General features: G+C 40.9%; 1 protein-coding gene and 3 long non-coding RNA genes across 4 annotated transcripts; 1 reads left to right on the forward strand and 3 right to left on the reverse strand.

Annotated features, from left to right (window-relative positions):
• The first annotated feature begins 1,331 nt into the window (after positions 1-1,331).
• Positions 1,332-48,486, forward strand: ELOVL4 (ELOVL fatty acid elongase 4). Its single transcript, XM_020806153.3, has 6 exons — positions 1,332-1,847; positions 25,428-25,615; positions 29,030-29,110; positions 42,597-42,768; positions 44,231-44,358; positions 45,956-48,486. Exons 1-6 carry the CDS (start codon positions 1,757-1,759, stop codon positions 46,223-46,225), a joined length of 930 nt encoding a protein of 309 aa, XP_020661812.1. The 5' UTR covers positions 1,332-1,756; the 3' UTR covers positions 46,226-48,486.
• On the reverse strand, positions 32,756-41,801 carry LOC144586771 (uncharacterized). Its single transcript, XR_013541792.1, has 2 exons — positions 41,667-41,801; positions 32,756-39,269 (listed from the first exon to the last, which is right to left on the reverse strand). It is a non-coding gene; the product is annotated as an uncharacterized LOC144586771 (long non-coding RNA).
• On the reverse strand, positions 41,862-81,793 carry LOC140706994 (uncharacterized). Its single transcript, XR_013541791.1, has 4 exons — positions 53,888-81,793; positions 44,724-49,795; positions 44,454-44,578; positions 41,862-41,939 (listed from the first exon to the last, which is right to left on the reverse strand). It is a non-coding gene; the product is annotated as an uncharacterized LOC140706994 (long non-coding RNA).
• Positions 81,794-112,664: 30,871 nt separating this feature from the next.
• Positions 112,665-121,269, reverse strand: LOC140706998 (uncharacterized). Its single transcript, XR_012087000.2, has 3 exons — positions 119,546-121,269; positions 116,544-116,771; positions 112,665-115,194 (listed from the first exon to the last, which is right to left on the reverse strand). It is a non-coding gene; the product is annotated as an uncharacterized LOC140706998 (long non-coding RNA).
• Positions 121,270-131,862: the final 10,593 nt, after the last annotated feature.

A 131,862-nucleotide genomic window follows, 5' to 3' on the forward strand; every position in this document is an offset into this window, starting at 1 on the left:
GAGAGAGAGAGGAGAAGGCACTCTTTACCAATGGAACTACAAAACCACTTTCATATTCTTGTAGAGAAGCCTGGCTAACAGCTTGCAGAGCTTGAAGTCTTACAAAATACTTGACATTACTTAAGAATATAAGTATTACAAAGACTTATTCTCTAAGTCAGTGGTCCCCAGCCTTGGGCCTCCAGATGTTCTTGGACTTCAACTCCCAGAAATCCTGGCCAGCAGAAGTGGTGGTGAAGGCTTCTGGGAGTTGTAGTCCAAGAACATCTGGAGGCCCAAGGTTGGGAACCACTGCTCTAAGTTACAACCTTTTACCTCTCAATCAGTTCACATCTATGAAAAATATATTTAAAAGCTTATGTATGTAAAAAGTGTAGTAGGGCATAAGTAATCAAGTGGGGGGGGAGAATCCTTAGCCCCCAGCAGAGTTCTTCCACCCTTTAAATGGTGTTCTCCTAACACTCTTTTTCCTTGTCTCAACTATCTTTTCTGGCAATTATTTTTTACTCTTACCATCCCTTTGACCAGTTAAAACAGTGGTCAGGGAACAGAGGTAAATTATCCAAATGGGATAAAAATGAAATATCCCTCTATTTGGCACTGGTTAGGCCTCATCTTCAGTACTGTGCCTACTTTTGGACACTACATTTTACAATGGATGTGTGTTTCATGTGGCTTTGGTGTGGTTCACAGATAACCCACAGTAAAACTCTCACTGCAGGTTGTCTTTAAACAGGTAGCTCCTGTCCTAATAAAATAATACTGTGTGGCTCTTCCATAATTTCCTTCTTGGCAGATTTTATTTGAAAACGAGCAGCAGTACAATGAGAAGCCAGGAAAGGGTTATAAATGAAAGACTGTAATCTTTGCATCCCTCATAAATCTCTGTGAATGAGGTGTAAAACTCTCATCTGGAAGCACCCAGTAAGGAATAAAAGGAAATTAAGTGAAGAAAGTACAAACAGTGACAATTCCCCATTCGCTAAATGTTTCCTATTATCCAAAGCCAATGGCGAATGGCCATTAGTAATATAATATACTTGTCATTGCCTTGTACTGTACTTTGTGCATTTAATTTGATGTAAATATCAAAAGATGGATAAATAAGAAGTGAAGAAGAGAGGGCGCTCACTGGGGCCGGCATGGATGCTGGTTAGCCCCCTCAGGATTTGGCAGTGCCCTGCCAGAGTCCCGAGACTCCCGACGCCTGAGGACGCAGGCGCTGAAAGAGGGAGAGAGAGGAGGGGGGGAGTCTCTCCAGGTATCCTCAGCGTAGCATGCCAAGGAGCGCTCCGCGCCACTGGACGTGCGCCTGCGCAGCTCGTCTGCCTAGGCGCGCACTGAAAGATGCCACCGGGAAAGAGGTGGTGGTGGGGGGGGGAGCGGGAGGCATAGAGGAGAGAAGTCACGTGACGCAATCCGAGTTAAGCGCTACTGTCCATCCCAAGGTGCCGCAGCCCGGGCGCTTCTGCTGCTGCCTTCTTTTTTTCTGCCTGCCTCCCTCCCTCCCTGCCCGTGGGCACGGGAGTTGTCCGAAGCGAGGCGGGGCCTGGCGAGAGGTACCCAGGGAGAGAGAGATTTAAAATTTCATTCCCAGTCCGAGGAGGGCAGCAGCAGCAGGAGCAGCCCCGGCGTAGACATCCCCGCAGACAGCCCACCCTTCGTCGCCTTCCTCCAGCCGGCACCTCTCCAGCTGCCGCCGCCGCCGCTGCTGCTGCTGCTCGCCTGCCCCAGCCTGCTAGCCAGCCAGCCAGCCATGGGCCACTCCACCGCCGGAGAGCCGGGCCTCATCGCCAACGTGGTGAACGACACCTTGGAATTGTACCGGTGGAGCTGGAGCATCCGAGGTAACCCAGAGACCGCCGCCGCCCCCCCCCCCCGCCGCCAAGCCCGGCTTTTGTCATTCGGCGCGCCTCCGCCGCTACCTCCTCCTTCTCTCTTTCCCCCTCTTCTTCTTCTCCTCCTTCTTCTTCCTCTTCTCCGCTTCCCCCCCCCTTTCCCGGCCGCGCTCCGGCCGCCCTGTGCCTGCCTGCCTCCTTTCTCCTCCTCCTTCCCCTTTCATTCTGCGCCAGGCATCCCGTTAGGCGCTCCAGGCGGCCAGACACCTGCCAGCCGGCCCTGCGCTTCCGCTGAGTCGGCTTTGTGGGTGCCGCCGCGCCAGCGCCTTCGCCGCCTCTGTCGCTCCTCTCCGGAGAAGGCGGCGGCGGCGGCCTCCTTCCCTCCGCCCGCGTTACCTCCCCCTCCTCTCCCTTCCTTGCCCGCTGTCACTGTCACCCAGCGGTCAAAATGGCTCCGTGGCTCTTTCTTGTCTTGCCTAAACCAGGTGGCCTGGAGCGGGTGGGGGGCGCCACGCGAGGTGGCCGGGCGGCGAAGAGACCCCTGGCCGGGCGGCGTTTTGCCATGAGGTGGGTCTAGGGTGGGGGTTTGTCGTTAGGCCGGGGCCTCTTTTTCACTCACTCCTCCTGCCCTTTCTTTGAATGTGGAAGGGTATCCGTTTCCTGCCTCTTCCTCTCCTTTGGAGGGATGCCAACCATAAATACAGCAGGAGCAGCTCCGTTGAAGTTGGCGGCAGAAGGTCCCTTTTCCCCCCCTTCCTCCCTCCTCTCCTTAATATCTGCCTGACTTCTTCAAGTATTTATCGCAGGACCTGGTGGTGGAATTTGCAAGGCATTGTCTTGGCTAAACCTGAGTGGAAGGAAAAACTAGATGTGCCATAGGCTGACTGGATAGATAGACCGAAGCCATGTTAACCGTTGATTGATACTGAGGCCTGCATAACTGTTATTTCCAAGTGTTCAGCTTTTAATTGTTTGGGTGTACCAAATGCCACGCAAGAGTTGTACATGGGTCACTTCATACAGTCAGAAAAGATGTTTGGAAAGTGGCTGTCGCATGTCCACACCTCCACACCTCCCATTGTTATGGCATTCACTTTGAGGAAATAGGAAAAATGCCTTATTGTTACATTGTGCCTGTCAGCTCAGAAACCATGTGCCTACTCATTGCAGGCTAGAGACAGATACCAGGTTTCCTTCTGATTTTCCAAGATGAGCTGTTGTCATGGTTTATATCCTGGAATAAATGGTACCAGATGTTTAGATGTACTTGACATATATGTGCTCTTTAAGTGAAAATGTGGTTGAGTGCCTGGTCTCACATTTCAGTTTTCAAGGTATAGGCAGTCATGCCCCCCCCCTTTTTATCTTCAAATTGATTTCTCAGTGCAGAATGGAAGCTGGAAGGCATTGCCACTGACTGGCAATATTTAAATATTAGTAGTAATCAAACATTTAAGATTATTTATGATTGATGTGAATGGAACAAGTTCGCTGTTACAAGCAAATTAACGGAAAGCAAGATATTGCTGCTGTGTAAAGCACAGTCCAATGCACATTGTACAATGGAATCCAGGTAAGTATATGCAGGATTTCAGCCTTAGACCTCTGTACATACAACCCTAGTATCTAAAAGGCATATTTGGATAATAAATAGTGTATGTGTATCCATTAAACGGCAACTGGGCACTTGGCAGTGCATATTTTGGGCAACATTTACCATGCATGTGTATCCTTCAGGAGCCGGGATTGCATTATAGGTATACTTAAAATGTAATATATTCGCGAAGGCTTTCATGGCCGGGATCTAATGGTTGTTCTGGGTTTTTCGGGCTCTTTGGCTGTGTTCTGAAGGTTGTTCTTCCTGACGTTTCACCAGTCTCTCTGGCCGGCATCTTCAGAGGACAGCAACCTGTGCTCTGGTGTAGTTGGCTTGGGAGTGCCAACCTTCAGAACACGGCCAAAGAGCCCGAAAAACCCAGAACAATCATTAAAATGTAATGCTTGAGATGGTCCTTATGTTTGGCTATAAGGACAGCAAACTATCTGATTTAATCACCAACATCATTCTACAATATATAATGGATTTCACTGTTGTGGCATTATAAAATTCACATGGCCTTGGTGATAAATTCCAAGAGTTCATTATTATGTGAGTTGCCTTCCTTCCTGTTTCCACCCTGTTTTGCCATCTGTTGTGCAGTGAACTACTGTAATTATGTTTCCAATTTAAAGAGCACATTCTTGCATATCTATATGATTCACTTTACTTCTTGATCTCACCATCATATTCAAATGTATTCATCAAAAATCTGAAGTGTAATACAGGACTTATACATGCTCAGTGACCCATTTTGTCCCTTGTAGTGAGGTTACACTAATCCCATTTAGAACAAAAGCAAACTACATTATTAGTCACTTATAACAACAAGATTTAAAGATGGTTAATAACTGCTCGGCTTTTGATTGCTACTATGCACTCTGCAGTACATTGCAATCAGCAACAGCCAACTGATCAGTTCTCGCAGAAGAGGGGAAACTATGCCAGAAGTGTAGGAGAGTGTTCTGACATGGACTCACTACACTGTCTCCTCTTCTGAGAGAATCCTGGTTGTCATATTGACAGCTGAAAAAAGAAAGAGGGCCTAACTTCTCTTACTTAAAAGGCTATCAGCTTTATCCATAACTGTCAACAGTATGGTACAATCTGCAGTTTCCACAATGAGAAGATATTTTAGGTTTAAATTTTAAAGCAAAAAAAAGGGGGAAGGCGGGAGGTTGTGCATTGATTGTTTGGGATCTTTGCATAGCCCCGAGACTGTGGGGAAGTGATGTATGTGTGGAAGGGTGTGTGTCTTGCACTGCAGTCTCCAGATCACTGATCTCCAGATCAATGGTTGGGACCTAGCAAAGGCCTGCTTGCAAATAGGAAGGTTCTGAGCTAGCGGGATCCTTTCTATGGACTGAATGGTGGTGGAAGCCTCAGATACTCCTAGTAGTTCCCTAGTTCTTCCAACATTCTTCACTGTAAGATTAAGAAGGAGTCAATGGGAAACACAGAAGGAGAGTGAATGAATCAATAGAAAGCCTTTTCTTTCATCAAAACTTCCCCTCAGGGACCCTCCTGCTGACTGGCAGAATGAAACTCTGGCAGCAACTCGAAGGAAATTACTGGAAGGAAATACAAGTAGGCTCAGGCTATTGAAGTGCTTGTGTTTCTTTCTGTAGTTACTTGGCTGCCTGTATAATTTTCCTGCTCCAAACAGTATACCCGCTACTAGAGATAATGCATTGCCCTATCATGGCAATATCATGTCAGTATGAGGGGAAACATTTCCCCCAGACTGTCTCTGTGTTATCTTAAAGGGCCCATCCAAACTACATTTGAAACCAGATCTGGTTGTTGGACTGTTTCCGATTTACAGTGCAACGTGATGTTTCATTTTGTGACACATTACCAGCTTCATACAATTTGTAACAAAGCAGTGACTTACATTGTGGTTATTGTGGGCGCTCAAAAGTCCTCCGCATTCATTAATCCAATAACAGTTCCCACACCTCTGTAAGCATTTATGCCGCTATTATTACTCTTCTGTTACAGATGGGAGCAGAAGAGCAAGTGACTGAAAATGTTGATCCAAGGATTCCCAGCATAATTCATGCTCTTAAGTACTCTACTGTGTGACCTATTCTTCTTCCTATAGTACAATCTGAAAAAAAACCACACATGCTTCTACTCTGCAACCTAACTAAATACAGACTAGCCCAAAACTTGCAAGCATTCCTTTTATGGACCATAGAGTTGTTTCCAACAAAATACTTTTTTGTGTACCGAGGTTTCAGAAAAATGAACGGGCCTAGATGGAGACTTTACTGAACCCAGCTTGGTCTTTCTTTGGTTTTGTATTTCTGCCTTCATGCACCTCTTTGGATTATTTTAAATCCTAGCCCTCCTTTTTAAAACCTGTTAAAAGGGGGGGGGAATGGTTTGTCTAACATCATAAACAGACACACACACACACACACACACACACACACACGCATGCACACACACAAAAGTAATGTATGCAGATATGTCTGCTTCCATATCCCAGAAATGTGGCTTTGTTTGAACCTGACTGTGGAACTCCCTGTTAATAGCAGTGATGCTTCCCAGCAGATGAATCACAAAATCTATTGCTCTGCAACTCCATTTCCCAATCCACCTCACCTTGAAATTATACCATGCTGCTGTGGCCACGCCCAGCAAGCATATCGTAAAGACCTTGTTGCCTTTTGTTAATATTGCTCAATGAATGTAACATTTCACCATCTTGAAAACAGCACTGCACCGGGACATTGCACAATGAATGAAGAAATTTCATTCTCATTTAGACACCTACACAGTTTCCCTTAATTGTTCTCAATCTTTCCTTGTTTCCAAAATCAGATTCCCAAATACTTTTCTCAGTTTCTTCCCAACTGAGTTACCTCAGGGCTAACACACACAACTCTCTTATCATCATCAAGCAGTGCTATTTTCTAGTCACTTATCTCTGGTAGATATTACAGCAATAAAAACTGTCCATCCTGCTCCTTCCCTACTGTGTCAGCTCCACCTCTTGGCCCAAGAAAACTTAAATTTCAGCCTGTTTGTTTTTGCAGTACGTAGCAGCATAATGGATGGATGGATGAGAGAATCCCTTTCAGAATAATGTACTAAGTGTAGGTCTCCACTGCAAGTTGGGTGTGCCACTCATTCACCCAAATCAAGAAGATATTTGAATCAATAAGAAGGTCCAACTCATACTCTCCATCTAGTGTTTAATACAAGTTTACTTACAGGTTTTGGTGTAAACCTGCATTATGCAGTGAATGAGGAAGTGTGAAAGCAAAAATAATCTTCATGCTTGTGTTTCTATAATGTACTTATATTAGGGTTATAGTGGCAAAGACTCAAGAAGTTTAAAATTTATAGCAATGCAGCCAGTCCTGAAGGATCAATATCAAGTGAAATAAAATGAGGAATGAACCTATATTTGTAAAACGTGTCCAACATCATAAATTTTATAAGATTTTATAAGACTCTCTTCAACAGTATTTCACATTTCCAAGGTACTGACTGATCTTGAAATTATGCTGGAAATACAGAGAAGTGGGAAATATATCCAGAAGGCAGTGGAAGACAGGAGGGCCTGGCGTGCTCTGGTCCATGGGGTCACGAAGAGTCGGACATGACTTAACAACTAAACAACAAACAGGAAAAATATCAATAGAAACCAAATAATATGAAGAACTAAGGAAGGTATGTTATACTGTACCATCTATCCAAGTAGTGTCAGTTCTGGCTAACAGTTGTCTTTCATGCCCCCACCTAGAAGTTCCTGGTATTCTCTAGAGGTTTCCTATCCATCTGTTAACCAGGTCCATCCCTGCTTAATTTCCAAAATTAGAGAAAATTTGGATATGTTCAGATTGGTGTAGTGACAGTGGTAGTAGTAATAGTAATAATAGTAATAATAGTAATCATCATCATCATCAATGCACATTCTCTGCTATAGCATAAAATTCTGGCATGCTATTCTAGTATATCATTCCAAGGAGGGGGGGCCACAGAAGAATGGGATAATGGCAGAACCCTTGGCTGATCCTTTCACTCTGGAAGCATCATTGCATTGCTTCTGACCTGAATGAAGAATTCCAAGGAAATTATACGAGTATATACTGTTATAGAACTATTATCCCATGGCTTCTTTTTTTGGATTTGATTATAGTAGTAACATACAGTGCCACTGAAGGGGAGAGTTAGAATTTTTTTAGTGTTTTAAAGAAATATTTAATACCTTAATGAAACATGTTTCTATAACTCTTAATAAAAAGTGAAAAGCTATGTTCCATTTCTAGCTTTCTCATTATTCCAAGTCATAACAATTGCTGCCTATCACGGAAAAAAAATTATGTGTGCCTTGCAAATAATGAGTTTGTGCCCTCTAATTATGTCAACATAGCCATGTTTCAGATGTGATTAAACAGTCATTTACAGGAGAAGGATCTGTTCCCCCCCCCCTTGTTTGTTGCTATAGCCATCTTGGCAACAACAAGTAGAAGTTTAAAGCAGTTTGATATCTGAGTCATTCACAAGTCTTTTTATATATAGCCCAATAGAATTACTCTATGATCCAATGTTATATTATTCCCTAACAGCTTGCATCTTAACTGTTCTTGTGACTTAAAATTATTGGCTGAAATCCAGTAGTAAGTTACAGATAAAGTAAGCCCATTGATTCCATGGAAGTCAACTACTCGCTGCTGATTCAATACACCTACTCTAGTTGCTGAATTTCAACCAGGGTTTGTATCACAATATTGCAGTCTAAAAGGAGATGATTACTTTGCTTATTACTTATCATGAGTCAGGATTCCATTATTGTTATAACTGTAACAAGTGATTTGCTATGTTGTACTGTACTAACATGACACTGTCATTGCCAACAGAGCAGCACACTCTGGGAAACATTGGCTCATTCCCTCTAGTGGCCTGTTCTGATATTGAATCTCAGAAAGCTCATCATCATGATCATCATCTGAACTGCAGAGATGGAAGGGACTCTGTGGATCATTGAGTCCAGCAGTGGAAAATCAAACTCCCAACTTCTGGCTGCTCAGCCAGATACTTTAACTACTGAGTTATCCAGCACATGTAGGACATATAAAAGAATGACATAAAACCTGAAGAATTTGTGTCAAAATGCCTCTAAAAATTCCCTTAAAAAGAAATCTTTTAGTGTAATTGGAGATTACTCATTATGCCTGTATAAACTGGTTGTTATTCATTGGCCAGAGTCTCACAGGTCTTTGCATAAGGTTTGCCAAGGGTGATTGCATCCAATTGATAAGGTGTCAAGACTCATCTTGGTTGCACGCTTGGTCAGCCCAGCTGCACAACTTGTATATGGCCCAGCACCTAATCAATTTGCTGCAATTAGCTACAGTTATCTGTAGCAAGTTATACAGACCTTATGCAAATCCCAATAGGATTCCAGCTGGTATAGAATCATAATTGAACTGGAAAGTGCCTGTAAATCCCTTCTCAATGCAGGAATCCAAATCAACGCATATGACAGATGGCTCTTTCTCTTGAATGCCTCCACTGTTACTCATCACCTCCCAAGGTAACTGCTTCTGGTGTTACACTGCTTAGGAGATTTTTCCTGATATTCAATCAAACTCTGGCTTCCTGTAACTTGAGCCCATTCTTATGTGTCTTGCCCTCTAAAGTGGTTGAGGACAGATCCTACCCCTCTTCTGTATTATAATTTTTCAAGTATTTCAGAAGTGCTATCATATCACCCCTGAGCCTATTTTTCTCAAGGCTAAACATGCCCAGTTGTCAATCGTTCCTCATAGGGTTTGGCTTCTAATCCCCTGTTCATCCTTGTTGCCCTCCTCTGAACTTGTTCTAATTTGTCTGCATCCTTCTAAAAGTGTGGTATCCAGAACTGGATACAGTAGTCAAGATGAGACCCGACCAGTGCCAAATAGAGGGGAACTAGTACATCATGTGATTTGGATATTCTGCTTCTGTTAATGAAGCCTAAATAGAATTTGCCTTTTTTACAGCTGCATCACACTGTTGGTTCATATTCAGCTTCCGATCTACAACAATTCCAAGATCCTTCTTGCATGTAATGTTGCTGAGCCAAGTATGCTTCATCCTGTAACTGTGCATTTTGCTTCTTTTCCCACTAGATATAGAAATTTGCACTTATCTTGGTTAAATTTCATTCTGTTGTTTTCAGCCCATTGCTTGAGCCTATCCAGATGTTTTTATTTTTGTTTTTTCCTTCTAGGGGAGTAGTTATTCCACACAATTTTGTGTAATTCACAGATCTGATAGGCAATCCCTCATCTCTTCATCAAAGTCATTAATAAAAATGTCGAAGAGCACCAGACCCAGGACTGAGCCTTGTGGTACCCCACTTGTTACCTCCTCCCAGTTTGAGAGGGAGCCATTGATAAGCACTCTCTGAGTATGATTCTGTAACCAATTGTATATTCCCCTGATAGTAGTTCTATCCAACCCACACCTAGCTAACACCTAAAAGTAACTTTGAAACTTCTAGTTGTATTACTTCTTGTAACTAGTTACTTCTGGCTAGTTCCTTCCAAACGTTCTTTTTTTTTTTTTTTTTTTTTTTGATTGTTTAAAAATGTTCTGTTTGGAATGGAATGAGTGAACTTTAGATAAAAGATGTGAGTAATTATTCCTAAATATTTTTTTGCCAAAGTTTATTCTGAGCCCCCAAATGTCACCTATTTGACACTCTACCTTCAGAACACTTAAGCATAGGCACAATTGAGAACTGAGCTTCTTAGTCACAGCCTAGGAAGTGTTATGCACACAGACCTCCACCCATGCGATCTTTCTTCATTCCCTGTTTAACGCTTAAATTGCACAACCAGCAGGTTGGGACGCTGCTACCAGGATCCAGTATTATGATGGGAGAACAATGAATTGATTTTTATCTTCCTGTTCATTATCTACCATCGTGGTACTGTTCTCAGCGAAGTGTTAGTTGATGATGTGATTAAACTGTCTATCAAGCCTTCTGCTTCTACAACACACCAGATTAGAGCCACAGATGTGTTAGTGGAATAAATTCTGCTAGCAGTGCTCCTCTGTGAACTGCTAATTGGAGACTTTGTTTGGCATTGTGCAAGATCTTGTGCAAGAGACTGAACCACGCCTTGTAGAAGCAAAGCACACCTCTGGATATCACACCTTTCCTTGTGCAGAAGCGTAGCACCGAAAAGAAAAGAAAAAAGGCCCTTCTGCATGGCAAGAGGCCTTTCACTCACATGAGAGCACCTCTGGCTCTAACCTACAGTATGATATTCTCAAATATTATGTTAGTGAATGAAGTTTTGACTTAAAGTATTACAGTATATTATAGGCAGCAGTTTATAAATCTATATATTGATTTTAAAGTAAACCTACTCCACATTTCCACTGTTTTTACAAAATTATCTTTTTAGGCTGTATATAATGCACAGAGCTACAGGCAGTGTTTTCTTTTTTTAAATTTTAACTGAAAGCCCTTGTTGCAGAGAGAGGAAGTCTTCATATGTCCTCTATGTTTAGCTAACTTTATGCACCTGAATCCTAGCTTGCGTGCTGAGATAAGAATGCATGAATAGATATTTCTCACCAGAAACTCAAAGAACATTTGTATGCAAGATTATTGAAGAGTTTGTGGTACATGCCTTCGACTAACAAGACAAACCTCATATGACAAATGTACATGGAAACACTAGGACAGTTGGATTCTCTCCGAAGAAAAAGTGATCCTTTTTTTAAAAAAGGGTATTACTAGACTCACAAAGTTTACACTCCACAAAAATACATTCTCTAATAATTAAATACAGTATATAAAACAATCTACTCTGCAATAGCTCTGCAGTCTGCAGCTTTGGAGATAATTCCTTAGATGTGAGTCTCATTCTTAGCAATGAGCTTTACTTCTGAGCTAGAATTATTAAAACTGTTTTGCTAGGTTTCTTGCCCTAATCAAAATTATCTGAAAGTATTCCACTGTTACCAGTTGTAGCTTTGTCCAGATAATCACATCATATCTGGGACAGAAACTAGTCCTGGGATACACCTCAATACTTGTTTCTTGTTCATAATTTTTATTTTGCCCTATGACATCTCACTTTCATACACACGACACAGCTTAAACAGTGTGGTTCTGACAGACAGAAAGAGAGAGGTCACTGTTCTACTTTATTATAGAATGTTACATTCTGTACAGGTGCTAATTTTATATGCTAAGCAGAATCATGCTTCAAAACAACTTCCATTATTATTAGATGAAATAGTGCCAGCATCACCATTTAGCGAAGTAAGGCAGCTATATCAAGCAGCAGGTTATGGGTGTTATGTTTATATCACATTTATATTGTCAAGGATGTGGAAAGTTTCTTGTGGGATTTTTTGCCTTAGGTGCCTATATGAAATGATCTTAGTTAATGTGCACTGTGACTCATAAGGTGTCCCATATATGGCAGATCCTTGCCTCTTCAGACTGACATTCTGTGCATTAACAGAGTGAGAGAGAAGAGATGAGCTAGCTTTACACAGCTTAACTCTTTCTTGAATACCTGAATAGGGCTTTCGTGTTACTTCCAGACCTGGATTCTACTTTCTTTTTCTTCTAACAAACCACAATCTGTAGCCCAAATTACAAATTTGACCACAGACTCTGGCTTGCTAAAAAATGAGAGAGGAGTCAAGGTCCAAGGTCACAGGTAATGCTAAACTCCTCTGCCCTGGTGATCTGTTAAATCAATTAGCCACTCCCACTTGGAGAGGGATTCAGGTGGGAGTGACTAGGCAGATTGTATTAGAATGGCTGGTAGTTTTTGTGTGTGTGTGTGTGTAATACTACCTTTACTACTATTGACCACAATCAAAGCTATCAGGGCTTGTTCTTCATTAGGTCTTGAAGCTGGTTAAAACATCAGATTAATATTAATTATGATTAATTTGGGCCAAATGGAATGAATAATAAATAAGATAATCTGCTGTTTATTCCTTTACTTTGGTTAAGAATTAGGGAACATTGCACCATCAGCTACCAGTTGAAAGTATATCTGATACAAAATATATTTTCAGATGAAAAATGAAATTGAGAAATCATCATTATTGCATTTTTGTTATGCTTTGATTTCCTTTATGTGGAGCAGAATCAAAGCATGTTGGTAGTTATGGTGCACCAGTTACCGACCTCCCTTCCCTGAGAGATCTGCCTCGCTCCTGTTTCTTGTCCTTATAGTAACATGCAAAGACCTTTTTATTTCAGATGTCCTTTTAGTAATGCTTATATTTTGGCTGTTTTGTAAAACCATACTGTCTTTTAATTTGAATATTTGTTACCGTTGTTTGGAAATGTCATGTTTATATTTCAGGTTTTTTTCCCCTTTTATGGAAACTGTTTCTTTTGTATGCTGCCCTCATACACCCAACAGTACACACAACTTTTGTACTGATTTCTGGAGCACATATATTTTCAAAAAGTATATACATGATGGTGTTGTTTTGTGCCATGATGAAGTTGCATCTAACTGACAGCAACCCTAAGAGGGATTTCATGATATGTGAGATAGTTGAAGAGGGGTTTTGCCATTGCCCCCGACTCCCTGCAATGGGTTTCTGTGGTTGAATGGAGACCTGAACTCAGTTGTCCTGACTCCTAATCAGTCACTCTGTCCACTGGACCATGCAGGCTCTCATAAATGTAAGAATTTGGATTGAAGGTCCTTTAAAAAAAAACAACAACAAATAAAATAACTAGAATAACCAGAATGTCTTTCTTTGAACCATGGTTATGGTTCTGAATCTGGCCCTGCTATGGTCTCAGTCAGACCCTCTGGGTTTCTCAATCTGTCCTTCTCCCCATTGTTTGATTATTTCCCAGCTTTTGCATGTTCCTACCCCGCTCCCTGTTCTGGAAGGCTGGCATGCTTCTCTCAAGGCTTCGTTATGACACTAAGACTTGTAGACTTAGAAATGCTGGTTGTTTTCATGTCACCTCTTTGCCTTTGCCCCTTCCCACTCCCATTCAGACCAGGACTATTCTGCACATCTTGGACATTGTTCCCCCCCCTCCCCATGTTTTCAGGGTTGGTGCACCTGTGCAGGGTTGGTGCATAGAAGTAGAAGTTGCCCCTTGGTCCTGAAAAAGTTGACCAGTCTGGCTTAAAATATAAGAATAAAGGCCAGTGTCCTGTTTAATTTACCATGTGCAGAATTTATTTATTTATTTATTTATTTATTTATTTATTTATTTATTTATTTATTTATTTATTTATTTATTTATTTATTTATTTATTTATACCCCGCCTATCTAGTCAATTGTGATCACTCTAGGCAGCTGAATGGGAGTCATTCAAGTGGTTTCCTCTATTTTGGAGGATATTCTGCCTGTGGCTGTTCAATTAGTTGCACAAGTACTGTGGAGCCAGGCATGTAACAGACAGACCAGAAAGTAGCAACAATCAAACAGGATTAAGATGTTTTAAATCCACACCTTTTAGATCTTTTGATATTTTCTGCTGGCACCATTCACTAAACATTATGGCTGTCCTTCACTATGAATTTGTTCTATGCAACAAAACAATTCAAAGAAGTGGAAAATGTGCAAGAAACCTTCCATGTAGAAAGCCAAGGACATGGCAGGGATTCCCGAAATTTTTACAATTGTACTTTATCCTTACTTTGGGTGCTCTAACAAGGTATCAGTTGGCTTTAATAAAGAGAACTCCACATGTGGGTCATCCTTCTACAAGGAATACTCCTTGTATTTGAAATCTATACACCAGTTGCCCAGTTCACATAAAAGAGTGAAACAGGATTCTGGAGCATCCTCAGTTACCATGAACTAGCTGCTTACTGACACAACACACATCCATTTTTACTCTTTTCCTAAGAAACATTAGAGCCTAAGCTTTGCTTGAGTAAAAGAAGCCATAGGTCTTATTTCTTTCTCTTGGATTTGATTAGAGAATATATCTGGTTTATGCTGTGATACAGTATATATACAGTTATTCCAGAGTGCGAAATGGTCCATAAAATATTTTTACTTTTATTTGTTCATATCATTTTCATGCCCGTTTTGAGCTATTGTTGTATGTTTTGTTTTTTATTCAGAAGGAACAACCTCAAACATGCTGATCTCTAAGCTAAGCCAACTTTGGCTTTGTGATTATTTATTTATTTATTTATTTATTTATTTATTTATTTATTTATTTATTATTCATTTATTCATTCATTCTGTCTGCTAAACCGCAGAAGCCTGTACTGCAGGGTCAGAAGACCAGCAGTTGTAAGTTCGAATCCACGCGACGGAATGAGCACCCGTCGCCTGTCCCAGCTCCCGCCAACCTAGCGGTTCGAAAGCATGCAAATGCGAGGAGATAAATAGGGACCACCTCGGTGGGAAGGTAAACAGCGTTCCGTGTCTAAATCACACTGGCCATGTGACCACGGAAAGATTGTCTTCGGACAAACGCTGGCTCTATGGCTTGAAGAGCGCGATGAGCGCCGCCCCCTAGAGTCGGACACGACTGGACAAAAATTGTCAAGGGGAACCTTTACCTTTACCTTTATCTGTTCATCGCGAACAGAGAGAGAATAAAGCTTTACCATTGTCTTGATAATTTGACTGAATGAATGTTTCACTGTTGTCTATTTGGACAAAGCGCTCCTTCGTTTGCTGCACTAGTAGCTGCATTGCTTCCTCAGTACCAAGGAACAGTGGTCCCCAACCTTGAGCCTCCAGATGTTCTTGGACTTCAACTCCCAGTAATCCTAGCCAGCAGAGATGGTGGTGAAGGCTTCTGGGAGTTGTAGTCCAAGAACGTCTGGAGGCCCAAGGTTGAGGACCACTGCCAAGGAAGGAAGACAGAGTATGTGGAGGGGGATTCCTTGCTCTGATACAAATTCTGTTGTACTGTGTTGAGCAGAATGCACATTGCTGGTAGAAAAGAAACACATACCTATGCACTTTCCTTTTGTTGAACTGTTTGCTGGAATCTAGCACATCATTTAGAACAGTGGTCCCCAGTCTTGGGCCTTCAGATGTTCTTGGACTACAACTTCCAGAAGCCTTCACCACCACCTCTGCTGGCCAGGATTTCTGGGAGTTGAAATCCAAGAACATCTGGACGCCCAAAGTTGGGGACCACTGATTTAGAATACACTGTATATGTTTCAGTTGAAGAGGAATCTGCAGACTCTCAGTCAGTGCCTTGGAAAATCTTACAGTTATCCTAAATCTACATTAATCAAGACAGAATGTTGATATTTTGATGGGAGTGACAGCATCTTGTGACTGGGACACGAGGGGTGCCTCCCTCCAGAACCTTTGAAGGGAGGAGGACCATCTTGGTCCGTGAGCCACCCATAGATGATGGGCAGAACTGGAATATATTTTTAAAATGTGGTCCACTGATTTTAGATGTTGCCTATTCAGAAGCATATCCGTCTCTGTTAAGTGCTGATTGACTTTAGATTTTAAAAATCACTACAAACGGTTGGATTAGGGTTCACTATGGGCATGGGAGGTGGCATCTTCTGTTTCACTTCCCCTCCCCTCCAGGCACAGACTCCCTCCAAAAACATATCTGCTTCACAGACTCCCCAAACCCCCTGGAAGAGATTTTCAGAGGGCCCAAGCAACTATAGGGGGAAGGGGAATTGGCAAATTTGAATCCACTTCTTTCTCTTTCAGGGAACTAAGTGATGAAACGCAGCTTAGGAAACACTCCTACGTACTAGGGAGGATCAAAGGCAGGTTCTAATCCAAAGCTTGTGCTGTAATGTGGGCACTACAACATTGTTAGCCCACTTTTTTCCCCAAGGGAAAGTGCTCTTGTAACAATTCTGGAATTGTATACTTTGACCTGCTCTCAAAGCCACAAGCAGGCTTCTTTAGTCCAGGGATGAGAAGCATGAAGTGCTCCAAAAGCTGTTGGATTGTAGTGCTCATCAGCCCTACCCAGCGCAGCTAAGGATGAGGGACAATGGGAGTTGCATTTCCCCTAAAGGATCACACATGTTTCATTCTTGCACTAGCCAATGTCAACTGCCGGACATACTGGTACTTAATAACATGTAAATATTCAGGACAGCTGAGGTTATCCCATGCATGTAGTATATGGGTGTGCCTGATACTATTGGGATCCTGCTGATACAATATGGGTTTGTTGTATCCTGTTGAGCTATAGTTACCATTTTGAATCATTCTAAAGTGCCCTTAGAAATGTACTGTGACTATTACAGCAGTCATTCCAGTGGCCTGAAAGGTTATAGATCAGATCGCTGGAAGAACTGAAAGGGAACAAAAGGCTGGGAATGACATCAGTGTGTCCTATGGAAGGAAAACAATGCTTGCAGCACAGAAAAGATTTTTCAGTGACCCTACTGGAGATAAATATTCTACTCACTCTTGAGTACTATAATATATACTGCTTCTACCAACATCCAAATTTACATAAAAATGTTAAAGCTCAAAATGAATGCCCATTTAGAAACACTGGGAGCGCAATCCTATATATTTCTGCTGAAAAGGAAGCCCTGCTGGTTTCCATGGGAATAATAAATAAGTGCCATTCAGTTGATTCTGCCTTATAGCAACTCTTTCCTGGGTTTTCAAGTTATAGGGTACTCAGAAGTGGTTCACCAGTCACTTCTTCTGGCCATGCTCTGGCATTGTGTAGTCTGGCTAAGGCTACATAGTTTGGTTGTCTGTCTTGGGAGGCATTGTGGGGGAACTGAACTCCCAACCGTTGACTTCACAACTAGCGCTCTGACTCATCACGTGATCTAGTCAGCTAGCTACAATGGCGCTTACTCCTTGTTAAATGTGGATATGTGTGACACCTAAGATTATTTAACAGTGAAAAACTTCATTTAAATTTTATTATTCATATATATCTATATCTGTATCTCAAGAGAGAGAGAGCAATAGTATAAGGGTTGAGAGCTTCTGCTTTCTTTCTCTTTATTCCATTGTCCTGACAACTATATAAGTGTTAGTGAAATCCTGCCATATGGTTCGTGGTGGTTTAATGCTAACTGTGTAGAAATGGAAATACCCATAGCAACGTCCTCTATTTCATTTTAATAATTATGCACTTACGGATGATATAAAATTGAAACAAAAGTTTGTAGTCTTTTCCTTGTGGACATGCCAGATGAGGAGAGGAAAGGTGAAGTGCACAGACCTTTGTGAAATATAATCCCCGATATCAAATGTGTGCAATGTCATTCTTATTTTGAATATGCATAGACATGTTGAGGTGCATTTGGATATAATTCTAAGTAGTGGTGTTACAATTCTGGGTTTTAGCAGTGCCTGAACATCTCTAGTCTCCTTCATTCTAGCTCGTGCCATGCTGGAATATATTTAATTTAGATGCAGTAATTACTCAGTTTCAGATGAGTATTATGAGGTGAGAAGACTAATCTCTTCTTATTACATATAGATCCACACCTATTTGTTCTGAAGTTCAGTGAACAGCTATAAGACTGTTTAGAGGAAGCTAGTTGAAGCCTTGTAAAGCAGGCTGTTGATAATAACGATAAATGTGTGTTTCTGAATCTGAATTGCATGTGGATGAACCATCACGAATCCTAGGAATTTCTTTGTTAACATTTATTAGCAGTGGTCCTCTCCGTGAAACAACAGAATTGAGAGGGTGCCTTTCACAAAAAAAAAAAAAAACACACCAAACATTATTTATCCAGTATGACAGGCGAAATCCTTCAGAAGGTACCTGAGCATTGAACTGAAACAACAATTAAACATTCCTGGAGCATATGCAAGAGTTTTGGAACACTGTCCCAGAGGAAAGCCTACTGTGGAAGGGCTGTAATGTTTTACTCACAGTAACTAGTTTCCTCTTACTAGTGCAGTTACAGACAAGACAACAGAAGCAGTAATGCTGATTGGACAGAAGGATGTGCTAGATTGGCCCTGTAAGTGCCTTTGCGCTGAAAATAGCAGCCATCGCTATTAATACTTGGTAAGGCTCCACAGATAAATTAGTGCACAGTAGTTTATAGCAGAAGATATGATTTCTGGGTTTTTTTGGATGAAAACATAACTAACAATACCCTAATTTCAAATCATACATAAGAATAGGAACAGTTATTGTGATCTATGGTAGCATTTTTAAAGAAAAATCTTAAAATGCTATTAAAAGCGCCCTTTTCACTGTTCTTCCTCCATACTCAGTATACTGTTTTCATCTTCTCTTTATTTTCTTCTGGTCAGGTAATGTGCTTTCCTTTTGGTCATTTGGCAGTCCTAAACTGGCCTTACATTTCCCTTTGATTTCTTGTATCTTCTGGAAGAGACCTATTGTTTCCCCCCCCCCCCCCCTTTTGTTGATCTTCCTCTGTTTCTTTGTACTGGTTGTTGTAGTAGCTCTCTTTGTTTCTATGTGACAGTCACTGAAAAACTACATTTAGGGCTCTGACTATATTTGTGTCCTTTTTTACTATTGCTTCTTATCTGTACTTTATAATGTTAAGTGTTTCTATCCAGGTTTCTTTCCTATCCAGGTTTTTTTCCCCTTTTACTACAGGATTTGTAGTCTTCCCTAATAATATCTCTGGTTTCAACCCATATTTCTTCTTGTTCATAGTCAATTGAGCTTAGTAATATAAATCTATTCCTTATGTGACCTTCAAATTCATCAGAAATGTTGTTTAAATTATATTTTTGGCAGAATGAATTTTAGTGGTTTTTCCCCCACAGCTTTACTTTAATGATGGATAGTAACAGTTCATGATCAGTACCACAACCCGCTCCTGGTTTTCTATTAACAAAGAGAGTGCAGTTTCTCCATGTCCTGCTTCCAGTTATGTAGTCTATTTAGTTTCTGTATTTACCATCTGATGTTGTGCAAGTGGTATAGCTCTCTGTTTGGGTGTTTGAAGCATGTATTTGTGATAAGCAGATTGTTGGCTTCACAGTTCTCTATGAGTTGTTCTCCTGCTTCATTTCCATCCCCTAGGCCATATTTCCCAGCAACATTTGATTCTGCTTTGTTCCCTGCTTTTGTGTTCCAGTCCCCTATAATTATTAGCATGTCTTGTTTTGGTGTTTGATGGGTTTCATCTTAGATATTTGCATAAAAGCAAATTAGTGGGTGAGCGGTAACTCTTACTTCCGTCTCCCTCCACAGGACTCAAAAGCTGATTCAGAGAAGGTAAAGGCCTTGGCCAGTGCAATTTTGCTGTATAATTGGTTCTTCTTGGACTCAAAATAATAGATTTTAGGGACATGCAGACTGCCCTTGAATCCTGAGCCTATGAGGGAAGTTGTTTCCTTAGTGATGGGCAGAATCCAAGAACTCTGTAGGATGGATTTTTACTCTTCATCATAGAGAGAGTTGTTGTAATTTATTCAGTTGCAATTTCATATATGTGCCCGTTGTTTGGTTTGTTTTTGTTTTGTTCTGGGTTTTTGGTGCTTTTTTGGTGAAGGAAGGTCAAACTTTTAAAGCATTCATCATGATGTAAAGATGGTTATATGCTCCATTGCTAGGTATCTAGGCTTGATTTTTGAAAAAGGGGAAATAGTCAGGGGAAGAGGGGAAATAGTCAGGCTGCGAACTTGCTTTATAAGGAGCATATCAGTATGGGAGTGACCAGTGTGAGACCTATTGGACAGTTGGAGAAGGCTGTGTTCTAGAGATTTTTAAATGGTGGCACCTTCCAAGCTGCTACAGAAAGAGGGTTTCACATGGCTTGCTAGGAATCAAAGAAGCCTCGGCAGCACTAGGTACAGTATCTTGTGTATCTTGAGTAGCACTTGGCCCGCTCACTTTTTAGGAGGTGTCTGTGGGATGGCATAATATTGAAATACTCCCCTGTTTTTCTCATGCTTGTCCATGCTGAGATCACAGAAAATCTGATTTAAAAAAAAAATAATGTAGTTGGACATTTTTCACAAATGTGAAAGGCCAAAAATATGTGGCACCTTAAAGACTAAGTATTATATATTATGTATAATGTATTTAACGATGTACAGTCCAGGTGGAAGAATCACTCAGCATACTTTCCATTATTTATTGGACTTGAACATTTATACAGTTCTGTGCACACACACACACACACACACACACACACACACACACACGTGTGTATATATACATATGTATTTATATATGTGTGCGTGTGTTTATATGTGTGTGTGTATGTGTGTTGTGTATAAAACACCCCATATATTTTATTTAATCCTTAAATGTTTAATGTACATTACTTATGAGATAGTGCTTAAGCATAAGGCTGTTAAAACATTAATTTAAAAAATTTTTTAAAGAACTGCCTTTTTGCCATATTGGCTGAAATCCAGTAGGAAGTCAAAGTTAGAGTAGGACCATTAAATCAGTGGAACTTAAAGAGGAGTTGACTCACCAAATTTCCACTGTTTCCAGGGGTCTACTTTAGTTATGGGTTACTACTGGATTTCAGCCATTGGCTACTTCCCCTTGTGTTTCCAATCTACCACTTTGATTCAAAATGACCATAAAAACAATAAACCAATTTTGTTTTTGGAATTTCGTGGTAACTGGATAAATAATTCCACATTTTAAAAGTGTTTTACTGCAGATTATATGGTATGTCATTTACTAAGACTTTGCTTATGGGAAAAAATTATTTTTGAATGGCTACAAAATCAGGAGCATTTTTTTTAAATATTAAAGACTCCCCTCCCACATCCTGAGGCTCTCAAAGGCTTCCCAGGGCAAAAGGAAGCCCCAGTGAGCATCAGAATTCGAAAGTGGGAGAACTTTCATTAGTGTAAATTATATGTTTCTGGCACACAATCTGGGTTGAATCAGCATTGGGCAAAATCCTGTAGGTGTAACTTTACAGTCTTCTTTGAAAAAATATTTTTTGGAAAGGCCATCATTGTGAACCTTCCTCCTCTCCTGTTGGAGATTTTCCTTCTCACTCTTCATGTGGATAAAAGTTCCCAGCATGGACACGTGTGATACCCCTCAATTTTGATACCCCTCAAAATAAGGAAATACCATTTCAGCTCAATTTCCAAATTACAGAGAGCTACTGTTTCTAATATCCATGGGGAGAGGAAGGTGGTTTTTCCCTGGGCTTAGGTACAAGACATGTAGCGTACAATGGTCTAGAGCAGTGGCTCCTAACCATGGGTAACCCAGGTGTTCTTAGACTGCAGTTCCCAGACACCTTGACCCACCAGTTGTGCGGACCAAGGTTTTTGGGAGTTACAGCCCAGGAACACCTGGGTTACCCAAGGTCGGGGACCACAGGTATAGAGCACCCAGTTGGTTCTTGATTCTTACATTGGATTTTATGTTCCTAGCCCCTACAGTATTGCCAGTTGCTATGTATGGATGTGAAAGGAAGACAGTGAAGGAAGCCAACAGAAAAAGAATCCATTCCTTTGAAATGTGGTGCTGGAGAAAATCTTTACTGAAACCACAAACCATCAGAAAACAAATAAATGAATGCTAAACCAAATCAAGGCTGAACTCTAGAAGCAAAAATAACTCAACCGAGGCTATTGTACTTTGGACACATCATGAGAAGACTCAAAAAAAGATGATTATGTTATGAAAAAGGAAGCAGGAAAAGAGGACGTCCAAGTATATGATAGATGGGCTCAACAAAGGAAGCCACAGCCTCAAATTAGCAAGGGCTAAGCAGAGTGCTATTGACAGCACCCGTCAGGGGTCACTGATTCAAAGGGTTGCTATAAGTTGACAAGGACTTGGTGACAAGCAACAAGAGCAGCAAAAACACCAGCCCTGTTCAGATATTATTTATTCATTTATTTATTACAGACATTTTTATATTGCCCTTCAGTTTAAACATAAGCACAAAAAAGTTAATATAAAACATAAAAAAGAGGCAGATGTCAAATCAGCATTAGAATAATAAACAGAATAAATAGTAAAACTAAAATATTAATGTTGCCTTTCCTTATACTTGACATTCACAGACACAGGACATAAGAATGGATAGAAAGACACAGTCCTATGATCCACTGTCTGTGTAGACTAGATAAAGATATTTCGGAAAAATGATTTATTCTAATTAGAATTAATTCCAAGTAAAGAGTGCTGTCATATTCTTCAGAGCAGAAGTTCATTTTCAGTGCTACAACTCCTTGTTGGATACTAATCCAGTCCATTGTTTTCTTTAAGCTGTGTGGGTGCACAACTGTGCAGTGCTGCATCAGTGCCATGCACCTACAGCCAGTGTTGCCACCCATTTGATTCTGGTCATGGCCAGAACCCCACGAACATGGCCCACCCAGTGCTGGTGGAAATTAGATGGAACATTGGTCCAGTGGTTAATGCAGGAAATGCTAACCAAGCATAAGTGGCTCCATCTTTGTTCTCCTTCTGCAAGCAGACAAAGACCTTTATCTTCAGACACGTTTCCCTTTAAATGACCAATTGACCAAGGGTTTTTAAAAAGAGATTATTGTATTCTGTTGTTTTGTTTGTGTTTTTAATACTGATTTTATTTATAAGTTTTAATATATTTGTTTCATTCCTTTTAATATGATAATAATTTATTATTTTAGCTTTTAACTTTGTTTCTTTTGAAACCGTGAGCTGCATTGGGTCTTTTAGGAAAAAGGTGGCATATATATTACATTCTCTTTTTAGGAGAAAGGTGGCACATATATATATTGATTATGAATGTTGTTTATTTTTGATTGTGATGTTTTTATTGTTATTTAATGATATTTTATGATTTTGTAAGCTGCCCCGAGTAGACGCTGTCTAGGAGGGCGAGGTATAAATAAATAAATAAATAAATAAATAAATAAATAAATAAATAAATAAATATGCCACCTTTCTCCTAAAAAGAAAATAAATAAAAATAATAAATAATGATGTAAATCTGCATAGTTAGTTACGTGTGAGGAATTGTAATTTAAAAATGCACATAATACTATAGATAACATTTTATGTTTTATTTACACTTCATCAATTCTGACTATAGGATAGATCAGTTTGATACTATTAATTTGAAAGTTTCAGGAGCATAAGGGGGAGGGATAAAAATAAAAGCAATTAAACTATCTACTTTATGCGTTTGTTTGTTAGTACAACAGATGTTACAATACTATTTCTCTTTATTATTATGACCATAGGGCAGCCATGTTGGATATACAAACTAAAATACAATAAAAAGCCATATACAAAACTAAAATACAATAAGACGTCATTCACAAGAGAAAGCAAAGTGAAATCCAAATTGCAATTAAGTGTACATCTCTAATCTGATTACTGCAGTGATCTAATCATCTATATTATTATACAAGCCACTACACAGAATTTTGCAACCTTAGGTGTAACTTCGCTTGAGGAAACGCTGTAACTTAGAGTCACTAATTATGCTAATAAATCTTATCAATTGTACGAATAGCAATATCATTTATCTCTGTGTATAATTTATGACTTATCTAAATAGAGTACTGTTGTGCAAATATCTCTACTTCAATTTATCCCAAATTATTTGTTTCACAAATCACAGCTAGTTCACTTTGAGAGGATCTCTAGTTCCTTCCCACCAAAAAAATCCACAAAACTGAGGAAAATAGAGGCACATGAGGGTGAAACAAAATGACATCAAACACTGTTCAACCTCAGCAATTCAAAGCTTACATCACTTTCCCTCCCTCCCTCCTTCCCCATCTGTACTGGGAGATGTGCAGTTCACTCAAATATAATTGATTTACTCAGCAAAAAAGTTTGTTGGTGCAGGAATTAATAACCCTATTTAGTAGCTTTGCTGTCTCAGTGGGTAAACTATTTGACTGCCACCTTGTGCATCACATTTGTACCCTGCCCCATCTGAAACACAGACACAAATAGTAAAAAAAAAAAAAAAAAAAAAAAAACAGACAAAATTCTGCAAAAATAAAAGCCAGAAGCTGGCATTTTAAAAAATTATAATAAAGTACAAAACAGGGGAGAGGAGATAGCTTAGGTCCTGTTCCTGATGCTACTGTGACCCAGCCCACTCAAATCCTACATAGTGGCACAAATTTCACACACACATTCAGTCAATTGAATTAAGATCTGCAGCACCAAAAATCAAAGAATAAATTGTCCAATATGCACTCACCTAATCTCCCAAAAATAAAAATGATGCAAAGTGCAATCTCTATTTTCTCTAAAATACTTCCTTCCCAAAATGGCCAGTGATCTCAGGGATGGGAAATTCTCTTCTATGGGCTCCATGTTTGGGGTTTCCAGGAGAGCTTGGGCTTTTTGTTGCCACTTGAGTTGTCAATTTCCATTGCTTCAAGCTTCCTGGATCTTTTGTTCAATTAGTTTCATTTTCCCAGTGAGTGCTTAAAAAAAAAAGAAATCAACTTTTAAAACTTCTGAAGTGCCAAAACAATATTCAGCACTTCATAAAGGCCCAATTCATTTGAACTCCGCTTCAGGATTTCTCTCTTCAATACAGAGCAGTTAAAATCTGTTCCTGATATATTCAGTTGTGTCAGGTTGTATGCTGAAGACACCAGTATATTTTCAACTGTCCAGAAGATTCAAGACTTTGAATAGATTAGTGACAAAGTGTGATTAATAACGGTAACTTTCTGCTGGTTTTCAAACAACCTCCTATAGTTGTTTTTGTTTCTCTGTTTGTTTTTCTTTGTGTTGGGCATAGTTCAGACTGCAACATCTTAGGTCAGGAGCTTCCAATGTTAGTACATATCTTCTAGCCAATAAATAAACAAAAACAAAAATCCAGCACAGAGAATCGTTATTAAAGAGTTTATAGGGTTTGTTTACCATTTGTGAAAAGGCATCACGAAAGACAGCTGATTTCTGAAGTGCAAAAGCAGTGAGGTGAGCCTACACTGACAAGGGCTCAGATCTGAAGCATTCAGTGGTGATGTTAATGAGCACCCCTGTGGAGGCAGCTCTCCACACATTTTGTTGCGAGTCCCACCTGTTTAAATGGAAGTTGTTTTTAAAATGTAATTTGAGAACATATTTTTCAGTCACTTCCTGTCTGCTTTCCCCTAGATAAACGTGTCGATAACTGGCCTTTGATGGCAACTCCATTTCCCACATTGGCTATAAGCACTGTGTACCTCCTCTTTGTTTGGCTTGGTCCCAAATGGATGAAGTCAAGGGAGCCTTTCCAGCTACGTTCCTTATTGGTTACTTACAACTTCGGAATGGTTCTACTCAACTTCTACATATTGAAAGAGGTAATTCTGTTTCACTTGTGTGTGTGTGTGTGTATGTAAAATCCTCTTTGTTCCTGTTCAAAATTAGGTCCAGTTTATTTCAATGAAAGTTAGCTGAGATTCTGAATCATAGCTAGCATATTCTGTGGGTTGATTCAGAATTTCAGCTAAATCATAGAATAACTGATTCATGACTTAAAATTATTCGAACAATTTTGTTTGTGTTTTGACAAGCAAATATCATTTAGATTTTTGAATATCATTTTTACATTTGAATTTGATTTTTATTGGCATTTGGGTTGAATCCAAAGCAGCGCAAAGCAGGACTCAATTAACTCAACATTTCCATAGACTAAACAAAAGGCAATTCTTCCTGCAGTCACCTACCATCTGTAGACATAATTACAAATCTTAGTAACTTGCAAAATATGGTTTAGAAGTCTATACCAAGAAAGATTGTGTGTGTGAAAATGTGGTATGATACCCAGTTCTTCCCCTTTTTACTGGGGAGGGGGAGGTTAAAAGTTATGTTCTTACCTTGTTGAAAATCCTCCTCATTTAAAAGTGTATGCTTTGAAAGCAAACTAAAATTTGATTTTTAAAATAATGTTGCATTGGAAGAATTTTGAGTCCAATTTGGCTTTATATGCATCACATTCTATTGAAGCTAATCTGTAAAAATTTGAATGGGACTTTTACATTGGTGGTGTTAGGTCTAAAAAAGCTAGTCAGGTGAGCAAATGGTAGTATAACTGATTTTTATATCCATTCATAGTGGAATGGACTATTTTACAATATGGACAGAGTGCTGTCCTCTGAAGATGCCGGCCACAGAGACTGGCGAAACGTTAGGAAGAACAACCTTCAGAACACGGCCAAAGAGCCCGAAAAACCCACAACAACCTTTACAATATAGGCTTGAATAGCCTAGCATGTAATTTATTAGACTTCGTATTTAGTTAAAAGGCAGGGAATGTTTTGAGGTTTTATTTTCTTCAGTATTTACATAGCCTTTTGGGGGTGTAATGCTTGTTTCTCAGCAATGCCTTGGACTCAATCAGGCTACTTATTCAGACAATCAAAAACAAATGTATGGCTGTCTCAGTGGAGCATTTTTAAGCTGTTGAGCCCCAAGCAAATCTAGACCTGGGTGTATCAGAGCCTTAAAAAATGGGGGAAGAAAGCTCTGCAATTAGCACCAATCTTCAATGGAAATGCTAGATAGTGAAAATTACTTAAAGGATTATCTTTTAACACAAACAAAGAGATTATCTTGAAATGTTAAAATTAAGCTATATTTGACTGTATTTGCTTTTGCAATTAATAATAATAATAATAATATAATTTATTGTCATTGTAAGTATATACACAGTATATCATACAACGAAATTCACAATTATGTGTTTTCTTTAAGATTTTTCCCTTTTTCTAATGATTTATACATGGAAACAGTATTAAAATAAATTAAGAACGGGTACAGTTTACTCATACAATTTAATGGATTGTATTTACACAGTTGGTAAAACGTAAGTATTTTTTTATGTTATTAAATGCATTGTCATGAGTAGACAGGGGCATATTTGGTAATCATTCACAGAAACCGCAGACACTAGGTTTCCCATCATGCTTTGCTTCTCAGAATTTCTCCTTAAAACCAACATTCAAATGAAAACTGTGTTCAGGAAAAGAAATGGCTGCCCTTTCTTTTCTTTTCTTTTCTTTTCTTTTCTCTAGGGGCACATACTGTTGGAGGGTTTTTTGTATTTCTTTTTCCAGCAATGGAGGTGGCTGAGCATGGTTCTGGGGTGTGTGTCATGAGTGCGGTTGGGTTATTCAGCACCACAACCTGCATTTGTCTTGTCACTATCAAGGAAGAGGGTAACCCCTAGCCCACACTCTCTATATTTGGTGCATTCTAGAGTAGCAGCTTTGTTTTGTTTTGCTTTTGTTTTATGTTGGTTTGTTTTCTTTGGTCCTGAGCACCAAAATTATTGGTTAGGGCACTGTCTGAGAAAATCTTAAAATATTGTAGCAGAATTCCAATGGCACTGCAAGAAGAGACATAGTTGTAATTTTCACTATTTTTTTTCCTACAAAGCTTCCATTGCTATTTTTGTGATATTTTAGAATGGCATTAGACAGGAAGTTGGTGAAAATCTGCATCCAACATCCTTCCTTCATCAAGAAGCCTCTGCTGAATTCTGGTCCAGAAGAAGCAGGAGTTCTTGGGTTCACAAAAGTTCAGATCCAACCCATAGACCAAAATCCTGTTGCCTAGCATAGCAAATTGCATGAGAGTATGCCCACTGAATCAAAAGGATTTTGGCCACAGTGTTCCAAAAAAAAAAAAAAATTGAACTGAACAGTGTTTACCCTTAAAAAAGCAACAACACTTTGTCATTTTATGAAACAACTTAATTTTAAAAAAGTGATTCCTTTTACATTTTTAGAAATCTGTACAGACTTGAAAATCCAGTTCCAAATTCTGATCGTTGCAGTAAAGTTAAAGGATACTACAGAATAATGACCTTGTTTACTTTCAGTAGAAAAGCAGGCTATTTCATTGTCCAGTTTTTATTCTGCATTTTATCTCCCAAGATATACAACCCACAAAAAATTGTGAAAACAGTTTGACAAATTGTAATTTGAAACCGCTAGTCAGTAATGGCTGATAGCTGTCTTCAGATTTTTCCCCCTCAAAATTTTACTTACAGAGTTTCAGTAGATGGTGGCTTGATGTTTCAGTGAGGAATGCTGTGAAATAATAACCCAACTCTTAAATTAGCCTATTTGACTTTGTCTGTAAGTCAAGCATTACTCATTGGAACATCAAACCACAGTCTACTGAAGACAGAGGCCACAGATCTGCAGCTCACCCATGTGATGGGGGCAGCAGGGCATGACTTTTTACAGGACTCCCTTAAGACTCTGAACATAATGATTTGTCTTACTCAATATGGTACTTAGCCAGCTGTTCAGTTCACATCAGGACCATGCTTCACGGTATAGTACTCCATAATCAACCTGGTCTTGACCAAACTCTATTCCTAGTGAGGAAAGTGGATGTTAGGGACACAGACACTGAGAAGGGTGCCAGGGGCTATAGGCCACAGGGATAATAGGGCACAGCCCCCAAACTTCTGGAAATTTCTCACCCTTGCTCTAAAATAAGATATAGAAGGGTGTCTAGCATGAATGGTCTACCATATCATACAACACACATGGTATAAAAGTGGGACATTAGGAGAAGAAGCAACATGTTTGGGAGGAGAAGGCAGAACTAGACACTGACGACCCTCCTCTGTTTGTGCCAATGTTTTTTTTCCTCTCTCTTCGAATACTGCTTTGAGTAACTTCCTTTAAAATTGTGACTGCTTTCTTAAATATAATCAAAAGGACTTACAAGGAATTAACTTGTCGATTTAACATTTTCAGTTATTTGTGGCATCAAGAGCTCGAGGATACAGCTATATCTGTCAAACTGTGGATTATTCTGATAATGAATATGAAGTCAGGGTGAGTAGTAACTTGACATACCAATTAATAAACCAGCTATATATAATTTAAGTGCCTTTCAGCTGATTAATTTATTGCACCAGTTTTCCTTTCTCCTGCTTACATGTTCGTCAAAAGGAAAGGAAATGCTTCACCCAAAACAGGGCAAATCCAAGGCACATTTTACTATAGGCTCATGTACTGTACAGGCAAAGATCTACATTTAGGAATAAACATACAGTACATCTCGTTGTTGTTGTTGTTGTTATTGTTGTTATGGTTTGGTACTGCTGAGAAGAGTGCGACCAGGTGACTGTACAAGTACTGCATTGGCAGTCCAGGTGCTTGACTTTGCAAAGGGAACTTTGAGGCCCCTGATCTTCCAAGGGAAGGGACCATAGCTCAAGAGCAGAACACCTGTCCTAAATGCAGAAAACCCCACGCTGAGCTCCTGCGGCATCTCCAGCAAATGCTGGAGAAACATCTGCATGAAACCATGGCGAGGTGTTCCCAGCTAGTGCTGCCGGAATTGAATTAGTTGGGCCAATAATCAGACTCCGTGTAAAGCATCTTCTTGTTTTTCTTCTAAAAGCAATTTGACAATGATTTAATCCCTACAACATTTGAGGTAAGGACGAATGGAGAACTGTCCTCTGGTAACTTTTGAAACAGATGTTTGTTTGTAAGACTGGTTGTTCCACAGATCATCGCGATAAGTTATCCCATAGATACAGATACAGATAAAGGCTCTCCCAGTTTAAAATCAGATGCGTTCCGCATTCAGGTAGTTTTCATTGCAACACTGCAGCTTCTGTTTGGTCTGGTATGAACTGCTGTGGTGAAAACTTGCTGAACCATTCACGGAGCCAGTTCAATTTTCGTGTGGTTATTAAGCTGCAGGCAGCAAATGTGTATCAGACTTTAAACAAACACTAAATACAAACATACACTTCCTGAGATGGCTTTTCATTGAGAGAAGATAACTCAGACACATTGTCCATACAGATTGTCTCTCTCCTTAAAAATGCAGACATAACTGTGTGCTGCATGTAAAATAATTGCTCTGCAAACACCTAGATCAAAGTGTACATATTTTTCTTAAAGTAGAACAGTAAACAAGTTTGCATAACTTGCTGCAGCTAATTGCAACTTATTGATGAAATGCCAGGGTATGTTTCAGTCACATGTCTCACACAACTGCTTGTGGAACCAAGATGCACCCCATCATCTTATCAGTTAGCCACAACTACCCATGGTCAGTTATGCAAGTCTTATATGAATACCATAAGTATCCTGGCAGTTGTGATTATGACTAGCTTCTGGTTAACTACTTATAATTGGGTAGCAATGACTTTTTTTAAAAAAAATCCTGCTTATTTGGTGCATATGGACAGAAAGATCCTATTAGAATTGGGAGCACTTAACCACAGTAAGTTCTGGTTATTCAAATTCTTCATGGCTGGATCGTTTAAAAAAACAATTCTCAACCATTTGAAGACATAATATTCTCAAAAGCTATACTTTTTTCATTAGCCTATTAAAAGTGTCTTCCACATCATTATATGTAGAGCTCAGATAAAGTCCCCCCTCCTATTTCTTTTCCCAGTTTTGATTATATGAATGGTCACAGTGCTAAGAATTTGGCATATCAACCTAATAAATTGAACCTTGATTCAGTATGTTCACACACACACATGTCATTAGAGACTTGTTAGAAAACAGCATCCATTGGATTTCACTTTCCACTTCCTAGTGCAAAGGCATCATGTAACGCAAGACAGGCAGGTAAAGTGTCACACACCTCATTTCTTTTTAATCACTCTCTCACAGTTAAGGAGTAAGTGCTGTTCCATTTTACTCTGGCATTTCATTCTGGTTGTAGTGAAAGAAAATCCTAGTATATAACCTTAGAGAGTTTAGTTTAGAAAACTAATGTCTTCTCCAGTCTTTTTTTTTCAAACAGTGAGATGTACTACAGTGGTGCCTTGAGTTGCGAACTTAATCTGTTCCAGAATGATGGTCATAACTCAAGTTGGTCGTAACTCAAAGCACCATTTCCTATAGGAATACATAGAAACGCGATTAATCCATTCGGGGGAAAAAAAACCTTATTCCAGCAGGGACTAAAAAACACACTGTAAGACCCATCATAACTAGCCACTCGACCAGCCCAAACTGTAGGAGGCACAGAATCAAATGAACCCGTTCTAGCAGGGACTAAAAAACATACTGCAAGATCCATCACAGCACAGAAACATAACCCCCCACCCACCCAGCCGAAACCCATGCTGCAAAACCCTGTACAGCAGTGGTCCCCAACCTTGGGCCTCCAGATGTTCTTGGACTACAACTCCCAGAAGCCTTCACCACCACCTCTGCTGGCCAGGATTTCTGGGAGTTGAAGTCCAAGAACATCTGGAGGCCCAAGGTTGGGGATCACTGCTGTACAGTATTCACCCAGAACAGTTTTTAAAATTTTAAAAAGCAAAAAGCAGTACCAGGCAGTCTGAAGCCTCTCTGCGAATGCACACTCTCTAACCGCTGGGGCAAAGGAGCTACAGAGAAGCAAGCCTTTTCGTTGACCAACGGTTAGCAGTTCCCCACCTTTTTCCCGGTTGTATCTCAAAGCGCCAGTCGCAAGTCAAAGCAAAATGTTGCGACCAGAGCTGGTCATAACTCGAATTGGTCACAAGTCAAGACAGTCGTAAGTCGAGGCACCACTGTATTTAAATGTGGAGTGATTTCAAGCCCTAATATTGAAGTGTGGAATGCAGCATGATCTGATATAATTGCCAGTAAGCTCACCTGGGCTGAATTCCAAATGCTTAGGTGCAGCCTTGCACATATTTAACTTTCTCTGTGTGGAGCCTATAATAGACTAAGTCTAGTGTCTTCTCCCTGCTAACATAGAAGTGAGTCCAAATGAATTAAATTGCTTTCATTTATGAGTAGACATGCAGAAGCGTGTGCAGTAAAATTGTAATTCTAAATGAGTTCCATGGAAATAATTTCTGCTGAAATGTCTCCCTTCCAAACCTGTATTTGTTTGTGAACTCATTTAAAAGATGCTCCTGGTATTTATGAACCCTGGCACAAAAGTTTATGTAAGGTCTTGAAGAATAGGAAAGTGACATCAGGAGAGGCCATTTTATAGATTGCAAATCAATCAACAACAGTTTGGCTTATATCTGTTCTCCCACTGTTTTAGTTTCTAAATTGGCAAGAGTGACAGTGCACTACACCCACCCATGAGTGCAGGGGTGCCCTTGCCCCCCCATGCACATACCATGCCCCCCCAACCAGTCTATGGTGCGGAAAAGGTTGGGGCCCACTGGTCTATAATAATGGACAGTTCTTCTGCATGTTTGGAGGATCAGGTATTTAATGTGTTCTGAAGTTGTGTTGATTTGTCTTGCCATAGATCAGCTTTTTCAGGGGATGGAGAATGTTGTTGTTGTTTAGTCGTTTAGTTGTGTCCGACTCTTCATGACCCCATGGACAGAGCACACCAGGCCCTCCTGTCTTCCACTGCCACGCAGAGTTAAGTTAATGTTGGTAGCTTTGATGACACTGTCCAGCCATCTCATCCTCTGTCGTCCCCTTCTCCTCTTGCCTTCACACTTTCCCAACATCAGGGTCTTTTCCAGGGAGTCTTCTGTTCTCATGAGATGGTGAAAGTATTGGAGCCTCAGCTTCAGGATCTGTCCTTCCGGTGAGCACTCAGGGTTGATTTCCTACAAGATGGATAGGTTTGTTCCCCTTGCAGTCCAGGGGACTCTCAAGAGTCTCCTCCAGGACCACAATTCAAAAGCATCAATTCTTCGCAGGTCAGCCTTCTTTATGGTCCAGCTCTCACTTCCATACATCGCTACTGGAAATACCGTAGCTTTGACTATGCGGACCTTTGTTGGCAAGGTGAGGTCTCTGCTTTTTAAGATGTTGTTTATGGAGAATAGGTTGGTCAGAAAACCTGCACTAATACCTTCCATTGTGCATAGGAGAGTGGTGAATTATATATATATTTAAAATAATCTGTTTTTTGTTTGATGTGCCAATTTCTGTTTCAATGACAATAGCTGAGATACAGTAATACATTGCAATAGAGTAGGCCCATTGAATCAGTGAAATTTATGTAGACATTGACTCACCAAATCCCCGTCTATTCAATGGATCTGCTCTTGTTCTGACTTACTACAGAACTTCAATTGCTACTTCAATGGCTCAAATCCTTTTGGCTGTTTATACAAATAAACGCCATGGCATCAATCACAGCAGCAAATTGTCACTAGTTGACAGGTTGCCACTTGTATTTCTCGTTTTATGCTGAATCATGTTATCGTTGCATGAGAAGAAATACAGGAGGTGATTCTTTAATTAGTGGCAATTCACTGATTTATGGCATTGCACATAGGCCAGCATTAATAAACCATATAACTCTGACCTCTATTTCATATTCATATATTTTCTTGCATGTGTCTAGGTGGGCAGGGTATAAATTTAATAAATAAGTAAATAAATAATAAACTTCTTATTTGACCCTTGTGCGTACAGGACTTAGTCCCCCCCCCCATTACAATTTGTTGCAAAATCCAGACACAGATCTAGAACCGCAATGTTGGCATTCTAGAATGCTCCCCCTGAAGACAATGTCACTGAATACGTCTAGTGTGGCGGGGGATTAAGTTAGGAAAAGAATTGCTACCACAAATATTTTGATCTTTTTCCATCAGTCATTTGCCTTTTTTGCTCCTGTCAAGGTAGCTGGATGAAAAATATCCCATGCCATTTTTTGGTGAACCACGATGTTGAGAAACCGAAGTGACACACTCTAGTTGTCAAGTAGGTTGGCGTCCTTCTAGGATACCTGTATTCTCACATGGCTCAGGAAAATACAATATATGCCCATTGAATCCTAATTCTAAGCAGAACCCTGACCCTATATCCAGCCTCCAATGCACTGGACTTCTCATTAGGTCAGAAAGTTCACCATAAATCACTCAGTGCAAAGTTTTATGCTTTTTTTAACTTAGTGAATGAGAGTCAATTTTTAGTATTACTTGTCAGTTGCCTTGAGAATTTCTGTAAGTGCTTAAAGCAAAGTATATAGTAAATAAAAACAGAAGCTGTGGAACTATATGACAGAGGAGATTCATTCCAGTCCAGATAAATCAATAAGAAGTAACAGTAATTGCTATATTGATACGGCTTTTTCGGCCATGGGACTCCTATTATAAAATGCCCTCTTCCATATCAAAGACTGTGAAAACATACTAGAGCAGTTTAGTCCTTTCAGTGCCATGGGAAGACCTTTTAAATTTTCTTTTCTTAAAATCTTGAATTGTTATAGTGAACTACAGCTCTAGAGAGGTTAACAGTGGCATATTTTCTGGTGTTAATGGTAGTTTTGTTATATTGGTTCAATTTTTGATGCTGATTTTTATGCAGTATGTACTTCTAATGTGTTCATTCTCTTGTATAAAATCTGTACAATGTAATACAGTACATGATCTCTTGTACCAACCTTCTATTCTTGGACCAAATATAAATGAAATGATGTTATCTTCATCTTAACCCAAATGTCTTCACCAGCCCGCTGTTTTTTAGAATGATAGAGTTATTACAGCTGTCATTAAAGGGTGTGAGCATAGACCTTGATGTGGGAGTTAAATATCTGACTCTCTGGCCCAGGGGCAGACAGTGCTATACATTGAGTAACATGCAACTTTAATACAGTTTCTGGACCACCTTTGTACCTGGGAACTCTTCGCACAATAGGTGTTTTCTTCTTCTTCATTTTTCCTCTTCTTTCTCATTGCTTCAAATTCTTAAATTATATAATAGTAACTCTCACTTATGACAGCTGTCAAGATATTGAAGGACTCAAAACATATCCAAAGATTGGCAAACATTTGGACCTTCTAAGCAAAGTGGGAAAGAAGGACTTTAGCCCCTGAAGCATATGGTGCAAGTAGAGTGGGAAAACATAAGCAAAATGAGGAGGATTAACTTTAAGCATATGTTTCACACCTCTGTTTGTTTGTTTGTTTATATCCCATCCATCTGGTCAATTGACCACTCTGGGCGGCTAACAACAGACAAAGATAAAACAATTTAAAATATAACAATAATATACGATATTGGTAATCAATTGCTTAAAATGGAAAAGAATAAAAGATAAAAGATAAATCAAATAGTTTTCCTGTAGCCTGTTACTTCATCCTGTGGTTACTTCATAAGTGCCTTTGAAGTCAATAGAAGCCTCTAAATACTATCCAATATCTAACATTCCTGTATCGTTCTGCCTTTGTTTATCAAAAGTCCAGGTGCCCTAGATAACTGACTTGCCCTCAGATTATGCCAAGTGAGGTACCCACAGCTCAGGACTCTAGCTATTAGGAACTTTACTTCTTACTCCCCTCTGAGTTCAAAGGGTATTACAAATCATTAGAAGATAGCCCTGCAGTGAATGGAGGAATGTGGCTCATTGTCTCACACCAGTGTCTCTCTCTAAGGAAGAGATGGGGTGATTCCAGCTCCACTCCAGGAATGGAGGGGTTGCATTCATGCAAAGGTTTTATGCAACTCATGAGTAGATCCAGTGGAATAGTGTGGGAGGGCACAGGGACCGTCGGCCAGGGCACATAATTTTAGGGGGTTCAAAATGTGTTCACCCTGCCCCCCACAGCCTACTCCCCCTTCCCCACTCCCCCTGTCGCCTCTCTACCTGCTCCTGTTGCCTCCTCCTCTTCATCCTCCACCTCCATCGTGAGACGCAGCAGGCCTATCTTCCCTTCCGGGAGCTGGGCCTGCCCTCTCTGCACCAGCTCCCACCTATCAGCTGACAGGCAGATGGCATGTGTAGAGACTGCAGGCCCAGGAGATGGCAGCAACAGGAGGAGAGGGGGAGGAAGAGGAGGATGCAGCAGGAACAGGTAGAGAGGCAACAAGCAGGCAGGGGAAGTCCAGATGGGTGATCCAATGCCGTACGGTGCCAGATCAGGGCACCAGGGTGCCAGATCGCCCATGTGCAGTGATGGAGGAGGGAGAGGAGGCTGCAGGACTAGGAAGGGAGGTGGTGGGGGCAGTGGGAAGGGGGTGAAGGGGCAGGCTGTAGCAGGGGCATCGCGTAAGGGGGCATAAATGCAACATTTTTAGGGGACATAGAATTTGCCTTGTCTTGGGTGTTGCCAACCCACATCACGTAGATTTCCCGCAACCTTCGATTTATCTCTGGGTTAGAGTAAATTGCTTAGGTTTTAGCAATCCTGTTTCACATGTTTTAATCTGTATCCACATTTGTGTGGTTTTGCAACTGTTTTGCTCCTTTTTGCAATATCCTTTGTTACCTTATTTTCCTTTTTCTATTAAAGAAACTTTATAAAACTTGCAAGCCTGAACTGAAGGTGAATAGGAGGGGGTAATACTTCTATCTGGTCCTTCTACTTGATCATTCTACAGATTGGGAAGTATTTTGGGGGGGGAAGGGGATGGTTGCAGTGTTACCGAAAGCAGTTCTGTCTTGGGTTCATGGTGATTTGGTCCCGAGACAGGGTGCAGACCTTGACAGTGACTCTTTCCATAGCATGCTAGGTATACTCAGTGGAGAATTACCATTCCCTTTTTCTGGAGGCACCCTGGAACTATGCAGCTTGCCCAAGGCTATGCAGGCTGGCTCTTCTCTCAGGAGACAGAGCAGGGAATGGAAGTTTCAGCCTCTGACTCTGCAGTCAGATACCTAAGTCACTAACTACCCAACCACAAATTACACAGATATGTACACTTTATACACACACTCACTCACTCACACATTTTTTCGAAGCCATATACATACATAGATGTCTATGCATGCACATAAACACACCCAGATATCTGTTTCTACATCAGTTCTAAGTCTTGGCAGTATAGCACTAAGAGAGCATGCTAAAAGAGACTTTTCACTAATAGTATCTCACAAAACTGGCAGTAAACAGTATTTGATGGAGACAGTGTAGAGCAGTGGTCCCCAACCTTTTTGATACTGTAGGGTCCATGCACAGGGGGACAGGCCAACCCCCACACTCACGCGCATGTGCGAAGGGGCTGTGCTTGCTCACATGGGGTTGTGGGTACTCGTGCACATGTGTGAAGAGGTGGGGTGCTCACATGTGAAGGGGCTGTGGGGGTGGGCATGCAGGGGGCGGAAGATCTGTCTCCATGGCCCAGTCCGGCCAAGGCCATGGACCAGCACCAGGCTGCGGACCTCGGGTTGGGGACTGCTGGTGTAGAGAGAGAGGCCATGAACAGGGAAGGAATCAAACCATCCTGTTTGTATCCTATCTTCTTCTAAAGACCTCAAAGTGGTATACTGTACGTTGTTCCCTCAGTTAACCTTACAACGACCCTCCAAGAAATTAGAGTGTGGATCAAACTTAAAGAAACGCATATTTCCTAGGTTTACCCCATTTTTCCTGCCACAGCAACATTTCCCCAGTGATAGGATACTAGGCAATCAGACTTGTAGATTAAGGCCATCTTTACTTTTCAATAACCAGTCATAAAACAAAGCATCATGAGGCAGGGCATGCATTAGGGTAAACAGATACCCTTCACTATTTAAGGGAGACACTGCTTCAAAATACAAACTGAGTGTATTATCTAGCCTGACCCTAAGAGACAGAGCAACTGGCCAGTCACATTCATAGTTGAGCTGCTTTTTAATCAAATGCTTCTCCAGTTTTAGCCCAGTACATTAATTTCTGTATCCCACAGCCTCACACTCAGGATGTAAATAAAAGTAGCTTCATTAATAACTAATTTCAAAATAATTGATGCCAAAAGTGTCTAAATCAAAATATGAGAATTCAAAATATATTAAACAAAGCAATGACAGATTTCCCAATTTTCAGAATGCTGTAAAACTTCTTTACTCTCACATCTTAAAACTTATTTAAAGTATTTGATCTCACTGATTCTTGAAATTTATTAGTTATCCCAAAGTGGGCAACGGGATCCAGATTTAGTATGCATAAGGGGAGCTCTGTTTAAGGCTGGGAAAACTGTAATGAGTAAGAGCACTTATTTATGAAATACTATTTATGAAATGCTATTTAAGGTTAGAGCTTAATGGAATGGATAAATTGTTCTTTCTTAAATTGGGAGAAGACAAATGTGAATCCAGAGAAGATTGTAGGCTTTAGCGTGTTTTATTAGTTTCACCAGTATAAGGAGTTATCAGTTAATTAAAATGGTGAGTGTATAATGCAAATATGTATGAAATATGGCATGGGGTAATACAAACAAATAAAAAAAATGAGCTACTGGGTTTCCCTTTCTGAATTATTATTTAATGATAAATAGTACAATTTAAGTAACAACTAAAAGGGAAAAACAGAAGTTCAGTTATCTCAAAGCCAGGTGTATTGTAAATCTGTAGTATTAAAAATAGTCTCAATTCAAATCCATTCATAAGAGATTAGATTTTAAAGCCAGGACTGACAGAGCCAATGAGATGTCCTTGGGAGGGAATTCAGGGGTTTGGAGCCAATTCTGAAAACGCTTAGGGCTTGACAGCCTAAACTGATGATCTTAATAGGAAGATTTGGAACATTGCTTTTTTTAAAAAAGGACCATTGCTTTGCTTCTGTTTCATTTGGGCAGCCCACAATGGACTCATCTGTTTCCCCCCCCCCCCTTGCTCACAGTCTTGCCCTGGATTAACTCACTCATCTCCTTCTTGTTTGCTGTTAATTGCCCAGGTGTTCACTCTCACTCCCCCTTGTCTAGCTCTTCTCTCTGATCCTTGCTCGCTGTATGCCACCTTGCCCACAGAAACAGGCTGATGAAATCTCTGCTACCCCTGTCATTCTTTCTCTCCCCTCCCCTGCCTCCCCTGGTGAGGCTACTGTTGTTGCAGGTACAAAGCTTAGGAGGAATGGCGGCAACTGCTGCCTACCCATTTTCTGAAAGAAGAGAAAATAATAGGTATCCTGCACACACATACCCTGGCTTGGTTTTTTGTTGCCACGTGAGCTGTTTATCCAGGTTTTACCCAGATTCTGGGCTGATTGATTCATCCAAACTCTACTCAAGTCTCTTCTGCTTTAAAATCACTGTATTGGTGACAGTGGCCATGTCCCGTCCTGTACACACACCAGATCTTTGTTTTTGGTCAATGTCTTCTTTTGTCCTCTTTACCTTTGGTCTAGATGGGTAGGATAGAAATCCAATAAATAAATAAAATAAATAAATTATGGTGACACGTAAGTCATCACTCCAGCCATGGTAAACATGGCTTCTATTAAATTCTGAGGAAATCAAATAGAGTAGAACAGAACAGTACTTTTAAGTATCATCCCTCCCACACAGACACATAAAAATGTTGTGAGATATGTGGAAAGTTAGACATGTTATCGCTGCTGGAAAAGTGCTACTGAGGTGGCGTCTATTACTTTTGTGTAAAATATAAACGTGGGTGTATTTTTTAAAAGAACAACATGTTTTATTAGGCATAGGTTTTCATGTATTGAGGCTTACATCATGAGATGCATGCAACCCACAAAATCTTATGCCAAATAAAATTTATTAGTTTATATAATTCAGCATCACTCTTGATTTTACAACAATAGACTGGCATAGCTACACCTCGAAACCTCTGCTCTATTGGTATTTGCTTTGTATGCACATTTCCCTTTTTTTACATGTAAATATGTTTACATAATCCCAGTGCCACTGTTCATCTGTACCTTCCAAGATGTTATCAATTAGTACCATTTGGGATGTTTTTTGACTGTATTATTAATATATGGTAGATGAGGTTGAATGTGGCATTGAGGAGTAGCTTATATTTTCTACTTTTTCTTTCAGATTTCTTTCCCAAGTTCCTTTTATATATTTTTTTTAAAAATTAAATATTTGCACACAAGGACTGAAAGTATCTGTTGAACTTGAACAGATACTTTCAGTCCTTGTGTGCAAATATTTAATTTTTAAAAAAAATATATAAAAGGAACTTGGGAAAGAAATCTGAAAGAAAAAGTAGAAAATATAAGCTACTCCTCAATGCCACATTCAACCTCATCTACCATAGATTAATATTACAGTCAAAAAACATCCCAAATGGTACTAATTCCATTTTAATCCATTTTGTAGAGGATAAACACCATGTTCACTTTATTAGGCAGAAGCTTGGGGAAAACACTGGTAATTCAGCCTTTAATATCACAGTGGTCAGTTTACTAGAATAGGTACTGAGCTGCAGGGTATGTGGAGCTATCTTTTTTAGCAAAGCACAAGCAAAGCGTGCTGCTTATATACCGCCCCATAGTGCTTCAAGCACTCTCTAGGCGGTTTACAAGTTAATTATGCAGGCTACACATTGCCCCCCCCCCAGCGAGCTGGGTACTCATTTTACCAACCTCAGAAGGATAGAAGGCTGAGTCAACCTTGAGCCGGCTACCTGGGATTGAACCCCAGGTTGTGAGCACGGTTTTGGCTGCAGGACAGAGGTTTAACCACTGCACCATGAGGCTACCTCATGTTCTTCAGATACCACAGCCTCTGGATTTGTGTCTTCAGATACTACAGCCTCTGGATTTGTGTCTTCAGATACTACAGCCTCTGGATTTGTGTAAATGTTTAGAGGAGAGTGTGAAGCCTCACAACCTCCATTATTGCTATGTTCACATGAACAGGAACCGTGCTGAAGGGGAATGTCAAGATTCCCCAGTCAAGCCCCCCACTTCTTACAGCCACTGAGCCCCACTGGGTCAGATGTGGTGAATACTGTGACGACCTGGCTGGCACCATCTCACTCAATCAACGCCTGTTTAGTCTTCCAGACTTCAAGTGGTCTGGAGAGTCTTAACAGAGAAAGAGGACATTCCCAAAGCTAGGCACTGTGGGCACCCACTTTACAAGGCAGCTGGCACAGCTCCCACACACAAACACTGCAAAAGATCCCAGGAGCTGGACAAGGCTAAGACTGGTTTTAGTACCTTCCACCCTCTCAGCCAAAATCAAGAAAGGGAAAGAAAGAGAAACAATTCAAAAGGGTCAACAAGGGTAGACATTCCAAGCGGTTACAAGCAATGATTTTCAAAAAGTGGGAGCAAATGTGGAGACAGATCTACAGTATTCAGGATGAAAACATAGGGGAAATAAAGCTTCTCTACCCTATCTATACTCACACCTGAGTGGAGAGAGTGTGTTTTTTAGGGCACGAACAGAAAGCACACTGACACAGCATCATAAGATGAAAAATCAAATGAGCCTTTTCAGGCAGAAGGGGAGTGAGGCATCATTCCAGCAGAGACATTCCAGCAGAGACATGCCGACGGACTAATTTCCTTAATACCTTTTATACAAGTGAATGAGTCATTAAGCACCTGTTGCCGACTCATATTAAGTCCCTTTCATGTTTCGCCAGGAGCAAAGGCAATTTCTTGACTTGGTGCTATTCTCTGGAAAGGAAACTGGGTTATAGCTCAGGTGTTACAGATCAGGGTTACAGATCAGGTGTTATTATCCTGTTGGGGCAGCTTTGATACATTCCTTGATGAAAATAAGCATGGAGGCGTGTGCTCTATATCTCAGTCCTTACTTTGAAGTGTTTGATAACAGCAGATCAGAGTGAAGGTGTGAACCATCTGTTTTGGACTGTGTCTATGAGCTCAATTTCTCAGACTCATAGAAGCATAGAAAAATCCAGCAACGGAATTTCATATTTCATATACTCCAAATTCTTAATTTCTTCATAAGAAGGTCCTGCTTGTGTGTAAGCTCTATATTTACAGGGTCCTTGCTCACATGCGTATTTTGAGCTGAGAAGTCATGATCATATCTCTGATGTTAACAGTTATCTGTGTGCTGTGAGCTTAAAAAAGAAAAGAAAAGCATGCTGCTTATATATTACCCCATAGCACTTAAAGCTCTCTCTTGGACACTTAACAGTTTAATTATACAGGCTACACACTGCCCCCCCCCACAGCAAGCTGAGTATCCCATTTAATGATTTCAGAAGAATGTAAGGCTGAGTGAACCTCGAGCCAGCTACCTGGGATTTAACTTGGGTCATGAGCAGAGTTTTGGCTGCAGTCCTGCAGTTTAACCTCTGTCCCACGAGTTCAGGGACCCTGGTAGATTCTCTCTCTCCGTACACATACACAGTGGATAGTTACACAAGCTTAAAAGCAATGCAACAGAAGACTTCACAGGCCTAAAAGAACGTATTCTCCCTCTCCCGCCCTCTCCCTCTCTTTTTGGGGACGGGAAACCAGATGTTTCTCTCCTAAGAGAATTCCAGAAAGAGGGGAAACCTTCCATTCACCACTTTCAGTCTCTATGAATAAACATTAACTTGAGAGATCATGCTCACTGTATATGTCCATAACACTGAACAATGTATGGAAGCAGAAAATCAACCCATGGCACACAGCATCATTTAGAATCTGCATAGCACCGAAACAGTGGACTGTATAGTGCATTGGTCTGACACAGTACAATTTCTTACATTCTTGTGTCTATGTTACAGATAGCTGGAGCTTTATGGTGGTACTACATATCAAAAGGAATCGAGTACCTGGATACAGTATTTTTCATCTTAAGAAAGAAATTTAACCAAATCACTTTTCTACATGTTTATCACCACTACACCATGTTTACTTTGTGGTGGGTTGGTATAAAATGGGTTGCAGGGGGACAAGGTAGGTACTCTTATTTACCTTCTCAAATGCTGGACTGAAAGTGAAACATATTGACAATTTAAATACCCTGTTTCCCCAAAAATAAGACCTAACCTGAAAATAAGCCCTATTATGATTTTTCAGAATGCTCATAATTAAGCCCTACCCCAAAAATAAGCTCTAGTTAAGTGAAACCCCGCCCTCCACCACCGTGCAGCACCCAGAAGAAGATGATATGACTGTATTGGAATAAGTGTAGATTGTTATGCATGAAAAGAATAAAACATCCCCTGAAAATAAGCCCTACTGCATTTTTTGGAGCAAAAATTAATATAAGACCCTTATTTTGGGGGAAACACAGTATATATGTGAATATTTTTCACATTATAATAAATGTTAAGTCCTGGAATGCTTCAGCTATAAGAACTCTGTTCTGGTATTATGAAGAGCTCTTCACATTGGGTAGCTTCTCCCTCAACATCCACAGATCCCCCAGCAGGGGGGCTGGATCTGTGTGTTATACAGGGAGATTTGTACATGAGCTGGAACCCTGCAGAATTGGGGTCCCAGTTCACATACATTTTTATGCACGTTGTGGTCTCTGCAAACAGCTGTGCTGTACAGTATATGCAAACCTGCCTCTCAGCACAGATGTTTCCATTGTATGTACAGATGCGTGGGGAAGGAGCTGTGTGATGCCTATGAGGCATGTGATACTGGGGGCAGAGCTACTCAGTGCAGTCTTCCTTCCCCACTCCCTGTTTGCTTGTAGGGTAAGTACTCTTCATAATTCCTGGACAGGGTTAAGATATACCCTCCTTCCTCTGGGAAATGTGGGGGAGGAAAGTAGAATATGACGCTAGTCCTAGAGATTATGAAACATTTTTCACAGGGACATAACATGCATGCAGATCCTTCTTTTTGTGTTTTAAATCTGTGTCCCCTATGAAACTACACACGTCTGCCCTGTTTAAGCTAGAATTATGTCATCAGAAAAAAAGGTAGTACTTCTAATTGTCTGTTGCTTAATCCTGCATACTGCCAAGTAAGTGTATTGTCAACTCGCTTAGTTGAGAGAAATTGTTCATAAGAATACAATCGAGGACTTGCAACTCTTTCCTCATCATTTTCTTTCATGCGAGGAAGAGGAAGAAAGAATAAATCCGGATCCCTGCCCAGAGCACTGGATGAATCAGCTTTACCCAGCATTTCAAGCCAGGGGCCCAATAATCTGGAGGGGTGGGGTGGGATCTTTGCTACACTCTCTGATGTTATTGGAATTTCCAACTTTAAATGAATTGTTCTATATGTTAACCCTACTTATGCTATTTTATATTTGAAAAGGAAAATATTTTCCCACTGTAATTCTTATTCACTTTTCACTCAAATTACTTAAATCTTGAAGTGTAAGGAGAAAATTAAGAGTGTGTCACCATATTTCTAAGTTGCAAATTTCTTCTTTTTTTCCTCTTCCCTTTCACAGCCTTTTTTGGAGCTCAAATTAATTCCTTTATACATGTTGTTATGTATATGTATTATGGACTAGCTGCCTGTGGCCCAAAATTCCAGAAGTACCTTTGGTGGAAACGATACTTAACCATACTGCAGCTGGTAAGTATTTTCCCCTCCCTCCTAATTATTATATATAATATGTATTTAAAATTTATCACACCAAGCTTGTAAAGTTAAAAGGATCATCACCACACCTCTGAAGCAAGGTCTTCTGTTCTGAGGTCAACTCACATAAGGTCATTGTGGATCTGAACCAGCAAGCAGTTTTTAAAATGATGTTCTAAGGCAGATGTTTTTGTATGGCAAGGAAAGCAATTATCTATAAACATTAAAAAAAACAGAACCAAGAAATTATCATCAGTCAGAATATATTGTTATATTCTAATCTTTCTTACTTAGTTACATAATATAGTAAAATAATTTTGTTGAAAAAGCAGTATGATAATTGGTTGAAATGTACATACCAGTCCATGTACTGTAGATATAGGAGTTCTGCTGTTGCCACTGCATGAGTTGACAAAGACAAGATTCAGAGTCCCACCTTCTACAAGCTTCTACTGTGACTTTGATGCTGCTGTCTGTGAACAAATGCAAAAGGCCTGTACAGGTTTGAGGGCACATATGAACAGATACAATGATCTTTCCTCCCCACCCCACCCCAGCTGTCCCAGTTTTGTCAGTTTGTGGGGGAGCTTTTCTCTTCCACTTTTGGACTATAACTCCCACAGCTATCTTTGACCCTATGGTTTAGAATCTGATGGGAAGTGTAGGAGAAAATACGCAGAGGGTTGCCCACTTTATATGGACGGCAGATTTCAGGACTTTTCAGTTAGGATATTTTCTGACTGTCGACAGCCGTCTTAAATTGTGTGTCAAAATAAGAAAATATTTTACAGTATTGAAATAAATAAAGCAAGCAAGCTTGAATTTAGTTTTTGCTGAACTTTTTGTTATGGCTGAAACATTTTTTCCCTAGTTATAAGCAGCATTTACTGTACAGAGATTATGGATCTTGGCATATGGTGAAGTGTATTCATGTTTCGAAATTCTGACCGGAGCTTATAGTAAAAACATATTGACTTGCAGACTGTGATTAATATAGTTCACTTTCTCTAATAGTGTAGCTATTGTTGTTTTATTCAGGTGGATTTGTTTTGAACGGGTATCGTTTCAGTTTTCCAGTCTGGCCTCTTTGTCTTCTGAATGTATGGTTGTGAATTCAGACACGCTTTTAGGATAAACAAAAATTGAAAAGTTACTTTTTAAAAGGAACATTTACTTTATTCATCACTCAACTTTGTGTTCTTACTTGGTTTTCTCCAGTACTCAGTTTCTTCCACTTTAATGTTTTGTAATTTTTAATTCCCTTAGGGAAGGTGGGGTGATGATTCTAAGAATAAAATTGTTCTCAAATGCAAAGAAAATCCCCTTAAAAGAATGCACTGTTCCCAGAACTAGAAAAAGTAATGAGTAAATAGTACTGCACTCATTAGAGAGGGAAATATTAGTGCCAGTAGTCATAATTATATTTGGAAAACAACTGTCATTAACGCCTTTGCTTGCTCCCAAAAGTAGTATCTTACAAGTATCGTTGTTACTTGTCTAATATTTTACTTCCAAGCTCTGATTATAAAATGAAATATGGCTGAAGCTTATTGATCAAGGTCTTTGACACACTGTTTTCTTTACCTTTCAGATGCAATTCCACATAACTCTTGGTCACACCGCCATGTCTATTTATATTGATTGCCCCTTTCCTAAGTGGATGCACTATGGTGTCATTGTCTATGCTGTCACTTTCATTGTCCTGTTTGGTAACTTCTACTATCGGACATACAAGATGCCCAAGGAGCCAGTAAAGAATGGCAAGCTTAGCAATGGTGCTCTGGCAAATGGTATAAGCAAACCAGAACACGGCCTAGTTGTGGAAAATGGAAAGAAGCAGAAGAAAGCAAAGGGAGAGTAACTTGACCCAGGCCTTAACCACTGTTGGCAGTGAAGAGTCTCCAATTGGGTTGTAAACAAAAAGAGAGAGAAAGAAACGTTGTCCTATCTATACCAATTGACCTTTAGGCTGTTGAACAGATAGAAAACATTATTTATGAAGATTGTTTTAACAAGAAACCTTCAACCTAAAATTTCTATTGTAATTATGTAATTATTAAGACTTTCTTGATCTCTGTGTAAAATTTTAGACTGCGGGTGTTGGTAATGTATGAAATAATTGCTGAAATAGCATAAAACTATAACTCCAGGGGTTAATATTACAGGCAACCAAGGATACAATTGACTTGTTGGAGCAGACATTTCTTTGGGAGAAAAAATAACATATAATATATGTTCTTCAGATTTCTGTCAAGAAAAGAATAATCTCCTGATTATTTTTCTTGCCCTTTTAAAAATCATAGTTTTGTTTGTAGTCTCTAAGACTAGATTGTGTTGGCATATTAATTTCCCATATTTTTTTCTGCCATTTTTCTTGCAACTTCTTATTGTGTGGAAATACACCTACCTCTTCATTTGCTGCAAATAACATCTAACATTATATACTAACTTGTTACATGGGGAATCTCCTAATATAAATTTTCATGTTATGCTAATTCTAGAAAGTGTTGGCCTCTCTAATGCATTATCTAATTAATGGGATATATTTTAAAAATCAATCCTTTGTTTGAGAATAAAATGTATTTTAAAGTCTTTATTTGAAAAAAAGGGGGGGGAACAAACCATGGTCTCAAACAATCTCTGTTTCTAAGATGTCATGAAACTATTGTTGCATGAAACCCATGGTGCTAATGCTGATAAAATGGTTGGCTGTTATGTTGTGGGAGAAGACAAAGAATAGAATGCAGTTCTTATCTTGCAAATTGCAATTGGAGGTCTCCATCCAGTAATAGGACTCAAATTAGTCATCACTAACTTATTTCATTGGGTTCAGTGGGATGTAATCATGATTAAATTCCACTGATTTGGGTCCTAAGTGCTTAAATGCCTTGAGCAAATACATTGGAGATCTGTTGCTGTGAACTGTTTACTCACAAGATGGTCTTGCCTAATAGTACTGTAATACTTGGCCGACTCATGATCTGTTTAAACAGCTGCTGTACATATATGTTCTTTGTCTATTGTCCTTGCAATCATGTCACTGCAAGAGCAGTTTTGTCTGGTAAGATTCTGTTCCTTCCATATCATCTCCTTTAAGGTTGCTGTCTTTTTATATATATATATATTTACCCAGAAGAAAGTCCCATTGAACTCAGTGGAGCTTGTTTCTGAGTAAACATGTATAGGGTTGCACTGTACATCTACTCTCCCCGTCATTCCTTCTGCTGCACCATTGTGGCTTCTCTTTAGCACTGATTGTCAGAGTACCTTAAGCTCTTCTCTACTGTGAACAGATGAGTTTCTACTGCATTACTGAGAAGAAAATTGACTAAGGAATTTGCACAGCCTTGGAAATAGATGGAGAGAAGTCATGATTTGCTCCAGCTTGGAGTGTGCTTGAGGTAGAGTGGCAACTGTAGCTGAGGATGCCTTTAGATTTTTCTGTTCTAAATTCTAAAACCAGTCCTCATATATTTATGAGATAAGGGCCTCTCCAGCAGTGTATTTTATATCCTGAAAATAAAACTGTTTAGTTGAAGCACAGGATATTCTGTTTTACTTTTACCCATATTGTATTGTCTATAATAAACAATAGAAGGACAAAGTCACATATTTCCTACATCTATGTTCAAATGTTTCGTGTTTTTTTAAAATTCCAAATTTTGAGAAAGTAATTTGAAAGATCATAAGTATCTTGGCATTTAATGTAGTTACAGGTCAACTTGCTAAATTGCTCTCCAAAATTAAACCCAAATGGTTGGTGTGATTCCAACTTGGCCCACAATTCCAAATGCACTTAATATATATTTAGCCTCATTGAACACAGTGGAACCAACTTCTGAGTAAACACCTATAGGAGTGCTTTGCTGGACAGCTTATCAGATCTGTTGGATTGTACGTGGCCTGGGACCATTCTTCGTTTAGTCTTGTTTAATTCAAGCTTTCCAGAAGAAAGCATAAAAGGTGGATAACAAATTATCTTGCAACTCAATTAATATGGTTTCAGTGGGGAAGAATTCGGCATTTGCTTTATTCTTCTGTTGAAATTAGTGGGACTTGCATGTGCTTAATCTTGGCTGAAATGTATGGAAATAAAAAAAGAGGAAAACTTTTTTGCATATATATTGACCTCTCTTTTTTTATATAGCATATTAGGATCTCAGCATGGCATTAGGCTTTGTTATAATCCATAGGAAGTAAACTATTCCAGTCAAAAGATGCAGGGTATTAGCAGTTTATGCCTGTACAGGTAATAATGGAAGACATTCTTGCACAAAAAATACGACTTTTGTCAAATGTTTTGACATAGATTTAATATCATAATGCTTTACATACCTGAATTTGCATGTATTAAACATCCATATTCAAAGGAATACCAGCTAATCTTGCATTCAATTCCAGGTAAATATTGCTTCTGAAAACCCGAACTATTGTTGCTTGTAAACAAGGCACTGGTTGGCATTGGGGCCCATACTCTAAAACTGTAAAGTAGTATTTTGTGCAAATTGTACCCACATCAGGGCCCGAATCATGCACTTTCCTGGCATGCGTGACTACAGAGAAGATGCAATTCAATAATGGCTGGAATGCAGGAGTAATTCACATACTGTATTTATTTTCTGCATGGAAATGCACTAATGCATAACATTCACCCGGTGTCACAATTGTCTTCATGGCATATATACAAAGAATGAAAAGTTGCTGACTTTTAGATCCATATACATGCTCCCCAAAATACAGCACCACTGCTCTAGAACATCTGTGTTACAGGGGTTTTTTTCTGTGAAAAAAAGCAACATATCAAGGGGCCCTCAGGGAGGAAGCTTTGTGTAATGTCCATCATCTACAGAGCATTCCTAGACTCTATGTTCCATTGATTTTTGTGTGGCTTGAAAATGAATATATTATAATATGTTACTGAAGTTTTTGTGCATGTGAATTATTTTTCTTCATTTTTTGAAGAAATGTTGTATCAAATGTTTCTACATCTCTGTGTTCTTTCTTGTCTAAACTGTTAGAGCCACTAAATAACTAGCTTATTCATTTGGTGGCCTTTTCTCTTTCTTTTCTTTTTCTATTAGTAAAATATAGATAGATTATTTATGGATAGCTGGATAACCAGGGTTCAGTAATGCTGTTTCCCCACTGTGCCTTGTAGGAGACAAACCAGCTTGGTCTCTAAAGCATCCCCAAAAGAAGGGAATGGTAAATCACTTCTGATTACCCTATACTTAAAAGACCCTAGAAAAGGTTGCCAAAAGTGAGAATCGATGTGACAGCACATTGTGTATTAAATGATAGCTATACAGTAATAGGTCCAAGCCTCAAGAGGGACAATTACTTTACACGAGCATGTCTGTTTTGCATCTAAAAGACCCTTCACTCAGGAAATACCCTTTCCAAAGGATACTGAACAGTTGCCTCCAAGGACCTGCAAAAGAAAACAGGTTTTCAGAAGTTAGATGAAGACATACAATTAGGGGGCTTAACAGAATCTCTCCCCCACTGACATTTATTCCCAAAGCATGGAACCCCTGCAGAAAAAAGCCTTCTCCACTGAATTATCCTCAGTGGTTCTGGACAAGTGAGAAAGGCCTCTATGGCTGATGCTAACTGGTGCTGAGAATACCTCCTCCAACACCACCGAGTCTGGACAGCTTCTGAGAAGCAGAGTAGACAATGGCCAGCATCCAAAAGACAAAACAATCTGGAAGCACCCACTGGAACAAAATGTGAAGGAGAGACTCAGGAGATTAAAAAATGGGTTTATTAAAAAATACCCAACATCTTTTGGTGAAATAAATCTGTGGCCCTCCTAGGGGCTGTTCAACATACAGGGACAGTGCATCAGTTAACAGACATTCAGAAGATATTTTGCCGGACTGTTTTTATTGAGTATGATACCTGAGAACATAGATAAGACAAAGGAGTATATAGTTGTATACATAGTCACTGCAGCCAGAATTTTATATGCCAAAAATTGGAAAAGTCCAACGGTACCGAAACAAGAAGATCTTATAGAGAAGATAAGGGAAACAGCAGAAATGGACATTTTATCAGAAGTGATGAAGGACTGTCCTTTACAAAAGGCAAGTGAAAGATGGGATTTATTCTATAAATGGATTGAGTCAATAGACATCGTATGAAGAGCATACAGTGAAATGAGAACTTAAATCTGGAAGGGGGAAAATAGTAAAAAGAGCAATTTGGAATTTTGATATGGCAATATGTATAGAATGGATGTTAGTATGTTATTGTTTCTCCTTTCCCCCTTAACCTCAATTCCCTTTTTCCTTTCTGTCACCCGTTGTTAAAAATAATTTTTTAAAAAAGAAGATATTTTGCCAGAACACATGTAATGCTATTTGTACAATATATACAGTTATCATCCCAAAGAAGGGCAGTACCAAAGAATGCACCAACTACCGTCAATTGCACTCATTTCACACACTAGCAAGGTTATGCTCAAATTCCTACAAGGTAGGCTTCAGCAGTATGTGGACCGAGAACTCCCAGAAGTAGAAGCTGGATTCCGAAGGGGCAGAGGAACTAGAGACCAAATTGCTAACTTGCGCTGGATTATGGAGAAAGCCAGAGAGTTCCAGAAAAACATCTACTTCTGCTTCATTGACTACGCAAAAGCCTTTGACTGTGTAGACCACAGCAAACTATGGCAAGTCCTTAAAGAAATGAGAGTGCCTGACCCACATATCTTATCTCCTGAGAAATCTATATGTGGGACAGGAAACAACAGTTAGAACTGGGTATGGAAACACTGATTGGTTCAAAATTGGGAAAGGGATACTACAAGGCTGTATATCGTCTCCCTGCTTATTTAACTTTTATGCAGAATGCGTCATGCGAAAGGCCGGACTGGAGGAATCCCAAAGTGGAATTAAGACTGCCAGAATAAATATCAACAACCTCAGATATGCAGGTGATACCACTCTGATGGCAGAAAGTGAGGAGGAATTAAAGAACCTCTTAATGAGGGTGAAAGAGGAGAGTGCAAAAACCAGTCTGAAGCTCAACATAAAAAAACTAAGATCATGGCCACTGGCCCCATCACCTCCTGGCAAATAGAAAGGGAAGATATGGAGGCAGTGACAGATTTTACTTTCTTGGGCTTCGTGACCACTGCAGATGGTGGCAGCAGCCACGAAATTAAAAGATGCCTGCTTCTTGGGAGGAAAACGATGACAAACCTAGACAGCATCTTAAAAAGCAGAGACATTACCTTGCTGATAAAGGTCTACATAGCCAAAGCTATGGTTTTTCCAGTAGCAATGTATGGAAGTGAGAGCTGGACCATAAAGAAGGCTGACCGCCGAAGAACGGATGCTTTTGAATTGTGGTGCTGGAGGAGACTCTTGAGAGTCCCCTGGACTGCAAGGAGAACAAAGCTATCCATTCTAAAGGAAATCAACCCTGAGTGCTCATTGGAAGGACAGCTCCTGAAGCTAAGGCTCCAGTACTTTGGCCATCTCATGGGAAGAGAAGACTCCCTGAAAAAGACCCTGATGTTGGGAAAGTGTGAAGACAAGAAGAGAAGGGGAAAACAGAGGCTGGACGGTGTCATCGAAGCTACCAACATGATTTTGACCAAATTCCGGGAGGCAGTGGAAGACAGGAGGGCCTGGCGTGTTCTGGTCTATAGGGTCAAGAAGAGTCGGACACAACCTAATGACTAAACAACAACAACAACAATACAGTTATCAAAACTGGCATCCTCTTCATTATTGACAAAGATAGAGATTCATACGATTCATACGATTTACTATTGAGGACGTTAATATAACGTTAATATATCAATACCAATTGCGTACTATAATTTAGCAATGTGTCTGGTTCCCAGTTCTACTAAATTGCTTATGACACAGCAGATATTCACTGTTTCATCAACCGTTTAGTGGCTCAGGGAACCAAAGCAAAAGAAATTTTCATTACATATTGCTAAATTACTGGTATGCTATATGTCTGCATGTGCCCCTTCAAATTGCTGACTAGCATGACTTAGGAATGCTCTGTCTCTGTCAATAATGAAAATAACAGTTTTGATGCTTGTGTCTACTCTTTGAAATTCAGTTGGCGCAACTATGCAGTGTAAATGGTGATGACTTCATTACTGGCTGTCGTTAATCTCTATTTTAATGAAATTGAAAAATTCCTAAACCCCTCCCCCCCTCTCAGGTTCTGAAGGTCCCTAGAGACTCTTTTGGCCTTGAGGTAGCCTATGGGAGCCTTGGGACCAGTGGAGGAGCCTTTAAAATTGTAAAATTGCCACTGGGTCACCTGAAGAGGGAGTCAGGAGGTTTAAAATTTAATTAAAATAAAGATCAATGGTGCTGGATGATGGAATCGTCGTAGTTTATGTATCTTAGTTGTAGAAACTGCATTTCAGCCGTTGTATAAATGGTTTTAAATGTGTCTTCCACAATGTCCTCCTAATGTAATGCAATGAGAACTAATGCACTGTCCCCCTTTGCTGAACAGATTGATTTGGCCAAAATGTGTTGGGCATTTTAAAAAGTGTAATAAACCCACTTTCCCCCCCCCCCAACATCCTGAGACATCGGGTGCAGTCATGTGGGTATTTAGCCTGCTGTTTGGATCACTGTAGGAACAGGTTGGTTTGTCGGTCATCACACAACGCAATTGCTGGAGTGAACCCAATTGTCCCCAGAGCATTCCTAGCTGCACCTTTCTGACCCATGTCATGGGGGCTTCTCCCTTTTTTTGGTGCAGGTAGGATCCCCCTCGTTTGGACCATTTCCACCATGCGTGATTGTGGGAAATGGATCAGAAGTGAGCCTTCCTCTAATTTGCCAGTGTTGTGAAGTGGTTTATAGGAGAGACACTTCAGAATACTGACAAATGAATCACTTCCTCAGTTCTATGGACGGTCTGAGGAAATGGGGGGAAATTATGTGTGTATTAGTGCAGTGAATATGTGCTACATTACTTTTAAAAAATAAAAGACAAATTAACAACTTCTTCCTGAAAGCTTTTGTCTGCTTTTCTTTTTAAGGTCCATTTGAGAGCCCTCCCAATTTCCCGATTCCCATAATGATAAAAGATATAAGGTACTTGAATACTTATCCTTAGGTTAACAAAAACATCAAAGGCTTTTGAAAAATATGAGTTTCCTCCTTGGGCTTCAGGTTTTTTATAGAAAAACAAATGAGTACCAAAACTAAAAACGAAAAGTCATTCCCCCCCCCCCCATTGTTCAGAGGACAGCAACAAGGATGATCAGAGGACTGGAAACCAATCCCTATGAGGAAAAACTGAAAGAACTGGGCATGTTTAGCCTTGAGAAAAGCAGACTGAGGGGAGATATGATAGCACTTTTCAAATACTTGAAAGGTAGTCATATAGAAGAAGGGTAGGATCTGTTCTCAGTCACCCCATAGTGCATGACATGTAATAATGGGCTCCAACTACAGGAAGCCAGATTTAGGCTGAATATCAGGGAAAACTTCTTAACTGTTAGAGCAGAATATGTAACAATGGTACCAATTACCTTGGGAGGTGGTGAACGTTCCAATGCTATAGACATTCAAGAGAAGATTAGACAATTATCTGTCAAATATATTTTGATTTTGCATTGGGCAGTGAAATGGACTCAATAGCCTCATAGGCCCCCTCCAACTTCTTTATTCTATGATTCTATAAAAAAAAAAACAAGTTACTTTTATAATACTGCTATTCTGAACTGTCATATGTCAGACACTCTCATAGATTTTCAGATCTTTGAAACTGATTTCAAATTGGTATAACTTTTCATTTTATACAAGGGAATATGGATTTTGTTCAAGCCTGCCTAAACCCCAGATGTATTACTGGTGTGTGCAGTTTTATGTGCCAGTGAGCAGGCTGTGCTTTTGTTCTTTGGTCATTAAGTTGTGTCCGACTCTTCGTGACTCCATGGACCAGAGCATGCCAGACCCTCCTGTCTTCCACTGCCTCCCGGAGTTTGGTCAAATTCATGTTGGTAGCTTCGATGACACTGTCCAGCCTCTGTTGTTCCCTTCTCCTCTTGTCTTCACATTTTCCCAACATCAGGGTCTTTTTCAGGGAGTCTTCTCTTCTCATGAGATGGCCAAAGTATTGGAGCCTCAGCTTCAGGATCTGTCCTTCCAGTGAGCACTCAGGGTTGATTTCCTTTAGAATGGATAGTTTTGTTCTCCTTGCAGTCCAGGGGACTCTGAAGAGTCTCCTCCAGCACCACAGTTCAAAAGCATCAATTCTTCGATGGTCAGCCTTCTTTATGGTCCAGCTCTCACTTCCATACATCACTACTGGAAGAACCATAGCTTTGACTATGCGGACCTTTGGCAGCAAGGTGATGTATCTGCTTTTTAAGATGCTGTCTAGGTTTGTCATCGTTTTCCTCCCAAGAAGCAGGCATCTTTTAATTTTGTGGCTGCTGTCACCATCTGCAGTGATCATGAAGCCCAAGAAAGTAAAATCTGCCACTGCCTCCATATCTTCCCTTTCTATTTGCAAAGAGGTGATGAGACCAGTGAACATGATCTAATGTTTTTTTTATGTTGCGCTTCAGACCATTTTTGGCTCTCCCCTCTTTCACCCTCATTAGGAGGTTCTTTAATTCCTCCTCACTTTCTGCCATCAGAGTGGAATCATCTGCATATCTGAGGTTGTAGATATTTATTCCAGCAGTCTTAATTCCGCTTTGGGATTCCTCCAGTCCAGCCTTCCGCATGATGTATTCTGCATAAAAGTTAAATAAGCAGGGAGAAAATATACAGCCTTGTTGTATTCCTTTCCCAATTTTGAACCCATCAGTTGTTCCATATCCAGTTCTAACTGTTGCTTCCTGTCGCACCGCTGGGAGTTCTCGGTCCACATACTGCTGAAGCCTACCTTGTAGGATTTTGAGCATAACCCTGCTATGTAAGTGAATAATTAAAATCTTGTGTGCAAGATTTTTGTTCTCCTTTATGGCCTCTTATGTTTGATTTTTCAGGCTTCTATCTGCTTTTTCTATCAGTATCACATGAACTAATTTTAGTTCAATCATTTTTAATTACTATAATCTTCCACAGATACACTGAATATTTTTGGTAATTTGAATACATAAAGCTTTACTATGTGAAGAGATTGAGGAACATGGAAGGCTACTAAGAATTGTAAGGAGTCAAACTGATTTAGAGTGATTGAGCAATTCTAACGTGAAAAAAAGCCAGAAAGTGTGTCTTGGAAAAAAATCACAGAACAGTACCACGTATGAAAACTGCCAGAGTGTTGGGGCAGGATCTGGGCTTTGCTCACTAAAACCTCAGACAAGAATCTCACTAGCACTTTCCTTTCACAATGTTGTAGTGATATCACCAAATGGATATATTTAATTTTATATACTGTATATCCTTGTGATTCTGCTTTAAAAACAAAACTGGCAGTGGTAGCTTGTCTGAAAAACTTCAGTAAGTGTTTGAGTAGCTGCTAATTACCCTAATTAGCCCTTTTCACTTTTAAACTTGTTTGTCTTGTTACTTTCTATAGCCTACACTAATCATCTTTTTTTTCCTTCCTTGTTCATTTGTCTTGGCAGTAATCTGTCTACTGTATCTGAATTTTTACATGTTGGTTGTGAAATGTATCCTTCATTTCCACCCCCAACCCTTTCATTTCCAATCTGGATTAAGGAGATTCTTAATTAGAGTTTCTGAAACAATTTTGTTTGAACTTTTTATGATAGTTTTGTAGTAAATATGTAGCTTGTGCTTCTCCTTTCTTCATTTTATTAACAGCCAACTTTCAATCCTTTTTTCCTAATTCTTTCCCAATCTAATCCCACCTTTCATTTTTCCTTATATTTTTTCCTTATCTGAGAGAGTCAATAAGTTAATCTCATTATTATTTTAGTAGTACTATTTAGTAGCATTTTGATTAGACACTGGCACTACACTTTTACCTAAAGAACTCTTCACATGCATTTTGGCTCCAGTTTTTTAGGTTGTGTCTGTTTTTATATACAAACCATAGATAATATTATAGTGTAGAAAAGAAGCACACATATAAGCAGACTTTAAGCATATTAAAAGGAAGTTTAAATATCATTTGGCTCCACTGGCCCCATCTCTAGGAAATTTGCCTCCAAGTTTCATAACTTTATGAAAAAAAATTAAAGGAAAAATGTAGTACTGGGTATCAAAAGCAAGCAAGCAAGCAAGCAAGCAAGCAAGCAAGCAAGCAAGCAAGCAAGCAAGCAAGCAAGAAAGAAAGAAAGAAAGAAAGAAAGAAAGAAAGAAAGAAAGAACTAAAAAGGACAGGGTGAGAAATAGAAAAACCTCAATACGGCAAGAATAATCCTCCCAGATAATCCTCTTTATAGCAAAAAAAAGAAGCATTTAAAGCCATTTGGTTTCACAGTGCTGATAAATGAAATGTGCAGTATGAAGATTTAAATTTCCATATTTCAATTCAAATTTGAGTCAGAGTTGGGGGAAAAAACCAATCTAAATCAGAACCATTAAGGTCTCAACTACACATCATAAAGCCCCCGTTTTTGTGTCGGGTTTAGCACACTTGAAAGTGATTTAAAATCTCCAGTTACACAATGTACAGCTGAGTGCACATTTTATTCAGCCAGAAAGCAGGTTTTTTAAAACACCCACAATTTTTAATCAGTTCTGGTCATGCTTTAAAAAAAAACCCCATTCTGGCATGTATGGATGCCTATGTCAGAGTAAATAGTGTCTGTGGGGGTACACAGGGTTTGTCAAGTTTTGGATGCTGCCCCGAGTAGACTTTGTCTAGAGGGGTGGGTATAAGTCCAAATAAAGTAAATAAATAAAAGTAAAGGATTCCCCAAGTACAATGGGTTTTGGACTTCAGGATGTTGTACAGTCTGAACTCTTCCTTTCCCCCCTATTTCTATTTTAGCAGCGTCAAAATGTGAGATTGTGCCCTCTCAGTGCTGTGGAGCTCCTGACAGTTGGAGAAAGTAGGGTGGCTGGTCTTGAGAGTGAAGAGGAGCTGCCACCACCTGCCCACCTTCTCCTTGGCCTGAAAAAAAAAAAGCCTTCATTGAGTGGAAAGTTAAGAGACACATCTGAACCAGCTTTCAATTTAATTCAACAGTGTAGTTGCGCCCTAAGTCAGGTCTCTGATCAGATCAGGAGACACTTGCACAGCTTTGCTCAAAACAAGATATATGTGTAAGAGGGTGAGGGCATTTTTAACAAATGACTCTAAGCAGAGGCAACGAAACAATGTAGATTTTATAGTCACATTCCCCAATATGGAAACACAAAAACACTTTAATATGTGAAAGCCCTTTATATGATGGGAAGCAGGCTCTTTATTCCTTCTATATAATAAAAAATGTGTGTACAGTATAAATGTACTGTTTGTCTTTACATACATTTATATTAATAAGCCCACATAAGCTGAGTTAAAACTAGAAAAGGGATCTCCAGTATATCATAGTGTGATTTTCATTGATTATCCAAAATATCTATATGTAGCCATGCATATCTGTATTGCTACCTATGGACCAGTGCCTTTGCCTAATGTTGCTGACTTTTATGTCACTAAATGATCTCTCGCGTTGTGGGTCTGTAGATTTTGTAGAGCTCCATATTAAGAGCTCTTTAAAGCTGCTTAGAAAGCACCTGACCCCAAAGCCTATTTGAAACAGGCTCAATAAACTGCAGAGGAAGGTGCTGCATTTGCTGAGGACTACAACCACATTCTGATATGGTGCTGATCTTAAAGGGATAGATTTCAGGCCACTTTTATTATCAATCATGTGAACCTTTAAGTATGTTTTTTTTAAAAAAAAATACTGTATATTTTTAGGCTGAAGTCTTGCCTGATGCAATCTTTCTGGTTTCTGTCAGCTGAAATATATGGAATATTCCTTGGCTAGGAGACCTAACGTCTCCTTGCAATGTGGTGTCCTTAAAAAAGTAATGAGCTAATCAATTTTCCCATAACTGCAAAGGGAGGTAGATCAGGCCAGTAACTGCAATCCCAATTTTAAAAATACTTGTACAGTACATATTAAGAAGATTTTACGGAAGCTTAGTAGATTATGCATCCAAACCAAGCTATTTGTACTTTATCCTTTCAGTGTTTTTATGATGAGCTAATTGGAGCTTTCTTACGTTGACTTATATAAGCATATACAAGTATTGGCACCAAGGAACTGCGATAACACTCACTGAATCTTCCATTACCCACAGCCACTGATGGAGGTGGGGAGGTGCTCTTCAAGTTACAGTCTGAAAAAATTCATTATGGTTGTTGTTTCTCTCATGCTCTGTCCACGATGCATGTGTACATCATCCCACAAAAAGCATCGAGATCATAAATGGCTGGATGTGGAGCTGTTACTAGGGAGGGACAACTGCAGTTTTGACCTACAGCACCAAAATGTAGAGAGTGCAAAAAATCTACCGCTGAAAGGGTGCGTCCCTATCCACTGATATTTGTTGGTGGACGAGAGCAAACGTACCCATCCTGAGGGCCAATATAGCCACTCCTGCCTGGGCAGGAAAATACACAAAGCACATGGCCTTAGCACAGAACTAATATGGCCGCCTCACTCTCAGAATCAGGTATTCCTTTCTACCCATCCATCTCACCCCTTCCTTCTCCATGTATGCCATGTGCTCTAGAGCAGCAAATCCCAGGCATGAAGTTACTTGCTACATATTTGGCTGCACAAAATCTTCCAATCATAATATTATATGTTTCATTACAAATGTTATCTTGGAGGCTGTTAGTTAGCTTTTCGGGTAAAGTACTACTTCTCTGAAAACAAAAATCAAACAAAAACAAGAATGCAGTGGCACATTTGAGATTAAGGGTGTGAGTACACAGGAAAAATGCAAAGGGATCTGCTGTGAAGTCACACCTGAGAAGTCACATCTCCCCGAGTTAGTTCCTTTCAGCCAACCACACAGGAGTTTGAGAGAGGGGAGGAAACCAGCCCTGTTTGCAGCTTGTTCACCACCTGAATCATCTCCTCTCCACACCTGGTGCCTGGGTCTTCTTGTCTCCCTCTTCCCTTCCATTCTGTTTCTTTAAAAGAAAAAGAGAGAGAAAGTAACAGCCGTCTCCCAATGTTAGGAGAGAAGGCCTTGAGAGAGAGAGAGAGAGAGAGAGAGAGAGAGAGAGAGAGAGAGGCCTGCAGTCCTAGCACTGGGAGCTGGCTGACCAGAGGGGAGGGGGAAGAGCCAGGAGTCAACAGAGACACAGAAGGAAGTTTTAAGGTAGTTCTAGTCTAACTGTGCTTCCTGCAGTCCTGGATGACCAGAGGGCACCGTAACTTCCTCCTCTTCCTCCAATTCCATGCTCTATAAAACCTTTAAAAAGGGGTGAGTGGGTGGGGGAGAAATAAAGAAATTGAAGGAGAAGGGGAAGGGAAGATCAAGCAGACCAGGTACCAGGTGTGGGGAGGAGAGGATTCAAACGGCAGCCAGTTTTGCTGCCACTCTGCCTCTCTCACTGCTGCTATAGGTGGCTGCAGTGGCTTTAAATACAACGGCTGCAAATCCTTCCACAACTGGCCTTGCTTGGTCTATTTAATGTATCGTGTATTATAGCTTCTATCTGGTGAGACAAAATGGCTATTTAAGAACAATGGTTGATTCGTTTTCTTAAAGTTATAATATCATCTGCCCCTTATTTTAGCTGAAGTAAGTGCTAACAAATTAACATATGTGCCATTTTGTGTTCTAATTTAATTTTTCTTCTAGGAAATCATTTGGTTTCAAATCTGTTTGGAAGACTTCATGTTTCTCTGGCCACTATACGTAATAAGGCTGGCACAAATAAAAATAAATGCACAAAACTATTCATGGCCCGCTTACCTTGACTTTTCATTATATATTATAATGGCAGTTTCTTTGCCTGTTTGTTTTCTGTGCCACCTTTCCCCCTAGTATAGGGGCCTAACGTGGCTCATAAATAACTCAAATCAAGAACAACTTTTAAAAAGCATCATTTTAAATGCTAATTTTATAATACTTATGCGAGTAGTTTGTGCCTGAGTGTGGAAAAAAAAATGGGAAACTGGATAGACATCCTGCCCCCTTGTCATAACAGTGTATTTATTTTTATTTAGTACAAGAATGGGCAGAGATTCTCCACCATCCAGATCATCGCCATCTTGCCTAGCACAGAAAACTGAGGTCCTTCAACACAAGTGTGGGCAGATTTCACTTGGGAGAGATCCATGGCTGTCATGGGCATACCCTGAGCCACTCTTGATAAGGTGCTCTCAGTGTGGATATTGAGGTCCCCCAGCCAGCGCAATAACCCAAAGGGGATTTCAGGACAGCCCTTGCCCCTTGAGATCCACTCAGGTAATTTGCGAAGGGAGTTACACAAGCAGGTCAGATGCTACACAGGCAGAACTCCTAGTCTGTCCCAGGCATCTACTGTTAAATTTACACACAGAGGGTTCAGGTGGGTAAAGCTGGAAAGGACTGAACCCCCCCCCCTTCCCACAGCTTCACTTCATCCAGTCACATCTCTGTGAGATAGGCCAAGCCCATGCATTCCTCCAGGATTAACTCTTGTAACATGCAAAACACAACCATGCAATTGTGTTGCTCTTAACAGCTATAGGAGCATCATACTGGCACCTACTGACGCAATTCTGCATCAGGCAAAAAGGTGCTTTTCTCCCCCACCCCACCCCCGTCCGTGGCAGCTGTTCTTGGGAGAGGGCAACCTGCCTTAATTAACAGGAGAGAATGCTATTCCAAATAATCCTCCTAGCTGCCTCTTCGTTAGGAACAGCTCATTTACTAGGAACAGCACACAAACGTCCTTTGCAACAAAATCCTAAAACTTTGGAAGCCAGTTACATCGGATGGCGCCTTTAAGTGTACCTCTAATGCCAATATTTTCTCCTACAAACCTTCCTTCCTGTACCGAGCAAGGAGAATCAGGGGCATACATGCCTCCTCTTTCACATCCTGGTAACCCTCAATTCACCGCATGCACCAGGTGTGTACAATTGCAGCACCATGGTGTGTCATGCAAAATTGGTGGGCTCCTATCAAGGGCACCCTTATCTTGAGTTCAGAGAGTGATCTCACCAGTAACTGCCACCTCTGGCAATCTCACCTTGAATTGCCACTTCAAGCATTATCTTGTCCCATCCCAGGTGCGCAAGCCTTCCACACATTTCCCAAGGTATTGTTGACAGCAGGATCTAACTAGATCCAGCTCCCGCTATGTATAAGGTTTATAATTCATGGTTAGGTAGTAGATCTGGATAGGATAGTGAGTATGGGACAAGTGATAGAATAACAGATTGGGGCTTAGAAGGCCTGGTTCAAATCCTTGCTAGGCCATGGAAACTCACTGAGGGTGTGGAACTGGTCCATAACTATCTCACTTACTTTGAAATCCCTATTAGAGTTGCTATAAGTCAGTTCCTGCTTGAAGGCACATAATAATAACAGTAGACCTGAATATAATGAACAGCAGATAATTTTTTTCCAATATAATCTCTGTTACTCATTTTTTACAACCCTGTGTACATTATTTGACAGAGCTGTGTTATTCTTTTCTCATTAACATAAAACTTCCAATCAGATACCTTTCAATATCAACAGAGTGGTTCCTCACAATCTCAATCTTTCCTCCTTCCTCCAATGGATTCCACCCACCCCCTTTTCTCTCTTCTCCAATATCCTGTACCTAACTCTGTGTTTATCCTCAGAAGCTCTAATCACACATTCAGTAAAAGAGTTAAGTAAACAAGGGAAGGGAAGTTAAAAAAGGGAAGGAGCATGCAAGTCCTGCCCCATCCTATATATATATATATAAACAAAACAACAGACCTATATATGTAATTATATTTGGATTTGGATGATTTTTTTACCTGCTGGCTAAAATCGTCAGCATGAGACTTGTCACTCCTTGTGTGGCAGCCATGATACACATGCTGCAAAAAGATCTTTGCCATTGTCTATTCGGAGGGTGCATGATGCAATTTGACAAATCCTATTCTTACTATTAAGAGAGTCCACCAGGACTCTCTTAATGGTACTAGACCGTATATTATTTAATCCCTACCTCAATGACTAGTGGTGTACTAGACTGCCAATTATCTAATCCCTACCTCAATGACTTGATCAAGAAGTACATAGCATTAGAATTTCACGTACCAAAATGGGATGAGACTAAGGTTCCTTTGTTGCTATATGTAGATGATGGCATTCTTACGTTGCTGTCTAAAATAAATCTTAGATTAGTCTTATGTTCTTTGGTGGGCTATTGAAAAGATAATTTGCTAGAAACCAATTTCGAAATTGCTTACTCCAAGTTCTAAACTGCAGCCAGTGTATCAATTGAGAAATGACATGTTTGCTTGACTTTGTCCATCATCACACCCAGGAAATATGGAGAAAGTAGAAGCCATTACCTTGTGGTTTGGCTTTTCAAGCTGCACTCCAAATCAGCAAACCCCTGAAAAGCCAGATGCAATTACCCATGTGCCCTGATCTCCTGAATAAACTAACCAGAGAGTGAATGCACTGTGGAATGGGGAGGGCCACAAGCAATTTCTAGGCCACCTAGCATGGCCCCAAAAGTACCCCCAACAGCAGCCTAACCACACCTTTCAAAAAAGAAAATAAAAATTATAGTGCACAATTTGCTATTCTCAGTCTCTCTTGCTTTCTTTCCTGCCCCAAGTTGTTTTTCCATTATCGTGTTTTAGATAGTAAAATAATGGCCTATCATAATTGCTTAATAGGTGTACACCCAGTTATGAATGAAATCAACAGTAGCAACATGTTATCATGCTCAAGGCAGGGCTTGTAAAATATGTTGCAAAAATACTTCCCATCTGCAACTATCAGAAAAATTGGGACACACCCAGGCAGACAGGACTTTGTAGGACTGAAGTATGCAAATACTGGCTATCCTCTTTCTCCATCTCTTCCAATAGCAGGATAGAACAGAGGATTAAAGCTAGCAATTCTAGTAATAAGAAAGCCATGCAACATCAGTGTACTTTGGCCACATGTGGAGCCCATGGGTGAGATTATTCCCTCCTCAGGCCATAAACCATTTCTAATCAGATGGACTACCTATATTAGAAAAGTCAGTGTGCCTATCTGATCAATAGTTTGTGTAACCACTTTATTGATATCACACTGGAAGTGACTAATGGTGTGACTAGATAGCCCAGTTATACTGGCCTGGATCAGCCTAGATCATGCTAAACAGCATTGCTCTGAGGGGCATCATTTGGGATGATCCTTGCATCCACAGGCAAGGATTAATCACACCACATCTTAGGCAACCCAGTTTAGTACAATCTAGATGGATCATCTTTCCCTTTAAAGGGAAAAAGGAAAAAAACCCTCCTGCTCCTCTGTGCTTTGCTTAAGTTACTTAACGACCTTGAGAAATAGAAAGCTTCCTTTCAATTTTCCTGTGGAGGGGAAGGGAGAAAAGTTTTCCATTTCTTTTTAATTATTGCCAAATGTTACAGCACATCAGTGATGCCCTGAAAGAGCTTTTTATAAAAGTCCTTTCAAAGGCTCACTGATGGCTTGACAAAATTAAAAAGAAATGGAAAGCTTCTTCTCTCCTTCCCTTTACAGGGGAGTGGTAAGGAAGCTTTCCATTTCTTATGTTCATTAAATGGCTTCAACGAAGAGACAGCTTAAGCCATACTAGCTTAGGGCAACCAGTTATGAAATAATGAATTGTTGCTTTGGATTCATGACAGGCCCAACATATATCCCTTACTGTTATGATATCTTCTGGCTTTTGTTTATCATGTTACATAACTGGCTTTTATGCAGATTCCAGGACCATTTGCTCAAAGTCCTCTCATGCCTCTTTTCACGGCTTGCTCGCCTGGAAGGAGTCCCCATTGTTCTCCCAGCCATTACCTGCACTTCCAGTGTCCCTTTGATATCACAAGACTCCACCCCCTGGTGTCACATGTTGGCCCTGACACCTCAAGAAATGGGATACTGCAGACCAAGCAATTCTATGCCCTATCCATACTCAGAATGAAAACACAAAAACACTCTTTAGGGTACATGCCCAGATGTTTATCAAAAACATAGGTGATTTTTTCAGTAACTATTCATTCATTCATTCATTCATTCATTCATTCATTCATTCAATAAGTTATAGTTGACAACAGTTATTATAGGTCTCCCTTTGAAGTTAGACAAACCTGCAAGCTGTCAATAATGAGAAATCATATACTACTTAAGTCATGGATTATTTCCTACCCCTAATAGATTTAATACTTCCATCATATAAAGGTCACCCTAAAGGGTGGGTCATTAAATTAAATGAATAAATAAATACATTAATAAGAAATGTTTTCTCCCTGTTGGTAACAGGGAGAATCTGCATCTGACACCACCGAGTGGCTTATAATAACCAGGGCCAATTACAATTTATTAAAAAAACACCAAACAATTACATTTTATGAAATGTATTACATCATAAGGTAACATGATCAAATGGGATAGTTACAAAAGAAGAACCAGAGCTTGGGGAAGTTACTTTTTTGGACTATATCTTTCAAAAAAATCCCAGCCAACATGGCCACAAGCTATAGTTATGAAAGGCTAGAGTTTCCAAACTCTGAACCATAACTTCAATGCCTGTCCAATTAAAAAGGGCTTTAAGATTTGAGTGGAAATCAATAGGGAGGAAAGTGTATGTGTTTAAAGAGGACTAGTTTGAAACAGGCCTTTTGAAATATCAATCAAATATTGCCATTCAATATCTGAAAAACAAGGTCAGAGATGACGAGGAAGAAAAAATGCTAAACTGTATCCAGAGAAGCAGACTATAATCCATGGAAGCACACAATGACATATGTTTGTTAGCCTTATTCTTGTTTTTATTATGTTAAAACATAGTGCAGCATGGAAGAATGAGAAACACAGGACCAAACAAGGGAGAGAGTATGCATGCTTTTCCTCTATATATTGCAATCAATAAAAAAGTATGCCATCTTCTATTCATGATTAAGATGGATCAGAATCATTATTACAGTCATAAGCAAGGAAACTAATTGGAATAGTCCACGTGGCAACCATGCCATGGCTATGATCTGTCCGTTCATAGCTAGCTAAGGACTTCTTTACACATGCCTGCTTACTGTATGGGAATTCTTTGCACAAATGAAGTCTTTTTAGACACCTAAATTCAGCTCAGAGAGGCAAAATCCTTGATTCCGCTTCATGTCATCCTGTCAACATAAGCTCAGCCTGACACCTAACAGCTGTCTTCTAAAGACTGTTTAATATTGCATTTGTTTTATATCTCCTCCATGTAAGAAGCTATTTGTACTCACCATATATTTATGTATTTATTTAAAATAATATTATTCCATGTATCTCCTAAAAAAAGGAGGCTTACATAATTTAAAAAAAAAAACACTAGCTAAACACAGTAAATTATTCAACTATTAAAGAAGAATTAATAACATTATATTTAAAATATTAGGTAAAAAACATTACAAAAAACAAACAGTTTTACAGGAAGAAAATATAAACCATCGCAGTTATTCTCTCTTTTTTTTAAAAAAATATTATATAACAAACTATCAAACAACAAAGGGAAACAAATACATGGGGGGGAGAGGAAAGAAAACACAACACAACAGAACAAAGACATGAGGAAATGTTTACAGTAATACAATATCTAATATAATCTTGGCTCCACGGCTCTGTTAAGATACTAAAATCCCTAGCATATGCTATATTCTCTATTCATTTTTGTTTCTGGGCCCAATCATAAAACATTTTCCAGCTTTCTTTAACATATATTCTCAGGTTATCACGTAAAGCCTTTTTGATAGGCTATCCATTTCTGCAATAGCCAATAATTTTTTTAAACAACTCCTCCATCTTTGGATTTTATTGATTTTTCCATTTTTGGGCCTCAAATTTTTGCCAGAATTGATATAACGCTTTTCTTACAATGTGATCAGAAAAAAAATGGTTGGTCTTTGCCCTTACTATACCATATACAGTATATATGTGTGTCATCCTAATCCCAAATCGTGCCTTTCCAATTTTAGAAGTCTTTGGTCCTCCAAAGTAATCCATTCCTTTATCCAGTTCAGAGCGCAGGCTTTATAGTATAATAAACAATTTGGTAAGCCCATTTCTCCTCTTTCTTTTAAGTACTGTAAGGCTTTGAGTTTTATTCTCAGTTTTTTAGTTTGCCATGTAAACTTAGCGAACACAGCATCTACCTCCTTAAAATATTTATAATTCAACAATATTGGCAAATTTTGGAACAGGAATAGAAGCTCTGGTAAAATGTTCATCTTTATAGTAGCCTGAAGAACTGTGGATGGAGGCTCATAACACTGTACAGGAGGCAGCAACAAAAACCATCCCAAGGAAAAGGAAATGCAAGAAAGCAAAGTGGCTGTCCAACGAGGCTTTAGAAATAGCAGAGAAGAGAAGAGAAACAAAATGCAAGGGAGATAGGGAAAGTTACAGAAAATTGAATGCAGACTTCCAAAGAATAGCAAGGAAGGACAAGAGGGCCTTCTTAAATGAACAGTGCAAAAAAATAGAGGAAAATAATAGAAAGGGAAAAATCAGAGCACTGTTCAAGAAAACTGAAGATATTAAAGGAACACTGGAGATATTAAAGGCATCCGGAGGCCCCCCTCGCCGCCGATCATGCCTCCCATCTCTTCCTTGTCAAGCAGACTGATTTTATGCTGTAATATATTGATCTTATTTTTAAGTTGTTGTGATGTAGGGTTTATCTTTAAAGCTTTTTCCTCTTTTTTGAGAGCCATTAGTAATTTTTGATATTGCTTATTTCTTTCTCTTTTCTTTTGTGCTGTCAGATCAATTGCTAGTCCCCGGAAGTAAGCCTTCCCCATATCCCAGACATTGGTGATCCCAGTATCTTGAGGTTTATTTATTTTAAAGAAGAACTCTAGTTCTTTTCTTGTTTTCTTCAGACAATCGTCATCCTTCAACATAGAGGTGTTTAGTCTCCAAATTCCTCTTTTTTGTGGATAACCCAGAGTCATCCAAACTGGATTATGATCTACATAGATATTTGGGAGAATCTCAATGTCTTCTACTTGTTGACTTAAATCTGCTGATATCCAACAACTATCTATTCTGGACCAGGATTGATGCCTGTTTGAACAAAAGGCGAAATCCTTTTTTGTTAGGAATCTAGTTCTCCATATAGCATTTAATTTTAACTCTTCTGCCATTTGCAAAAATAATTCAGAATTAAGTTTCTTCTCCCCCCCCCCCTTTTTTCCCGTCCATCCTTGAGGTATCTTTTTGAATATCAATTACCGTATTGAAATTTCCAATTACACATATTTTTTCTTCAGTTCTTGGGATTCACTTCTTTATGAGCTCTTCATAAAATTTTCCTTGTTTTTCATTAGAGGCATAAATATTCATCACCAGGATTTTTTCACCCGCTTTCTGAACTCTGACCATAAGAATTCATCCATCTTTAGAGGCATATATTAGTTTGGGGTCCAGCTCCTTTTTGTCTCTGAGACAGTCGATAACTAAGGAAAGCTTGCCTAAAGAGAAAGTTCTTCAAATATGTATGAGATGCCACCCTACTGCTTATTTCCTGAATTTTATGTGGTTACTTGTGGTTAGTTTTCCCAGCAACAATGGCATCATTAGATTTGTTTGTTTGTTTATTACAAGACAGTAAAAAAGAGAGAAATGAGTAAAATATGTAAAAATAGACCAAGATAATGAACAATATAAAATAAACACAAAAAACACAAAAAAATTGCAGATAACTTACATCAATTCAGCAAACATTACTAAGCTGTGTTCCCTGTCATCAGGACCAATAGAGAGAGTTTTCCTTTACAAGCCAACAATTAGAATGCCTTCTGTGTGTGCATGTTCTGTGATATCAAGTAGGAACCAACTTAGTGACCCTAATAGGGCTTTCAAGGTAAGTGAAATATTCCTACTCTAACACTCTAGCCACTACACCATACTGGAAATCACATAACACTCCCTATCCCTTCCAAAAAGACAGGGCCTCCTTTTCAGTAATACAAAGTCCAAAAAATCTTGCCAAATATCAGCAAAATTGTTCTTCTTTAACAATCCCCTTTTAAACCTTATATTACAAGTCAACTTATCATTCTTAATCACTAGTTTCCAAACTTCATTATACCATTCACTCACATGAAACATATGATTAGATATCAGTTTTCTCCCCACCACAGTTACTTTATCATTGCAACGTAATAGGGAGCAGTTTATTTTTGCTGACACACTAACATTTTGGTTTATTTTCCAGTTTTAGGGGGATGGGCTCACTCAATGATGGAAATGGGTTACCTCAAGGTAGAAGAGCTCGCTCGAGCTGCGACCTCATGCTGTCTTGTGAGTGCAGAGGCAACAGAGATGGAGGGAAAGGGAGCATGCTTTGTACCACAACCCAGGCTGGCAGCTGGCAGTGTTCAAAAGTGTGTTTTAACTGCATTTGATAAATGGGATTGTAAAAAATTGTTTTTTTTAAAGCCGTTAAGAGCAAGAGTAGCCAACTACTTTGTGGGCTTTGATACTTTCACTGTAATTAATTTCTTTCAAAAATATATTTTCCAAGTTCTGTTATTTCTTAAAGGAGCTTGCTTGGTAATCATTCACCAAGCCCGTCCTGCTTTCTCTCCTGACAGAACAACTTACTCTGAATGACACATTTTATTCTGATAGTGTTTATGTATAAGGGAAACTGGACCTCCATATGTAGCTTCACAAGCATGGAAGAGGTACAGCACAAAAGGATAAACACTCTCCAACTAAGAGGATAACTACATGAGCATTTAGCCCACTGTTTGGTTTGCTATGGGGTCAGGCTGGCTCACTCCTATAGCCAATGACAGACAACATCTTTGCTGGAGCAAACCAGTCAGCCCCCACTCGCAAGCGTTCCTACCCATATTTTTCTGGCCCTTGTCAGGGGCTTCTACTTTCTTGATGCAGGTAGGTTTTGGTTTGTTTCCAGTGCATGTGACTGCTGGAAATAATCCAAATCAAGCCTTATCATTGCATTGCTAATATGATGAAACAGCTTAAGAAGAGAATCATTTCAGGATAGTGTGAAATTAAACACTTCCTCAGCTCCATGGAGGGGCTGAGGAAGTACTGTAATTTAAAAAAGAGTTTTAAGGCAATGTATCTGCACTGCACCTCTTTAAAAGAGAAAGAAAGAAATGGAAAACCTCCTACCAAATGTGGGAGGAGACAGGAGGGGGTAGTCAGCTAATGAATAACTATTTACCAATAAATATGTGCAAACTAGTTAATTCGGGAGTACAAAGCTGTTGTTTTCTTTCAAAAGTAAAAGCAGAAAAGCCACACAGTTCTTGTATCAAATTCAAAAATAAAGATGGGTGAAAACTATAATTTAAAAAAATAGGTTAGCTTGCTAGTCCTATTAGACTCTTCATCAGAATGGGCAGAAATGCCCCAAAATTTCCATGCAGATGTTAAGGCCAGATGTTAAGTAAGCTCCAAAATAGACAGGACATCCTTTTAGAACCAGCTTGAGGTCTGGAACTTCAATGGCAGACTCCACTGATCTTTCACCCCCCCCACACACAAAGTACCACCTGTCGGTCAGCATCTTCCCCATGATCCTATATTGAAGTGCTGGACTGCCTTTGGAGGTTTTTAGACTGCAACTTTCATAGTCCTTCACTGTTGAACCTTGGGACCTCTGCTGTCCTCGTCAGAGATCCTCTGAGAGCTGGCCTTTAGAGCAACAGGAAGGTTCATTATACTGAGTTCTCACCGCGAATGAGGTGTGAAGGATGGCTCCTGCAGAGATGGCCTTTTTGGTGGTGGCACCTAAGTGGTGGGATACCCATCCCACAAAGGTTTTATTCAGCTGGCTCCCGCACCACCATGCAAGATGAAGAGGACCTCATGCCTCTTAGCTCTGGTGGTGGTGGGGAAATCAATTGCAGAGAATCTTGGTTACTAGGCAGCATTCAAATAGTGTTCTTAGTAAACAGATAAAACAGAGAATACAAGTTGAGATGGACTTGGGTCAAATGTCACATTAAGCAGTTTCTTGGAAAAGAAACATCCCTCTGATGGTTATGGAACAGTCTGAGAAGTGTTGGTGGTGTGCTTAGTAAAAGTTACCTTGTTTTCTCTTTATATCCATCTGATTACAAAATACACATATTTATTGCAATTCGCCACACTTCAGGTGCACCATGCATTATTTATGTTTTTCAGTTGTTAAAGAGGTCTGTTTTCAGCAGATACAGCATAAATCTGCATCTACTCAGTATATACAGACCTGAGGCCTAACCAACATTTGCCATATGTCTGAGAAAGTAGGCTGTATTCCATGAAAGCTCACAAAGAAATAGATTTGCTAGACTTGGTGCCACACAACTCGTGCATTTTCTATTTTTTGCTGTACATATTTGTCAGACATGCCTTTTCAGCAATCAGATACACATCATTTCAAGCATGCAACATTGGGGGAAAGGGATGGTGGAGTAAGGGGGGGGGAAAGCATATGGGAGGAAAAAATCCAAAATCACAGTCAGGCAATAATTATTTTTATTTTTATTCAGGCATGTGGCTAGAGCCCAGGTAGTTTAGAGGTAAAATCTGTTGGTGCATTTGAGAATATTTTTCTTTTGTGTAGAGAACAGCACATGTAGATCTGAGTTTTTTAAAACAACACTAGAGGGCAGTAATGACTGAGTTAAAGAGAGAGGCAGGCTTTATTTGCTTCAGAAGTGCAAAAATTATCTCCCAAAACTGTGGTTTTTTATTTAGCACTGACACGACATGAAATAGTCTGTAAATGAAGAAGTCTTGACCTTAAAGAAATATTGACTGGCTTTATATCATTTTATTTGTGTTATTGGCTGTTTTTTTTTTTCAAATGTTTATGCCACCCTTTGGCCTCAGTGGGTCCATAGAATGCTTGCAACCATCCTGTCACAATGCCATTAAAAATAACTTTAAAGCACCATCCTGTTTGTGTGTTTGTTTTGCTTGTTTGCTTACTTGCTTGCTTTGGAGTGGAAAGATATGAGAGAGAGATGCTGCTCAGCCTCAGAGTGCATGCTTTGCCTCTAAAGTTTCTACCCTCAATCCCTGAAAGGTCTGACTCAAGATATTTTGCCACTTAAGGCAAACAGCAAATGGCTCCTGCTCCATGTTATCAATATCCAGGGGACCCCACAGCAGGCATGCTATTTTGCCCAATAAATTGGATGAAATTCTCACCAGCACCTCTTCCCGTCCTTGACAATGACAATAGATTAAACATAGAAACTTCCTGACACTTGACATAGGGCTGACCATTCTTCCCAGCACCAAAACCCTGGGACTTCTTGGGGGGGTGGACTGGGGGGGGGAGAGCAGGCCACAGCTACACAACAGAACCTAATTCATAACAGGAGCGCCCACAGCACTGCCAGATGAGGCTTCCAGCTGCCAATCAAGAAGTTTAGGGAGGCAATGTCAGTTCTGGTTGGGCAGGCAAAGCACATAGTACATACTCTCCCTCATACACACAAACAAAACAAGTCCCCCAACTTGAGAAACCAAGATGTAAACTTTCTCATTTAAACTCCACTCTCCATCTCTTCCTTTCTCCAGTCTGGCCCCAGAAAAACCCTCTGGCACTTAGGCTCTGCACCCCATTAAAAAGGCACATTAACATGTCCGCTTGTTTGTAAGAAATAAGTGTTTAATTTTTCAGGTCCTAAAATAATCCCAGTATCTATTTAATGATGAGCAACAATGCTATGTTGAATGCCCTGGCTTTTGGAGAGAGGCTGGAGAGCAGCATAGCATGCCAATCAGTCTATGCTAGTCACTGATATTTTACAGCTATTCCTACTTACTTATCAGCATATTTCTTGCTGGTATTTTTCCAAGCTTTTTGTTTCACTGCGAATGTTATAAAGGGGGCGAACGCATGCTGGGTCTCAAAGGGAAGGTCTCCACAAGGATATAACATCCATCTTTCTGGCTTTAAAAAAAATCAATATTTAGCATCTTATTCCAGAGTTGAAAGAGATTTTTTTAAAACTACATGGCTGACTATCGACCTTGAACACTGATCAGGATATTAGGATGCTCATGCTGACTAGAGAGGCAAAATGGGATATTTTAATTAAATCACCAGGAGGCATAATTTCTTCCATATATCTCAGGCCCCAGTAAAAATGGAGGTAGTTTTTATCCACAGCTGAGATCTTATTTGCAAGGACTGGATTATACAATATGGCATGGTATCTCTTGAGAATAGCTGTCTGTTTCTTGAGGCAAAACACTCTTTCTCATTTAGGAGCTATAAGACGCTTTATTGTACCGCTGTACTACACTTTAAGGAAGAGGAGAGAACATCTTTCTGAGGTTCAAAAACAGAATGGTGCTTTTAGCTCTGACAGTACCAGCACGGCCCAGAACAACGGAAATGAGTGAGAATCTTATTGATGTTTGTGGAAGGTTCATGTAATTTGCTGTAGCTAACTGTGGCTAATTGACAGGCTGCTGGTGCACATCTTAGTTACACAATTAGCCATGTGATTCAGCTGGGCTGTACCCTGGCCCCTCATCAATTAGCCACAGTCAGCCATTGGAAGCGTTACAGACTTTATGCAAATGGCTATAAGATTCAATAAGGTCATGGACAATCATGGACCACCAGTAAATGATGCCATCTGACACAAGTTCTGCATGGTTATTGCTACCTCACACTTTGTTTGCTGTGTGAAAAAACAGCTGGCCATGAGGGTTTCAGTGAATCATTTAGAACAGTGGTTCCCAACCTTAGGTCCCCAGAGGTTCTTGGACTAAAACGATCAGAAGCCTCCACCACCAGCTGTGCTGGCTAAGATTTCTATAGACCAAACAAACAAACAAACAAAACCCTCTGGGAACCCAAGGTTGGGAATTAATGGTTTAGAAAGTTATCATAATCTACATTATAGCTGCATATGCCTGGTTGTATATCTAATAACACTGCTGGTCTTTGACCGTAAATAAACAATCGATTGATTGATATCTAATAACTAACTGCTTGTAATTAGTTTCCGATAGCTAAGTTATAACTAAGCGATACCATGACTGTAACTTAACAAGAAATAACAGAATTCCTTTCGCGATGCACCAGTAACGTTTTGGGTTTTTTTCTAATTATGGATGTATGAAATGGTGGCTTAGGAATTCTAGTTGCTTCAAGCACTGACTCATGCTGGTCTCATATTCTGTTGTAGGCTCAGAGATGGCCACGAACCACTACTTCTGGCTGGCACCCACTCAAAAGCAGCACCCAGAGTAGGAGGGAAGTCAGGATGCTGCTTTTCAGTGGGCGCTCACAGGAGGGGGTGGGGTGTCAAACCAGGGAACACTCGATCAGTTGTCCACCAAACCGGCAGGAACCACTGAACAGGAAAATGCATTTCGGAGTACAAGCCAGTGATTTAAAGCACCCCTTCTCAACGGGGGCCATATGGCCCCCGGGGGGCCTGGCACATTTGAAGGGGGCCACAGACTGAAAAATGTGAGAAGCTTCTGCAAGATATTTGTTCATTTTATATCCTTGTTTGACCGGGGAGCCTGGAATCTGAGCAGAGCTCCTAAAACGACCGTGACCAAAAAAGAGAGGCGGAGAATAGCTGGTTTAAAACATTCAGATGATATTTTCTGTTTTAAGCAATGAAATTTTAATTACCTTTCAGAAAAAGGGGAAGTAAAGAATTCATTTTAAAACCTGTAACTCAGACAGTAACTAATACCTTTTAGGGCACAGAACAATGAGTAAGTGCTTTTAAAAATAATATTCTATACCCTCTTTCAATCCTTGCCAAGTCTTCCTCTTTCATTTCGCTCTGCTGTTGCTGTATTCCATTCTTGTGTCTTTCTATAGCATTGTGTCTTTCCTTGATCCCTGTTGTTTCTAAGTTTGCACTTAAATGCTGTGGCTCTCTTTATCATGAAACGAAAAGCCTTTCAAGGAAGCAAAGAAGATGTCCACTGTCCTGGCCACAAGCCCTCATTAACTCCATCTTGTTTGGATTCATTGTTTCTGCACAACAATGTCATGGATCAAATTGATAAACACCAGGTGTGCTATTTGTTCCATTAACTGCCTTCTCTGCATCATTGATGCCCTAATTCAGGGCCTGATAATGGGTCAAAGAACAGACTTTGATCTTTCTGCCTTGAGGGCCCAGAAATTTATTGGTTCTTTCTGATTCATGTTCTCAAGGTATGAATTATTAAGTTTCTACAAATCTACTTTCTGAACACATATAACAGTCTCTACAATGGGGCATAGTTTGCTGGCACATTCTGCCATCTAATAAAGGGAATATACTTTAGCTTTTAATGATTGGCAGCGAAGGAAAACACCAGGCATCTCATATCCTTGGGTAATACATTGGCATCTACTGCCACTTTGATGTTATCAATGACTCAGCAGGTTTGTAGGCAGTTTTGTTATGAAGATCTTTTGTGTTTTAGGGAAAAGACCCTCAAGCCATGCATTTTATGGCATGCTGCAGAGCAATATCTGGCAATGAAGACTTTGGCATCTTGACATAAACATTCCTGAAGCGTGAAGTCACATCCTATGTGGCAGAAGGTTGCATTGACTGAAAACCTATTTAGTAAAAGGACTGGGAAGAGCCAGACAAATGCTAGCAGTTTTTGCTTGTGCCTCTTAGCTCCTTTCTTTTTGGAACAACGGGTTCTTGCATGAATCCATCAAACTGTTGCACCTCAAAGTGTAAGTCAGGGCAGATGGTGAACTACAGCAGTAGGGATGCACCCCAGCTCAAAACATGATGGGGCTTGCCCTCAGGTACAAGCCACCTAGGTTGCAAATCTTCAGAGGAGGGCCTAGGGGACTCAAGCCCCTTCAGATTCCCAGGGTGGTCTCAGCATCCATCCACTCTGCTAGGCACCAGGGTCAGACTGGTTCATGACATGATCTAGAATTTGAGGACAATTGGTCCCAGAATCCTCTAGGCTGCATACCCAGCACAACAAGTACTGTATTTTAGTGCACCCTCCCCCACTGATGACTCTTAACAGTAAGATGTTGAATTCTTGGAAGAACTTTGATAAGTTCTGCTACCCTTGGATATAGTACAACTTCTCTGATCATTGGATAGCTCAGTGGTTTAGGTCTCTGGCTGTGCAACCAGAGGTTGGGAGTTTGATTCCTCTGTGCCACCTTGACAGGGCTGGACTTGGTGATCCATAGGGTGATGACCTTAGCTCTGCAGTTCTAAAATGATGATGATATTTCAGAGCAGTATTAAAGCGTGGCCCTCCAGATGTTGTTGGCCTGTAATGTCCCACCATTCCTCACCTATGGCTATGGGCGGTGGGGAGAGTTGCCTGTCCAGCAACAACTGAAAGTCACACTTCGCCCACCCTTGTGCAGAGTTAGATAGGAAGCCCATTCCCAGAATTCCTTGCAGATCAATTTACAGGTGCTGCCCAGATTCCTGGATATAAATTCATTCATGAGAATGACTGACAGCCCTGAGTGGGACTGGACCAGACAACGCTGCTAACTTTCTTTGAGATCTTTGGATGGGAAGAAAAAGCCGGATATACATATATTAAATAAAAATAAATGAAACGAGAATATTCAGATGCTTTTCCATGTCAATTGCATCAAGAGAGGGTACCTTTAGTAACATAAAACCAGGAAAGTGTTGCCTCAGATGTACCACAGGGCATGAAAGGTTTAATCACCTTCTTATGGCCTTATTGTCCGTGAAACCAAGCTGGCTAAGCAAGCCTTTCTTTTTTAAAAATTTCCATTTCCAAAATGACAGCCACAAAGTCATTCAAGCAGGCTATCCTATTAAAGTATTCGAAAATTCAGTAAATATGGTCAGATAGGGTTTCTGTGTGAATTGTGTGAATGATTGATAACCGCTGCCCTTAAGTCGCACATTTGCAGATGGTACAATAACTCGTAAAATATTCCTTTTCTACAGTATCCCTTTCAAGTTGTCTACCTTATCTAATATGTTGGCATTTCTCATTATCCTAATTAAAAAAATTTTATGTTGTTGTTACCAAGCTGCTTCTGGGTTGCAACATAATTAAATAGTATATTCTAAGCTATACTATTAGTATATTCTAATAGTATATTCATACCTAGTGCAGTGTAGTGCAGTGGTCCCAAACCTTGGGCCTCTAGATGTTCTTGGACTACAACTGCCAGAAGCCTTCACCACCACCTCTACTGGTCAGGATTTCTGGGAGTTGAAGTCCAAGAACATCTGGAGGCCCAAGGTTGGAGACCACTGGTGTAGTGAATAGAGTGTCGGATTAGGATGCAGAACACCAGCATTCAAATATTCATCTTGGGCATGCAAACTCACTGGGGTCTAGCAGTGGTAAACCACTCCTCGATCATTTTGGATACCTCAAAAACTCTGGTGGGGTGCCATCAGTCAGAAGTTGACTTGGCAGCACATAATAACACAAATTTTTAAAGATATTTATTTTTGTATACTTCGTCATCAGTATCCTGTTCAACACTAACATACCAGAGAGCACCAACTTTAGAAGCTGCTGCCCACAATCACACAGCTGGCACCTCATCAAATTGTTCTGGCACCTTCCACAGATGGTGTTCTCTGTGTGTAGATATTAAAGGAAAGACTAGCCTAACTATTTTAAAATAATGTGCAATGTGTTGAAAGCATCAGGATAACAAACCCAATATTGTTTTGTCCTGGGTTACCTCTTATGCATGTCTTTGTATTGTCAGGTAAAACACTGAAATAGAAATGCTCTCCCAGTAAAACAGGTCAGCAAAGTGTCTGCTCTCAGTGGGTTGCCCCCTACTTTGATGCTATAATCGTAGCTACGCAAGCTGCTTATTTCTCATATTCAGATGCCACTCTTCCCAAGCAGCATACCTAGGCCTGTACCATATCATCTTCCCAATGCCCTATGTTGTGAATTGGGCTTAGAAACAGCATCTGCTCCCAATCACCAAGAGTAGTTTACGGACAGTTTGGGGAAAAAAATACTTTTGAGGACACAACTCCCAGAATGTCTAGTAACTATGCTAGCTGGGGGATTCTGGGAGTTGTAGTCTTAAAAAGTAACTCAGAGGAAATGGATCAAGGAAAGATACCTGTATCACTTAGCCACAACCCACTTTAAAAGTTTGGCTTAGAAGGAAAGATCAAATCAATGCTAGGCTGTTAACTCCCCAATGAGGTCATGAGGTGACAGGCAGATTTTCTTCATCTATGATCTCATATTGGCTGCTGCCAACTTTTGTGGAACAACCCCATTTCTGAGGAAAACAATGGCAGAAATTCAGTCATAAGTGAGAACTAAGTGAGTAGGCTCACTGAATCAATGGAATTTACATACCCTGTTTCCCTGAAAATAAGACCTAACCTGAAAATCAGCCCTAGTATGATTTTTCAGGATGCTCATAATATAAGCCCTACCCCCAAAATAAGCCCTAGTTAAGTGAAACTCCACCAGGGACTCATTGTACAGCAACTGGGACTGGCTCGGTCTTGTTCGCGTTGGCCAGTGAAATCCATACTTCCCCTCCCCCACCACCTCAACAAGCAAGTGTGTTCCCAAAACAAGACAGAAACCATCTGGTCCTGCGGCGGAAGGGGTTTGAGGCCAGTTCATGTTGGGTCCCTTAACGCCAATATCACCACGCTGCCACTGCTTCCCCCTCCCCGGAGGGAGTCACAAGAAATTCAGGCCAGAATTAGGGGTTTGAAGAGTTAAGACAATGTTCCAGAAGAAGATGACATGACTGCATTTGAATAAATGTAGATTGTTGTACATGAAAAAAGACAACATCCCCTAAAAATAAGCCCTAATGTGTTTTTTGGAGCAAAAATTAATATAAGACCCGGTCTTATTTTGGGGGAAACATGGTAGGTGTTTACTCACCAAATCTCCACCAGTCCACAGATGTGATATACTAGGCCTACTCTAGTTCTGACTTACTATTAGATTTCAGCCAGTAACTTTATACAATGAACAACCCCCAGAGTTTCCTGACCTTTCAGCACTCCTCAACTGCAGACGAAGGATGGACATTTTGTTAGATGGAAACCCCCAACCATTTTTTTAAAAAAAAATTGTTTGGTTTTGGACACAGTTCTGCATTAGTGGGCTTTCCCAGCAGCCTTCATGGTAGGCAAAACAAAGGAAAGGGCACTCATAGACAAGCAGAAGAACATAAAAAAAGGTAACAGAGATTATGGAAAGAAGCGACATTTCATTGCTGCTGACCTGCATAGTAAGTGCAATGTTTGTCTTTATGCCTGAGAACAACCCACTGTATACATGCAACAAGTGCAAACTGGTAGCACGGTTGGAAGAAAAAGTAAAGGAACTGGCCACAATTAAGGCTGTATGAGAAGATGAAGAGTAGATAGACAGAACTCTCCAGCAGAAACAGCCAAGGGAGACACTGAAGATGGAAGAACAGCAGGACAAAGCCAAGGAGGAGAATGCTAAGGAAAGAACAAACATAGTGGAGGAAGCATTATGGAAAAGAACCTCAGTCAAGAGCAAAGGAAGAAGACACTCTTCACCAGTGGAACTCCAAAGACACTTTCAGATTCTTGAAGAGGAATCTGGCAGACAGTTTGCAGAAGCACACTGATGGGAGACCCTGCAGGATGAAATGAAAGAGGCTGAATCTCAGCCAAAGAGAGGCAGTGAACCCACACCCTGAAAAAAGGAGAGTCTCTACTGCGTGGGATTGAAATTGAAATATGCCAGGAAGATCCATGGATCTGCCAGATATGCTGTTTCCCTGAAGGATGGATTAGGGGTGTGACAGAAGGATTACCATCACTCATAAAACCCATGGCTGCATATATATATTTTCTTCTTATTTGCATGGGGAAAAATAACACAGACATGAGCAACTATGAAAAAAATCACATCAGACTTTGAAGCTTTGGGAAGTAAACTCAAGTACTTTGGGGCCCAGATAGTCTTCTCATCCATCTTTCAACTACTCAGAAGAGGTATAGAAAGGGAAATACTACCAAGGTGGTGCCAACATGAGGGATTTGAATTTTGGTACCACAGGCTGCCATGATCACTGCAGATGGTGACAGCAGCCATGAAATTAAAAGACGCCTGCTTCTTGGGAGGAAAACGATGACAAACCTAGAAAGCATCTTAAAAAGCAGAGACATCACCTTGCCGACAAAGGTCCGCATAGTCAAAGCTATGGTTTTTTCCAGTAGTGATGTATGGAAGTGAGAGCTGGACCATAAAGAAGGCTGATGGCCGAAGAAATGATGCTTTTGAATTATGGTGCTGGAGGAAACTCTTGGGAGTCCCCTGGACTGCAAGGAGATCAAACCTATCCATTCTGAATGAAATCAACCCTGAGTGCTCACTGGAAGGGCAGATCCTGAAGCTGAGGCCCCAATACTTTGGTCATCTCATGAGAAGAGAAGACTCCCTGGAAAAGCCCCTGATGTTGGGAAACTATGAGGGCAAGAGGAGTAGGGGATGAGAGAGGACGAGATGGCTGAACAGTATCACCGAAGCTACCAACAAGAATTTGACCAAACTTTGGGAGGCAGTGGAAGACAGGAGAGCCTGGCGTGCTCTGGTCCATGGGGTCACGAAGACTCAGACACAACTTAATGATTAAAGAACAACCATAGGCTATGCTTCATGGAAGATTAACTGTTGGCAAGTGACAGGTTGTATCTCAGAAGAACTGGGAAGAATGTGTTTGACCATAGCAAGAACTTCCTCAAGAGGACTTTAAAAAAGGGCAATGGAAATCATGGAGGATGCATGAGGTGCCAGAAGATTAGAAGAGAGTTAACATTATTCCTATCTTCAAAAAGCACAAAAAGCAGAAACCTGGGAACTACAGACCAGTCAGACTGACATTAATCCCAGGCAAAGTTCTGAGGCAGATTATGAAGTGGACACTCTGCAAGCACCTTGAAAACAATGCAGTAATAACTGGAAGCCAACACGGATTTGTCAAGAACAAATTCTGCCAGACTAAATTTATCTCATTTTTTATTAACACCTCTGTAAACAGTGTGAATACTGTAGACTTGATCTCAGCAGAACCTTTGACAAAGTATCCCATGATCTTCTGATTAGCAAGCTAACTAGCTGTCGGCTGGACAGAACAACTGTCAGGTGAATGCATATTTGGTTACAGACTTGTATTCAGAGAGCACAAATCAGCACCTAGTCTTTGCTGCCAAACTGGAACAAGTTGAGAAGAGGGCAACAAGAATGACCAAAGGACTGGAAACCAAGCCCTATGAGGAAAGACTGGGGAAAGTGGGCATGTTTAGCTTCCTGAAAAGAAGACTGAGGGGAGATACAAAAGCACTTTTCAAATGCTTGAAAAATAGCCATACAGAGGAGGGAAAGAATCTGTTCTTCATCATCCCAGAGTGCAGAACATGTAACAATAGGCTCAAGTTATCAGAAGCCCAATTTTGGATGACTCTCAGGAGAAACATCCTCTCTCTTAGAGTGTACATCAAAGGAAGCAATTACCTTGAGGGGTGGTGTGTAGTCTAACACTGGAGGCATTCAAGCGAAATTTAGACAACCACCTGGCAGATATCATTTGGATCCCTGCATTGAATAGGGGTTTGGACAATGGCCTTATAGACTCCTTCCAACTGAATTATTCTATGATAATTCTATGATAGTATCATATAAAGAGAATGAAATGCCCTGTGTTAGGTGTGATCAACTGAAATTTACCCAAGTAAATCAGACAAGATGGTAGTATTGTATTCGGCACAGATGTATACAATTCTCATGAAAATATGAGAGAAAATCTCTCATATCTCTGGCTAAACAGTGACACAAGAAGCTGCTTTGCAGCAAGTCAGACAAGTAGCCCATCTAACATAATACTATACACATTTGAGCTGAGGAAAGTTGGGCTCTTCAGAGCTTGTTGGCCTACAGTTCCTGTAATCTCTGGTCATCATCCATTTCTGGCTGGGACTGATGGGTTTTTTTAGCCTCAAAAAACCTTGTATATAATGACCAGGTGCAATAATCAAAAGACTACAAGACAGGCGTCCAAGGCCTCAAGGTCCAGAGGGGCTGTTAACAAGGGCAAAGAAGGGGACAAGACTTTTCCAGACTCAGCAACATCAGCCAAGCATGGGCTGGGAAGTGAAGTACAGAATGACTTACTTTTGAAGACCAAGAGCTCAACCACATAAACACATAAACTGTCAAGTATTCTGGGAGCTACAGTCCAAAAAAAGTAACTTCCTTCATTTCTGCTAATGAGTCTAAAGTTACAGATGTCGTCCTTCAGGGAGAGTTCAGTCCAGGTTCTATTCTTTGGACCCCCTGCACAGGTGGTTCAATTTCCTCAGCCATAGCCCCTCCATTTCCTCACCCATAGTACTTCCCTCTTGTCTGGATTAAGCTTTCTCACTTTTACCCATTAGGAATCTGCTTCTAAGCACCTGTTCAGGAATTCCACAGACTACCCATTACCATTGGGTGGAAAGGAAAGAACAGAGCTGTGTATCATCTATGTATGGATTACCTTGCAGGTTGAAGCTCTAGGTGATTTCCCTCCAATTTCCTTTGGATTTTAAAGTGCATGAGGGACAAAAGGGGCATTTTGAGGTACTAAACAGGGCAAAGGGCAGAGGCCAAGGGCAAAATATAGAGAACTTCCCCTGACCAGCACCACTTCTGAGACCAAATGGCCAGCTAGGATCAGAGCAGCTGCCCCACTAAGTCTTCCAAACCCGTCCAGCTACCCTTACTTTAAAAGCACCGTGTCTACCATCTACCCCCCTCTGTCCCAGGCTACCATCTCATAATCTTCCTGAACAAGGAAGTTGCCATATTGTTATTTCTCAGTAATGGCATTCTGCATATTACGTATTTTGGGTAAAGAAACACTACTGAAATACAAGTAAGGCAAGATTATGCCTGAAGGGAGAGCTGCCAACAGTGTTAATTAAATGCAGATGTGCCAGCACCATTGGAAAGATAGAAGGAGGAAAATGCTCTGTAAATCAGATGTCTTTGTTCCTTCCTGTCAAAGCAAGGCCTGGAGATGTCAGGAAGCAGAATAAGATGTATTCCCCTTCGCCAAAGAGCCAACAAACAACTTCCTCTTAATAACATTTAGTATTACATCTGACTAATATGCACATTATTTTAAACGTTAGTAAAAGTGATGGCTGTGGTCCCTAGCTATCCTGTGAGGTGACGTCTTCTTATTCCTGTTGGACTGACAGTTTCAGATGGGACTGATAACTCAGAAACAGTTGAGTAAGGCTAAAAGATTTGCTTCCCTGTCACAAAGATCCATTTCAATTTGCTACACAAATTAGGAATGCTTTGCAATAAATTTGATACTGCAGCTACAACGAGATTTGTGGGGCCAATCATCAGCAACAGGGCATGCTTTTCAGGACCAATCTACATATTACACAGAGCTTATTTATTCCCGTCCTTATTTAGAATCAATCCCCAAATACTAGTTTTTCATAGACATGCTGGGGGGGGGGGGGCAGGTGGGACGGAAGGGAAAGAGAGAGAGACAGAGATTTTCAAGTCCTATACAGAGTGAAGATAGCAGGGCTTGGAAAAGTTACTGGTTTCACTGGGAGATGCTGGGATGCTGTCTTGTGGATTCTGAAAGATTGTACTGTGAAAAAGGAACTTTTCCAACTGCTGCATATCCTGCAGACACTGAATTCTCTACGAAATGGTAAATGCCTCTTGTTTGCCCAAAGGGCACTACTGAGGATGCAGCCACATAAAATAGTTGCTCTGAAGAACATAAAGTAATTCAGTTCATTTAAATATAGCTCTTTTTAGTTTTTTGAAAAATTATGTCCTGACTCAGACAACTTTAAATACTGTCCAACTTATTTAGCAGTTTAGACATCCTGAGTGATATTCTCAGGAGAATCTTCCTCACAAGATGGACTGGTTTGTGATTGATGATTCCTTGTGTGCATGGTTTGTGGGGAAATAGTGTTGGTGAACCAGAGTGTGTGCTGGAGTTAGATATGATAGGAGAGTTTTAGTACAAGAAGATCAGGAGACCCATCGTTGGGAACCACTGTTCTAACATTTGACCCCCTATCTGAAGTAGGAATTGAATTGTTTCCCACATCCATCTTAATAGTTCCTAAGTTTCTGGGGGAAACTCATAATACAAATGATGCATGAAAAAATCATGAGATCAATTTTAGGCCCACTACAACCCATAGCTTTCCAAATGGATCCAATTAAGATTCGTGCAAAATAAATCTTTGTAGTTTGCTAGGTGATCTAATAGTTCCCCCCCTCCCCCTTTCCTTTCCTTTCCTTTCTATTTATTTATTTTCTTTTAAGGAGACTGTAAGGGTGATTTGTCCTCAGGCACAGTAGCTGTGTAAAAAATAAATTGATTTCAAAAATTAATCATTGGATTGCTCACTATAATAGATAACTCAGCTTCAGATCAACTTGAGAATCCCTTACCCTATGAGATTTCTCTTCTTATTATCCTCACTGAAACCTCAGCCCTGTTGGGCTGAAGCAAGTCATGGGCTGTACAGAGATCCAAACCCAAATATTTCCAGATCAAACCCCAACACCTGGCGTGCATTTGCACATCACCACATTGGCAAGTCTTCAGGCCCAAGTTTGCGTTTGAGTCTTCGGGCTGAAGTCCCAACACCTTGGTCCTGAGTCTCAAGTCATTTGCCCTGCCGCCACCACCCCCGGCTTGGGACTCATGATTCGTACACTAAGATTTGGACTGTGCATGTGCCACCCAGCTGATAGGCTGGCACATGCACAGAGACAGTGGGTCTGGAAGGGAAGCTAGGCAGGCTCATGTGCATGCACAGAGATAGTGGGCCAGCTTCTCTTCCTGGAGCTGATCCCTGCCTCTTCACGTAGGGTTGCCAGTTGTCCGGCAAAAGGAGGACTTGTCCTCCATTTTAACTTAATGTCCTCCATCCGGCAGGCAAAGATTAAAATCCTTTAAAATGTCAGGCTTTTGTATATTTTATGTTATAATTTTGGATGGGAAGGGGAGAGTTAGAAGGACCCCCCTATCTTTTCCCACCCCCACCCGCCCATCCCCCATTACCTGCTGCTGGCGCACAGCCCTCACCCCCTCCCACCGCGGCTACTACGCAATCCGCCATGCCTGCCCAGCCCATGTGAAGCTCAGAAAGGTAGCGCGAGTAAGCAGCACCTGAGCGCATTGATGGTAACGTGAGCGCCCGGACTGTGTGTGTTCAAAGTCCCTTTCAGGGACTCCAGCTCCCACACTCCCCAGCCTTGAACGTATGGCCCTCGGGGGAGGGGAGGCTGCCTCGTTCAGCTTTGCCCAGCGCTGCTTTACCCCTGCCTGCACCAGAGCCTTGTTTGGCTGTCCAGATTAGCAAGGTTGCCTCTGCGCCTGTGCAGAGTGCAAGCGGCCAGGGATCCCACAGCCAGGCCAGTGTGGGTTCGGGTTTATTTGCTTTGCTCCCAATCAGAAGCTGCTGTTTCTTGGTAGGCCCCCTTCCTGTTTGTTCTGCAGGAAGGTAATATAAAAATATATTACTAATTTTTGCCGTCCATGTTTATTAAAATGGTTTCTACAAAGACCGTTTCTTGGTCGGTTCACTAAGAGACATTTATTGGCAGCTGTTGTAATAAAATTGTATTGACTGCGGGTTTAATCCAAAACAATTCAAATGAAACATTCAATACGTCCTCCTCTGTCCTCTTTTTTGTCTTTCTATGTCCTCCTTTTGGTACCCATGTATCTGGCAACCCTATCTGCACATGCACCAGCCTATCAGCTGGGAAGCGGGGGTGTGGGCAGAGGCGGCAGCTGACTATTGGAAGGGAAGCCAGTCCTGCTGTCTTGGAGAATGATAGTGGCGACTGCTGCAGCAGTGGCAGGTAGGGAGGCCCATCCCTACAGGAACTCGAAGCATGACTCAGCAAAACAGTTTTGAGTTGCGAGTCAAGTCAAGAGGTTTTTTTAAAAAAAGACTTGAGTCGAGTCTGAGTCAAATCGCTGAGTCAGCCTTGCCAGATACATGGGTACCAAAAGGAGGACATAGAAAGAGAGTCATAACTTGTGAGTCGCCATCCTTGACAACGGGCCATCGAGTGTGGTTAATCATAGTTTGTTGCACAAGCCACAAATAACATGGAAGATAATTTAGAGCAGTGGTGTCGAACTGTGGCCCTCCAGATGTTCTTGGACTTCAACTCCCAGAAGCCTTCACCACCACCTCTGTTGGCCAGGATTTCTGGGAGTTGAAGGCCAAGAACATCTGGAGGGCCACAGTTCGACACCACTGATTTAGAGCATCGTATCATCTCTTACCTATGTCTAGTTTTTTTTTCTAGTACATACTTTCCTCCCAATTCTTTTGTTAGCTCCTATTTTTGGTGGAGAGCAGGAGAGACAAGCTGAGGATGAGCCACGTTGGAAGGCCATAGTTTAAATAAGACATAATTTAACCAAGCAAAAAGTTAGAAGGCAGCTATTAACTGTGGCTTCAGATTGTGATTTGGGCCTGGTTTGAAGAGTAGGAGTAGCAGTTCCAGAGTGAGAGAGCAGCAAATTTGTGTTTGCTAGTGGAGTTAAGTATCTGCCTGCAGATTCAGAAGATTGGGAATCCCTCACTGTGCCTCCTGGGGGAAAACCAGCCTGCGTGGCCTTGGTCAATTCCACAATCCCAGGGCACCCCAGAAGAAAGGACTGGTAAACCATTTCTGAGTTTTTTTATACCTAGAAAACCTTAGAAAGGGTTGCTATGAGTTGGAAACTACAGTACTGTGTCATCAGAAGCAACTGCCTGGTGGGGCTAGCTCTTAACAAAACACAGGCCATTTACAAACCACAACAAGACAGACTTCATATTAATTTAGCCTCAAAGTAATCTTCAGATTTCATTTTAATTTTGGACTGGAGCAATCTTTGAAGTTCCTAAATGTACATGGTCTCTTAAATTAGCTACCTGTTTCTTTGAAGCTACCAGTGATCAGTGAAAATGGGTTCTCTATGTCCTTTTGATGGCTAAATAATTTTGCTGTGTTGGAAGAACAAATGCTCATTTTCTTGTAATGAAGAGACTGAGAACTTTACAAAGCTTCCAGCATTTGAACATGTGACACATATGCAGCAAGCACATCTGGATATTATCTGTGCATTTGGTAATCTTTTATTGAAGTGTATACTTAGTATCTTCATTGTTATGTTCATAATGGGATCCTCCACTTCTTTCTGGTCCATCTTTTTTGGACAGGGGAGAGAGTACTTTATATGATTTAAAGTAATCCAAAACACAAAACAAAAGACCACTTATAAACCAAATCAACCAATTACACCATGGTCTGTAATCACCCCTGAACAGTGTTGGTTTCAACCACATCACAATCTCTTTCATTTGGGTTTTTCATATGAAATGTTTACACTACTGTATATTAGCCATTTCGTCATCTGAATTTGTATCTGATTTATAATAAAACAAAATCAAAGGGAGTGCTTCATAGCTCATCAGTGGTTTCTTGGACTGTATCTTTTTATAAAAAAATAACAAGAACACAACTCTCTCTGCATTGAATTTCAGCAACATCAGAGATGAGAGGCGAAATATTCAGAACAATTTTACAGGGAAAAGAGATCCCTCAGAAGTGTATCTTGCGACTTCAGATCAAGGAAGGCAATAGCAACCACATGAGAAAGTGAGATTCCTCCCCAAGATTCTTTAAGCACAGCTAGGAACCACTCAGCATGAGATAAACAGCAGTTTACCTTGTTTTAAGCTTCAGAGTTAACAATAGCATCTAATCAATCATTAAGAATAAAAAACAAAAACAGTTGAGCTTTCGATGGTAAATCAAATTCTTGTGGGCAGTTCCAAACTCATGAGCTGTTTTTAATGTCCCAAATTCACTTGGCTAATGGTATAAAGGCCAGATGAGCTTCTTAGATGGAAATAGCTGCAGCATGTGTGTTGATTTCCAGCTTCTCTTCAGCTAGCAGTTTGGAATTTATGGCCTAATCTCACAAAACATAGGACAGTCACAAGCAATCTGGACCCTTCCCTTCTTCTCCCTTTCTGCCTTTTTTGAAGGCAAAGAGTTTCTTTTTAGCTGGGGGAAGGGGGGGATTCTTAATGGGCACTTAAAGATACCACCCGCTCCTGCATTTTTATTTTTTCTATGACCATGTGGCCTTTTCCTGGCTTTTCCAATACTGTACTATCCAGCACTTTCTCCTGGACAAAACAAAAGCCACAGGAATTGCTCTTCCTTTTCCCTCTTTCCTGCCATTAATTAGATACATGGAAAATTAAGTACCCAGTGTCACTGATGCAAAGCTAACAAGTGTGGAAGAAAAAAGTAAATCAAATGGCCATTGCAGAGAGAATGTTAGCATCTAGAAATTCATAAAAAGAGAGTGTGTGAATAGTAAATCTGTGTCTTGACTATAACACTTTAAAAGATAAGTTAGGGTGCAATGTTTCCACATTTAAAAACAAACACACGTGGAAACACGCACACACATGAGATGTCAGATAATCTGGTCCTGGCTTAGCTATCTTTCTAACATGCCAGAATCCTCCAGGCAGGGATTCTGTCTTGTTTTTTTAATTAAAACAGTGGGGAGCATGATTAGGGTGCTTTTGCCTCTTGGGAATTTGTTCGTGCAGGGTACCTGATGGCAGAAACAATTATCTTTAATTTTTATTTATTTATTCTATTTATATCCCGCCTATCTGGTCGTTCCGACCACTCTAGGCAGCTTATAAACACATAATACAACAAAAATAATAATAATTTTAAAAAAGTTATTACATTAAATAGCCAATACTTCAAGATGGGGTAGAAAAAATGAAAGATAAACCACAAAGAAGGCAAGAATCAGATATTAACTGGAGGGGAAGGCCTGCTTGAACATCCATGTTTTTAGTTGGTTTTTGAAAATACCCAGCGACTCATGAGGAGAACCTGGGTCTATTTGTTATCCTAGAAAGCTGTGCCAGAGGATTCACTCTGTATGCCCCAGAACTATTCTATCGCTCTGCAAAGGTGTAAGTATTAGATAAGGTAGATTTTCTTTTATTATCTTCTGGTGTGTTTTTCGAATGCTTAAAGGGGAGGCTGGTTAAAAGCAAAGCATGCTAACACTTCCCATCAGGAAAAGTGGTGATTTTCAAGTATTAATGAAGCAAACATCTCTTTTGTATAAAAGTGTATGTGTACAAAATTGAAAGTGTATTTTAAAAGCTGTATTATTATTGCCTTGCTGAAAGAGACAATAGGATCCCTCAGAAGTTTATCATGTGACTTTTAAAAAGAAGATTAATACTGGTAAAAAGGCTTCTTCAAAACAGCTCATCCATCACCTTCCACTTCAGTGCACAGCTAGCTACATAGAAATCTTAAAAGCATTGCAAAATGTATGTGATGACAGTAGAATCAGAAGGCGATGTAGTTTGAGAGTGGCTGACCTGCAGTAAATACTCTCCAGCTCAGATGTGCAAGATCCATTCTACAGAACAGTCAATGCCAAAGTGAGAGGAAGTGTGAAAACATCCCATATTTATCTGAAAAAAATAACATAATGGGTGTCTATCTGAGCCTTTGCTGCAAAACCCTGTAATCTAGAAATCCGAAACATTGCATGCCAACCTGGAACGTCAATGTGCAAGTCAGGGTTATTTGCTTTTTAAAATGCACCGACCCATGTTGTCTTACATGGCTTTGGACAGTAGGACTACAGTGCGTTGTATCCTGCTGTTTGCATCTGAGTTGGCACCATTAAAATTGATGTATTTTCCACTGATTAGGTAAAGGTAAAGGTTCCCCTTGACATTTAGGCCAGTCGTGTCTGACTCTAGGGGGCGGTGCTCATCCCTGTTTCCAAGCCATAGACATAGAGCCTTTCCACTGATTACATGATGTAAAGTTCATTGTGTGGAAGCCTGGTCTATTCCCAAGGGCATTCGATTCTTTTTAGTCAGCTGGAGGGGTTGTTACTTTGTACCGATTCAGCCCACATTGCTTTTTTTGTTTTTGTTTTTAAACATATCTCTATAGTCCTGTGTCAGATCAGTGCTGAGGCTCTTTTGCTTGCTGGTTAATTTGCTTACATCCCTCTAGTCACTTTGTTTGCCTACTTAGTGCAATGGCTGTGCCTGATCTTTCATTGGAACAATTGCTCCTATTGCAATTTTTACCTGTCCCCCTCATTAATTAATTAATGTTATGTCATTGGTAGACTGCCTTTCTCCCATGAGGGGACTCAAGGTGGCTCACAACATTAGGCAAGTAAAATTAAAAGACAATAAATGGTACAATTAAGATTCAATTAAGCCATAATAATAACAACTGAATGTACATTAAGTGATCAAAAACATTTAAGACTTTAAAAGCAAACTAATTTAGCCAAAAGGTAGCTTGTAGGACTCAATTATCAAAAGCCTATCTGAAAAGAAGGATCTTCAGCTGTCCTTGGAAGGATAAAAAGGAGAGGGCCACCCTAATCGCCCAAGGGAGAGCATTCCATAATCTCGGAGTTGCCACAGAGAAGGCCCTCTCTCATGTCCTCATCAAGCATATCTGCAATGGCAATGGGACTGTGAGGGACTGTATATGCAGATTTTCACATTTATAGATATCTGTTTTATCTTGAGTAGATGAAGTCAGTTTAGAGGGAGAAGGTAAAGTTCATCATAATCTCTCTCTTCTTCAAATTTCCCATGACATAGACAACTTATTTCCAGATACTAAAAAAGAAAAAAGAAAAAATTGAAGTAGGAGGGTGGTAGAACATTTTAAGAGGAGGCTCTTTGGCTCTCCAGGCCTGCAAACCCATTCAATATGCAACTGCTGACAAAGAAGAGATAAATGGAAATTTGTACAAAACCATCCAAAGCATCATTTAGACTTTGACTAAATTATGTATCACTTTAAGTGGGAAAGGAAAGTAAGGTTCTAATGAGCATGAAAAACAAGTTTCATTCTGTGTCTGACCACAGAAAGACTGCATAAAGATAAGACTATAAAGAGAAAGAGAAACAAACAGAGACAGAAGAATCAGGAAATGGGTCAGATAATTATTTGTCTCCAGTTGCGGTGGATGTGAATGCCCTCAAGCTTCTTTCTTGCTCTCAAAAGTCTGCCTTTTTGAATGAATTAATGGTTGAATAAAATAAAATTAAATATCTTCCCCCTCTACTTCAGAAATTGGTGTGCTGGTAGATTTTTTCTTAAGAAGAAATCACAAGTGACTGCTTATCCTAAAGGCAGTGGTGGCTATGTTGCTGGAGTGAAATTCCCATCAGCCTTAGCCTGCATACCCTATAATGAGGGATGATGGGATATGCAGTTCAGCGACATCTGCTCTTGCCCACCCTTGTGGCATGTCAGAACACAGCCTTCCCTGTGCTGGCTCCCTCCAGTACGTTTGACTACAATTTCCACCATCCCCAGCCAGTACACCTAACTGCTAATTGTGGCAGGAGATGACAGGATTTGTTGCATGATATATCTGAAGGGCACCAGCTGAGAAAAACTGAGAATGATCTAGCAAGTCTTATTGGTATTTTCTCAGCCATGAACTCCTTGGCAAATTATATTGTGCTCTCTTTCCGGCAAGAGGAGAATGAGGACTACATTCTGCCACAATTCCCCTTCTTTTTTTTTCTTTTTAGGTTCCCTGTATTCTATTAAGAGCCTCGTGGCACAGTAGTTAAATTGCAGTACTGCAGTCAAGACTCTGCTAATGACCTGAGTTTGATCCCAGGCTCATGTCGTCAGCTCAAGACTCAATCAGCCTTCCACTCTTCTGCAGGCAGTAAAATGAGTACCCAACTCATTGGGGGGAGGGCAATGTGAAGGGACCATGTACACAAAAGCATACACAAGAAGAATACACCTTTGATCAGATTGCACAGAATACACTTTGGAAAGATAAAACACGGCCAGCTTTATACATATATATATATACATGTTTTTCATTCCCTCAGAGAGTCTCTGCAAAGGAATAAGGCTTGTCAGATTGGCGGGTTATCTTGTTTTCAAATCTAGATTTGAGAAGCAAATTGACACAGCTGGGTTTGTCCCTCTTCCCCAAGGCAATTACCAGGACCAGTCTTATGCAAATTGAACTCCCGGCAGCTGGACAGTCATTGCACAATACCTTTTCCTATACAAACATTATTTCCTATCACCTTGGAAGTCTCCTTTTCACGCAACCTTGTAACCTCCTTGCAAGATAATAAACTGTTTTCTTGTCAATACAATACAACAATGTAACCATGTATTTCCATAATTGCTGTCTATAGACCCACCCTGTTGATCCACCCTGTTGTAAAATTCCACCCTTTCTGTGATTCCCACTCCGATAAAGTTTTGGATTCCTTTGTAACCCAATCCCTTCTGCCAATAGGTCATTAACCACTTATTTCTCTATTTCTCCTCCCATTTCTTTGTACCATGGACCACACATTCCTCCTCCTATTCCCTTGTGTAACCAGTGTTATAAAAGACCTAGTATTCCTGTGCAACACACCGTTGTTCCTGCCTAGACCTGGTGGCCTGACTTCTGTCACGCTTTTTATTTAGCTAAATAAAACAGCAATCATTTGAACGCTCTCTCAAGTCAAGATTTATTGGCAATTAATTTTGACTTGGAAAGTCTAGGGCAGGGGTCTCAAACATGCGGCCCGGGGGCCATTTGCGGCCCGACGGATGATAATTTGTGGCCCCCGCCTTGCCTGGCCCCCCCAAAAGCGCCCACTCATCCTCTGCTGTCAAGAGTCCAAAAAAGCCTTGCCTTGCTCACTGGCTGTCTCCCAAGACAGCGCCTCTTGCACCCTCCATCTGGAACTACAGCCTGCCAGCCAGCCCACCTGTCTGCCAGCTGGCAGGCTGCAGTTCTGGGTGGAGGGTGCAAGAGGCGCTGTCTTGGGGGAGAGCCGGTGAGCAAGGCGTGCTGCCAGCCCTTTTCCCCGAGCCGCCGCTGCGGGATGTCTGAGAGCGGAGCTCGCTCCTAACCCGTCCTTGAAGAGTGCCTCCAAACCACCAACAGCAGTTGCCGCCACCGCCACCTCTTCCAGGAAAGCAGCTCTCTGGCTCTTTTTCTCTCCCGGCACCCCCAGCACCAGCCCGGCCAGTGGCCGCCTCAGCGCCTGGCAGTGCTTCCTCCTCCTCCTCCTCTTCGTCCTGCTTCAGCCACCTCTGCTCTGGAGGCTGCCTGGGCTCACCTCGCAAAGTTTGCTCCTCTGTCGTGGTGAGGGTAGCTGTTCCTGCTGAGTGTGTCTTTTTTGAGGGGGGGCTCAGAGGAAGGTTGCCAGACCTCTGTGTGTGCACGCGTGCGTTTGTGTGTACATGAGTGTATGTGCGTGTGCATGCGTGCACCTGTGGGGGGCCACCCCATTCTGTTTAATTCTGCAGGCACCAATGGGGGCTTTTCTCCTTTGGCAAGGTGATTCTGTGAGGGTTTTTAAAAAAATGTTATGTCGTGCCTTCCTCTCTCCCCCCCCCCGCCCCGCTAGGTGGTCACTGGCGCTCCCTCCCTTCTCCGCTTCTTTGTCCTGCTGCTGCTGGTAGTGGTAGTGAAGAAGAAGCCGGAGGGGGTCATGGCTGGCGATGAGGGCTTGCGTGCCCCTCCTCCTCCTCGGAGTGCCAGCCAAGCTAAAGAAACTCCTGGGCAGCTTCCTCCAGCTCTTGCTCCACTTGGCGGAAAATCTGATTCGGCCCATCCTCACCCAGACTCTGCCTCCAGCGGCCCCCAGGTAAATTGCGTTTGAGACCCTTGGTCTAGGGGCTGAGGCTCCAATACCTTGGCCATCTCATGAGAAGCGAAGATTCCCTGGAAAACACTCTGATGTTGGGAAAGTGTGAAGGCAAGAGGAGAAGGGGATGACAGAGGACAAGATGGATGGACAGTGTCATCGAAGCTACCAACATGAATTTGACCCAACTCTGGGAGGCAGTGGAAGACAGGAGGGCCTGGTGTGCTCTGGTCCATGGGGTCACAAAGAGTCGGACACGACTTAACAACTGAACAACAACAATGTGTTTACTATAAAAATATATAGTTTCAATAAAAGCATGTATGACCATAAAAAAATCTTTGTAAATATAAAGCCAAGCACATACTCTTCAAATATAACCAGGATATGAAAAAGACCAGAGGAATTTCAACATATTTAGTGACTTAATGTAAACGGTTGTATATTTTTAAAAAATTAATGTATCTTCAGCAATACAGGCATGAAGGCAGACTGAGCAAACAGAGTCCAGTGCTCAATTTAAAGAAAAAGTGAAACCACTGCAGAGGCTTTCCAGTAATTCTCCAAACTGTGCCCAGTTACCTCAGGTAGAAGCGAGTTTTCTTTTTAGGAGGAGTGAACAATGACTCCTGAGGAAGACTGGTGAGGGAGCACAAAGGCAAATAAATATGTTGGTTTCTTTTTAATTGTAAATCCAGCTGTTTTAGGAATGGCTGAGAGAGAAGGATCCTTTTGCATCAGTCCAAGCACTCACATTACCTGAACTGACGTGAATGGATATGTCGTTAAAAAAAAGGAAAAGTCCTAGTGGCGGAGGCAAAGACTATGGATGATGATGAGGGCAACTCCAGGCTGATTTGCTTTTGCTTTTATGTCATGTGGTCAATAGAGAAAAAAAACCCATGTGAATCCGCCCATCCCAATTCCACAGCATTTTCCATATTTTTGCCAGTGTGCTCACAACATAAGATATATTAGTAACTAGTATGATCCAAGACTGATGAGAAAGGAGTGACAGACGGTTAGCTTAAAGTTAAACCAGGTCAATTTGAACTGCTGATATAATTAAATACATAGACACTGCAAAAACTGGCACAGCAGATATGCTACTGCTTTCATTTACCACACTTCAAAATGGCTAAAACTCATAACGTATTCTTAATAACAGTGTTTACCTTCAAAATGTCAGTGGCAAATTGGTAATCTTAGAAAACATTAACTGTGACAAAATGATTTCTTCCATTTTCAGAGCAGCTATTGAGTGAATAGTAGCAAAGCAGAGGTCAAAGGCAAGCCAAATTGAAATTCTGAACAGCATTTGAATAAAAATCCTAGAGAGAGTGAGTTTATTTACCTACCTGCACACTTTGTTTTCCAGAAATATTGGTATATAACTAAAATATTTGTTCCAGATTATACGTATTCAGTGTTTTCTCTGGGAGGCCAAGAAAAGAGACTTGAAATATGCATCCACTGGATGATCAAGATCTCATGAGCATGACATTGTGATGAAAGGTGTGGCAAGGCACTTCCCCTCTGAACGTCCTGAGGGCAGCCTTCCTTGATGTGGTGTATTGTGGACTTCAACTCCTACCAGACACCATGCTCAATGGTTGGGAGTGATAGGGCCAGGAGACTTTATGGGGGTCCCTCCAAGAATGGTCATCATAGCACCCTCATCTTATATGATTTTGGTAGCTAAGCACGATCAGGCATGGTTAGTATTTGGATGGGAGACCAGTAGGAATTGCTAGAAGCCTCCTGGGATTAGGAGAGAATTCCTCCTGAAATACTGGAGAATCGCTGGCTATCAGAATTGACAATTGTGACCTAGATAGGTCAGTAATCTGACTCAGTATAAGTCTTCCTGTGTTCCTGTATTATTCTGGTTCACTTAGCAATTGACAGAAGAGAGGGTTAGAAGACACAAGAGACTACATTGACACAATGACTACATTGAACTGGCAAGGCCTTCAGTGGGTGATGATTATGATAACCAAGGAAGGAAAAAAAAAACCCAAACCCAGCAAAGGTTAGTGTGCAGATTTTTTTTAAAATGCTTACATAAAATATTTTTTAAAAAACATCTATATGTGAACAAAGACTGGAGCCAGAGAATGAAGGGAGAATTAGTCTCCTTGGCCGCTCCAAGTGAACAGGAGGAATGTAACCTCCAGAGAACGGCAAATCTACATACTACAGGAGTAGTCTATCTGGCTTAGCCGAGCCATGGCAGTTAGAAAACTTAGTTATGTTAGGGTTAAATGTTTGTATGTTGCTTTTACCACTTTGTACCTTGCCTAAGAAATGGGGAAAGAAACTATCATTCTTACTGTTTAGTTTCCTAGACAACGCCTTTTCTGTTTGGACAATGTCTTTCGGCTTTGGTTGTTGTAGGCCCGAAAAACCTACAACAACCATCGGATTCCGGCTGTGAAAGCCTTTGAGAATTTTTGGCTTTGTTTCTAATAAAAACTGAACTTCCCTTTTGAACTGTCCACCGTTGTGTGGAAGGCAGAAGGTGCCTGGTTTAAATCTAAGTCCAGGGTGTCTGACTGTTCTCGATCAAAACTACCTGAAATATTTGCCTTTTATCCCTTTAATAGAAAGAACAAGGTGGTAGCAGAACTACCCAGGGTTTCACAAAGAAAGGAGCATGGAGGCTGTAAAAAAAGGGGGGTGCTGGGCCTCTCCCTCCTCAGCTTTGCCTAGCCTAGACCCCAAGTCTCAAGCCCCTTTTCATGACAGAGGTGTTGTGATATAGCATTGGTGTGCCATGTCAAATTGGGGACAACACATATACACACAGCAGCCAAAATACAAAGTAGGGTTAATATGTTTGGCCGTGCTAACTATGGGATTCTGGGTGGCACCACCCATAACTTTCCCAAGCTCTCCTGGCACCGAATACAGAGCATAGGTTGCTGTCCTCTGAAGATGCCGGCCATAGAGACTGGCGAAACATCAGGAAGAACCACCTTCAGAACACGGCCAAAGAGCCCGAAAATCCCATAACAACCATTAGATCCCGGCCATGAAAGCCTTCGCGAATACAGTTGGTAATCTTGTATAAGTAGCAGGCCAGAATCCTACTGAGGAAAGGTATGTGCATAAGGGCAATCACAGAAGCATTTTTTTGCTGTTTGTCCAGTGGTTGCACAACTGCGCTGCCAAGCACATGATGGACAGTGTGCAAGATAATACACATGCTTCATACAACTATCTGTTTGTGCTTGGTAGCTCCCAGAGAATTCTGGCTAAAGTGATAGTCTGGACTGCAATGTTAATGAGAGCATTATTTGATGATCAGATTTCATTCAGCTTCCCAACCACTACCATTATTTTACCCAGTGCTGCTTCAGAAATCTTCCTTTTCGTTCAGTTTAGCATTGCTACATTAGGTTCTTTTCTGGAGCAGGTCTGAAGGCAGAATACTCAATGAATATATTTAACCAGCTCCTGTCACATTATTATTTAAATCATGGAGTTCATTTAAGGGAGCCACTAGAATGCTCACATCTAGATCCAGCTTGGAAGGTACTTTCTTTCTTTCTCTCTCTCTTCCCCAAGGGAAGATAAATGATTTGCTAGCTGTTTGGCTTGTAAAACGAATCTCACACTTAAGCCAAGCTGTCTGTCACCTGCATAAGAACCAGCCAGATCTGTGAGGCAATGATGATCTGAAGACATGAAACAATTCACGTTATACTCTCTAAAATATCTTTCTGTTTATCACCAGCCTCTAGTTTTCAGTGCTGCAAAATTAATTGTGCAATCTAGTCAAAGCCAACATTAATCAAGCTTGATCCTAGGAGCTGGGCTCAAAAATGCAGGTACCAATGGCACAATATTTCTCAATATACCAGCACTTGCTGAACTTTAATACATCCTGTAACAATCTGCACCTTGGAAAAGTTACTTTTCTGGACTACAATTTCCCAGAATCCCCCCCCCCACTTGTTTATCATATTCATGTCTTCCTTTCAATGGGCTTAATGTGGATCTTATTCTCTCCATTTTATCCTTAGTGCAGCCCTGTGAGTAAGTCCCACTGGGAAAGAGTGACTGACCTAAAGGCACCCATTACGTTTCACGGCTCAGCAGAAACTCTTAGACCTCCTGTCACTCTAAACTACTTTTTTGTTGCTTTGTTGGGCTGTCAAGTTTCACCCAACTTACCGCAACCCTAATAGGGTTTTCATGTCATCAGAGGTATTTAAGGAGTAGTTCTGGAACATTGCCACTCCCTGGTGAGTTTCGCCGTCTGAATGGAATTCAAATGCTGGTCACTTTAGTCCTAGCCCAACCATAGTGGCTCTACTACTACCTCACAAAGGGAGAGGAAGTCAGCCTCGTTCAGGTGTAGTGGACCAGCACCCCTACTAAATGGGGGACTGTGGGAGTTGTAGTCTAACGAATTAACTTTTGCAAGCTCTGAGACAAACACAGGTGCTGCCATACTAGCATCCTACCTTTTGCACGTGTGCTAGAGCATTTAGTGAAGCACACCTTCTATAAACATGGAAAATGGTTTACATGTATTGAATATACTCTATTGATAGATGAGACTATACAGGAAGACCACCATTCTTTGAGGGAGGGGTGGGATATTCATTGTTGTCGGTGGTGGTGGTCTACTTCTTATTTCTCAGAATTGCTGGTGCATGAGGCCAAACCAAAGGGTAAAGACTCAAAATTAGGAATCAAGTCCTAAAAGTTAAAAGCTGAGGTGCCTTGTTTCCAAAATCATTGGTGTTTGGATTTCAAGAAGCACATTAGCAGCTACTAGCCATTTTAAAAATTGATAACCAGAGATTTTGGTACAATTCCAGTTGCTGAAATCAGTATGTGGGAGAGGATGGACTGGTCTTCCTTAATATATTATTTCTTGCCTTAACATTTGCTAATTTCCAATTTTTGTAGCATCTATACTTTTGAAATTATAATCCATAATAACTTGCTTGTCCCAGTACAGTACTGCGCTCCCTTATAGTCTCCTGAGGTCACAGGTTGTTTGGTTTTAGCAAGAGGGTGGTTTATTGGAGAGCGTAGAGAAATTCTGTGGCCCCAATTGAAGGGACAAAATAATTACAAATGCCTACAAATATGTATGATCCCCCGTACCGCAAAGAGCCCATCCAAACTAGTTTGCCCTAGGCAATCCAATGGTTCAAAGGATGGCTATAAAAATGCTGTAACTGATTCTCCCCATATACTATAACCAGTACACAACTAATTACCTGTTATACACTCTTTTATTTGTATTTTGTATGTTTTAGCCATATAATGTGTTTTATGAGCTGCTCACCTGACTGTGACCAGCTGGTAAAGCATGAATTAATTAAAAGCATTAATTCTGATTCATGTCACCCTTCCACGATCTAATGGCATATGTATCTGAATAGGAAAGTCTAAAAAATGTGAAGTTAGTTTCAGTTTTCCACCTAACATTGTTTTAGAGGAGAAAGAGGAATGATATGTTTACACACAGCCCTTTGGGTGTAGGTGCCTTCCCAGTAGCAAGCTGATTTCTCAGCTATGATGGGAGTTTCACAGGGAACAGGAGCTGAAATAAACTCTCTCTCTCTCTCTCTCTCTCTCTCTCTCTCTCTCTCTCTCTCCAGGGGCCATTGCCACACTCTGCTCTCTTTCCATTGGCAGACACAGGCCTTTGGTTACCTAAGCTGAACCACTCTTCACATCTTTTCATTGGCCAAAATCGTGTTCTTTGGTGTAGTAAGGAAACTAGAGTAGACCCACTGAATCAATGGAGATTTAGTGGCTTAACTCTTCCATAACTAAGGCATGTGTCACTATAGCCAAACTGGATATCTCAAGGAGACCTGGAGACCACCATACTATAACACTCTATGTGGAGCTGCCTTTGAAGATGCTTCAGAAACGTCAGCTGCTCCAAAATGCTGCGGCCGGACTGTTGAATGTGGCCAGTTGCAGGGAGCATATGACTCCCCAGCTACAACAGCTTCACTGGCTGTCAGATGAGTCAACTCCTCTGTAAATCTCACTGATTCAATGGACCTATTCTAGTTGCAACTTATTACACTAAGCAACAGAATTTCGTACACTGTGTTTGAAACCTTTTTTCCCCCAAAACATTATTTTAGTTTGTTTTAATTTGTACATTGTTCTTACCACTCACCTTCAGTGCCTTTTTTTCCTATGTGGGGAGTAGACTGGTGGGACAGAAATAAAATAAAGATGTTAAATAAATAAAATAAGATCTAGAGCTTCTATTATAATCATTATCAATATCAATATCACCCCCATATTAGAACTGAATCAATTAAGTCCAGCCCCAGCCAAGGAAGCACAGTGGAGGAATCAAACTCTCAACCTCTAACCACTGAGCTATCTAGCTTCTTCTCTGTTTCACCCATGCATGTACATTGCTCAAAGTCTCATCACTGGCTTACTGCATTTGATGATTAGCAGCGGATTGTCTGAATTATTGATGCCCTGCTCCCCCACAAAACAGTTCATTTCATGTGTTGTCGGAGTTATCTTCATAGTGTTCATTCCGTGAGAAGCAGCCATGCATATAATCCATCATATGCTACTGCAGCCAGCCAGCCATAGGTAAATATGTCTGAAGCCCTTTGTGATCTAAACCTGAGCAGAATATAACAGCAATCCGAAAACAGCCCAGCTTCTAACCTCTCATTGGCAAATATCTTCATACTCAGTTCATTGTTACCCTTCAACAGTCACCACTGAGAATGCAGGGAAGAGCCATTAGACCCACACATGGTAACAGAAGCTAAAATTTAGCAATGGATGAATAAAATTGAACATTTAGGTTAGGAAACCGTCGCTTTCCAGATGTTTCGGGAATGTCTTTGTTGCCACACCCCAACTAAGAACCTCCACTATAAGCCACCTTGACTATTGCAATTGGTGTTGCCAATATTCAGGCTGCCCTTTACGATGTAAAGCTTCATATCCTTTTTCGTGCTGGCAACATGGACACAATATTATGCAGGTGTATCAGGCCATTTCCTGGCATTACAAATAATGGATACAAAAGCAGAATATCCCATATTCATAAACTGGAGGCTTTTTGAAGTAGTGAATTTCCTGGCATTTTAAAATTGAAATTTAAGTATATATGCACTACTTACAAATTCCAACATAAACTTCTCTTGTGCAGAATGCCCCAGTGCTAGAGAATCGCAGAAGATAAGCACATGATCTGTACTATCGCTGCTGGGATAGGACAGAAACTAGAACAGCTGGGATGTGGCTGTAGTCCCCCTGTGCCAAAATACGTTGAAGGCTGTTTTAGACTTAATGGAACGGTGAAGCAAAAGTGTGAGTGAATATAATACATACAATGGAGACACATACACACACTTTAACCTCTCAGGTAAACTAATGTTGCCATGCCAGATCAGCGGAATGCAGACTGGATAGCCATGTTCCAATGTCCAAACACTTTCCTTGGTATAGGCAAGCTGAGGGGGGAAAGCCATATCAGACTAAAAGCTCTACAAACATGTGTGTATGTTTACCAAAAGATGTCCCCTTACCTTTCGAAATAATTTTTTTTTAAAAAAGGGAGAGTTGGGAGTTAGCAAAGAATGTCACTGAAAACCAAAGTCAAAATCATCCATACTATGAAAAAGAAAGACAGCGAGGAAACACAGGGACAAAAAGCAACTCATTTAAAATGTGGTGTTGATGTAGATACGAAAGACATCCAGAAAAGCTGAAAAGTGGATGCTCAATCAAGTCAAGCCTGAACTCTCACTCAAGCAAAAATGAGTAACCTGAGCCTATCCTACCAGGCACATATAATGGAAATACAGAAGTGACCAGAATAGACTATATTGCTGGGAAAAGTGAGGTGGAGCAGTAGACAAAAAGGAAGATCATATTAGATATGGTTTGACTCAATAAATGAAGCCACAGCTGTTAGTTTGCAAGATCTGAGCAGAACTTAATGGAAAAGAAAGTATTGCAAGAAAGGGGGGAGCAGTAGGAAGAGAGAACAGACTAACGTGTGATGCTGTTGGTTTTCAGATCTGAGCAGAGCTGTTAATGACAGGACATTTCTGGAAGTCATTAACTCATATAGTCAACATACATCAGAAGTAATTTGATGGCACATGTCATCTTTGGAATCTTTTCCCCTTAATTATCAGACAATTGTATAATGACATGGTTGAAACTTTGACGGGATATTGGCACTAAAGCTCTGCTAAAATCAGGTTAAAAACAGTAGTTTCACAGCTTAAACAAGTGGATAAACAGATGGGAAGGCATTGATTTTGTCAAGGCATCGACCAAGTCATGGCAAAATCATGTGGATGGCAGGAAACATATTGATAACATTAGTGTTGAATCAAGTACATTATGGAGAATTAATGATCTTTCTGTATAAGTGGAGGAGTGGATGCAGGCCTAACCCCAGGCACTTTGCTATCTGAGATAGATAAAATGATGATCCTTTTTTGCAGACCTTTTCAGATACAGAAGCCATTGTTAAATATTTTTTTAAACTCTGGCTGCAGGACATCATCTTCCACTGCAACTGATACACCAGGCTGACCTCGTGAGTGCAGCAGGACAGGTAGTATTTTTGTCCTCCTCCAACAAAACGTAGTGATTGCGGAGAGGGCACTTGTGCTCCAATTGAATAGCCAGAGATCTCCTTTTGCTAACCCTCTTACCTTGAAGCAGTTGCTACACTCTGCCTAAAGGCCAGCTCTTAGTGATCACTCTGACCATGACACTTCCAACATTCACGCCCTTTCTTCCCAGATTTCATAATGCTAACTTCCATTCGCAACAGCAGAGGCTTCCTTTCCTAGGGAAATTGGGGAAACTCAGCAGAGAAGTGGGCAGTTTTCTTCAGGACTATCATAGATTTATGGAAGATTATTCCCCAGCCCCACTCCAGCAGGATGATAAACTAGGGCAGGAACAGGAAAGTAGTTTCAAAATTAGGTGATAAAAGGTTACCCACCCAAATATGTGCTCACAGATGGACATCGCAGATGAACCCCATGCCTCTCTCCCAATGACCCAGCACAAGCAAGATGATTTGAACTTGTGGTGTTATGAAAGCATTGGGGAAGGTTTTAAAAATTAAATTAAAAAAGACCCTCATCCTGTCTGTTTATGCCCCATGCTTCCAATTCTCTGCATGCAATTACATGTTTACCTCAAACACAGAGCATGTGACCTTGTGAATCCTCTAGAACCTATTCACTTCATATAAAAACATTTGTAAGGTTTTTCTTCTAACTATGTCTAAGTAGCAGGCTATCAAACTACATAGTTTTGCTCTGAAAACATGAAGAACTGAACCGCTTTCTAATAGAGCAGATGGCTAAAAGGCAACAGACCATATTGCCTACCAACCAACTCATAAATGTTGCACTACATCAGTCTATCAGTTTCCATATCACCCATATTTAATGTTGCTGTTCATACCGTTAGAGAGAATGCAACTTAATGCTATATATCGTATATGCTGTATATATGAAAGGAAGGTGAACAACATTCATAAAAATGTCCTAGGAGGACACGGCATACCAAACTCACAACTGATTGGCCCACACCTGGCCTCTGTATTTTCCTTCCAAGATACTGGAAGAACTGAAACAAACAAAAACAAAAGAAAGAACAAGCCCCCACTTTTTGCTGGTTTTAAAATATAAGTATGCAATGCAGGGGAAAGCTCGTGATCTGAAAGGCTGAATAGCTCATCCTGAGTAGGCGAGACGAGGTGTTCCCTCTACTCAGACAACAAGCTGCTGACGTGGCAACTGTTAGGAGTGCCTAGCAGTGCTGTAGGTGGGGACCCATCGTGACTTTTCCATAGCCAAGGACCCATGAGGAGCCCCAATAAGGCCATATCAACAAACCCGTTCCAGGCGTTTTCAACTTTTAGAACAGGCTGATGAGTCTCTGTTGCCCATTCAAGACCGAGTCATTCTGAAAGACTTTACAACAGAGGTTTCAAAATCTGAACAACATACTGCTGCTGAGAAAATCCATTTTTCTTCCAGCTCCTGTGAAGATTGTATGTTAAACTCAGAAGGGACCAGGAAGTCTGGGCATGACAGTAGACATAGAGGATGTCACTGTATCTGCTAAAGAAAACTGGGACAGGTAAGAGGGTGTTGCTTTCACTCACCCACTTTCTGTAGCAATATCTGTGCCCCATAAATCTTGCACACATGCCCAAAGCCCCAGGCACCTTTCTCTAGTTCAGGGCTTGACTGAACCAGGGATCTCCTGGATACAAGACAGGCTTTCTGTCATCGAGTTACAGCCCTTCTCCTGGTGTGCTTCATTAAAACTATCCTGGCTCCCTTACTTCAGACTAGCTGAAAAGCGCTCTCGAAACGATATTGGAGGCAAGCACAGAAGGCAGAACTTTTTCCCTTTGCTGCTTGGCACTTCATTTTACCCTTGTGTCATGCATTACTTTTGCTGAGATGGAATGTTATTTCTCAGGTGCCATTTCAGTTAAACAGATTATGTTAGGAAAGGATTGTCACACCTTTAATAACCTTTCTAACTGAAGTCCTGGATTTAATGCAAGTTTAATAGAAAGGCAAGGCCTTTGCCACCAAGAAGTGTTTGGGCAGAAACACTGTTTAGGCTGCACTTCTATAGACCCTTATCTGGAAGAAAGTCCCATTAACTTCAGCAGGATTTCTGAGTAAACAAGGTGATGCTTCGGAATGCACTGCTAATAGCAGTTTCATAGGCTTGACATTTGGCCAGTCTGTTTATGGAAAGGTTTTGCATGTCAAGAATTGAAGAGGGGGAAGGAGTCTTGAGAATTTGTTTTACGCAAGGTGGTGGGGAAGGCTGCATATTTCTAATGTTTGTATAATTGCCAGGGCATTTTACTGCATTCTTTTCTTCACTTGCAAGCCATGGAACTTGTCGTAATGTGACCACATGACAAGCCTTACCTTGCTTATGGTGGTTTGTCTAGCAACGAAGGCTGTCCACCAGAGTCAGACAAATTGCAAATTATGCATTAAATCTGGACAGATCCAGGTCAATTTGTGAGAGGTCCAATGGAAACAGAATGGGATGAGTTACAACTAAACTGGTTCAGATACGGGGCACAAATCAAATTAGATGGCTTCTGCCTACTAGATTTAAACAAAACAAAACAAAAAAACCATCTCAGGAAGTTCAAATGGGCCTAGCATCTGCCTCAAATTTGACAGATGCATTGTATCAATGGCATCTACCATATTTCCAAATTTTATTTGCATCAGTGCAGGGGGGAAAAAGTTTTTTGGTGTTACAATATACATTTTAACTTCACATATTTCCAAAGTTATTCAAATCCAGGGCATGTATGGAACTGGATGGAGTAGAAATCACTTGGGGCCAAATCAGGATATATTCCAGAGTCCTGCGTTGGCTTACAAATGGAATCAGTGGAACCATACATAGGCCTACAAGGAAGCCATTGTGGCCTTGTCCATAGCAGTTTCAGTGACTCAGATACCCTTTGAAGGTATCAGCAGGATATAGGTATAAATTTTCCTCCAGCTTGTTATGGATCCATATAGAAAGATGTCATCAGCTAATTAGGAAAATATATTCATGTCAGAGCTTTGACTTTTCTGAAAAGGATGGAGTAATCACTGCAGTAACATCTGGCAATGACTTGGATGTGCGGCAAAAAGTAAATCCACTTCACTTCCTAGGAATAACAGTCCAAACAAAAGTTGAGTTTTTTGTGGCCAAATATTTCTTTCGAAATCAGAGCAACCTAAATGAGCTTCAAGAAATTTACTATCAAAGAGTGGCCTTTGCAGATAGAAATATCAATGTAATGGCTGCTGAAGAGAGAGTTTTTGGCCTGATGTACTGAGATCTGTGAATCAAGATTTTCTTTTCTAACTTAAGTCAGACAGTAGCAGAGGCTCTTAATAACTTATGCAAAGTTTTTAGCAACTCACTTTTTTGTTGCATTTGCAAAAGGAAGGAAAACTAACTTTCCTTCTAATAAATGCTTATTTACATTCTATGAAAAAATGTGGTAGCTACAACTGTTTTAAAGGAAAAATTTCATGTGCTCTGTAATTATTTTTTCACTCTGAAAAGGTACATTGTGAGTCTACGATTTGGAAAGATTTCTTGTATATTTGCCAAGTATTTTTTTAAGTTTATGAAAGTATTGTACAGAAAATAGAAATGGTTGTTGTGGGTTTTTTGGGCTTCTTGGCCGTGTTCTGAAAGTGGTTCTTCCTAACGTTTCGCCAGTCTCTGTCGCTGGCATCTTCAGAGGACAGCAAACTGTGCTCTGGGTAGGCTTGAGAGTGGGTGGAGTATTTATGGCTGTGAGAAGGCTAGTTTGTGAGGTAGGCTATTGTCCTAATCAGGAGATGGTTGATTAATGTGTTTTGTTGTGGATGTATTGTTTTGATAAGGAGGGGAGATTATCTTTCCCTGTGGTTGATGGGTATCATTAGCTGGTCTTTTGTGTGCAGTAATCCCCTGACCTTGTGGCTGGGTGGAGTTTGTTGTGTTTGTCTGTGTTTTTGAGAGCTGGGAGCCAGGTTTTGTTGAGTTTCAGACATTCCTCCTTCTGGTTGAAGTTTTGTTGATGCTTGTGGATTTCAATGGCTTCCCTGTGTAGTCTGACGTAATGATTGCTGGTGTTGTCCAGTATTTCAGTATTTTGAAATAGAATTTCATGTCCAGTTTGTTTTATGGCATGTTCAGCTACTGCAGATTTTTCTGGTTGTTTTAGTCTGCAGTGTCTCTCATGTTCTTTGATTCTGGTGTGGATGCTTCGTTATTTCTGCCATACATCAAAGGGGTCACAGACCGCATGGGGAAACTTCTGGAAAAACACAACTTACAAACAGTATTCAAGCCCACCACAAAAATACAACAAATGTTACGGTCAGCAAAGGACAGAAGGGACCCCCTCACCACTGCAGGAGTATACCGGATACCTTGCAGTTGTGGCCAGGTATACATTGGAACCACAAAACGAAGCATCCACACCAGAATCAAAGAACATGAGAGATTTCTCCACCTAGTGGGGTTGAAGTAAACATTCCACAAGGGAGTATAAGACAAGATTAAAATTGAATTTTTGAGGGGGAAAAGCTCCACACGTGTTCTTCTTGTTAATAACATTAATTATTTTGGTTTATTATATACTTTTTAATTTTCTCTTGCTCACTGTGAACATCCTCTTCTCTTACAAAACTAAAACTATGTCAGCTATTTAATTCTGGGGCTCCCATGAAATTCTCCACTGATCTGATCACTGTGCAAGTTGACCCACTCTCTACATGGGGGGAGATCATCTGTCAGTGAGGAGCAGGTTTTTGGCTAGTGTATATACCTGTCCCCCCCCCCGAAAAAAAATTCCTCTGTCTACAACTATGGCTACTTTGCCTAACAAGTAAATGTAAGCCAATAGGTTTTCTGGAAACTGCTTTCTACCCATGTATGCCACTCTAGTCACGACAATGTCTATTCAACTTGTTTTCATTCCAAACCGTGATTTCTATGACAACCCAGTGGAAATTGCCATCAGCTTCCTATAGAAATCTATTACAACGACCGGGATGTCAGCCCTTTCCTCTCACCCAAAGTAGTTTTCATATCATAGTTGTAATCTGCAAATGAAACATAGTGATTCATTTGAAAAGACAAAGGTTGGATGCTCAGTCAGATCTAGTGTGTGGTGACCATCCAGGGAGCAGGGAATCCCATGTCTAGGGATGGAGCTACTGATGGTGGATGTGTTAGCCTTTTGGAGAATGGACTAAAAAAAAATACGGCTGTGGGATCATAACAATTACCTGCATTATTAACTTCATTTATTTTCTCTCAGACAGTCATAATGTCTGCTTTGACTTGAACTTTGTGGCGCCTCAGTACCATACATGTAATTCCTACCTCCGACAAGGAAGTCTGAATAACAGCTCAGTATTTTCTCAATCTTGATTTGTAGGGCCATCCTCATGTGACAGTTGCTTTGCAGTAAGTGTTGCAATTTTGAGCCTTACCTGACCTCCCCTGTTCAGACATGTACATCCCCATTTAAATCACAACTGGCTATAGGATCCATTTAGGTGCAAATTATGGATTAAGATTTTATCTGATGCAACAAGACCTGTAAATCCATCCTCTTGCTGTCACACTTTCCTAACATCAAGGTTTTTTCCAAGGAGTCTTCTCTTCTCATGAGATGGCCAAAGTACTGGAACCTCAGCTTCAGGATCTGTCCTTCCAGTCAACACTCAGGGTTGATTTCCTGCAGAATTGATAGGTTTGTTCTCCTTGCAGTCCAGGGGACTCTCAAGAGCCTCCTCCAGCACCACAGTTAAAAGGCATCAATTCTTCGGCAGTCAGCTTTCTTTATGGTCCAGCTTTCACTTCCATACATCACGACAGGAAAAACCATGCTTTGACTATTCGGACTTTTGTTGGCAAGGTGATGTCTCTGCTTTTTAAGATGCTGTCAAAGTTTGTCATTGCTTTCCTCCCAAGAAGCAGGCTTCTTTTAATTTTGTGGCTGCTGTTTCCATCTGCAGTGATCATGGAGCCCAAGAAAATAAAATCTGTCACTGCCCCCATATCTTCCCCTTCTATTTGCCAGGAGGTGATGGGACCAGTGGACATTATCTTAGTTTTTTTTGATGTTGAGTTTCAGGCCATTTTTGGAACTCTCCTCTTTCACCCTCATTACAAGGTTCTTTAATTCCTCCTCACTTTCTTCCATCAGAGTGGTATCATCTGCATATCGGAGGTTTGTTGACATTTCTTCCGGCAATCTTAATTCCGGCTTGGGATTCCTCCAGTCCAGCCTTCCGCATGATGTATTCTGCATATAAGTTAAATAAGCTGGGGGACAATATACAGCCCTGTCATACTCCTTTCCCAATTTTGAACCAGTTTCCCAATTTTGAACCAATCAGTGAAATTATTCTGGGATAAAGCCATAAAAGGCTTGTGGAAAATGCCAGCTTTTAACTTGTCTCCTGAAACCAAGGAGGGAAGGTGCTAATCGTACCTCAAGTGGGAGTGATGTGGTGATCACAGAAAAGGTCCGGTCTCAAGTGGCAGATTTCTGGACCTTCCTCGGGATCCCAACCCACAGCTTCCCAGTATATGAGGTATAAGTAGGACAGGTAGACATTTTAAGGCAGAAGTTCTCAGACAGGTAGCAAGGTCCTAAGCCATTAAGGGTTTTAAATGTTAGCAGAAGCACATTGAACTTGGCCTGGAAGCAGGTAGGCAGCCAGTGCAGACATGCCAAGTCAGGTGAAATATGATCACAATCTGATGTACCGTATACCATCCTGGCTGCCACATTCTGCACTTGCTGCAGCTTCTGAACCGCCTTCAAGGGCAGCCGAATGTAAAAAGCATTGCAATCTTCTATTTTGAAGATTACCAAGTGCCTGGAGCAGTGTTGTTAGGGACTTCCCATCAAGATAGGGGCGAAGGTGTGCAATTTGCCTCTGGTAATATAAAGCTGACCTGGCCATGGCTGAGTGGTCAAGCTTCAGGTTTGTGGAATCTGCTTTGGGTTCTTTGACCATATCATTGAGATTGACCAAGTGGAGCTAGGAACACTATATACTGTATGTGGATATACCTCTATGTACCTAGAACTTGGGTCCCCAGTGCTATGCCTGTAGCTACCGTGGTGCTGAGAGATAGCTCTCCTGGTGCTTTCCAAAGGCTGCTGCCTCTCCCAATTTCTTAAGAACTGTAAATAATCTCAAGAGCTGAAATGCTTGAGCAAATGAGTTCCCAGCATTAAGGATGCAGGCCAGATCAGTTATGCACAAGCTGATAACAAAGATGCCATCTTCACAAATGACAGGGAAGATCATGGCTGAGGTCACATGCCGAGTCTTCCCATGGCTTGCATTACTTCTAGGGAAAACTCTTGCAGGTCTGAAAGTAAGGCAAGTAATGAGCCACTTTGGGATGGAAGCAAGGAGCTGTACTACCAAGTAGGCAACAGCAGTGGAGGTCTACTGACAACAAATGAAGTACTAGAAGGGCAACAGAGAAAAACTGGGCCAAAAACAGTGTTGCATCATTGTCGTGTAACCAACTCATATAGTTATTTAACCCTACTGCCTATTGGTCAGCCAACACCTAGATTGTCCTTTGAGACGTGTACACTGAATTGTCACTTACAACATTATGACTAAAAAAAGAAGTGGCTGTCATGATTTTTTTTAATGTACTGGAATCAGCGTTTTAAAGACAGCTAGGCATCCATGCCAGACAGCCCTGTAGGTCGGTGGAGGAAGAAGATGTAGGATGATTATGTCCTTAAAAAAAAAAAAAAAAAAAAGATCCTGAAGGCCATGTCTAAAGTCACATGTCACTGCCCAACTACACTAGTTCTGGGAAATTGTTGTAGCTCTGAGAGAAGAGCCGATTTGAAATGCCTGCATACCACTGAACTCTCCTAACAAATCAAAACCATATTATTGTACAGTTGTGCCCCGCTTAACAAGGAAATCGCATTACGATGAGGTTTTTTCGATCGCTATTGCGATCGCAAAATGATGGTTTAAATGGGGGAATTTCGCTTGGTGATGATCGGTTCCCTTCTTCGGGAACCGATTTTCGCTTTATGACGATCAGCAAACAGCTGATTGTCGGGTTTCAAAATGGCCACCAGCTGAAGAAAATGCCCCCCCATGCTGTTTTCTAGGATGGATTCCTCACTTTACAAGCACCGAAAATGGCCACCGTATGGAGGATCTTCGCTGGACGAGCAGGTATTCAGCCCATTGGAACGCATTGAGCGGTTTTCAACGCATTTCAATGGGCTTTTTTATTTCGTTTGACAACTTTTTCGCTCTGCAGCAATTTCGCTGGAACGAATTAACGTTGTCAAGCAAGGCACCACTGTACATACCTGGAAAATACTGGCATGGATGACATTTGGGCAGAATCTGGTGTGTGTACAGCATGGAGAATACAAAAAAAAAAGAGGCAAAGCATGGAGTCATGCTAACAGCACACATATGTTGACATACGTTGTTGTCATGGCTGGTGACCAGTCCTGGTGGGCCCTTTATAAAACTACACAACTGTCGTAGTGTTTAGTGGATGTTTTTCCATGAAAGGTTTGAAGCCACTGAAATTGAAGTATGCTTTAAAAGTAATAATCTTGCTATGCTTCTAGGCAAATGACTTGGCACAGATGCCTGTATCTGGCCTATGTTATTTTCTTTAAAGGCACTGTGGCTGTTAACCTACGGTGCTCAACAAACATTAAAGAGAAGAGGTTGGCCTGTGCCCACTCACCATTTTCTTTACCTTTCACCAGAATTCTTTGGGGACCATATGGTCTTGAGCTGGCAGCTGCAAGCCAAGCATTTCCCAGTGCACCTAGCTACTAGCTCAAATTTAGGAGGTTGACAGTTACTCCTCTTGGGTGAGACACTTGGGAGCCCCTGCCAATCTGCTGCAAATCACCCAAAGATCTACCAGCAAATCCAGGTCTATGTTCTGGCCACCCCTTCTCTAGAAGACAAGATCCACCAGCCAAACCAGTTTGAATGAGGATTAGTATTCCCTTCTGGCCACACTGAACCCATGGGAAAAGTGAGGTACATCTAATCTGTTTATACTAGTCTAGACATTGAATGCACCTCATGGTGTCTAACTTTCTTCATCACTTTGCTAAGTGCTGCAAAAATTTTTAACTGCAAATATGCAACTTTGCATCCAGTTGATATCTCAAGAACTCTATATTGCCAGCCTAAATGGAAGCTGGGGCTGGGGATCATCAACAAAATACTGTCATCAGTAAAGGGAAATGCATTGATTCAATTCTACCTGTAGGACTACATTTTGAGGAGCAGAAAGAATGCAGTGGTTGAACTGCAGTACTGCAGTCAAGCATTTGCTCACAACCCAGGTTCGATCCTGACGGGTTCAGATAGCCAGCTCAAGGTCAACTCAGCCTTCCATCCTTCTGAGATCAGCAAAATGAGTACTCAGCTCACTGTCCCCCGCAAAATGTTCCTTGCACAATTATGTTATAAACCGCCCAGAGAATGCTCTAAACACTATAGGGAGGTATATAAGTTGAAACAATAGTAACAATATTAAGACAGAGAAAGAGAGAGAATAGTGTATTGACAGTGACAGGAAGTGAAGCCTGAAAGTATCAGTCTATAGCAGGGCAATATAAAGAAGGAACACATCACAGAATAATAATTTCACCTCCCCTGCCCCTCCACAGAGACAGAGGATCATGTCAAATGGCATATATGCCCTTCCCCTGAGAGCCTATGTAGACTGCACCAGCCTGCATCAACAGGTCCCATGTAAACATGCCCTGAGACAAGTAATTACATGTTTGCCTGTGTTAGATGATGGTTAGGTTAGGTTGGGCCATGGTTTCAATCATCACTCCACATGAAGGCAACTTTAAAAAAATTTATCTAAGTGATTCAGTGCATTAGCAATTATCTAGCATGGGCAAAAATAATAATTTCACTTCCTCTGCCCCTCTGCAGAGGAGCAGAGGAACTGATCAGTTTCCAAAATCCAGAAGTGGCTCATTTATTAAGCTTCTTCGTAATGCTGGAAATTGACAGCGGAAGGAGCCTTGGCATCTTTGACAGCTGCAAGGCTTGATTTGTGTCCAGCCCCAGCAATTGCACACACTGGGAATGGATTAAACTGGAATGCATTAAAAAAAACCCAACAAAAAAGTATAGTTACCTCTCCAAGTGTGGTTACACTTTTCTCCTCTTCTGTTTCCATGATCCAGATGCTCTTCTCCTGCTTGTTTTCCATGCAATTTCCTGCTGATCTTTCACAGCTGCTCATTCATCTCTTCCTATCTTATCTCTGATTACTCTCAGCCCAATGTGGAAACTGCCTCAGTCAGAAAGTATGCATTTTTATACTGCACAAAAACAAATAAGTCCAGTTCATGCTGGTCTGCATTTATACCACAATCTTCCACTAAGCTGCAGAACTAGCTGCATAAATCTTTTGATATGGATGAGAATATGCACTCCCCATGCCCACTAGTGGTTATACACAAGTAGCTGTAAGTGGACAAATAAAGCTGAACCAGAAGTGATGCGCGTGTTGGTCTCAGGTGAAAGGGAAATTGACATCATTTGGTGCTATAACAAGAGAGTGATGAACTAATAGGTGGGACCGTGGCTCTGGCAATGAAATCAAGGGTGCTTCTTCCCCTCGTTCTAGGTCCCTCCACTGCACTGGAGCACACCTCAGCTTCACAACCTGGGTCTTCAGGGGTGGGGAGGGTGTAATCCCATCCACCACAGGTTGGATTCCTGTTCTTCCATCTGCCTTTCAACTTACCAGGAACACATCAATCTTTTCTAGATTAAGCACCAGGATATTTGCTTTCATCTACTCTGCTAATGCTAGATACCTGCTTCTTCAGATTTAGGTAGAAAAGGTAAATAATAGATTGCTCTTGTTTGTTTGCCCAAAGTGTGTGTGTGCGTGGGGGGGGGACACAGATGTGTTCCACAGGCCACACACTGGCCAACTCTGCACCTAAGGCAATGAACAGCAATGGAAAAAAATGGTTGCTCAGCTATTCAGAATCAAATACTGTAGAAATTATCATTGTTTTCTCCAGGAAGTGTATGATGTGGTGATTGTGGGTACCCCTCGCATTTGTAATATAACAGCAGCTAAGCTGTTAAAATGGTAAGAATAGAGCAAAAAAGGAAAATGTGTATAATATGAGCATTGAAACCTAAGTGCTAAATACATTCCGTCTGACATATAAACATAAATTCAAACACCATTTCTGAATAAATCCTCCACTGAAAATAAAGAAAAGTTGCAGGGGTAAGTGCTGCTTTTTAGCTTTCTACCATAATTGATTGTAATCATAAATGTACACAAGAAATTCATGTTTGCAAAGTAGCTAAACACTGCTTGGAGTTGGGCTTGGTTACAGTTCTGCATAACCTGTAGACATGGTTATTCGCATACACATGCGGTCACATAACAGATGAGTTGACCCTCATAGGACCTCCTATTTGTTCTGTACCAAATTCTGTGGTTGTTCCAACACTTTCCTGCTGCCACGTGCATCTTCCTTAGAGCCCTCTAGATGTCAGTGTCACACAATTGATCCAACTAAAACAAAGGGGGTAGGAGAAACAAAAAGAATGCAGGACCCAGCGGTAGCTGGAGTGGTTTGGTTCCCTTTTTATGAAACGCACAGATGCAAGTTCCCCACTGCTGATCCATTCAAGAAGGGCCATTCACAAACACATTCTTCTCCTTACCACTGATTTGCTGTATAAATTCAGCAGCCATTCCCATTCATCAAGGAGTTGCCCTGCAGATGTAAGAGTGCTAGGAATCCAGCAGAGTTGCTTCAGCAGATCTCACATGGTCTCCACTGACACGATCTGTCACAGAGGAACACAGTGTATGGTGGCAGTAGTCCTCATCTAACAAGGACTGCTTGCAACTAAGTGCACGGAACTCCCAATAGGCGCCTGTGTGTAGTCACACAACACAGTTTTCACACATGTGCATAAAGGAACGCATTTCGATTTCTTCATATCTGTAAGGCAAGGAATGGGTCAGCAAAAAGGGTGGAAGTGGAACTATAGGACGTCCCATCTCATAGCTAGCTCCCACAATTATGTGAAAAGAACTGCTTGCCACAAGCATCTTTTTGAGCCTTCTAGTCTCCCTGTAAGGATGTGTTCTTGGAGATCAAGACCAAGATAATGCACACTCTTGTATTTCTGATCAGCGTGTATGGGTGTGAAAGCTGGACAGTTAAGAAAACAGATGGGGGGGAAGTGATTTGTTTGAAATGTGGTGCTGGAGGAGAGTTTTGCAGATACCCTTGATTGCCAGAAAGACAAACACCTGAGTCCTTGATCAAATCAAGCCTGAAGTATCTTTGGAGGCAAAAATGTTGAAACTGAGGCTGTCCTACTTTGGGCACATCATGAGAAGACAATAATGCCAGGAAAGGTGGAGGGCCACAGGAAAAGAGGAAAACCAAATATGAGATGGACTGACTCCCTTAAAAAGACCACAGGCTTGAATCTGCAAGAACTGAACAGGGTGTCTGGGGACAGGAGATTTTGGAGATAGTTCATTCATAGGGTCGACATGAGTCAGAGATGACTTGACAGCACATAACAACAAAAGTCTCCCTTTGGAAAAGGATATTCTAATCGGAAGGAGGAGTTTTCGTTCTTCCTGCCTGCCTGCCTGCCAAGCTCTGAACTAGGTCAGTAGCAAATAAGATAAGGAACAGCTGCCTGGGGGCCACCAAATTCCCATTCCTTTCTCCTCAAGGAAACAAAAGGGTGGAGGCATTCCAGACAATCCGTGTATTGTACAATAACCATGACACCTTGACGCAGTTCCTTTAACAAGGATGCAAATATGTTTGTGAATGTGGGGTAGGGCACACCGTTATTGTTGACAGCCTCTGTCACTTAATCCCACATATTGTCAGTCCTCCTTAAAATCTTCTTTTGAGAGCCCTGAGACACCAAAGAACAGGATCGGATGTTGTGCAGATGCCATCAGGAAAGGAAATACAAGACAATTTGCATGAGCAGAGCTCTTCTCCACCGAGGAACAGCACATGAGATTAAGGAGTCCAGTCCAATAGTGTGCCAGCTTAAGTGGCTCCAGGAACACAGTAGAGATTGTGTTGCAGCACTTTTGGCATTCTGATTGTTGCACAACCGTCTACCATATGGTGCTAACTGAGATGCCTGAACAGCAGTGGTGATGGTGTTTTCTTTAGCTGGTCGTACTGAAGGATTTAAAGATCTATGCTGAGGTCACCCTGACAGGACTGCCATGAGCCTTCATGTCAACCGTGGATCTATCCCAAATGGTATCTGGCTGGCCACTCTCTGGAACAGGAGTTTATGTCCTAGATAGGATGATGCTGGTCTGGAAATGGCAAAACTCTTTGTAGTTCTGCTATCTTGGGCAGATCACTACTTTGTGGAGTTTAGGTTCCATGAAATGTAAAGCCTCTGTTGGAGGAAGGGGAGAGAGAGAGATCTATTTCAGTTCCGCCCAAGAGAATGTGGGTTGGGACAGAGTGGGGATTCCCTCCCTTCTTCTCCATAGGTGGATGCTTCCTCTCTTTCTCCTCTCCTCCTACAAACCTATTAGGTGCACTGGTAGGCATATCACAGAGTGAGCACGCTTGTGTATGTGTCATGCAATTGAACACTCAGGGGCTTCACCTCTGAACATGCCCTTTCTGTGTCTTTTAGTCCAACATTTTATTTTGTGAACTTGAATCTTTGAAAAAGGTGTGCTATAAAATACAATATAGGCTGAACATGATAAATCACAAATTGGATTTCTTATTGTGCTAATTACAAATATGTAATGTAAGTCTCCCCCCCTGCCCCCAAATCAGGTAAGTTTACTTTTCCTCATGACTGAGAAATAGGATTGTGTACCTTGGCATTCTGGGATGAAAAAAATCAGGCTCAATGTCTTCAGACATACAGTATGTATATGCAAAAGGAATACTTATAACACAGTTGTATGACACCTTCACTGAAGTAAAGGACTACGGGACTGCAGCTACAGTTTTGTGTGAAGCAAATACACATTTTTCTAGTTGCAAAACCGTTTCTGTGTCCAAAAACACTAAAATGAAGAAGCAGAAACTCATATTTTGTCACACCAAAACTTTCATTCAGGCAGCCTATTGACAATCCACCCATTAATGTAGCTGAGCGAGCTCCAGAAACAGAAAGCCTATGCAGTTTAACAAAAGGCTTAAACTGATATGTTGAAATAGGTCTGTGACACAAATATAAAACCCACATTGGGGAGAATGCAAATTGAACATCTTTTCTGCATTCTTTCTACCACTAACAAAATCCCTATATGGCATAAACACTCTCCAAGACTTTAAAGTGCAGGTCACCCACACTGTGTCTTTAAACAATGATGTTTGCTGAACGGAGTTCTTGACTGTTATGCACAGTGTTCAAACAAAGCTATTTGCTGCTGGTTTGGGGTTAATTATTACTCTCTGTTCTGCTGCCAGTACTCCTTTGGCACATATAGTTTCCTTGCAGCAGTTTAACCCTGTGGTTCCTGATATCACACTTTGGAGAAACTGCTTCAAAATCATTGAAATTATTATTAATAATAATTGTGCTCATCACACCTCTCATCCATGCCATAAACAATGCATAGCACTACCATCTCAGACAAAAATCCAAAGGGATCTATGTCTGGCTTTGAATTCATCCACAATGTAGCTTCAGCAACCACTGGCACAGCTGGCATCTGTGCCAGTCTTTCCCTTTCCTCATGCAGATCCTTGTCTACACCTACACCCCAAGGGACGTTTTACCGTCTGGAAGTCCAGAGATGCATCCTGCAGCCCCTCTGCACTGATGTTCCCTGCAAGAAGAGGTTGCTACAACAGGTAGAAGGGAATCCAGTGGCAGATGTCCTCGTGACTTGTAGCACTTCTGCAAGAGTTTGTGACACCACTTGAGCTGTTGCAAGGCTTAGCAACGCTTAGGGCAATCCACCAGAAGCCAGTTTTTGTCACAGCAGTCAAGGTGAGGCTTGGTTTCTAACAAAAAGACTTTTAGAATTTGTGTTCATATATGGCATGATAAAGTCTTTCCAACATGTCTTCTCAAAGGCTTTCATGGCCAGGATACGATGGTTGCTGTGGGTTTTCCTGGCTGTTTGGTCACAGCCAAACAGCTGGAAAAACCCACAACAACCGTTTTCTCAATATCTTGTGGATCGTGACCTTTTGTGCAAGGGCTATTACTGAATACCAGTATTTCAAGATATTTCTTCTGCAAGCACATGACTTCCACCAAATTTATACCATACTGTTTTTATTAAAAACAAATACCTCTGATGTAATAAAAGTACACTTTGGCATCCAATGCCAGTGGAATTGGTTGTCTCCCCATCTCCATCTGCTGCTCTCTACTGTACCAGGATTGGAGAGGAGACCCACCTCAGAAGATTTTCCAGACCTCCCAGATCAGGATTTTAATGTGCACGAGGTAAGTGACTGCAGAGGGAGACAGTCTCTCTAATTCTGTCAGAAGCGGCACGATCTAGCAGAAGGATACCCCTGTATTCTGGCTTTTGCATTAAGTTGACTTTTTCTCTGCTACAGATATACAGAGAACACATATAAGCAATATTAGGTTGGGCTTTCAAATCTTACAGGAGAAAAGGGGTAACCTCTGTTTGAAAAAGGTTGAAATCTTTCAAACAGAAAGGATAATGGACAGAGTGGCATGAAGAATGACCAGGGAGGAAATGTTCTGCCACGGGAATATCAGAAATATTTCACTTGCTTCTCAGAATAAACTAAGGAACCAGCTGGGAGTCTGAACATTACGCGGCGGATTATTATCATCAACAGCAGCCAATTTTAGACAGCTGTGAAAACTGTTTCACACACAAATGCTTTCTGCCAGCTTGTTAGCCTGAAAGGGTGTGGTTTCCCCCACACACTCTTGCTATCTTCTATCCCTGCCTTTTAAAATCACTTTTCTTCCAGTGAACTATTTTGGAAAGCAATTTCCTGCACAATATCCTAGGCAGAATTATGCAGTACGCCATTTTATTTTTAATGGGGGCTTTTTCCTGAGTAAGTATGTAGAATGTAGGTGTATATGTACTGAACTCTCTCTCTACTATAGCAAAAACAAAAACAAAAAACTGCAGGGTTGCATCCACTGAGTGCAAAATCATGTTGAGTTTGAGGACTGTGTACAGGTGTGAAACTACTGTGGCAAATACAAGACAGTCTTCTCATATGGCACAAGTTTAAATAGTTTATTTGGACGTTGAGTCATGGCAACTGGACTTTCTTATTAGGTTGAAACATTTTGCTACTCATCCAAGTATGTAGCTTCTTCAGTCTGAATAAACTACTTGGATGAGTAGCTAAATGTTTCAACCTAATAAGAAAGAAGTCCAGTTGCCATGACTCAACTTCCAGGTAACCTCACCTGCATGACTGAGAATCTTCACAGATTTAAATGGTTCAATTGTAAAGAACAAACTCATTTATTTCTGAAACACAAGAGTGCACCTGAGACACATTAAATCAAAGTTCCATACGAGTACCAGCTGAGTGCCCAGCATGTACACAAACACAAGAAATAGCCTTTCAGGTAGCCAGAAACTGGAAAGGCTGCTATACTGTTCCTTAAAGGAAGGTCCAGGTCATTTAATGACTGGGCAGCATAGAAATGTCACACCCAGCACTTCCAGTAATACTGCAACAAAGGAGAGAGCTGTAATTGTGGAATTTACCCTACTATAGGCAAAGGAGCCCCACCCTAAGAGATAAGCACTGTTGTAAAGGTCTAACAGTTGAAGATTTTCCCATTGTTTCAGGCTTTGCATCAACTGTTGTCATGCTGGTTATTGTAGGTTTTTCGGGCTCTTTGGCCGTGTTCTGAAGGTTGTTCTTCCTGACGTTTTGCCAATCTCTGTGGCCGGCATCTTCAGAGGATTGGAGTAGGAACTCTGTCCATGCTCTGTTGTCGTGCTGCTTTGGCTTTATTCAAGGACTAGGTGTGCTCAATATTTTGGACTGGGAGCTAGAAGACCTACTTTTTGGATTATACCTCCTAGAATGTCTTTGCTAAACTGTGGGATTCTGATAGATATTGTTAGAAGAAGAAGAAGGTCATATTTCAAAGCTCTACATTTTAACCTGTAAGTCACAAGGGTCTCCAGCATGCAGCAGCTGCGGTCCACTGCCAAGCCCATGCCGGGGAGGGGGGGGACACAATGGGATAAATGAATGCTGCATTATGTGACCAAACCCAAGTCATTAGGCTTTGACGAAACCAGCTTTCTCCTTTCCTCTTCTGTATTTGGTTTTTCAAGGCATGTTCCTCAAACATCTGGGCTGGCCATATTGCAGCCAATGAAAACACTGCATACCCATAGCCTGATACTAAGTATATACGCATGGGTGGCCCTCTCTAAAAACCCCAGTTTATTGCCCTCACAATAATACCACTGGCAAAAGGATAGAGACAATTCATTGCCCGTGACTGTCACAGAACTTACTTCAAATATCTCACCACCACAAATAGACGGCAGGGGACATATCTGAATATGGCTGGTTCAGGCACATTGCACTTGTTTACCCAACATTTGGGGACTTGCAGCTGAACGTGTAAATGACCTACATAGAAAAGCATTGTGTCAGATGAGGTGATGTCAAATGATATCACTGCCCAGCCTGCAGTGGGTGCCGGGGATGGTACTTTCATGAATCACTCAAACCATCATTTAATCAGCTAGTCATTGAATTAAAGGGAACTGACATGTTGTGGTTGGAGCTTGGAAACTTACCGCTTCCAGAAGACCCCAAAGGAGAATGGATGGAAGCTTGGCCTTGATCCAGATCTTCATGCTGTTTTTTTAGTCTAGGCAAGTAAAGGACTGGAGTCCGACAGAGTGCTTTTCACTGTTTGTTTTGGCTTAGTTTGGTTAAATGGCTTTTTACCAGAAATTTCAGGATGATTTTGCAAATCATTAACAGAGGAAGTAATAAAGTACGTAAGGGCAAGTAACTGTGCTGCTTCAAAGCTGCTGCTTCTTTCTTATTTGAAGCTCCCATAATTCCTCACTATTGGTTGTGCCAACAAAGTCTGATAGGAACTGTACACAACAAATAAATGAAATAAATATCTGGAGGGCTAAATGTGCCCATATCTGAATTAATGACAGTAATAATCTTAAAACTGCAGAGCTGGAAGGGATCCTACTAATCCCTAAGTCCAGCCTCTGCCAAGGAGGCACAGTGGGGAATCAAACTCCCAACCTAAACCACTGAGCTATCTATCTATCTATCTATCTATCTATCTATCTATCTATCTATCTATCTATCTATCTATCTATCTATCTATCTATCTATATCTATATCTATATCTATATCTATATCTATCTATCTATCTATCTATCTATCTATCTATCTAACTAACTAACTAACTAACTAACTAACTAACTAACTAACTAACTAACTAACTAACTATCATCTAGCAACCCAGGCCACTCTGGGTGGTTTCCATAGCATAATAAAACAGACAATATAATAACAAATCAAGGTATAAAACAATCAATGCAGAATTAAACAAATAAAAATAATATCAGTAAACATTAACATAAAAAAGGGAAAGGAAAAGATGGTGGGGTTGAACAATAAGTTGAATCAAGGTGGAATAGAGTCCGGGAAGGCGTGTCTAAAAAGGAATGTTTTTAATAATTTCTTAAAAGTTCCCAGTGAGGGCACCAGCTGGATTTCAGGCAGGAGAGCATTCCACAATTGTGGGGCTACCACCGGGAAAGCACGGTTTCTAGTCATTGATTTCCAGGCCTCTCTCAGGGCCAGAACCCTCAACTACCCAACGTGGGAAGATCTTACTGGATGGGCTGAGCTGGTCGGAAGGAGCCATTCTGTCAGGTACAGTAATGAGGTCCCAAACTGTTTAGGGCTTTGTATGTTAACACTATTACCTTGAAGCTGGCACGTACAACGAACAGGTAGCCAGTGCAGGGAAGCCAAGGTGCAGGAAATATTCTCAAGTCTCCTCACCCCACTTAGCATCTGTTCCAGTCGGGCTTCAGGCCATGTCATGCTATGGAAACGGCATTAGTCACCTTGCTTGATGATGTACTGAGGGAAGCCAACAGGGGCAAAATGTCCTTGTTAGTTCTCCTTGATATCTCAGCCACCTTTGATACAGTCGACTGTGGTATCCTCCTGGGATGGCTTTCTGAGTTGGGGATCAGTGGCCTGGCTCTTGCCTGGGTCTGGTCCTTCTTCGAGGACCATCCCCAGACAGCTCAGCTTGGAGAGAGTGTATCGGCCTCGTGGCTTCTCAATTGCGAGTGCCGCAGAGCTTGATCATCTCTCCAAAGCTGTTTAATATCTATATGAGGCCACTAGGAGGCGTCGTCTGGGGGCGTGGGGCTTCGTGTCATCAGTACACACCTTGAGCGCTGCCTGGGGGCTGTACTGCAATGGATGCAGGAGAATGGACTGAGGCTGAACCCGGACAAGATGGAGGTCTTGAGGGTGGTTTCCCTCCTATCAGTGGTTTGGAAAGCTCTCTCTCTTTTTTGGGGGGGAGGGTTGTTGACTCTCAGCACAAAGCATGTGGTCCACAACCTAGAGGTTCATCTTGACCCAGAGCTTACCATCGAGTCCCAGGTAGTGTCTGTGATCCACACTGCCCATCTACAACTTCAGCGGATTGCCCAGCTACGCTCCTATCTGACCTGACATGATGTTGGGGTGCTCACCACTCTGGTACATGCACTCATAATCTCGAGATTAGACTACTGTAATGCATGGGGCTGCCCTTGAGACTGATGTGGAAACTACAAATGGTCCAGAACATGGTCCCCAGATTATTAACTGGGGTGAAAAAATACCAGCACATCCCCCCCCTTTGCGCCTTACATTGGTTGTCCATTCGTTTCCGCATTGACTTCCAAGGTGTTAATGCTTACATATAAAGCCCTAAACAGTTTAGGACCCCAATACTTGACAAGGGGCCGGTTCTCACCCATATCACTCGATCTAGCCAGGCTGGGTGGCTGAGCAGCTTGACCGCGAGAGAGGCCCAGAAGAACTAGAAACTATACCTTCTCGGCGGTGGCCCCTCTCCTCTGGAACATCTTGCCCCTTGAGATTCGCCTGGCACCCTTGCTGGGAGATTTTAAGAACAAGCTGAAGACTTGGTCCTTCAGGCAGGCCTTCCTCCCCTTCCATTTCTTAATTCCCCATGTCTTACCATCTTGGACTTTGCTTATCTCTATGTTGTTTGATATTGTGTGTTTTTAATTTTGTTTTATATTCAGAATGTAAGTCGCCCAGAGTAGATTCATTTAATCTAGACAGACAGGGTAAAAGCCAGAAAAATAAATGAAATAAATAAATAGCAATCTGGCAGCTGAGTTCTGGACCCATTGGAGTCTCCGTGATAGCCCCAAGGGCAGCCCCACATAGACAGCATTGCAGTAGTCTAATCTCAGGACTACGAACACATGGACCAGTGTGGTGAGAGACCTGGTGTCAAGGTAGGGACACAGCTGAGCGATTCACCTTAGTTGAAAATAGGCAGTGCAAACCACAGATGCTATCTGGGTTTCCATTGATAGCGCTGGGTCCAGGAGTACACCCAAACTGTGCACTTCATCCTTCAAGGTAAAAGAGACCCCCCACTAAAGGAAAGGGAGGCTCCCAAACCACAGACATGAGAGGGTCCCACCCACAGGGTTTCCATCTTGTCTGGGTTCAGCCTCAGTCTAGAAACCTTCATCCATCCCAGTACAGCATGTAGGCAGCACTCAAGGGATGGGACAGCATCCACTGCAGAAGGGTGGAAGAAGAGATAGAGCTGGGTGTCATCTACATATTGATGACACAAAGCTCCAAAACTCCTGATGACCTCCCCCAGCGGCCTCACATAGATATGAAATAGCATTGGGGAGATTATCGAACCGTGTGGGATTCCGCATTTGAGAGTCCACTGAGCGGACAACATTTTCCCAAGTTTTACTCTCTGGGGATGGTCCTCCAGGAAAGACCTGGAGGCCAAAGCCTGACCTCCGATCCCTATCCTGGAGAGTCTCCCCAGAAAGATACTGTAGTAACAGTTGACAATATCAAAGGAGGAGCAACAAGGACATTTTGCCCCTGTTGGTCTCCCTCAAAAGGTCATCTTGCAGGGTAAACAATGCAGTCTCTGTGCCATCACGCGGCCTAAACCCAGACTGGAATGGATCAAGAGCACTGGTCTCCTTCAGGAGTGCCTGAAGCAGATCAGCCACCACTCTCTCCACCAGCTTGCTCATAAAAGGAACATCGGTGACAGTTCTATAGTTGTTTATAACTCATGCCACCAAGTTGGGCTTTTTCCAGATTAGTCTAATGAGTGTCTCCTTGAGGGCAAGGGGCACCTTGCCCTCAAGGAGAGACCTGGTGATAATGGTCTCAACAGTGAAGAGGTGGTGGCTCTACAGCATTCAAGCATCCTGTCAACCTCAAGTGACGTCAGTAATTGTGATGGTTACAGTGACGGCTGTAATTCTGTCAGATTCTCCAGGCAAGGCGGAGCAGTGGACGTCTTAGCTTGATCTATTGATAAAGAGGAGGAATCCAGGTCCCAGCTGATGGCCTCCACTTTGTGTTTAGAAGGCCTCAAATTGGAGATACACAGGAGATACTACTGGGAGGCCTAGCACTGTGAGCAACCCTGGATAAATCACGCACAATACGAAAAAGTTCAGCTTGATGGTCATGAGCTTCATTTATCCAGGACACGAAGTAAGATCGTCTTGTGGCCTTCACTTTAGCTAAATAGATGTTAGATGCGATTTTAGCAGCTATTAAATTAGCTTCTGTCGGATCCCATCTCCAAATGCTCTCTAGCCTCCTCCTATTTTGCTTCATCACACGTAGCTGCTGGTTATACCAAGCAGCTGGGTGTGCTCAGCAACAAAGGGGACATTTAGGCGCTATTGTGTCAGCTACCCTAGTGGCAGCAGTATACCAACCATCCACTAAAGCTTCGACAGGAGTGCCAACTAGCTCAGCTGTTAACCCCCACATCACATCTTGGAAACTAACAGGATCCAATAGCCTGCTGGGGTGGACCATTTTAATAGGTCCCTGCTCCCTGCAAAGGGGGGGGGATATCACCAAGAGGTTGCATTTTACCAGGTGGTGCTCCGACCATGACATGGGGACTGATGTCACGTTGGTCACCTTTGGATCATTCTCTCCCTATTCAGTTGAGAATACCAGGTCTAGAGTATGACCAGCCACATGGGTGGGGCCATTCACATGTTGGGACGTGTCCAAGGAAGCCATGATTTCCAAGAACTCAAGAGCTGGAGCAGTGGTCCCAGCCTCGGCATGAACATTAAAGTTCTCCCACGACAAGAAGCCTGGGGGACCTCAATGCCACCGACGAGATGAAGCCAGTCAGCTCCGGAAAGGAGAGTGCTGGGCCACGGGGAGCATGGTAAGCCTGCACCATCCCAAATTCATCCATGGCTCCCACCAGCACGTGGAGGGCCTGCAGGCCTGGGATTGTCAAGACAGAAGGCCTGACAACCTCAAAGGTGTTTTATAAGTAATGCTGACTCCCGCTCCCCAGCCCTCCAGTCTACCTTGATGATGGATGGAATATCTGGGTGGGCAGATTAGTGATAGGGCTATGCCACCCTCTGCAGCCACCCAGGTCTCAGTAATACATGCCAGGTCAGTCACTTTATCCAGATAAAGTCCTGAATAATTTGCGCTTTATTCAAGACAGATCTGGCATCTATAAACATCAGGGACAGAGTGGATGGCTGGCTGAGCAAGTTACCTCGGTTCTGACCATTGGCGACAGAGTTAGAATGAGGGATAGCCTCATTCTTTCAGGCTTAATTGCTGTTGGGCCAACGCCATACCTTCCTCTGCCCGTTACAGTTTGTATGTTGTTCATAACGCCCTCCCTGGGTGACAGGACTTCAATCTCCAATTTATAGATTAAAGTGTAAAGTGCAAAGTGGTGATAAAAATAAATAAATAACAATACGGTATAAACAAACTATACAAAAATTAAATAGCGAATAATATAGCTAATAACAATCAATGGCAGTGTCAGGGATCTAAAATGTAATTATAAATTAATAAAGTGAAATCTACGCATGAAGTTTAAACTGAGCAATATTAACTATAATAAAACAGCAGTGGATTATTAAATTAAATTTAAAGTCCTCCATCCTTACCTAGCATAGAATGGTCACAGCAGAGAAATTAATTACTAAATTTGGATTAGGATGCCAGTAAATTAGATTAAATATTGGTTCATTAATACGAAAGGTAATTAAACATTCATTAGAGATGGCTAATTTACTAGATCTTAAATGTTCATCATTATCTTGAGCTGTCACTGTAATCTATTTACAATGTTTTCATCAGTCAGAAAGATCGCTGGATGACATGCATAGTTCAAGCCAATCTGCAATCGGAACACTAAGCAACAAAACTACAAAGCCAAAAAAAAAACCCCAAAACAAAACAAAATGGCCAAAGCAAAAAAACAGAAACAAGGAAATTGGACTGGTACATTGTATCAACCATCTGCCATCTTTGGGGAAAATAATTTCAGTGTTACATTACGTCACTAGCAAAGAGTAGCATTTCTGCATAGTATTGGCTGGAATGTTCTTTTACAAATGGGTGTGGCTACAGAACGTAATAATACAGTGGTGCCTCGCTTAGCAATCGCTCCGTCGAGCAACGAAATGGCTTAGCGATGGACTTTTTGCCATTGCAAAAGCAATCGCTTAGCGATGGTCCCTATGGGGAAAATTTGCTTTGCGATGATCGCAGGGAAGCGATCATCGCAAAGCCCCCATTTTCGGCCAGCTGATCGGCGGTTTCAAAATGGCCATCGGAAAAACAAAATGGCCACCCACCTCACTTAAGAGGCAGCGAAAATGGCGGCGCTATGGAGGATTTTCGCTGAAAGGTAAGTTTTTAAGCCCATAGGAACGCATTAAATGCGTTTTAATGCGTTTCTATGGGCTTTAAAAAATTGCTTAGCAATGAAATTGCTTAGCGACATTTTGTCCAGAACGGATTAACGTCGCTAAGCGAGGCACCACTGTATTTTAAACAAATGTAATGGGATTTTGTGCTCACACATACAGAGTAGACATAAGAGTCTTCACATTTAATTTCTGCTGGAATAATGTTCCTGAAGTCAACAGAAAAATCCTAGTTTTGACGTTTGAGCCAACCTGCATGAGAGTCACATGAGAAATTTCAACAGTGTTTACTGGTTTTGGAATTCATGCCTACAGAACCGAATCTTTGTGGGCTTTCAAGTATGAGAGTGGTGGATAGAAGAGGGTCTTAGCTCCTGCTCTTAGCTTCCAATAACAGGTCGTTGCATCCTGAAGATATGTTGCCCTTTTCGTTCCCCTTTTCATCACTGAGTTGAAGGCAGGGGGCATCACTGCCGCTTCTTTCTTCTACTGCCTTTAATCAATGGGTCCCAAACTTCATTGACTCCCTATCGTCCTTTTTTTTTTTGCCTTGCCAGGAGGCCACTACCCCCACTGAACCTTTTTGCTTGTATCAGCCACCAATGCATTTTACTGGCAGAGTGTACCAAGCTAGTGCTGAGCTTATAAATATTAAAGTGGGAGCATTTTCCCTGGAAACTGGTAGAAAGAAAGAAAAGAAAAAGAAAAAGAAACTTGCTGCTTTATTAACTAGGAAATCTATTTAAAAATAATGCAGAAGGAAAAGAGATCACTCAGCTTGGACAGCAAAGCCCCAGAGGCAGCTTCTATGTAAGCAGATCTGGCAGCGATTTCTTATACTAAAAATGAAGGAGAAAGAAAAAGCAGGGAGAGACCGCACAGAGAGAGAGAGAGAGAGAGAGAGAGAATAAAGTCTATGAGTAACTAATCTGTATGCACAGCTAGAAAAAAACAAGAGGTCTTTATCTGGCCATCCTTTTTCTACAGGTTCAAATAAACTAGTATAATGTAGTGGTACTCTATTCCAGCTCACCTCTGAGAACCCTATAAGCTTCTGTAGCATCAGCTCAGTCTTCTTTGGCAGGAGGATACTAGCTTTTCAGACATAAATGGTGTTCTAGAATCATATGGTTAAGATTGTAGCCATCCTTCCCCAGCAAGGACCTCTCAGATCTTTTCAGGTGGGTGTCCATAACACAACTAGCATAGCCAAGCCAGTGATGACAGCTAAGACCAAAATGTCTGGAAAAGCCAAAAATTGAGGAAGCTGTTTTATGCAAACTTAGGCAACACTTGCTGGAAAACTGGCAAGCACAGAATTGCAGATATTATGTTGACTCGTTACCCTCCAAATCAAAATTCATTCCAGCACGGCTACATGCCTATAAAGTTGGCATAGGGAACTTCTGGCCTTCCATATGGTCTGACCTACAACTCTGGCTAGTCTCACTGAGTGCAACCAATTGTAAGGGGTTGTGGAATTTTCCAAACTATTTCTTTGGAAAGCATCTCTGAACAGGGTACAGGAACCTCACCTTGTTCTACTCACTGAATCATTACACAGAAAATCTATACAAATGTCAAATTATGGCCTGTAAGAAAGATTCTGCAAACTAACCTAATACCACAAGAAGCTTGTGATAACCATCCCACCATAAAACACAGAATAGGCCACAATTGTATATTATGTTGGCAACACTGGGTTGAGTAATCCGATTTGCTTAGGTGATGTGAATGCAGGAGCCAAGAGGACATTTGGAAGAAAATATGGGGTGGATTTCCCCTTACAAATATCCCTAAGATGGTATTTAGTGCAACTAGGTACTGTTTCAATTTCAGAGCCTGGCTAGACACCCAAAAGGCATTTCCAGTGAGAATACATGAGTAGGCAAAGGGTTATGAAGAGGCCTTCAGCCACCAATCTGCCACTGTATCAGACACATCCCTCAAGTACTACATCTCATTCATTCATTCATTCATTCATTCATTCATTCATTCATTCATTCATTCATTCATTCATTCATTCATTCATTCATTCATTCAAGCACTTGTTTATTCACTGTCTCTCTCCCACTGCAGAACTCAGGGAGTTCACATGGTGAATTAAAAGAGACAACTAAAAAGACAATAATTTGTAATTGTGGCAATCACCTTGCTTTGGCTCATGTAGGTTATTTGCATACACCAATGGGAGCTGTTGGGAGGTGGAGCCAGAGAAACCAGAAGGGAGGGGTGAGGCAGAGGAGTTTTTAGTTAGTTAGACAGTTTGAGTCAGAGATGAGAGTCTGAAATGAAGAGTTAGTCTGTGGGAGTTAGAGAGTGTGGTATGGTGAGGAGTTAAGGTAGGCAGTTAAGAGTGTGGAACTTGTAGAGAGCTAAGAGAGTTAAGAGTGAAACGAGTTATTACTAATCTAAAAAATATTTTAAAGTCTGTGAAGAACCTGTTTAAGCAAACTTTAACCAATAAACCTGTTTTGTTCAGCTTTATACTCAGCATGGACCTCAATCTTTCTAATTAAAGGGTGTTGACAAGAGGTCAACTGGTGGCAGCATAAAGGGCGGAATATGTTGTGGGCCTCAGGCTAGTGCGAGGAGCACATCACAATAATATTAAAATGAGTTATTAAAAGCAAGCACTGAATTTAAATATTTGAAGCACAATAGAGAAAAAAAGTGTACAACATCTATCTTTAGAAGACTTTTCCTTAAAAGTCAGTTAATGGCTAGACCATTAGTCTAGCTTAATAAAAAAAAGAGTTTTTTTGCCTGCTGATGGAGGGACCCGAGGGAGGACCCCAATCTAGCCTCCTTTGCGAAGCAGCCTCACAATTTGGAAGCAGCCACCAAGAACACCCACTCTGGTGCCCTCGCTAGACATGCCTCTGAACCAAAGCCTATGATTTCTCACAAAGTAATTTCATTCTTAATACCATGCATATTTGGACTGCCTAAAGCTCTTTTTGATCTAGGTCCTTCAAGTCAAAGCAATATAAATTGGTGGGGACAGAGGTTCTCCCTGGTGGCACTCCAGTTAACAGTTATTTCCTTAAAGGAGTTTAGGCTGAACTCTTCTGTGTTTAGCCTTAGACCGTGTGTTAAAATACTTTCACCCTGATTAGCTTCTGAGTGATTACAGTATTGGCTGTGTTGTGTATTTTAAGGATTATTTTTCTTCTTCATTCAATATTGCTGTGCGCAATGTATTAAACTTAAAAATAAATAAATTTTAGATACAGTCATTTGGGGGAGACCAAAACTCAGAAATCATTTTATAAATACAGTAAATAAAGATCAAGACTGATGACAGCTACAAAGTCAACCAGGCAGCTGAAGCACATACTTACATTGGAACAACTGCAGTGTTTCATAATGATTTAGCCACTGTATATGTGCAGGAACAGCTCCATATGTGTACAGAAGTCTACGCAAATACAATTCCTCACCACATTTGACTAACAAACCTACTGTATTTCCTGACATGAGCACATTGTTAGAAGAATGAAAAACCAAAAGCCTAGCTAATTAAGAGTTCAGTAAAAAAAATAAACTAGGCTAAATGTTAAGAACAGGTAGAAAGGATGCATTGTACAATTACATTATCATAAAACATACACAAGGCTGTAATGTAACAAAAGTAACACAGAAAGATTTTGGGCACTTTACAAAACTTTAATATAAAACAAAAACCAAACATGTAATTAAAGACCAAATAGCATTCACCAGCTATCAGAGAATATTGGTCTAGACATGAAAATAGGACACATTTGATCAAGTTTTGGAATACGTTCCCTGTTTCCCAAAGAAATAAAATTAAAATTAAGGCATCTTAAAAATAATAGATCTTTCACCTACCATAAACACGGCTGAATCTAAAACTAGTGAGCATCCAAAGAAGTACTTTAAGCATGCTTAACAGCTTGCATGCACACAGTGGAATGGATAGCACAGTGGATAATTAAACTTTTCCCTCACTTAACAGAGTGAACTTATCCTGCCTTCAAAAACAAACTGCTTTTGAAATTTCCCTGAGCTTTGATCAACAAAACAGGGTTCCTCATACACATTTAACTTTTACTTGTGTTTGTACCACTGGAGCTTCTTTGTGGGGAGTTCCATTTGGCTTCTCTTCTACTTCTTTCATTCTGTAATTTTAGAACTAATATTTGAATTGTTTCCACTACTTCAGACTGCAGATAAAAAGAGCATTTTAATCAACATTAAGAAGAAAGCCTTTGCAGTGGTGGGGCTTTGTGTTCACAGGAAACTAGGGCTAGCTGTAATACATCCTGTGTTGGCAACATATAGTTACTAGGGGTTTTTTTTGGTAAGCTCAGTTTCAGTTGTGGGTGAAGGAAATGATTCCAACTTCCAGCTGAATCCAATTGTAGTCCCAACGGTAGTAAATTCACTGTCAGCAATCCAGTAGTAATTTGCAACTAGAACAGGCCATTGTATCAAAAGGGTTTGGTGAGTCAGCTCTTCCATAAATTCCGCTGATCCAATGGGTCTACTCTAATTGCAACTTACTAGTGATTTCTGCTAATCAAAGGGACATGCGCAAATGTTGATTCAACAAATTGCATTTATTAAGTAGTCTAAGTCTGAGTGGTACTAATGACTGGATTTAGCTCTTTGAACGTAATACATTATGGTGCCAAATAAATCTCCTTTCAAAGCCCCCAAGGCTGTGTCAAGATAAAACTTCTGGTCAGAATAACGCTGGACAGCAGCACTGTTCATTGCATTCAAAGCAAATATTTCCACCCACTTTGATATAGTGTTTATATTTAATAAAATAAGTCCCCCATCTCCATCAAGGACATAGCTACATTGTATGCAATAAGTGTAATGTGTAGTTTGGCCCTGTCCCACACTTAAATCCCATAGAAATGAATGAGATTTAAGGTGATTATAACTACTTATTACTGCTGTGGCTTAAGCACCTCTAAATTTGCCCTGGGCACAAGCTTTGAATTATATTTTTTTCCGGGACAACATGGACTTTCAATGAGGTGACAGAAATTTATAGTTACTGACAAGATTTTCCTTACTCCAGAACTTTCTGTATAAAATAATGCATCTGAGCATCCAGATTGCATTAATGAACTTTTGGAAGTCATCATTTGAAAGAGACATTCTAAGTCTGAAGTGACTTGACAGCAGGTAATAACAAAATATATCCAGAGATGTTGTTAAGTCTGCCTAGGTGACAATTTTGGCTGGTACAAGAAGTTAGATGTTCAAAAGAAAGCTAATCCAGAATAAGATTCTGTTGATGTGCTCAAAAGGGATTTTTCAACTGCAAAGCAGCCAAAACCAAATCAACTAACTTGCATCCATATATTTGCGGCTCTGACATTTTAGCGCCTCCCGTTATGGCTGGCATGCTGGGAAGAACAAATATGTTCAGCAATATGTGGAACCCTGTAAATGCAATGGTTTTCTAGCAATTTATAAAAAAATTCTGGGCAGTGGTGCAATCTACCCAAAGAGAAGCTGCCATAAGTTCAGGTCCAAATAGGGGGGGGGGGAAGGTGGGGGGGCTGTTCCATTTTGCAGCTTTCCTATACCCTGCTTTGAGAGGAAGGCTGCAAAATCTTTCTCTCAAGGATGTTATTTTTGACAAGATGCTGGGATTCTAAACAATTAAAAAAAATTCTAACCAGAATCCTACTGTAGATATCTGCTAACATAATGCCAGTGGCATAACTTTCAGTGGCAAAGTGTGACAAATTAACAAGTTAGAACAGGTATCTAGCATTGCACATCAATTTCCAGCTTTTTAAATTGTGGCAGTTCACTGCTGAAAGTTACAAGACCAGTCATTAGGTCTGCTGGGATTCAAAACAGGATTATGGCCAGCATCTTTTTTTAAAAAAAAAAATTCAGTTATGATCCTATATATACTTACCTGAAAGTAAGTCCCACTAATCCCAGGTCTGCTGGGATTCAAAACAGGATTATGGCCAGCATCTTTTTTTTTTTTTTTTAAAAATTCAGTTATGATCCTATATATACTTACCTGAAAGTAAGTCCCACTAATTTTGATGGGATTTTGCTAATGTACAGTCCCCCTAGACTGTGACACATTTTAGAGGCAAAATGATAAGGATCTG

Source organism: Pogona vitticeps, chromosome 1 (genome assembly GCF_051106095.1).
Source record: "Pogona vitticeps strain Pit_001003342236 chromosome 1, PviZW2.1, whole genome shotgun sequence".
NCBI lineage: Eukaryota > Metazoa > Chordata > Lepidosauria > Squamata > Agamidae > Pogona > Pogona vitticeps.

Coding starts and splice junctions, on each gene's coding strand:
- ELOVL4 (XM_020806153.3), top strand. CDS start 1,757: ATGGGCCACTCCACCGCCGGAGAGCCGGGCCTCATCGCCAACGTGGTG. Junction 25,616..29,029: donor ACTTCTACATATTGAAAGAG/GTAATTCTGTTT, acceptor TAACATTTTCAG/TTATTTGTGGCATCAAGAGC. Junction 29,111..42,596: donor ATAATGAATATGAAGTCAGG/GTGAGTAGTAAC, acceptor TCTATGTTACAG/ATAGCTGGAGCTTTATGGTG.